At 56.1% G+C, this 134,696-nt stretch overlaps 11 protein-coding genes across 18 annotated transcripts in view; 5 read left to right on the forward strand and 6 right to left on the reverse strand.

Annotated features, from left to right (window-relative positions):
* Nucleotides 1–1,337: 1,337 nt before the first annotated feature.
* Nucleotides 1,338–9,987, forward strand: CRLF1 (cytokine receptor like factor 1; the record flags this gene model as incomplete). Of its 2 annotated transcripts, XM_084221255.1 has the most annotated exons (8): nucleotides 1,388–1,469; nucleotides 6,126–6,404; nucleotides 7,872–8,001; nucleotides 8,280–8,449; nucleotides 8,756–8,913; nucleotides 8,991–9,159; nucleotides 9,409–9,587; nucleotides 9,734–9,987. In XM_084221255.1, the coding sequence occupies 8 exons, from the start codon at nucleotides 1,388–1,390 to the stop codon at nucleotides 9,755–9,757; spliced, it is 1,191 nt and encodes a 396-aa protein (XP_084077381.1). In that variant the 3' UTR covers nucleotides 9,758–9,987. The 2 variants fall into 2 exon arrangements, with proteins under 2 accessions (XP_084077380.1, XP_084077381.1); XM_084221254.1 differs by lacking the exon at nucleotides 6,126–6,404 and having other exon boundaries at nucleotides 1,338–1,469.
* A 537-nt stretch (nucleotides 9,988–10,524) lies between these two features.
* REX1BD (required for excision 1-B domain containing) lies at nucleotides 10,525–12,978 on the reverse strand. The gene is made up of 5 exons (XM_084221272.1): nucleotides 12,951–12,978; nucleotides 12,236–12,318; nucleotides 11,547–11,751; nucleotides 11,372–11,460; nucleotides 10,525–11,022 (listed from the first exon to the last, which is right to left on the reverse strand). Exons 1-5 carry the CDS (start codon nucleotides 12,951–12,953, stop codon nucleotides 10,950–10,952), a joined length of 453 nt encoding a protein of 150 aa, XP_084077398.1. The 5' UTR covers nucleotides 12,954–12,978; the 3' UTR covers nucleotides 10,525–10,949.
* Nucleotides 12,979–13,895: 917 nt separating this feature from the next.
* On the reverse strand, nucleotides 13,896–15,091 carry UBA52 (ubiquitin A-52 residue ribosomal protein fusion product 1). The gene is made up of 5 exons (XM_084221274.1): nucleotides 14,966–15,091; nucleotides 14,483–14,601; nucleotides 14,316–14,402; nucleotides 14,137–14,239; nucleotides 13,896–14,036 (listed from the first exon to the last, which is right to left on the reverse strand). Exons 2-5 carry the CDS (start codon nucleotides 14,583–14,585, stop codon nucleotides 13,943–13,945), a joined length of 387 nt encoding a protein of 128 aa, XP_084077400.1. The 5' UTR covers nucleotides 14,586–14,601; nucleotides 14,966–15,091; the 3' UTR covers nucleotides 13,896–13,942.
* A 1,120-nt stretch (nucleotides 15,092–16,211) lies between these two features.
* On the reverse strand, nucleotides 16,212–18,455 carry KXD1 (KxDL motif containing 1). Its single transcript, XM_084221271.1, has 5 exons — nucleotides 18,338–18,455; nucleotides 17,946–18,046; nucleotides 17,697–17,849; nucleotides 17,198–17,244; nucleotides 16,212–16,634 (listed from the first exon to the last, which is right to left on the reverse strand). Exons 2-5 carry the CDS (start codon nucleotides 18,038–18,040, stop codon nucleotides 16,402–16,404), a joined length of 528 nt encoding a protein of 175 aa, XP_084077397.1. The 5' UTR covers nucleotides 18,041–18,046; nucleotides 18,338–18,455; the 3' UTR covers nucleotides 16,212–16,401.
* A 12-nt stretch (nucleotides 18,456–18,467) lies between these two features.
* FKBP8 (FKBP prolyl isomerase 8) lies at nucleotides 18,468–23,952 on the forward strand. Of its 3 annotated transcripts, none has more exons than XM_084221244.1 (9): nucleotides 18,468–18,537; nucleotides 19,038–19,334; nucleotides 19,468–19,637; nucleotides 19,873–19,961; nucleotides 20,190–20,407; nucleotides 20,481–20,653; nucleotides 20,737–20,814; nucleotides 22,643–22,780; nucleotides 23,200–23,952. In XM_084221244.1, the coding sequence occupies exons 2-9, from the start codon at nucleotides 19,052–19,054 to the stop codon at nucleotides 23,284–23,286; spliced, it is 1,236 nt and encodes a 411-aa protein (XP_084077370.1). In that variant the 5' UTR covers nucleotides 18,468–18,537; nucleotides 19,038–19,051; the 3' UTR covers nucleotides 23,287–23,952. The 3 variants fall into 3 exon arrangements, with proteins under 3 accessions (XP_084077370.1, XP_084077369.1, XP_084077368.1); XM_084221243.1 differs by lacking the exon at nucleotides 18,468–18,537 and adding an exon at nucleotides 18,706–18,736; XM_084221242.1 differs by lacking the exon at nucleotides 18,468–18,537 and adding an exon at nucleotides 18,726–18,842.
* Nucleotides 23,953–24,735: 783 nt separating this feature from the next.
* ELL (elongation factor for RNA polymerase II) lies at nucleotides 24,736–77,980 on the forward strand. The gene is made up of 12 exons (XM_084221238.1): nucleotides 24,736–24,918; nucleotides 49,007–49,054; nucleotides 54,513–54,634; nucleotides 54,918–55,081; nucleotides 57,861–58,114; nucleotides 61,062–61,186; nucleotides 63,958–64,054; nucleotides 66,669–67,176; nucleotides 70,023–70,089; nucleotides 72,978–73,149; nucleotides 73,994–74,038; nucleotides 74,979–77,980. Exons 1-12 carry the CDS (start codon nucleotides 24,784–24,786, stop codon nucleotides 75,081–75,083), a joined length of 1,842 nt encoding a protein of 613 aa, XP_084077364.1. The 5' UTR covers nucleotides 24,736–24,783; the 3' UTR covers nucleotides 75,084–77,980.
* Nucleotides 77,981–81,879: 3,899 nt separating this feature from the next.
* On the forward strand, nucleotides 81,880–88,092 carry ISYNA1 (inositol-3-phosphate synthase 1). The gene is given in 12 exon segments (XM_084221241.1): nucleotides 81,880–82,053; nucleotides 82,951–83,075; nucleotides 83,155–83,316; nucleotides 84,130–84,259; nucleotides 84,337–84,530; nucleotides 84,623–84,772; nucleotides 84,857–85,072; nucleotides 85,148–85,312; nucleotides 85,391–85,504; nucleotides 86,170–86,387; nucleotides 87,562–87,732; nucleotides 87,734–88,092. Coding segments are annotated over 11 exon segments (1,761 nt in total). The 5' UTR covers nucleotides 81,880–82,053; nucleotides 82,951–82,961; the 3' UTR covers nucleotides 87,861–88,092.
* Nucleotides 88,093–89,648: 1,556 nt separating this feature from the next.
* Nucleotides 89,649–104,455, reverse strand: SSBP4 (single stranded DNA binding protein 4). 2 transcript variants are annotated; one of them, XM_084221245.1, is made up of 16 exons: nucleotides 104,341–104,455; nucleotides 102,696–102,768; nucleotides 102,509–102,570; nucleotides 101,626–101,710; nucleotides 98,705–98,794; nucleotides 97,942–98,001; nucleotides 97,768–97,837; nucleotides 97,574–97,644; nucleotides 95,639–95,706; nucleotides 95,517–95,562; nucleotides 95,208–95,262; nucleotides 94,620–94,690; nucleotides 93,627–93,705; nucleotides 92,318–92,346; nucleotides 91,037–91,138; nucleotides 89,651–90,758 (listed from the first exon to the last, which is right to left on the reverse strand). In XM_084221245.1, exons 1-16 carry the CDS (start codon nucleotides 104,394–104,396, stop codon nucleotides 90,729–90,731), a joined length of 1,047 nt encoding a protein of 348 aa, XP_084077371.1. In that variant the 5' UTR covers nucleotides 104,397–104,455; the 3' UTR covers nucleotides 89,651–90,728. The 2 variants fall into 2 exon arrangements, with proteins under 2 accessions (XP_084077372.1, XP_084077371.1); XM_084221246.1 differs by lacking the exon at nucleotides 91,037–91,138 and having other exon boundaries at nucleotides 89,649–90,758.
* A 1,695-nt stretch (nucleotides 104,456–106,150) lies between these two features.
* On the forward strand, nucleotides 106,151–109,027 carry LOC311162749 (uncharacterized protein). Its single transcript, XM_084221250.1, has 2 exons — nucleotides 106,151–106,988; nucleotides 107,795–109,027. Exons 1-2 carry the CDS (start codon nucleotides 106,165–106,167, stop codon nucleotides 107,913–107,915), a joined length of 945 nt encoding a protein of 314 aa, XP_084077376.1. The 5' UTR covers nucleotides 106,151–106,164; the 3' UTR covers nucleotides 107,916–109,027.
* Nucleotides 109,028–110,389: 1,362 nt separating this feature from the next.
* On the reverse strand, nucleotides 110,390–117,847 carry LOC311162562 (uncharacterized protein; the record flags this gene model as incomplete). Its single annotated transcript, XM_084220964.1, has 5 exons — nucleotides 110,390–111,186; nucleotides 111,878–112,267; nucleotides 112,789–113,299; nucleotides 114,515–114,518; nucleotides 117,684–117,847. 5 exons carry the CDS (start codon nucleotides 117,845–117,847, stop codon nucleotides 110,390–110,392), a joined length of 1,866 nt encoding a protein of 621 aa, XP_084077090.1.
* A 10,153-nt stretch (nucleotides 117,848–128,000) lies between these two features.
* PGPEP1 (pyroglutamyl-peptidase I) overlaps nucleotides 128,001–134,696 on the reverse strand; it is a 17,016-nt gene continuing 10,320 nt past the window's right edge. For 2 of the 4 annotated variants that reach the window (XM_084221259.1, XM_084221256.1), the window contains exons 3-5: nucleotides 133,742–133,858; nucleotides 130,487–130,719; nucleotides 128,001–128,263 (exon numbers count right to left, since the gene is read on the reverse strand). In XM_084221259.1, coding sequence (XP_084077385.1) covers nucleotides 128,071–128,263; nucleotides 130,487–130,692 — 399 coding nt within the window. In that variant the 5' untranslated portion in view covers nucleotides 130,693–130,719; nucleotides 133,742–133,858 and the 3' untranslated portion in view covers nucleotides 128,001–128,070. Of the gene's footprint in view, nucleotides 128,264–130,486; nucleotides 130,720–133,737; nucleotides 133,859–134,696 lie in introns of those variants that run through there. The other 2 variants (XM_084221258.1, XM_084221257.1) reach the window with 2 other exon arrangements.

Genomic DNA, 134,696 nt, shown 5'->3' on the forward strand with positions numbered 1-134,696 from the left:
CCGGGCCAGCCCTGGAGCGAGCCGAGGGGGGAAGGGTCTGGGTGGTGCAGGTGGGCAGCCGGGGTGGCCGCTGCTCCCGGCTCCGGCTCCGGAGGGAGAATTTCTCCTCTTCCCGCAGCACCCAGCGCTGGCGGCGGTCCCTGGGTGGCTTCCCGGGGGGATGCGGGCGGTGGGTCGGGATCGCGGGCGGCCGCCAGCCCCCGGGGCAGCCGTGATTCACTCGGCCAGACTGCGGCCGCTGGGGCTGAAGTTTCTCAGGCTGGGTGGCTCCCGGAGCCTGACATTTTTGGGAAATTTCAACAAAAACAGTTCAGAAGCTTCCAAAAAACAGGACGATGGGAAAAGGCATTGTTTGGGCTCCCTCCCCCTCTCGTTTTTTATTGTGTTTTTTAATCTCTGCAGTCCCTGCTGGTGTCCAACACCTCGGAGCCCCACGCGGTGTCACCCCCCCACCCCGAGTCCGTGGGGCGCCCCGGGCCACCCAGGTGTCCCCTGCCACCCTCCACGCTCCATTCCTGGTGGGGAATGGTGTCCCCTCTCCTCACAGCTGGGGACACGCCACACTTGGGGACAGTGGCCTTGCCATGACCGGGATCTGCTGTCCCGGGGGTCTGTGCCCTGCCTGGGGGTCTGCAAAGCTCCCGGTGCCACCGAGACCCCGGGTGGGGGCACGGGGGGGGGACACTGGGGGATGCCCAAGTGGGTGGCTTTGTCCCGATGCTGGTGGCACTACCGGACATGCCACCACCCCTGTGGACAAACGCAGCCCCGGTCTGGGGGGACCCGGAGCCACTTGGGGTGTTTTTTCCACTTCTTTGGGGTTTTGAGGAGGAAAGCCCAGAGATGATGGATTCGATAGAAAACATCGGGATTTATGGGATGATATTCCTGTTTTCCACCCAAAAATAAGTAAGAACAGGGGTTTGGATCTCAAAGGCGCTCGGAGCGCGGGGAAGCCGCGGCGGGGGGGCCCGTTCGGCGGCGAGAGCGGCCCCGGGGGCGCGGGAGGGTCCGCGCGTGAGTCACCCGTGGGCCGGCGGCCCCGGAGCGGCTCTTACTCACCTACCGGGGGGGTCGGGGGGAGCGGGACACCGGCCCCGGGGAGGGCGGGGGGGGGTCCAGCATCCCGCGGCGGCAGCGGGCACCGGGCGGGGGCCAGTCCCGGGGCCGGTCCCTGGCTCTGTCCCGCGGCCGGTACCGGAGCGGGGCGATATGGGGGGGGTGGCGGGGCCGGTGGCTTTCTGCCCCCCCGGGGGCGGTCCCGGGGCGGGGCCAGGGCGGCAGTTGGGGCTTTGGTAACCGGGGGTTGCTCAGACTTGCTCGGGACTTCCCCGGACGTGCCGGTGCGCTCCGCCGCCCCGGGCACCGACGGGCACCGGAGCAGGCCATGCCGCCGCCGCCGCTGCTCCCGATGCTCCCGCTGCTGCTCCTGCTCTGCCCGCGCCTGCCCCGCGCCGACCCGCTCTCCTGTGAGTACCGGCAGCACCGGGCGGCTCCCGCAAGGTGGGCGCGGGGCGGGCGAGGGTCCCGTCGGGGCCACGCGGGCGCTGTGCGGAGCCCCCCGGGGCTCTCCCGTCCGGCTCCGGCCCCGGCGTGCGGAGCCCCCCGAGGTTCCCCCGCTCCTTTCCGCGTGTCCCGTTCCCCTCCACCGGTGCCGGGATGCGGAGCCCCGCGGGGCTTTCCGCTCCTCTCGGTGTGCCGCGTCCCCCCCGGCCCCGGGATGCGGAGCGGTCCCGGGCGCGGCGGGGGCACCGCCGGGCGCACCTCGGGGCTGCGCTTCGCCTGCTGCGGAGGAGGACGGGGACCCCCCCGCGAAGGGCAGCCGGGACCCCCCATCCCCTCCCGACAGGCAGCCGGGATCCCCCATCCCCGTCCCCGCAGCCCAGGCGGGACCCCCCCGCCCCTTCCCCGCAGAGAACAATAGAGGAACCTTTTTTGTGCTGCCCCCCATCCCCGAGAGTAGCGAGGAGAGCCCCCCTCCCCCGGAGCAGCGAGCGCTCCCTCTCCCCACGGAGCACGGGGACCCCGAGAAGGGCCGGTCCCCCCTTGTCCCCCCTCCCCGCCGTCCAGCCCCCCCTCCCGCAGAACAATGCGGCTCCATTCCCCACCCAGGACAATGGAAACCCCCGGCCTCCGCCCGGAGAACAATAGCGAGCCCCTTCCCCACGCGACCCCCTCGCACCCCGGGGAGCCATCGCCCCCCTCTGCCCCCCCAAAGCCCCTGAGACCCCCCCTCCTCCTGCCGAGAACAACGGGGTCCCTCCTTCCCCCCGGAGAGCCGCCCCCCCATCCCAGAGAACAATGAATCCCCTTTTCCCACCCAGAACAGCAAGGATCTCCCTCCCCGCCCCACGGAAAAGAACGACCCCCCCAAAAAACATCCCCCTGGGGGCCCCGCAGTGATGCCCAATTTGGGGGCCCCACCCGGCGCTGGCAGGTCCGGGAGGTGCCACCTGTGGGCTGAGCCGTGGAGCGGCCTCGGCCCCGCGGGAATCGGGGTCCCCCCGGCCGTGGGGGGACACACGGCGGAGGGATCCCCCCTTCCTCACAGAGCCTTAAACCCGACGGACCCCCCGGTCCCGGCCGCCGCCCCGCTGCCCCCGCTGCGGCCCGAGGCAGGGCAGGGCGAGGTCCCGCTCCCCGCTCCCCGCTCCCCGCTCCCCGCAGCAGGAAGTTTGGCTTCCTCCCTATGATGGGAATTTCTCAAGGCGATGGATGTTCTCCGCTCCGACGCGCGAACGGGACCCGCCAGAAACGGCACCGCTCGCCCGGCAGCTCCCGCGCCCCCTCCCCGGCCACGCCGCGGGGTCCCGGCCGCGGACCCCTGACCCAACCCCGTCCTGAGCGGGGGAGCCCCGCGGGCGTTAATTGGGGCAGGAACCGCTGGAGCAGCAGGGTGGGGAGGAGGAACGCTCCAAAAATCCCTTCAGCGAGAGCGGCCACCCCCGGGGGCTCTCGGTGCCCACCCCGGTGCCCACCCCGGTGCCCACGGCGGTGCCGATCCCACTGGGAACCGCGCGGGGCCAGGGCGGGACCCTCGGTGGGGCTGAGCCCGCACCTTTCTCCTCCCGACCAGCCCGGTTCCCTCCCGGACCCCCATTTCCCCCCTCCCCACGGGGGTCCGGGGCAGCGCTGGCCCCTCGACGTGCGGCGCTGGCGAAGGCGAAGCCAAATCTCCTTTTAGAGAGCGAAAGTTTCCCCTCGGTGCAGCTCGGCCGCGCTGGAATGCCTGGGCTTTTTATAAATCCCTCCTCGAGCCCAGGGATGGGCACGAGAAATGCCAGCCGGGGATGAGAAGGGGGAAAAAAAGACTGGAGAGAAGAGTAGAAAAGAGGGATAAAGTATTTTTGGGTACCGTGTCTGCCCGCAAACCTCGCTGCTCGAGTTTTAGAAGAGCTCAAACTACACATATATATTTAATTTTATTTTTCCTGTGGAATTCAGAGCTTCCCAAATTCCCTTTTGTTCTTCAGGGCAATTATTTCTATTTTCCTTTAACCCCCTGCACAGCTCAATAAATCTTTTTTAACTGCGTGATCTCTGACACTTATCGGAGCTTTTTTTTTTTTTTTCCTCCCCCCCTTTTCTTTGCCAACCCCTTAAAACTCCGATATAAAAACTAAAATGAAATCCGGCCCTTCGGAAGAAAAGCATAAACGTTCCCGACACCTTGGAAATGTGGTTTTACTTTATAGCATTACTTAGCACCTGATCAGCTTTTTTTTTTTTGCAATAGAGAAGCCATAAAACCCCCGAGCAGGTATTTTCGTTGCAACTTGCACATTCCACAGCCTGCCTGCGTCTCTCCGGCCCTTTCCTCTCCGATCGGAAAACTTCACACTTTTCCCTTTTAAAACACATGTTCGGCGCTGCGGCCGTGCTGAGGGGGGAAAACAATTCCAGGGGGAAAAAAATATAATATATATATGTATATAATTGGCCCCTCCAGAGGCTCCTGCTTGGAGGAGGGGAAAAAAAACCAAAATCCAGGGGAAAAAAAATACAGAGAGAGAAAATTGGCCCCTCCAGAGGGTCCTGCTCGGAGGATGGGAAACGTGTCTGTTTTACGGTGCTGGTGTGAGTTTCTGGGGCTGTTTAGATTAAGATTTAGGAGAATCGGGGCTCGGAGTGCCGGGTTTGTTATCGGCAGAGCCGCAGCAGCTCCGGGCTCGGCTCGTGGCGGGGTCGGAGCGGGGTGGGCTCCTTGGCAGAGAGGGGGGATGAGATTTCCAGAGGCCTGGCCGGCCTTGGGAAGGGTTTGTTCCTGGGGGTGGGATGGATCCGTCACCATCCACGGATGCTGGGGGTCTCCCGGAGCACCCAGCACCATCCCGTGCGGGTTTGGGGTGCCTGGTACCAATCCGGGGGTACCGCGGGGTGCCTGGCACCGATATTTGGGGTACCCCAGGCGGTTTTTCCCCGCTGGATCGTCTTCCTCCCCCCCTCAGCAGCATCCCCCAAGCACGGCGGCAATTCCTAATTAAGTCTCGCCGGCGTGAGGAGGATTTCGGAGCGCTAATTGCGGAGGGGGGAGGCGGGAGCAGGGACCCCTCCCGGGGATCATCTCAGCCCGGCGTGCGCGGATTTCGGGATCGCCGGGTGCGAGCCGGGGCGGGCGGCGGGCGCTGAAAGCCGATCGGGGCCGGGAGGTCGGAGGGGCGGGGAGGTCGCGGCACTTTCCGGGAGGTAATTTGGGAATATTAGCCCGGCGCGTGCGGATGGAGCCGATAAGGGCTGACGGACACGGAACAGCCCGCAGCGGGGCCGGGGCAGCCGCGCCGGGGCAGCCGAGGGGTCCCGGGATGAACCGCGATGGGATTTGGGAGGGGTCCCGCGATGGGATTTGGGAGGGGTCCCGGGATGAACCGCGATGGGATTTGGGAGGGGTCCCGCGATGGGATTTCCCCCCGCGGAGGGGTTCTCCCAGTTGGGGGACCCTCGGGGGCTCGGGGGGAGAACGGGGGGATTGGGGAGGGTCCCGCGATGGGATTTCCCCGGCGGAGGGGCTCTCCCAGCTGTGGGACCCTCGGGGTGTCGGGGGAAGAGCGGGGGGATTGGGGAGGGGTCCCGCGATGGGATTTGGGAGGGGTCCCGAGATGGGATTTGGGAGGGTCCCGCGATGGGATTTGGGAGGGTCCCGCCATGGGATTTCCCCCCTCGGAGGGGCTCTCCCAGCTGTGAGACCCTCGGGGTGTCGAGGGGAGAGCGCTGGGATTTGGGAGCACATGGTGAGGATGAGGCGGGGGCTCTCGGGAAGCGCTTCCCAGCCCCGGGCGAGGCGATCCAGGGGGAAATGCCGGACCTTGGCAGTGTTGGAAAAAAAGGGGGAGGGGGAAATCCCCTCGAATTTTCTTTTTTTGAAATCTTTTTGTCGGGGAAAAACTTCCGAAGGTGCAACCCAGCCCTAGCCCGGGGGAAAATAAAGATAAAAAGTGGATATGAAAAAGTATTTTTAAAGTTCTAAAATAGATGCAGAAATAAAAATAGATAGTAAATGTGTTTAGATATAAAATATATGTAGATATAAAAGTATGTGTAAAGCTTATTTAAATAGATAAAACATAGGTGTGTATTGAGATACAGAATAGATACAAAAACTATTTAAAGAGATATAAAAGATATAAAATGTCTTTAGGTATAAAATGGATATAAAATGTGTAGAAGTAAAGAATAGATATGAAACACATTTAAACCAATGTAAAATAGAAACCAGTGTCTTTAAATGGATGTAAAATGGAAACCAGTGTGTTAAATTGATATAAAATAGATATGTGATGATTTAAATCTATATAAAATAGATATGTGATTTAAATCAGTATAGGCTTGTGATGATTTACATCGATGTAAAATAGCTAAACAATGTATTTAAATTAACCTAAAACACATATGATGATTTAAATTGACATAGACGCGATGATTTAAATTGCTGCAAAATAGCAAAACAACGTACTTGAACAGATATAAAACGCATTTAAATGAACACAGAAGAGACACCAAGGCGTTTAAATCAATGTTAACCGGATAAACAGACGCAAAATGTACTGAAACAGCTCTCAGCTCACCAGCTCCACACCAAACCCTCCCTAACCGATTTCCCCCCCTGCTCTCTGTCTCTCCGGCTGCAGACCCCGCCGTGATTTCCCCCCAAGACCCCACCCTGCTGATCGGCTCCTCGCTGGTGGCCACGTGCACGGTCAGCCCGGACTTTCCGCTGAAAGCCGAGGACCTGTACTGGACGCTGAACGGGCGGCGCCTCCCGGCCGCCTCCTACGCCGCCCTGGGCCCCTCCACGCTCAGCGTGGCCCTCGCCCGCCTCAACGGCTCCCGGCAGCAGTCAGGGGACAACCTGGTGTGTCACAGCAGAGACGGCGGCATCCTGGCCGGCTCCTGCCTTTATGTTGGATGTACGTGGGTGCTGCGCGCCGTGCCGGGGTCTGCGGCTCCGGGCTGGGGCTGGGCACTGTGCTGGGGTCTGGTCACTCTGTGTCAGGGTTTGGTCACTCTGTGTCAGGGTTTGGTCACTCTGTGTCAGGGGCTGGTCACTGTGTGTGTCAGGGTTTGGTCACTGTACTGGGGTCTGGTCACTCTGTGCCAGGGTCTGGTCACTCTGTACTGGGGTCTGGTCACTCTTTGCTGGGGTCTGGTCACTCTGTGTCAGGGTTTGGTCACTCTGCAGTGGGGTCTGGTCACTGTACTGGGGTCTGGTCACTCTGTGTCACTCTATACGGGGGGCTGGTCACTCTGTGTCAGGGTCTGGTCACTCTGTGCTGGGGTCTGGTCACTCTGTGTCAGGGTTTTGTCACTCTGCAGTGGGGTGTGGTCACTGTGCTGGGGTCTGGTCACTCTATACTGGGGGCTGGTCACTCTGTGCTGGGGTCTGGTCACTCTGTGGCAGGGTCTGGTCACTCTGAACTGGGGTCTGGTCACTCTGTGGCAGGGTTTGGTCACTCTGTGTCAGGGTCTGGTCACTCTGTGCTGGGGTCTGGTCACTCTGCAGTGGGGTGTGGTCACTGTGCTGGGGTCTGGTCACTGTACTGGGGTCTGGTCACTCTATACTGGGGGCTGGTCACTCTGTGTCAGGGTCTGGTCACTCTGAACTGGGGTCTGGTCACTCTGTGGCAGGGTTTGGTCACTCTGTGTCAGGGTTTGGTCACTGTGCTGGGGTCTGGTCACTCTGTGTCAGGGTCTGGTCACTGTGCTGGGGTCTGGTCACTCTGTACTGGGGTCTGGCCTCTCTGTACCAGGGTCTGGTCACTCTGTGGCAGGGTTTGGTCACTCTGTACCAGGGTCTGGTCACTCTGAACTGGGGTCTGGTCACTGTGTGTCAGGGTCTGGTCACTCTGTGCTGGGGTCTGGCCTCTCTGTACCATGGTCTGGTCATTGTGCTGCAGTCCAGCCACTCTGTGCCAGGTCCAGCTCTGTGCCAGGTCCAGCTCTGTGCCAGGGTCCAGCCACTCTGTATCAGGGTCTGGCCAGTCCCGGGATGTGCCTCCCCCACGGGAGAGAACCCGGGGATCCCCAGGGAGGAATCAGCCTCCTGGTTCTCACCAAAGCGTGCCAGGAGCTGCTCTGGTGGAGCCCTGACCCGCAGGCAGCTCAGAGGCTGTTTCGGCAAAGCCTCGGTTAAAACGCGCTTGTCCGAACCAATAATCGTAAGATTTTATCTCGGGCTATTTTAAGGACGATGCTCCGTCCCAGGAACGTGGAATCGGAACGGGGAATGCAGCTTGGGTTTGTTCCTTGGGTCGCTACATTCCCGGGAATACAGAGGCTCAGCTGGGAACGCAGCTCGGATTTGGGGTTTGTGTCTCCGTGGCTGGAAAAAAAAACAGCTCTGGAACCTCTTGTTCTTTGGGTTTTGTCTCTCCCAGTACCCCCAGAAAAACCAGTCAACATCACTTGCTGGTCCAAAAACATGAAGGATCTGACCTGCAAGTGGGCACCAGGGACAGAAGGGGAGACGTTCCTGCACACCAACTACACCCTCAAGTACAAGCGCAGGTGGGTGCTGGCCTTCACCCCCGTTATTGTTAAACACTTGGGAGTGGGATTTAATGGGAAACAGGGAAGGGGCAGCTCGATGCCTCCTGCTTGGGATGGGTTTCCTCATGGAGCTGGGGAGGGTGAGGAGAAGCTGCTGTGGTTGAGTTGGGAATCACTGAGCGAACCACGGGGCCGGTCCCCCAAATCTGGCAGCCTGGAAAAGCCAAAAAGTGACCCAGGGAGGATCCCAGGGATGGGGGAGCGGCGCCAGCACCTCATCCATCACCTGCCCGCAGGTGGTACGGCCAGGACAACACCTGCCAGGAATACCACACGGCCGGAACCTACTCCTGCCACATCCCCAAGGACCTGGCCCTCTTCACGCCCTACGAGATCTGGGTGGAGGCGTCCAACCGCCTGGGGGTGGCCGTGTCCGACGTGGTCATGCTGGACATCCTCGACGTGGGTGAGCCCCGCCACCGCCGCCGTGTCACGGCCGTGCCGGTGCCGGTGTCACGGCCGTGCCGGTGCCGGTGTCACCGCCGTGCCTGTGCCGGTGTCACCGCCGTGCCTGTGCCGGTGGTGACCTCGCGGGGAGCGGCCGCGCTGGGCCGGGGCGGGGGCAGCAGGAAATGGGCGATATGTGAGCAGAATTGCTCCTAATCGAATTAGGCTGTTTGCTCCGAGTCGCTTCTACATCCGCGGCTCCTTAACCCTCGCGGCCCCGCGGCGCTGCCCCGCTGTCCCCGCCAGCCCTGCCCTGTCCCCGCAGTCACCACGGACCCGCCGTCGGACGTGCACGTCAGCAGGGTGGGCGACCTGGAGGACCAGCTGAGCGTGCGCTGGAGCTCCCCGCCGGCCCTCAAGGATTTCCTCTTCCAAGCCAAGTACCAGATCCAATACCGGGTGGAGGACAGCTCCGAGTGGAAGGTGGGTGGGCACGGCCGGCGCCGGGGGACAGCGGGGGTGGCCGAGGGTCCCGGTGTCGCCATCTCCTCCCTCTGCAGGTGGTGGATGACGTGGGCAACCAGACCTCCTGCCGCCTGGCCGGCCTGCGCCCCGGCACCGTCTACTTCGTCCAGGTGCGCTGTAACCCCTTCAGCATCTACGGCTCCAAGAAAGCCGGGATCTGGAGCGACTGGAGCAACCCCACGGCCGCCTCCACCCCACGCAGCGGTGAGTGCGGCCGGCAGCGCTCGGCTCCGCGCTCCCCTCCCCGCGCCCCGGGGGATGCGCGGGGGCCCTGCCCCGCTCCGTGCCCGGCACCTGGATTTCTTGCAAAGGAGCCAATTTGGAGCTCGGCTTTCCCAGCTGGGAGCCAAAACCTGCTCGGGTTCCTCGCCTCATTCACGGCACGGCGGTGATGGGGGGGTCGAGGCGTGCCCCCCCCCACCCCGTGTGCCACTGACCCCCTTGTCCCCGCAGAGCGAGTGGCGGGGGGCTGCGACCCCAAAGGGGGGGAGCAGAACACGACCCTGCGGCGGGAGCTGAAGCAGTTTTTCGGGTGGGTGAAGAAACACGCCTACGGCTGCTCCAACCTCGGCATCAAACTCTACGACCAGTGGCGCGTGTGGCTGCAGAAATCGCACAAAACACGCAACCAGGTAGGTAAGGAGCCTTTCGCACTTCTTCTCCCCGGCTGGGTGGGGACGGGGAGGGGGGGGGGGGACGCGGGGTGACCCCCCACCCCAGGGATGCTGGGGGGTGACGCCGACCCCGGGGCGACGCGGGGCTCTGCTCCTCTCCGCAGGTTCTTCCCGGCGATAAGTTGTAGCCCGCGGGGGACCGAGCGCCGGCAGGAAAGGACGGGGCGCCCGGCGCCCACCCGGGACCGCCCGCGCCCGCCCCGGCCCCGCCGCGGGGGAGCCGGGAGGCGGCCGGGGCGCAGCGCGGCCCCGCAGCCCTGGGGGATGGGGTGGGGTGAGGTTGGGGGGCCGGGCTGGCCCAGCCCCGGGGGCTCTGTGGGACCGCGGCCCTGCGGCAGCGAGGGGACCCCCCAGCCTCGCCCGGCCGGGGGAGGCACGGAGGCTTGGCTCCGCCGGCCCGAGCAGCCTCTGGGATGAAAGAGGCGGCGGAGGCTTCCCGGGTGACCCCACCCTTGCCGCAGTTCCCCTCCCGGGAAGCGATTTTGGCCTTTTTCTCGCCAGGGTCCCACGTGCGAGTGCACGGAGGGGTCCGTCCCCAGGGAGCCACGCGGGCTGATTGGAGGCTGCTGGGGTTTGCCCAGTGCCTGCTCCAGTTTTGATTCAAACCAGCCTTATTTTGGTTCCATTTCAGTCAATTAGGAACAGATTTAAGCTTAATGCCAATAAACCTCTGAAACCCCACCGGGGTCTGCGTCAGCGGAGCGGCAGCGCTGCGCGGGGACGGGGATGCAGCGGGCAGCCAAGTGGGGCCCGTGGCCCTTGTCACCCCATCCCGGGGCTCCCAGGGGACCGAGCCAAGGTGGAGGGGGTGGCACTGGGGCAGCAGGGCCCACACCAACCCCAGAGATCACACCACTCAGGCCAGCTCCACGGGGACAGGTTTATTTGGGGTGACCATAGAAAAAGCGCGTGTGGAGCACCGCAGCTGCAGCGGGGCTGGGGGCACAGCCGCTCTCCACGATGTGGTTTGGGGGGGCTGCTGCCCTCCAGCTGGCAGCAGGGACAGTGCCCAGCTCGATGGAGGCCTGGCACGGCAGCCCCTTGGCACTGCAGGGTGCGATTCGCCTTTGGCACAGCGCCGGCACAGCCGGGGAGGGGAACCAGCCCCACGCCAGACCCCTCTGCTGAGGGGTACTCAGGATTTAGGGGGACCCCTCTTGTCCCAGAGGGAGCTTCTCCACCCCTTCCAGCCTGAGCTGCAGAAAAGGGGCCCAGAGGACAATGCCCACCTTGCCAAGGTGCACCGGGAGCGGGTGGGGGATGAGCGGGGCCCCCGTTGCAGCAGGCCGGCCCCTCCAGCCGTTCCCACGGGGACACCCATCACTCAACTTCTTCCGAATCGTACTTAAGGTCCTGGAGAATTTCGCTGATTGCCTCAATGGTTTTAATTAGCCTACGAGAGCGGATGGAAACTATAAATAAAGCCCATATGGAGCATATTATGTGGGCCGCCTCGCCTTCCCCGCGCTGTTTATGAAACACTCAGCCCGGGGAGGCCGAGGGGACGCGGCCACGCAGCGCCGCCAGACCCCGAAGGCACCATCTGGGCCCCCCTGGGCCGGAGGGAGGGCGGGGAAAGGCGGGGAAGGGGCTCCTGGCCTGGACTCCAGGATCCCTTCCAGCTCAGGACGCTCCTGCGGGCTGGGGAGGGGGTGCCATCCCAAAACAGGGGCAGAAGGGGGTGCCAGGGGGGATTCTGTCATCCCAAAATGAGGGGGGACAGCAGCGGGGCCACCACCTACTTGTGCTTGAGCTCCTGCACCTCCTGCTGATGGGCGTCCACCTCGGGCTGGTCCTGTGCCTGCTGCCGGGCCAGCTGCAGCTGTGCCGTCTGCGGGGGGACACCGTGGGAGCTGAGACCCCCCAAAGCAGCCCGGGCACCGCCCCAGGGACACCCCAAAACAGCCCAGCACCCACCAGCTGCAGCTTCTCCTGCTCCCTCTCCTGGAGCCGGCCCAGGTGCTGCGCCAGGTCGGGGCGGCCGAGCTCGTCCCGCAGGCGCCCGGCGATGGCCAGCACCTCCCGGGAGATGCCGCTGAAGGCCACGGTGACCTCGTGCACCAGCTGCCGGTACCGCGGGAAGTCATAGTGGGGGGCACTGCTCAGGTAGGCCCGGTGGCCCCTGCGGACAGGTCAGGGGGGAGAAGCCACCGTCACCACCCCGGGGTGCCCATCCTGGAGCTGAGCCCCCTTTGCCCCAGGCAGCACCAGCGCGGTTTTCCTGCCTGTTCCTGCCTGGATTTGGCAGCGTGACCAGGCAGCCTCACCCCTCACACAGGGCAGGGTTGGAAACTGCTTTTTTGGGGGGGAAAGTTGGGGGTTTGGGTTTTTTCATCCTTAGCACTCTCAGCCCTGCATCCCAGGAAGTCCATCATCTGCTGGATGCTAAAATAGGATTCAGGTGTCCAGCGCAGAGTCCCGCTGCCAGCTGGAGCTCATCAGCCATCCCCATGGCCCCGTCCCAACAGGATGCAAAATAATCGGGACGGGGGATCCGGTTCCCTCTTGGGGGTGCCCCACGTGCCCTCGCCCGCCCCGGTGGCAGCCGCCCCCCGGGGGCCCGTCCCCGCGGCGGTGCCGGTGCCGGTGCCGGTGCCGGTACTCACTCCTCGAAGAGCCGGTACGTCTCGACCCGCTCGCTCTGCAGCGCCCGCAGCCGCTGCAGCAGCTCCCGCACGGCCTCGCCCGTCTGCGGGACAGAAGGGGACGGGGCGCTGGGGGACGCGGCGGCACCGGTGACCCGGTAACGGGCCCCGGGCAGAGGCGGTACCGCCCGGGGGGATCACCCCAGTGCTGGGGCAACCGGTTCTGGGGGTGCCAGGGGGGTTCCGGCCGCGGGGTTCGAGCTGAGCCCAGCACCGGCACCGGGAGCCCCCCGGCGTTGCGCACACAACACAGACGGGCACCGGCACCGTTCATATCCCCCTGCCCACCCACCGCGCCTCCGGCCACTCGTGCACGAACCGGACTGACACCGGGACCCCCCGGACACGTGCCCGCGATACCGACGGGCACCGGGACCCCTCTCTGTGTCCGCCCGGAGCGGCACCGGGACCCCCGGCCGTGCTCACACAACCCAGACGGGCACCGGGACCTGCCCGGCCCCGGGATGCCCCCACCCCGCTGCGAACGCACCGGGAGCCCCCCGGCCACGTGTGCACGGACCGGCACCGGGATTCCCCCGGTTCACAGACGGGCACCGGGACCCCCCCTCCACCAACCCCCCGTGACCCCGCGCGCACGGACCCGCTCGGTCCCGGCACGCCCCTCCCGTCCCCCGGGGGCCGCTCCCGTTCCCGTCCCGCTCCCGGTGCCGCTCACCATGGCCCGGCCCGGCCGCACGGCGCAGGCCCGGGGCCCGCGGGGCGGAGCGCGGCGCCGCCGCCACCTGCAGGCACCGACCGGCAGCGCCGCCAGCCCCGGTGCCCTGCCCCGCGCCCCCGGTGTGGTCCGTGCGGCTGTGTGTGCCGTGAGCGCACGGCCGGGGGTCCCGGTGGATGGGTAGGGGGATGCAGTGGGGGCTCCGTGAACGGGGGGTCCCGGTGCCCTGAACATACAGCCGGGGGTCCCGGTGCGTTTGCCGCCGAACGGGGAGGGCCCAGGAGGGAGCGGGTGCCATGCTGGGGGTCCCGGCAGGTGGGCAGGGGGCTCAGTGTCCATCCAGACCCTGGGGTGGGCAGGGGGCTCGGTGTCCATCCACACCCTGGGGGTGGGCAGGAGGGCCTGGTGTCCATCCAGAGGCTGCAGAAGTGACCAGAGGACTCCCAGTGCATGAGCACGTAGGGGGTCCTGGTGACAGTCACCCCCCATGGGTGGGGGGTCCCAGTGCATGAACGGGGGGGGTTTGTGTGTGGTCCCAGTGTGTGTACACAGCCGGGGGTCCCATGGGTGGGCAGGGGGTCCCATGGGTGGGCAGGGGGGTCCCAGTGCATGAACTGGGGGTTTGTGTGTGATCCCAGTGTGTGCACACAGCCGGGGGTCCTATGGGTGGGCAGGGGGCTCCCAGTGCATGAACGGGGGGTTTGTGTGTGGTCTCAGTGTGTGCACACAGCCGGGGGTCCCATGGGTGGGCAGGGGGATCCCATGGGTGGGCAGGGGGGTCCCATGGGTGAGCAGGGGCTCCCAGTGCTGCAGGCACTGCCCACCAGCACCCACCACCTCCATCCCCCCCCCGTTCCCCCCACCCTCCTATGCTGCTCCAGCACCGCCCCCATATTTCCTGAAAAACCACAATCTGGGTAAAAAAAAACACCAAAAAACGGGGGCTGAGCGTTGCAATACTTTATTGGCCGGCGCAGGCAGGGCTGGAGGCTCTACTTGACCTTCTTCTTGGGGCGCAGGTTGTTGGTGTGCCCGCACTTCTTCTTGCGGCAGTTGACGGCGCGGGGGTGCAGGCGGGCGTAGCACCTGGGGGGGACAGGTCAGCAGAGCCCCCTGTGCCTGGGGAGGGGGCGAGGGGACACGGGGAGGGGGCGAGGGGACACGGGGAGGGGGCGAGGGGACGTACTTGCGGCAGATCATCTTGTCACAGTTGTACTTCTGGGCCAGCTGGCGCAGGGAGGGCTCGATGATTCCCCCTCGCAGGCGCAGCACCAGGTGCAGGGTGGACTCTGCCAGGAGAGATCGGTGTCACGGCGGGCACCCCAAAAACGCCCCCCCAAAAACCCCCCCGGGTCCGGGGAGCACCTTTCTGGATGTTGTAGTCGGCCAGGGTGCGGCCATCCTCCAGCTGCTTCCCCGCGAAGATCAGGCGCTGCTGGTCGGGGGGGATCCCTGCGGGACACAATCACGGCGGTGGTGGGGACACCGGGGCACCCCCGGGGCCACCCCGCCACTCCGGGCGCCGCCAGTACCTTCCTTGTCCTGGATCTTGGCTTTCACGTTCTCGATGGTGTCATTGGGCTCCACCTCGAGGGTGATGGTTTTGCCCGTGAGGGTCTTCACGAAGATCTGCATCTTGGCACCGTTTCACCTGCGGCAGCGCCGGCCGCGTCACGCCGGGCCGGCCCCGTTGTCACCGTGTCCCGCCCCCGACAGGGCCCCGCCGCTCCCCGGCCCCTCAAACCCTCTCAAAGCCCCGTTCCCGAGCACCCCTCCCGGGATCCAGCCCCGCCCTCCCGGGATCCAGCCCCATCCCGCGTTTCGGGGCCCTCCCGCGGGATCCAATCCCGTCCCCGGGGACCCAGGGCCCCTCCCGGGGTTCCAGCTCCCCCCTCCGGGATCCAGCCCCCGTTCCCCGGGTCCCAAGCCCCCCTCCCGGGATGCAGCGGCCCCTCCCGGGCTGCAGGGCCCCCGCCCCAGGCCCCGGGCCCGCTCCGGTCCCGCACGGCGCGCACCCGCGGCCTCGCTGCTGAGGGAAAGGGAGGCGGGGCCGGAACCGCGGCTGCGTCACTGCCGGCGGGGACACCGGTACCGCCCCGCGACAGCTGCGTCATTTCCGGTGGGGACACCGGTACCACCCCGCGACAGCTCCGTCATTTCCGGTGGGGACACCGGTACCGCCCCGCGACAGCACCGTCATTTCCGGCGGGGACACCGGTACCGCCCCGAGGCAGCTCCGGTACCGCCCCGCGACCGCCCCGGTACCGCCCCGCGACAGCTGCGTCACAGCCGGCGGGGACACCGGCACCGCCCCGCGACAGCCCCGTCACTGTTCTATCACTGCCGGGGTGACACCGGCCCCGCGGGACAGGGCACGGGAGCGTCTGCACGGACCTGGGACCGGACCAAACCCGATCACACGGCCCAGGACCGACCCCCTGCCCACAGCCCCGCGGACCGAGCCCCCCACCCCCGAAACTGCCCCTGGGACGGGCCCTACACCGACCCTATTGCCCCTGGGACCGGCCCCCAAACCCGAAACTGCCCCTAGGACTGACCCCCCCCCCCCAAACCTGACAGTGACCCCACAGCCCACGGGACCGGACCCAAACTGACCCCACAGCCCCTGGGATTGGCCCCACGGCCACAGGACTGGACCCACACTGACCCCACAGCCCCTGGGATCAGCCCCCCAAACCTGCCACTGCCCCTGGGACTGACCCCACAGCCCCTGGGATCGGCCCCACGGCCACAGGACCGGACCCACAACCCCAGAGTGCCAGGACCGGGGCCACACTGACCCCACGGAGCCCAGTCCGGCCCCACAGCCCCGGAACCATTCCCACGGGGGGTGCCACAACGGCAGGATCAGCCCCAGCAGCCAGTCCTCCACTCCTCCACTCCCCTCTCGCCCCCTCGGGACCCCAAAACCGAGCAGTTCCTCCGTCACACTGCAATGCTGGTGGAAAAGAAAGATCTGGAGAGCTCCTGCTCCTGGGGAGCTGCCAGTGGAGCCACCAGCAGCGCCGTGGGAGTGTGAGAAGCAAAGGGAAAGGCAGCTCTGGTGGAGAGCTCAGCCAGCACGGGTCCATCAGCAGCAGGGACAGACCCCTGGTGGGCACACAGAGCCTCAGGGACAGCATTTCTTACAAAACACAAAAAGAAAAGCCCCAAAAACGGCTTTTCTGCGCCAAAAAATCTGCAGGGAGGGTGAGGTCTAGCCGCCGTCCTGAGGGCAGGAAGGAGGGAGGAGGACAAGAGGCATTTCCAACCCAGGATTTACTGATTCCCCCTGAAGCCAGCGTGGCAGAAGGAGCAGCACCTTCCTCCCAGCCTTGGCTTCCCCTCTTCCCAGAGAGAGAGAGGAAAAAAAAAACAACCAACCCCAAAAAAACCCCCAAAAAGAGCGACAGCCAGGTATAAACACAGCCTAGAAAGTTCTGCAGGGCTCCTAGTCCAGGTGGGCCGTGTCCTCGTCTGTGAGACTCTGTCCGTTCACGGCCGGGCCCTCCAAGTGGCCTTGGGACAAATCCTCGAAGTCCTGGCTGGTGGTGGGGGAGATGAGGTCGGGGCTGCTGTCACAGGACTCGGTGCTCTGCTCCGAGGTAGCGATGGTGGTGGTGGTGCTCTTGGGGACGGGGTCGAAGTCCTCGTCGTCCTCCAGGATGGGGGACTCGTGGATGTCTGGGAGGGAGGAGGAGGGAGGTTGGTGCTGGGGGAGCGGTGGTTCCCTCATTTTAAATGGGTTTTTAAGAAATCCAGCGAATAAATTGGGGGTTGGTTGTGATTCTTGTGAGTTTCAGCCATCCCCACCCCGCCACTCTGGGATCCAGCCCCTTCTTTCAAGGATTTAAGGAGTTTTTTGGGTTTTTTAGGGAAGCAGCCACGGGCCAGCACGTGGACTTGTGGTTCCTGAGGGATGTCTTTAGGAACAGAGGCTCTTCCCACGGGAGGAAAACTGAGTGTGGAGCGTGCCAGGACAAGGGGAATGGCTTCCCACTGCCAGAGGGCAGGGATGGATGGGGAATTGGGAAGGAATGGGAAGGAATTCCTGGCTGGGAGGGTGGGCAGGCCCTGGCACAGGGTGCCCAGAGCAGCTGTGGCTGCCCCTGGATCCCTGGCAGTGCCCAAGGCCGGGCTGGAGCAGCCTAGGACAGTCCCTGCCAGGGCAGGGGTGGCACCAGGTGGGCTTTAAGGTCCCTCCAGCCCAAACCATTCCATGTATCCGCGTGTCAGGAATCACTCACTGCTGAAAGCCTCCGGGTACTGCTTTGCCAACTTCCCTTTGAGCGTCCTGGGGAGGAGAGAGCAATCCCAGTCCGTGGGGAGCTCAGGGAGCCGGGGCTGAGCTGCCCCCCAGCTCCCTGGGCAACGCAAACAAATCCCAAAGCTGAGGGACTCCCGCCCCAAACCCCCAGAACGCCCCATCCCACCCTCCCCAGCACACGGGGGTGTTCCTGAACCCCACTTTTTGTGTTTTGCCACCACCCCGAGCAGCTCCCACGGCAGCATCCCACACCCAGAGCAGGATCACGAACCCCAAACCTCCAACCTCCATCACATATTCTCCCTTCCCCAACAGATCTTCCTTCTCACAGCCCCCCAAACTCGGACCTGTGCCCGCTGTAACGCGCCCCCCGCCCCTCCCGGCCCGTTCCCGCCCCTCCCAGCCCGTTCCCAGCCCGTTCCCGGCCCGTTCCCGCCCCTCCCAGCCCGTTCCCAGCCCGTTCCCGGCCCGTTCCCCACCGGATCCTCCGGAAGATGCTGTCCAGGTCCTTCTTCATCTCCACCAGGGTGCGGGTGTGGTGCAGGAAGCGCTCGCTCATCTGCTGCATGCGCACGCTGGACAGGTTGTTGAAGTTGAGCAGCATCTCGTTGGTCTTCTCAAACCGATCCAACCTGCGCCGGGGAGGCACACGGAGCTCGGTTAAGATCCCGGCAGGCTCCCGGTGCCGGTACCGGGTTTCCCACCGGCCGCTCCCCCGCGGGACTCACATGTTTTTCTGGGCCAGGATGATGGCGTTGACGTCCTCGGCGTTGACCATGCCCAGCACCCTCCCGCAGAACACCTGCGAGGCCGTGGGCTCCATCGTGACCTGCGGGACCGCGGCGGCGGCTCAGCCGGGGGACCGGAGCCGCCCGTGCCGGTAACGGAGACCCTCCCCTTCCCCTCCGTCATACCGGCACCCTGCCGTGCACCCAGTACCGGGTACCCCGCCGCCGTGCCCCCTCCCGGAGCGGCCCCACACGCCGGTAACGGGGGGTCCCCTGGCCGCCCGCCGCCCCCCGGCCCCGGTAGAGCCGCCAGCCCCGGGTTCCCTCGGGGACACGGCGGCCTGGGCCTCCAGTGGTGTCCCCGGGGCCTCCCACGAACAATGTCCGCGTACCTGCGGGAGCCCGTCCCGCCGCTTCACATGACGGGAGCGGGAGCGGTACCGGGGGCGGCACCGGCGGCCGCTCCGCGCCGCTTCCGGGTGTGCAGTCACGTGGGGCGCGACCCCGCCGCGTCACCGCGCAGAGCCGGAAGTCCCGGAGACCGGCCTGGCGAGAGGGTCGCGACCCCTGCGGGCATCACGGAGCCTCTCCGGTACCGGTGCCGAGGCCCCGGCCCCGCTGTTTGCCGTGCCAGGGCGCTCTCGCTGGTGGCGGCCCCTTTAAGGCGTCGGGGGGCACCGCGGGCGCGCGGCTGACGAGCGTGCTCCCCGCCCAATGGCGTCGCGCGGTGGGCGGGGACGGACCAATAGGAGCAGGGGGGCGGGGCCTGCGCCCGCGCGTTTGCGGGCCAGGTGGGAGCGGCGGGGGGCGCGCGGCGGTCACGTGGGGCGGGCGGGGGGCGCGGGGCCGCCCCCCCCACGGTACCGGCCCGGGGCCGCGACCCCCCCGATCCCACCGGTCAGACACCCCCCCCCCCCGCCATCCCGCCGAGCCCCCGCCCCCGCCAGGCCCCATCCTTCCCCGGCGCTCCGGACTCTCCGCTGTCCCGTTGCGCATCGCCCGCTCCCGGAGGGTCCCGGTGGTCTCCGGGCCGGCGGGAGCGTCTGTGCCGGTAAGAGCAGGTCCCATCCCTGCCCTCTCTCCCCGCTCCAGGTTGCTCCGCCGCCATGGCGTCCAGCGGGGAGGAACCGGGGAGCGGCTCCCCGGGCCGGGCGGGCACCGGCACCGAGGCGGCGGCGGCGGACGCGGCTCAGCTGGACACGGCGGAGGATTTCGAGGTGCTGGAAGAGGAAGGGGAGGAGGATGAGGATGACCTGAGCGAGCTGCCCCCGCTGGAGGACGTGGGCCGGCCGCCGGCCCCGCCGCGGAAGGACGCGCAGCCCCCGGAGCGGGGAGTGGCGGACGCGGCCGGGGACCCCGGGGACCCCGAGGAGTGGCTCGATGTTTTGGGTGAGAGCTGAGGCTGCTCCGTTCCGGGGCCTCTCGGGCTTCCCCGGGGCTCCAGGTGCCACCAAGGGTGGGGGCAGTCGGGCTTTTCCCTCCCCAGCGGGTCCCGACGTGCCCCCGGTTTTTCCGTGCCCAGGGAATGGTTTGCTCAAGAAGAAGACGCTGGTGCCGGGCCAGGGTGTGGAGAGCCGTCCCCAAAAGGGACAGGACGTGACAATCCGCCTGAAGGCCACGCTGGAGGATGGCACCGTGGTGGAAGAGGACCCTGCCCTCACCTTCACGCTGGGGGACTGCGATGTCCTGCAGGTGAGCACGGGCTGGACGCTCACCTGGGAGCAGGACCTCACCTCAGGGGCCGCAGGGAGGGCTGGGGTCGGTGACATCCCCTTTGTGGATCACAGTGGCCCCTCTGCCTTGCTTGTGCTCCCTCCCCACGATGTTGGCTGAGTTAGAGGGGGTTTGGAGCCAGCTGCTCTTGTGGAAGGTGTTGGAGGTTGGAACTGGAGAACCTTCACAGTCCCTGCCGTGTTGTCCCCTGCAGGCTCTGGACCTGTGCGTGCAGCTCCTGGAGATGGGCGAGACGGCTTTGATCGTGTCAGACGCCAAGTACTGCTACGGAGCTCAGGGCAGGTGAGCTGGCAGCCCCTCACCTGCAGCAGGGTGGTCCCACACAGGGCTGGGGAAGCTGTCCCCTGCTCACCTGGTGACAGCCCAGCTGTCCAACCTCTGCTGGCCACGAGCAGCGTGTCCTGCCTCGAGTGGCAGCGCCCACATCATCAGGGATTCCTGAGCTTGGATTTCACGGTGCCAAGCCCAGCAGCACCCCAGAGGTGACAGCGGTGTCCTGGCTTTGTGCAGGAGCCCTGACGTGCCCCCCAATGTGTCCCTCTGGCTGGAGGTGGAGCTGCTGGCGGCTCGGGACGCGCCGGACCTGGAGCTGCTCAGCGGCAAGGAGAAGATCCGGCTGGCCAACCGCAAACGGGAGCGCGGCAACTTCTTCTACCAGCAGGCAGATTACGTGCTGGCCATCAACTCCTACGACATCGCCCTCAGGATTGTGGGCTCCAGCTCCAAAGGTACCTGTCCCCACCCAGAGAGGGTCGCCGGGGCTCCTGGCCCTGCTGTGACCTGGCCTCGGCGGGTGCGCAGTGGATTTCAGCCCGGACGAGGAGGCCGAGCTGCTGGACGTGAAGGTGAAGTGTCTCAACAACCTGGCGGCCTCGCAGCTGAAGTTGGACCATTTCAAGGCAGCTCTCAAGTCCTGTAACCTCGTGCTGGAGCACCAGCCTGGGAACATCAAGGCTCTCTTCAGGAAGGGGAAGGTGAGGAGGGGTCCCTTCTCTGCGGCGTGGCAGGGGGTGAGGGACAGAGCTCAGCTCTGCTCCGTCCCTGTGTCACCCTGCAGGTGCTGGCTCAGCAGGGAGAGTACAGAGAGGCCATTCCCATCCTGAAGGCAGCCTTGAAGCTGGAGCCTTCAAACAAGGTAGGCTGGAGGTGTGTGCTGCCCGTGGTCCCCCTAGGCTGGGGGTCTCCTGCATGCTGCTTCTTCTCTCTTGTCATGTCCCTACAAACCTCAGCGTTGCTCCTGGGGGGCTGAGACTCCCTGGAGCTGTCCCCAGCTCCGTGAGGGGGGGCTGGGAATAGCCCCCAGAGGCTGGGGAATGATGCACCACGTGGAGTGGGGCTGGGCTGGTCTCCAGCCTTATCTCCTGGTTGTGAGGTTCCCTGGTGACCTTTGGTCCTGATGGTGACAGGACTCCCTGCCAGCCCATCTCCGTGCCGTGGGGAGGGTCCAGGCTGCTCCAGGTTCCCCAGGTGGCTGGGGCAGTTTGTGCTGTGGTTGGGGGAAGTGGAGCAGAGCTGAGTCCCCACAAACTCGCCGAGCAGCCCCGAGAGTGAATCACCGGGTGCTGGGAGCAGCCAGACCTCGGTCCAGCGCCCGGGCAGGGCGAGCTCTGGGTCAGGAATTTCCTGTCAGTTAATGATCAGCTGCAGGACTGGAGCCTCGGGAGAAATCAAAAACCAGTGCCAGGAAATGACCCCAGCAGGAGCGAGGCTGGGAGGAGACAGGGAGGTGTTGCCTGCACAGGGTCGTCCTGGGGGTCTTGGCTCTCCAGATGGGCTTTAAACCTTGTCTGGATCTGGTGTGTCCATTTCTTTCCCATGAGGGTTTCACCAGACCATCAGGATCTGTGTCATGATCCGGTCCCTGAAGGTCACGGGGGAGATGTGACACAAGCAGGTGCTTGGTGCCCCCACAGCACCTTCAGAGGTGGTTTGACCCCCCTTGGAAGGGTGAGCAGGACCCCAGACCCTTTCTTTCCCATCAAGGTCAGGGTGGAGAGGGAGCAGCCCTGGGAGCCGTTCCCCTGGCACGTCCCTGGGCAGGGCGGCTGCTCCCCAGTAGTTCCGATGGAGCTTTTAATTGGAGAGGGCTGGAAAATCCAAATGCCCGGCAGTGACGTGTCCAGTGAAACCACAAGAACAGCAAATTACTGCCCTCCCCAGCTGCTGCCCGGGCTCCTGGGGGAGCGGTGGTGCCTCTCCAGTCGCGGCGTGGGTGACTCAGGGGCCGCGGCCACCGGTGCTGCAAACGCTCCAGAAATGCTGGGCTCCACCTGCCTCCCGCCAGGCTGGCACACACCTCCCTTCCCTGACCCCTTGGGATGCTCAGGGCTGCCTGACACTGATGTGACAGCCCCAGAGAGCTCCAGGCAGGAGTGTTCTGTTCTCCAGACATCCAGATTTTCGTGTTGGAGGCAGATTTCCCCGGCTGGCAGAGCTGGCGCTCTCGGGATGTGTCCCCCAGCAGAGGGCACAGCGTGGCTGTGCCACCAGGGTCACCACAATGTCCTGCTGCCACCCTGCCCTGCTCAGCTCCCTGGTGCTTCCTGCTGGTTTTGGGGAGCCTGTGAGCCCCACGCAGGGCAGGTGTGGACACGCTGTGGGTCTTGCTGCAATCCCACTTTACACCAGGCTGAGTTTCCCAGCCTGCTTCCAGACAAAGTGGGAGAGCTGGTGCACATCTGTCCTCAAGGCAGACACTTTCCTGTCTCGATTAAAGGATAAAATCCCTTCCCTGGTGTCTGCCATCAGCCCTGGGCTCTGCTCCCTGCTGCCAAAAAGGACAGAGGAGCATTAGACCCACAGAGTGCCCCATGGTGTGGGGACGTGGGGCAGGATGAGGCCTCATCACCCCCTCAGCTGTTCCTGCACGTCCCAGGGGTGGTGGAACGTGCTGTGGGTGACAGGTCCCCTCCCTGGCAGGCAGGGATGGTGCAGGGCTGATAACAGCACGCTGTCCTCCCCAGACCATCCACGCTGAGCTCTCCAAGCTGGTGAAGAAGCACGCGGACCAGAGGAACGTGGAGACGGAGATGTACAGGAAGATGCTCGGGAATCCCAGCGCCGCCAGCACCCCCAGGAAGTGCAAAGACAAACTGCCCTGGGTAAGGCCTCTGGGGGGGTGGCTGAGCCGGTGGGGACCCTCAGGGGGTGTGTCAGTGTCCCCCAGGTCCCCCAGGAGGGACACAGCCCTGCTCCCGAGCGCGATGTGGTCGGGCTGTGTCAGGACAGCGATCCCGCTGGGAGCAGGGGACCGTGCTCCGGGAGCCGTGCCCAGAACACATCCCAGATAACAGCCTGTGCCCTGGCAGCGTCCTGGCTGTGGATCCCAGCCATGCCAGCTGCAGCCTCTGGACTTTGCTCCCAGCTCCCGTCGGGAAGCGCTGTCAGCTGGCGGCACACGCTGTCCCGCACGGCGCTGCCTTTTTGGGATGCCCTGTCCAGCAGGGCAGGGCAGGCAGGGTGGCACGTGTCCCCTGCCACGGGCACAGCCCCTGACGTCCCCGTGCTCTGCTCCCCGCAGTCCATCCCCTGGAAGTGGCTCTTCGGCGCCACGGCCATCGCGCTCGGCGGCGTGGCCTTGTCCGTGGTCATCGCTGCCAGGAACTGAGGGTGGCACCGGGGCGGCCCCTGGGCACAGGACCGGTGCCAGGTCCTGGCTGTGCCTGCCGAGGGGCTGCCCCGAGGCTGTGCCACCCCTCCCCGCGGGCTCGCAGCTCCACGGATGCTTTCTCTGCCAGAGGTGCCGGATCTCTCTCCCGACGTTCCCCACATCCCTCCTGGCACGGGCGGGCGCAGCCGTGGGCAGGGGGCTGCTGGCAGAGCAGGGACCCCCGGGCAGCCCCCAGCCCTGAGGGTGTCACAGGCACCGGTACGTCCTGGCCTGCCCATCCCGCTGCCAGGCACGCAGAAGGAAGCTGTGGGAAGCAATGTGGATGTGCCCAGGGGCAGATGCAGCGACATTCCCTGATTCCTGGGGGCTGCCAGGGGCTCAGCCCTCCCGGAGGTACCTGCCGCCCTCCTCTGCACATCCCTGGAGCGTGCAATGTCCAAAGGAAGCCAAAGAAACCCGCGGTGGGAGGGATGGAGGAGGGGAGCGCTGCAGACCCCCTGTCCAGGCTGTCTTCCCGTGGGTCCAAGCCCCTCGGGGGTCCTTCCCTGCCCTGCAGCCTCCCCGGCGCCTGCCCAGCCTCAGCTCTGCTCGTGGGGGGGTTGTAGCACTGTCCTCGCACCCCAAACTGACTGTGAACTTCCCAAATAAAGGACAATTCCTTCACCTTCCAGCCTGTTTATTGCCACGTGGGGGGACACACAGGGTCTGCACGGGGAGCAATGCTCAGAGGGGAGCTGGGACGCTGAAATCAGTCCTGGAACCTTCCGGCCCTACCTGGGGGTCAGGGGGTCCGTGCTGGGGTGCTCATGACTGGGGAGGTCTGCGGGGTTGGGGGGTTCATGTCGGGGGGATTCACACCTGGGGGGGTACAGGGGGTGCCCACCATGGAGTGTCATGGGGGGCTCATGCCCAGGGGATCCAGAAGGTTCATGCCCGGGGGGCTCCCACCTGGGGGTCCAGAGGGTTCATGCCCGGGGGGCTCCCACCTAAGGGTCCAGAGGGTTCATGCCCGGGGGGCTCCCACCTGGGGGTCCAGAGGGTTCATGCCCGGGGGGCTCCCACCTAAGGGTCCAGAGGGTTCATGCCCGGGGGGCTCATGTCTGGGGAACTGATGCCAAGGGTTTGCCAAGGGTTAAAAGCCCGGGGTGGGTCAGGGGGTTCGTTCCCGAGGGTTCACACCGGGGGTTCCCCCACCCTCCGCCCCCTCCCCACGCTCCCGCAGCGCTCCCCGGCTGCACCAGACCACCCTCCCCAGCATGCCCCGCGCCCTTATTTACATATCCCCGCCTTCCCCTCCCCACGGCCCAATCCGACGCGGCGCCCGGCATCACCCAGCCAATCGGCGCGCCCGCTGCCCACCTCCTCGCCCCAGCAACAGGCGCCCGGCGTGGGCGTGGCCGGCGGAGCTGCGCATCATGAATAATTCATAAGGAGGGGCGTGGCGGTGGCGGTCGGCCCCGGCGGCCCAGGCGCGGAGGGGGAGACGGTCCCAAGATGGCGGCGCTGCAGGCGGAGCGCGGGTACGGGCTGTCCTGCGGCCGCCTCGGCCGCGGCACCCGCGTCTCCGTCTTCCACGTCAAGCTCACGGAGAGCGCCCTACGCGCCTTCGAGAGCTACCAGGCCTGTAAGGTACGGGGCTGGCGGGCGTGGGGCGGCGGGCACGGCCCCGCCGAGGGCGAGCGGGCGGCCGCCACGAGGCCCCCGGACGGAGCCCTGCGGGCGGCAGCGGCGGGGATGTGAGGGGAGGTGAGAGGGGAGAGCTCCTCGTGAAGGGGGTCTGTGGCTGGGCCGGGGGGACTCGCTGGTGGGGGGCTGAGGGGGTGCGGAGGCTCCCGCCCCCCCCCTCCCCCCCCGCCCGTCCGTGAGTGACCGGGGAACCGGGAATGGGGGGGGCGATCCTGGTGCCAGGTGCCTGCGGGACACCGGAGAGGAGCCGCGGTGCCCCTCCCGGTAACGCCCCGGAGCACCCCGGTGCGTTCCTCATCCCCGGTAGTGTTTGCGGGGTCCCTCTGTGCCCCCCGGTGAGTGACCGGGGAGGGGTCGCGATCCTCCGCCGAGTGCCCGGGGGGCACCGGGAGGTGTCGGTGCTTCCCCTTCCCCGCCCCGGTGATTGCTTGGGGGGACCCCCGTGCGCCACCGCCCCGGTGGGTGAGCGGGGACCCCCGGTGTGCCCCCCGCTCCCCGGCTGGGTGGCAGGGGCCCCGCGGTCCCGGTGCGGGGGTGTCCCCCGGTGCCCCCCCCGGGAGGTGACGAGAAGCTGCCGTCAGCCCCCGTGAGTGTCTGGGGAGGGGGGCGAAGGGACGTCGGTGCCCCCCCCGTTTCCCCGGTGAACGTGACGTGGGTTTCCAGAGCCCGGGGGGGGCGGCGGGTCCATCCCCGGTGCTGCCATCCCGGGCTCGGGGGGTCCCTCCATCGCTGTCCCCTCCCCGGGACCGCCGGTTGTTCACATCCCCCGCCGGCTCGGTGCTCCCCTCCCGGGAGTGGGGGGGAGGCACGTTCAGACTGTATTTTGAAATTTCCAGATTGTCTTTTCCGTGCCGTTTCCTTGAAATGCATCCAGAGCGCTTATTAGTCATGTAAATAGAGAATAATGGCAGAGCTCGGCAGCTGGTGTTGGGATGGACCGGAGAGGGGTTCAAAACTGTCATTTTTTTAGTGTAATTTTATTTTTATTTTATTTTTTCTTTCCGCCTCTGATCCTGCGACGAGCATTTCTGTCTCCTCACCTTGCTGGGGGAAGCTGGGAGCCTAAACCCGTTTGTCATTAGGAGCGTCCTGCCTGCCAGCTTCTGTAGGATAAACCATATGTTGTCACAACACTATTTTTAATTTAGGGTGTTGGTTACATCACATCACTGAATTGGGCAATCTCTGTATGAGGACGAAGGTAATGACTGTACCAGGATTTATCAACTTATATTTTAATGAGTGTTTATCAGCATTATGAGAAGTCAGGAGGAATAAGTGACTTGGGTAGACTGAATTATTAGCTTTTTTCTCTCTGAAAAATGAAACAAGTTATCCAAATAATTCTTTCCTATATATTGGGAAAGCCTTTTATTTTGGGGGAGGGAGAGAGTAGGAAGACTACAGGCAGCTGGGTTAAATATTTTGGGAAGCTATTCCGAGTCCATGTCACACATGAATAGTGGTGTTTATTTTCTAAATGAAGTCTGGGCTCAGGATTGTTTGGTGGCCAACGGCCACTAATGAACTTTGCTTCCTTCACCGCCACCCAAAAGAGAAATAGTCAGAGGCTCCTGGTGATTAACTGGGCAGGAAGGGATAAGGGCAGAAGAGCTGCTTGTTTGTGTAGTGAATAACGCAACAATTAGTGGGCTATTAAACACATATGCTCATTCTGCATGGGTTCTATAAACAGTTTCCCCAGCTTGCTGAAGGTCTGGGCTTCCTCGGAAGCGCTGGGCCCGGCCCTGCCAGGAGCCACCTCCAACACACCTTTGCAGCTTCTGTTTGTCCACTCTGGCTCTGCTTTAATTTTGGCCTGCAGTAGCTCAGTGGAAAAAATTTGCTCAGGCTCCTTGTGCTGGGTTTGGTTTGAAACGTGGTGGAACTGACGGCAGCGTTGTGTAATATGGATAATGGCCTGGAATCCAATCCTGCTCTTTGTGTTACCTGGAGTCCAACGTGTGCAGTCTGACCTGTTTGGGGCAGCGGGGAAGCACGTCCGTGCCGTTCCTGCGACAAGGCTCTGTCCCTCTGCCAGCACGGGCAGGGAAATGTCTTCAGTTCCTTGCTTGAGTTTGTTCTTGGTCTAATAATAATGTATTGGGATTACATAATCCAAAAATGATCACCCAGCCGGGCGAGCTGCCATTTGTTTGGAGTGTCCCTGGTGCCAGAGCAGTTGCAGGCTTGGTGTGGAGCTGCACCATGTGTGGATCAGGCAGCAGGGCTGTGGAGAAACAGATATTTGTCTTGTTGGGCCTCTGCTGAGCTGTGCTTCTGCTGAATTGTCTGCGTCCTAGGGAAGAAAATGGTCAGGGATCCAAATTCTGGATAGGGTTTGGAGCAGCCTGGTCTAGTGGAAGTTGTCCCTGCTCATGGAAGGGGTTAAAACAGGTTGAGCTTTAAGGTCCATCCCAGCCGAAACCATTCTGTGATTCTGAGATGCTGATCCCCAACTCATGTTCCAGCAAGTTGTTCCGGTGTCAGGTACAGAGGACATGGAGCTGCAGCTCACAGGGCTGCTGGCTTCTGATCCTGCAAAGGGTTTTTTGGTAGCTCACCTGAAAGAAATAGGAGCCTTAAAGAGAGAATTAGCACTGGCTTCACAGGGGACATGGTGAGATGTCACCCAACTGCTCCTTGTGAAACTTGCTGCCCCTGAAACTGTTTCCCCACAGTTGTGAAACTGAGAGCTCTGGCTACTGAGCTCAGAGGGCTGAGCAGTGGGAAGCGTGTCCCAAGTTGGTTTGTCCACTGATGAAATGAAGCCAGTCTGGTGTGCTCACCTAAAACAACTCTGGGTTCTCTGGGGAGTGTAATTCTAGAGCAGCCTGCAGTTTGCTGCCTTCCTTTTGGGGGTGTGTACGTGGTTAGGCATTGCCACTCCCCCCAAAAAGGCAGGGCATGGCCAAGGCCAGGTTGGATGGGGCTTGGAGGAATCTCATCTGGTGGAAAATGTTCCTGCCCATGGCAAGGGCGTGGAGCTGGGTGGTCTTCAAGGTCTTTCTGTCCCAAACCATTCTGGGATTAGATGATTCTATGACTTTTCCCATCACTTCTTGTGTGCCCCCCGACTTGGTTCCTGCCCCTGTCAAGGTAGAAGGGAACTCCTCACGCCCGTGCCTTGCTTTCCTCTTTCATTCCTGTCCTCAGTGAGGAGATATTTTACCATCCTCACCTCATACCCTTAGTTATCATTCATCCTTTATTTTTCACATCTGTTTTTTTAGCAGCATCCTGGGTAAGTCCCCATCTTCCTGCCTGATTCAGATGCCACATGGCAGAGCCCAGTGTCCCTTGGCAGTAGCTCTGTCTGCCTTGCAGTGAAGGTGCTGATGCCACACAAACAGTGCTGGGGCTGTTCCTGGAACCCTTACCTGGGAATTTCCCAACTTCCACGTATTTCTATAAGCCTGTCTCTGTGGTTGAGGGGTGGTTCTTTGGTTACAGGCGACGTGATGCAGTTGCACACCTTTCCCTGTCACTTTGTGTGTTGACTTAACAATGGCTGAACTCTGCTCCTGGTCCTGCCTTGCCTGGTGGTTTTAGGAGGGTTTGAAGCAGGTTTGTAGCATCCCTTGGTGATGGAGCTGAGCAGCACGTCCTGCTCCCGTTGTCCCTCTCTGCCCTTGCTACCCCAGAGTGTTCTGAACTGCAGCCACCGGTTGATTCGCTGGTGAACTTTGGCAGATGCACAAATATTTATTGGGGACTAAGCTGAGAGAACCAAAGCACGTTGTCCCTGTGCTCACCCAGCTGAATTTTGGGACTGTGGTCTGATAGATGTGGATTCCCAAATCATCTTCCCCGTGCTGCTCTAAAACCAACCGTGAGAGAAACAATCCCTTGGAAGCGAGGGTTAACCCGACCCCTTGGAGTTGCTATTTATTGAAATAACTTTCCATTCTTGGCTTTTGGAGCAGGTTGTGGAGATTCCTTCATCTTGCTGTGTTCAAAGCACGAAACACAAAATGAAGGCTGTGCTGTCATTACAGGGTCTTTAGGGTAATGCGTATTCATGCTGACTTGAGAATTGAAAGCTGCTTGCAGGTGTCAGGAGGAGAAGAACAATCCGCCTTTCCAATCAAAATTCATTGAATTATCTCAGAGCTTTTTGCATCATTCCTCCTTCCCTGTAACCTGTTTTTTCCTGTCCTATTAATTCACTGATGCTGTAGTCCGTCAAAATTGAGGCTCTTACGACATCGGGAGCATGAGTCGGTGACATGACTGAGTGAATCACAGGAGGCTGGAGAGGAAGCTCATGGCACACGTACGGCTCATCAGCAAAAATGGGACAGGATCTGCAGAACAGCCTGAACTGCTCAACTCCTGCTCAGTGTTCTTCACGTTGACCTGAGTGTGGCACCTCCCATTGCAAGGAAGGGGACAAAGAGACGCTGAACATTGTGCACGGGGAACGCTTTGGCCCGTGGCAGTTTCCTTTCAATTATTTAGGGAAGCTTTTTCTCTCAACCATATAGCATTTGGATCTGCTCAAATTATAGATTCATCTCTATAGTTTTCAAACGGCATTGGAAGGAATTGTCTGTAATTTACATCTAAAGTGACGTACAGTTGCTATGGGATTTGGTGGCAAATTATAAACCCATTATGCTTTTTTTTTTATACTGGTGGTAGCAGACTAAAGAGCTAGGTCTAATTGGTGATGTGCCAAAGGAAAATAGAAAGTTTGTGACAGAATCCTTGTGACTGATGGGGCTTTCTTTTTTTTTTAATCAAACGTGATCTGCTTTTTATCAGCAAAACATACCCTACCATTAATTGGAGAGGTTGAATTTGAATTAATAATTTTTGTTCTCTGGCAATACAGGGGGAAGCAAGCTAGAAGATTAACCCTTTATGTTATTTATATGGGGCTAGGTTGTTCTTTTTTTAATTCAAGTGGGATATTTCATCAGTTGTATCAATGGCAGCTGGATGTGGTGATTGTGTTCCTTACCCAGCAAAATTAAACCCTTTCTCTTTTTCAGCATATTCTGATTTCTCACTCCACTTAAACAGCAGAAAGAAAAGCTGTTATAACATCTTTTTAACTTCTTTCTGAAGCGGAGAACTCTCTTCAGAACAATGTGTCTCCCAAGGACCCTGGAGTGGCTCCTGCTGGTCAGCTCAGAGTGATCTCCAACATCAGGGCTTTTCTGAGCCCGTGTCAAGTGCTCTGTCCTGTTCAGTTGGTTTCTGTCCTGGTGCAGCTTGGCACAGGGCTGCTAGCTGTTGAAACAGTTCCCTTGCTGGTGCCGGCTCTGCTGGGACGGCAGCAGCGCCTTTATCGCTGCCGAGGGAGGGAGGGAGGGGAGCTTTTGTCGGAGGGAGCATTTGAGGTCTCCTTGGTAAATGGCCGTGTTATCTCCCGAACGATTTGCACGTTTCAGGCCATTTAAACTCTGCCTGTAACTTGTAAGCAGAAACTTGTGAAGCGTCTCCAAATCCCTGGTGTTTGTGCATGTTGAAAAATGGGAAGGGACAGACTGCATGCGTCACTCCCCTACTAATTTGTGCCAGCTAATCCATGGGAGAAGAATACATTTTGGCTGACTTAGTGGTTTTGCTGCTAATGCACAGGAGAATGCGTTTGAATGGATGGAGTGGCTGCACGGGTTTAGGTAGACTTTGAAGGGATACCCTGTGTCTGGGATCCTGGCCTGGGTACCCTCATTTGGCATCACAGTCCCGTAATATCCCGGATTTGTTTGGATTTTTGGGAAAGGAGAAGTTGGGAGGGAGGGGAGAGCGGTCCTCTCTCAGCAGGAAGGTTGGGCTAGAGTTACCTCTGGATAATTAAGGTTAATGCTGTTTCTGGAGGAGCCATTATCTGCAGTGAACTTCATGCTCATGAAAAGACATGCTGATAACCTGAACTGTGCTAATATTTCATCCAGGGTGGATACAGAGGAGGCATCACCAAAACTGGGCTTTGCTGTTCAACGTGCCTTAGCTTGACCTAGATGAATTATCCAGGAAAGGAGGTTGGATTTGCTGATAAGAGTTTTCTGGAGTAGCTCATGTGTTGCTTAGAAACATCCCATGTACATAAGGCAACTTTTGCACATCCTGGTAATCTGGTGTTGCTTCTGACTGGGGATTTTGATGGGGTTTGGGGTTTTTTCAAGCATTTATATATTGAAGAGCGTGCTAAACCCCTCAGCAGTCAGTTTGCTGAGTGCTGTGTGTATTCTTTCTGCACTGGGAGAGCAGACTTCCCAAAATCCAATCCTTTTTGCATTGCAGTCTAGAAAAAACACAGCTCTGTGCGCTTAGTCTCTCCTTTCTTTATATTGGATTAGTGCCTTTTTCTAATTTAAAGAAACCAGCATTTGTTTAACTCAAAAAGAGGTCAGCTCTGGTGAGCAGGGCTTGACTGAGCTGCCCACCTCCACCCACCTGGAGTCTTCCCTGGTCTGGTCCAGTCTGATCATGGTTAACCCTCTGCTCTCCCTCTGTGCAGGCTTTTATGCAGGAGAGAACACTTCAGTGCAAATTTTTGTGGAAAGCTGAGATATTTCTCCTTTTGGGCTCCATTCTGGGCTGTTGGGTTTGATGTTAGACTCAGACTTTGTCCTTGAGGTTCGTGTCCACACGTGATGCAGTTCAGCAGGTGCCACAGAACTTCCTGAGAGCAACCAATTGCCCAAATCTCCGTAGTATTTAGATTTCATCAGCACAAACATCCTCTTGGTTACTTGGCTCTGTATTTTGAGCATATATGAGTCCAGCCATGTGGCAGCTGGGGCAGGTTGATGTGGGGTCAGTGATGGGGAGACAGGAACAGGTCTGGAGGAGCTGCCCCAGCCCTGGAAGTGTCCCAGGCCAGCTTGGAGCAACCTGGGATAGAGGAAGGTGTCATGGGGTGGAATACACTGGATTTAGTGATTTTTTTTTTCTCTAACCCAAACTATTCTGTGATTCTATATGACAGTTTAAGCTGATTGTTGTTCCTTAGCAAGAGCAGATGTGTGTTACTTAAAATCCTAACAAAAATCCCAGCAGGACGGAAGAAACTCCGGCTCAATCCATATCACTGTGCCCACAGGATCCATATTTTCTACAACTGAGGTGGAAGAACTAATTTAATCTTCCTTCTATATTCCTCCCCACTGAGGCCCATTCTGCGATGGGCTGCAATCAGTGTGTTACGTGCCAGTTGTGGTTATTTGAATCATATTTCCACATTTCAGTGTCTAGACTTTATGTTTGTGTGAGTTTTGTTGTACCTTTCCAGCTCCGGCGCTGATTTCAGTTGGTTTTGGCTCCTGGTTTCTATGAGAAAATCAAACGGGCTGTGTTTCTGCCTTTCCCAGTCCCCAAAAAAAGAAGGCAACAAGGGAATGGGTAGAACTTGGTTTTAGAAGCTCCTTTGCCATCATTTTTGTGTCTTTTGAGAAAAATCTGTGTGTGGATGAGCTGGGTTCTGCCATTTGGTGACCAGCAGGTGAGAGAGGACAAACCACTGATGGCTGCAGATAAATCTCTGCCTGCTCCTTGCACTGAGAGAAATCTGCTGTGAAGAAAGGGATGATCTTGATACAGACCAGCAAAGCTCGGGAAAAAGTGGCTGTGCAGACGTTTTTAGTAAAAAACAACTTTATAATCCACAGAAGGAGAGCATTTATTGAAAATTAAGCAGCTTTTAAATTGCCTGCGTGCGCTAGGCTTCTTTTTTTGCCAGCACTTGTGGATATTGATGGTGATGGATGTGGCTGTGTTTGTTTAGTGAATCGCAGGGTTGGTCTGTTTGTGATGCTCAGAGAAGTTGATAATGACACCAAACCTGGATAACACGGACCTCACTGTGACCAGGAGGTACAACTGGCTTCAGAATTGTTCATAGTGATACTGACTTGTGCAGAAAACAGTGTGGAACCCTGAGCCAAGGCTGCTTTCTGTGCTCCTGGTAGATAATAAAGTGTATTATGGCTAAATCAGTGAAAGGAAATAATGTTCCCAACTGCTTGTTAACCTGTAGAGCTTGCTGCCATCAAATGTGAAAGGCTTAAGTGCAGCTGAATTGCAAGAAAAATCAGGATTTTTCCCAGGGAATGCAGAGAATAAAAGCAGTGGTTCCAACTTCTCTGTGCACCCCTGCCTGCACCTCGGGCTCCCTCTGCCTCCCCGGTGTTTGAGGTGACCCTGGGTGCTGCCAAAGCCGTGGCTTCCCCTCTTCCAGCGAGCTGGGCAGTGTAAATTCTTCCATTCCTTCCCCATCCAGCATTCAGTGGATGCTTTTTGGAGCCCGGCATGGGCGGAGTAGCAAGGAAGCAAATTTTTCCACCCTGCCTGAGCTTGGGCAAGCGGAAATTGTGCCTTGGAAGCCTTATAAGGCCAGCGAGCCGGCTCTGGCTGGGCTCACCTTGCCACCAGGATGCTGGGGAAGGGAGCAGCCCTCGCTCCCAGGGAGAGTTTCAGAGCCTTTGAAGTGCTCCCTGTGCGTCTGCCACTTGCCAGAGGGACACGGTGTGGCCGCCCTGATTAGGTGACAGCAGCTCATTAACTCCCTGACTTTTGTGGGGCTCCAGCCGCCCCCAAACAGAGGCGGAAATTCGTGATTCAGAGTGAAACTGCTGTAAAGTGACGGAGCTGGGAAGGTCGGAGCCTCTGTCACAGGGTGTCTTCATTTCCTTCGGCAGCGTCTGAGGCAGATCCTGCTGACTGCAGACCGTGCTGAGCAGGACTTTGCTCTGAAAGGAGAGTTCCTGTGGCATTAAAATAGATTTTTGAAAAGCCTGGCAGCACCTGTTCCCCCTGCCAGGGATGTTCAGCCCTCAGAGCTGCCGGAGCCCCAATGGTGACCTCTGCTTCTGCTTCTTGCAGAATTAAGAACAACTTCTGCTCCCATAAATAGTCCCTTAAGAAGTGCGTAGGAGCTCTGTGACCAATTTCTTTTGAAAAGTGCTTTCAGTGACACCCGTGGCTGTGACCTTGCTCGCCGTTCCCAGCCCGTGTCCTTGCAGGGCAGCTGTGTTTTGATGGCAGCCTGGTGGTCCTGGCCACCGAGCTCTGCTTCCTTCTCTCGTTTAATCAAGACTGAAAAGAACCTTTGGTTATCTGAGCCTTTTGTGGGGAGCTGCTGCTGCTGTTCCTGCTGCAAATCCCAAATGCTTCCTGCCTCCTTCAGGTCTTCATTCCCTAATGCCCCTGAGGTGGCTAAGCATCTGAAAGCTCCCGTGTTCCTGACACATGTCACAGCTGCCAATCCTTGTTTTTATTCCAGAAATAAAGGGTGCTTTTCCAGAGGAGCGTTGTCACAAACCAGTTCTCCCAGCCTGGAGTCTTGGAGCTGGTGGAGAGTCCCAAAACACCCAGCTCCGCTCAGGAAGCGGCTCCGTGTTTAATCTTTGCAAATGTGGAAATGGGAAGAGGGAGGCAGTCATGGATAAAGTAAAACATATTTAACCTTTAGGGACGTAAATGGGATATCTTGGGTCTGTTTGGAACGGGCGCTGGGCTTGACGTGGAACGTGGTGGTGATTAAAACCAACAGCAAACATTTTTCTGCTCATGAATTACGGACTTTGTTCTTAATGCATTAAAATCTAGAGCACTTTGGGGCTTCTTAACGTGAAGGAGGAGAAGAAATAGATTTATTACCTGGAAGGTTTGATGTTATAGTTCCAGGCATGTTTCCACAACCTTCCTGCAAGCATTTGGAGCTGTACCTAATGTGGGTGCTGCCTACATTGGGCTGCAAGTTGGAGCTCTCTCATACAATTAAAGCCATTTAACTGCATCTAAAGACCTTTTACTTGTCATTAAGACTAAATTTACTGACGCTGACAGCAGGAAGAAACACATTTACCCTAACTCAGATGGGTTAAGAGAGCAAAACGCTCCAGCTAACTATGACTTGCCTGGATTGTTAAATTTAGACCAAAAATTCTGGTCAGACAATTAAGTGCTCAGTGGCCACACCACTTCTTTTGCATGTGTGAATTGGCTGAGCTGCCTCTGTCAGGCAAGAGAGATTCTCTGTCTGAATGTCTGAATTCTCTGAGGGTTTTTGGGCTCAGACCTGGGCAGTCTTTTCGTGGCACTGTGGTCGCTCCCTGTTTGGTCAGCAGCCCTGGTATGTTTTTCCTCTTCTTATCTGAAAATTTTTCATGTTTATTTTTGGAATTCGTTGTAACCTGAACTTTCTCAGGTGTCCTTGCGGAGAGCAAAGAAACATCTGACTTATTTTTTAGGTAGATTTTTGCCAGTTGAGAAGAGTGTGTTCTTTCTTTTACTGTTTGTCGCTTTATTTTTGGAGCAGGTTTGTTACTGACCAGCCTGGCAGTGCAAATACAGAGGGAGCTGAAACAGTGCAGGTTCTGTGCTTCTTGCTGAGGTAAAGGCAGCACCTAATTTAACTTCTTCAGGCAGCTGCCTTCACTTTTCTCCTGGAGAAAGCATCCCTGCAAGCTGGAGGAGGCTGTTAGCAGAGGGTATGTAATACAAGGGTCTGTCAGGGTAGGAAATGTAGAGAGGTTCTCTTGCTCAGTATGTTCAGGATTTTTCTTGGGCAGCTTCCCTCAGTGATAGGAAAAAACCTGGAATATTTGAGTGCTTTATTGCTTTGTCCCCTGTGGAGGAGGCAGGAAGTTTGGGTGACACCCCTGCTGAATTCCAGGTGTCTGTCAGGTTGTGTTCCCTCTGTCCTGGTTGGCATTGGAGCACCTCTGTTTGCCTGGAGGCCAAAAGAATCTGTGTCTGAGCATCTTGCTTTAGCTTTTGAGGTTGCTCTGGCTCCTGGGGTGTTGCTGCTGGGATTTGTCCAGGATTCCTTCAGGATCCAGCCTCGGACTTTGCTTTATCACAGCCTCTTGCAGCAGCGCTGTCTGTGACTCCGTGAGGAACATCTGAAGATCATCTTCAGCAGAACTTTCTCAGACTAGTAATTACTCTTCCCTCTGAGTGTCAATAGGATATAGCTGGGCACAAGGAAAGCAGGGCTGGTCCAGGCTTGTTTTCCTGGGCTCAGCAGTGTGAGGCGAGATCTGTTCCGGGATGGTTGAACGGGTTCGTCAATCTGATCTCTCAATTGTCTTTCTATATTTTCCTCTTGCAAGAAAAGGAGTGAAGCCCTGTGGAAGATAAAGATCGTTCTGATGTTTCAGCAGCTCATTTAAGCCACCTTATGAGCACATAGGCAAGTGAATCAGCCCTGGTGTCTTAATATGTCCTAAAATAAATTAGACTTTCGTAAGCAAATTCGGTGGGTTTGAACTGCTGTATTTTCATTAAAAGATTGCAGTGGAGAAAATGCTCTTTAAAATTCAGCCTCGGGGTTGTGTTGTTCATTAACTGATAGTCACTCCTGTTTACCTTGTGTGATAAGTCCCACGTTAAGAATGGCCAGCAGTGCTGATGCCGTCACAGTTGCCCTTCAGAGAGAATTGCCCTTTTTTTTTTTTTTTTTTGTTATGGCTCGTTTTCCTGACAGGTGGGAGGTTTTTTGGAACTCAGATAAATGCAAACAGCCACGAGGTACCTCTTCTAATCATGGAAAACCACTTGTTTGGGGGTTTTTTTGTGTTTTGGGGGTTTTTTTGTTGTTTTTTGGTCCCCCTGTTCTTAGCAGCTTGGTAACGCTGTTGTTGGTACAAAGGTCATGTAAAAATCTGACATGTCAGCCCGGCAACATACTGCTCCTTAATGAGGCTTAAAACCAGCGTGGAGCTGCCTGGTGGAAATAAATTTGGAGCTGCAGAAGAGAGGGAGACATGTGAACAGCTTACAGGGATGGGATCACCTGGCTTTCCTGGCAGCAGCCCCCCCTCCCCGGATCTCTCCCGGGTACTTGCAGTTCTCTTGCATAAAGGGGTTTAATTTTTTCTCTTGTTATTCAAATGAGCCCAGGTGTTTGACAGCATGTTTGTGTTCTCAGAAGAAAAGCAACGAAAATACCTCCTGAAATCCAGGCACGATGTTTTAAAAATGATTCTTTCCTGCGTTTGAGGTTTTCTCTCCTCCTCAACTTGGCCTCCTGCTGCCCCACTGAGGAGGTCCTGCAACACCTCTGGCTCCATCCCCAGCTGGCTGAAGCCCTCCTGTCCCTCCTGCTCCCCAGGATGTCACTGAAGCCAAGCTCTTGAACCTCCCTGTGACGCTCCCTCAGTCCTTTGAATGTCTGAAGGCTTTTCCTCTAATCCTGTTCCCCAGCACTACTGGAATTTCAGCACCTTCAGCCTCGCCTCAGTCTTTTCAGCTCTTTGACTGTTCTCCAGTGAAAACTAGGTCAGAAACAACCGTCAGCTTCTGATATTTCACTATTCCTGTTTTATAAGTTGTAACCCAGTGTTGCTGTGTTTAATCTCTTGCTTTAATTTTCACGTATTAAGTGTCTCAGCTCGCTCTGCGTGAGCAGCCTGACACAGTAAAACTGCTCCAAATGACAGCCATGTTACCTTGATTGGGGCTGAAAAGGTGAATTACCTTTTTTTGTTCCATATAATGCTGCAGATGCCAAACTGACAGATTTTTCCACCAGATCTCTCTTAAGTTTACATTTGCTGGCAGTTTTGGAGCTGTATTTAGCCAGCTTCTCTTTGTGCCTGTGTAGCTTTTTAAACCTGATGGGTGAAAAAAAAGAAAACCAGCTTAAAAACAATAATAATAATTGGAAACCCACAGGTTGCCCAAGAACACAGCAATGCAGGTATATTGGAAGGCATTGAAGAGATTTATTTTTAACTCAGTTGTAGCTGACTGGATCCATTCAGCATTTTTATAAAACTATTCTTGGAATGGTGCTTGAAGGCTGAGCTGAGGTGCCTCAGTGTTCAGTGAAATCCACCTGGTGTAATTCAAGAGTTATCCCTCTTCCTTTCTCTTAGGCAGACTTGGAGCCAGCCAGTGTTGGAATCCTTGGGCATTCCAGCATAAATGGGATTTAAATGAATCCTTACTTTTCAGTCTAACTTAAAGGTTGTGGTTTTAAAATTGTGACTGAGCTGTTGTCTCTGAAAAATTTTTTTCCAAGTTGTTTATTGAGCTGTTCTAAATATTCTTTAATTTTCTTCCTTCACGTGTCTCCTGCTGCTCTGTGGTGGTTTTCAAGGATCCCCATCCAGGCCCAGGGTGGGATTGTTGGGCTGTCTGTGCAGGGCCAGGAGCTGGACTTTGATATTCCTTGAGGGGAATCCCTTCCAACTCAGGGTGTTGAGTGAGTCCATGATTTTCCTAGGATTTGAGGATCCCTGGTTTGCAGGTACCAGTTTGATCCAGCTCTTTCCATCTGGGAAGCATCACCTGTGTTGGACAGCTGGGGGGAGTTTGAACCAGGGCTGAAATGCTTTATTTAAGGAAAACTTGTGGAGGGGCCAGTGGAACAAACCCCAAATTTTGCTCTGTAGTCACTTCCCATCCCTTGTGTGGCCGTCAGCCTCGCATGGAGGAGCTTGGGTGTCTTAATCAGTTCTGGGAGCTTTATTTATCCATGCTGGGGATGAGGGGGAGGTAAGATGTGCTATCGTGACACACTTTCCCCTCTTAATTTGGGAAACGTTTTCTTCTGGCACTGGGAGTTTTGTACAGTGCAGAAAGCAAAATACTTGTAGTAGATACATTTGATGCAGCTGGTCCTGGAAAGGCTTGGAATTATTTTACCCTCTGAGCCCCAAACTGGATTGCTGCATTGCTTCAGAAAGGCTAAAATCAGGGAAAGGTTTCGTCTCCAAGAGGGACAGCAGCGAGCCAAGGGATTTGTGTGATGGAAATTTGTTTTTCTTGTGATTTCCACAAGGTTTTTGGGGTTGTTGCAGAGGTGGCCACATCTCCAGCACCCTGAAATCAGCAAACTTCCCTCTTCTGCCAGAGACAGCACAGAAGGCTTCATTCAAGGTGTTTTGTTTAACAGGAATGACTCTTAAAATATTAATCTGAGAACATCTAACCCCCCTGAATTCTTGGCTCCTAACGAGTGAACCCTCCAGGGAAAACCAGCCCTGCTGGTCACCTTTAGCAGAGTTGGGAATTTTGAATGATTCACTTTCCTTCTGCCAGTTTTGTTGTTGTGGTGCTGTTTTCTTCCCCTCTGTCCTTTCTCAATTTAACAGGATCATCTGATAACTCCAATAAAACCCTGCTGCAAAAACAAGCAGTGTTGCATGCAAGAGATTCTTGCCAAACTGAGGTCTCTGAGTTGTCTTGCCATGCAGATGTGTGCAGATACAGCTGGACTTCTCTTAGAGGAACATTTGCCATCATATTTACCATCATATTTACCATCATATTTGCCATCATATTTAATTTACCATCATATTTACCATCATATTTAATTTACCATCATATTTACCATCATATTTACCATCATATTTACCATCATATTTACCATCATATTTACCATCATATTTAATTTACCATCATATTTACCATCATATTTTAGTACTTCCAGTATAGGGAGGCAGAACAGGAAGCTTCATTCTGCAATAATGTTTTTTTGTTGAAAACAGTGCTTCAAAGCAAATCCATGTATTTGAAAAACAAATCTAAAGGTTTGCTTTCCTTTGCCTGCACTTTAGAAATACCAATATTTACCTTCCTTTTTCCTACCCTGTCTTTAATTTACTGTAACTGTAAAAGCCAGGCAGTGCAGCTCTGCAAGAGAGGGACACACTCAGGCCATGTGAGCAGACTTAAATGCAAAATTAATTTCACTTCAGCCACTTCTTCTTTCCTGTATAAGCAACCTACCCTAGATTTGCTACTTCTAATAAGGGATGAGCATTGGGATTTGTTCATTTAACTCTTCCTCAAATTAGTTGCAAGTCATAAAACAATAGGACTTATTTCTAGGTTTGTACTTGATTATTTTTATTTATTTTTTTTTTAGCAATGAATTTGCCAGCACAGCATTATCTTTGGAGGAGAGCTTTGGGAAATGTTGTTGCAACTTGTCTTTTACCTTTTATTGCTCTTAGTTGGAGTTAGAGGAGAAAAATCCCTTCAGGAAAAAGGGTGATAAAAAGAAGAGTTAGTGCAGAATTTTTGCTGATTTCTGATGTGCTTGGGGAAAAGGGAAAGGGATCCTTGAACCTCTGTCTCGAGAAGAACAGGACAAGACTGAAATAAAGGTAAAGGTGTTGGAATGGACAGTTCTGACTCAAGAATGCAGCACTGAGTAATGAAATGAAAATAGCTTTGAGGGCTGCTGGTTCTCAGTGTCAGGGAGGGTCTGGAACACCCTCCTGGAGGGAGTAACGGATGCAGAAAATCCACTCACACAAAATGAAACTTCCTTTTCAGGGAGATGCAGTAATTGTATCAAAACTGGGAGGATTTTTTTACATGCAGGAAGGAAACTCCTGGGTTATTACACTAAAAAATGGGCACTGTGTTCTGTGACTTAGTAATTCTTTCATTATAGACATTTTAAATTGATTTTTTCTGCTTTGATCAGTTCTAAACACTGGAAGCTGCACAGGGATGCAAAGGAGCTTTTTTCCTTCCAAAAACTTTTCCTCCCTAAGCCTTTGGAAGTCGTGGGAGTTGGCTCCTGGTCCTCAGACAAAGCCTCCCTGAGCAGCCCCATCTTGTTAATAGTGGGATTGGTGGGAGTTTGTCAGATTAAACTGCAGATAATCATCATTACAGCCCTTGTGGCAGCCTGCTGATGAGACTTTATGATTATTGCTCTCCTTAATGAGCAGGTCTGCCTTAACTCAGTGCAGAGGCAAAGAGGGAAAACACAAAGTTAAAAAAAGGAGAACTGTCCCGTTGGGAAACGTGCCCAGAGTCTCTCCCAAGCTGGATTCCCAGAGGAGGCCAAGTCCTGCCTCTGCTCTGAGATCTGCAGCCCTGGCTGAGTTAATTGGGAGCCCGTGGTGCCACAAACCCTCTTTGATCTTTTCCCCTTTCTTGCCATCCACCTTCCCCCCGACCTCAGACCGCTCTGCTTTTGGGGTGGGTTTGAAGCCTTCTCGTTTTTGGGGCTGCATTTGGAGTCCTCTCTGGTTTTGGGGTGGTTTTCTCTGTTTTCCATCTTCAGCCAGACAGAGCCCCCAGATCCCATCCAGCAGTGGAGCTGGGTGTCCAGGAAGCAGCAGTGGATCTGACTGGCCATTCCAAAGGCAGCTGTGTCTGGAATAAAAATGTTGTAACTCTTGAAATGAACCTGTACCTTCTTGTCCTCTTTCCCTGCAGACAGGTGGATTTAACTCTTTAGTGTCCTCTGCATCAACAAGCTGGAATTGTCTTTGGAGACAGCATTTCCTCCTTGCAGCCATTTCTCTCTCTGTGTTTTTATTTATTGCAGAGCAAATCCCTGTCTGTGTGTGTGCTCCTGAAAGAGTTCCTCAGTTCTTGTATCTGCAGTGCCATGGAAATTTGGGATTGCAGGAAGGCTTTTGGTGGTTCCTGCTCTGGGGAAGGGCTCAGCCCAGGGATGGAGCTGCTCTGTTTGCCAGAGCCAGGCTCTGCTCCAGCCAAACAAAGTCTCCTGCTCCACAGTGGGCTGAGCAGACTCCATACCAATTCACAAGACTTTAATTATTTCTCCAAGGATTTGAGCCTCCTTTTAATTTTCTTCCTGAAAGGCATTGCCTAAATTGCCTCTGTGCCCAGCTTTCCTTCCTGGTGGAAAACTGCTGCACCTTGTGCTGCCCAGACATCCTGCCTCCATGGTCAGCAGCAGTGTGCTTTGTCCCAGGAGTTTTTGGGCTGTGTGAGGAGCTGGAATTCCCTTCCTAAACCCACCTTTCCCAAGGTTGCTGAGGATGACCAGAGCATCAGGCTGTGTCTGTTCTTTGGGAGGGTTTTTTTTTGCAAATACAGAAAAATCATCACTTAATGATGTGCTAGGAAGCAGAAGATTGCTTTGAAGCACTGGAAAGTTTTACTTGGAGTTACCAAATTGAAATTAAAAAAAAAGTTTTGCTGGGCTTGAACAAGCTGGGATAGTGGCAGTGTCCCTGCCCATGGCTGGGGGTGGGTCTGGATGGGGTTTAAGGTCCCTGCCAACCCAGACCATTCTGTAATTCCATGAAATTCCAGTGGGAATCTGGCAGGAATCACCCTGTGCTGCAGCCTATCACCTCCACCTCCATCCCCTGTCCTGAGGTTTTGGGGTGGGTATTTGGGGAGCCATGGGGTTCCTGTACCCCAATTCCATCTCCTTCCCCCAATTCCTGCCCGAGCAGGAGCTGCAGTGCCTCAGCCATGCCCAGCTCGGCTCAGTTGGAGTCCCCAGCTGAATCCTGCAGCAGGGACCCAACAAACACACTGCATTTTATTCAGGAGGAGCTTTTTAACCTGGATTAGCTGAGATCAGAAGCTCCAGGCATGCGAGAGAGAACAGGCTGCACGGCTGGCTCAGCTCTCGTGCCTGTGGGGTGACATCTTGATGACAGTGGAGTTTAATTGCTCTCTGCTTTGCTGATACAGCCTATTGTCCATTTAGGGCCTGGCTTTCTGCTGTACAGGGCAGGACAAAGCATTTCCATTAGGCTACAGTTTGGTTTTGAACTTAATCATGTGTCTTCCTCTCTAAACTTTGCACAAAGGTAGAGTTTTTCTGCATTTCATGTGGGATGGCAGCTGAGATGCTCAGTGTGTGCTGATGTCAAAGCCTGCTGGTGATGCTTCCTGGTAAAGTTGGTAATTTTATTGGAATGGTGAAATTCTGTAACTCTGAGGAGCTGAGAGTGGTGAAACTCTGTAATTTTGGAGATGAGAATGGTGAAACTGTAACTTTGGAGCTGGGAATGGTGAAACTCTAATTTTGGAGCTGGGAATGGTGAAGGAAATTCTGTAAGTTTAAGGAGCTGGGAAAGGTAAAATTCTTTAACATAACCATGAATTTCAGCAAATCAAGCTGAGGAGTTTTTTGAGCTGACACTTTAAACTCCTTTCTTTTCAATCTTATAGAAACACACTCGGATTTTTAACCCTGGAAAATTAAACTACTGAGGAAGCAACATTTGTGCTGTAACAGCCCACTTTAAATGATGCAATTGTAACTAAAGAAGCCAGTGTGCCTTTTGCAGTTTAGCAATTAAAAACTTTCAAACATACAGCCTAGCATTTTGGCTGACATAAAAGCTTTTGAGCATTTTATTGCTGCTTGTACTTCTGGGCAGGATTTGTAGGTGCTTTAATATTATGGTGATAATGTGTCCATTAATGCCTATTAGGCAAATGATAAATAATAAATACAAACTGCAGTTTAGAGTAATTGGTGAGAGTCCAGCCCTTAAACCTTCATCAAAAGCACCTTTTTAATAATTATTTGTGTTAAAAACCGGAGTGTTCACTTCTGCCCAAAATAAATTCTTTTAAATGTTGGGGAGAGGAAAATGAGGGGGGTCTGTGAGAGGTGATAAATGGGATTATCTTGGAGAGGAGGAGTGAGCAGAGGTGTCCATGGGGAATTTGGGGATTGCAGCCTGAGGAACTCCCTGGGGTTGGCAGGATCCCATCAGCCTCCCTGGAAGGACGTGGGTGAATCCTGAATCCTCCAGCAGCATCCCCACAGCTCACCTGGGCACCTCTCTGGAGTGGAAAGCCTCAAACAGTGGTGGATTTACATGGCATTTCCAAGGCTCTTTCCATGAGAATGTCGGATTTGAATAGCAAAACTGTAATTTTGGAGTCACAGCAGACTCCATCCCATCTGTGCTCAACTTCAAACAGAATCTTTGAGAGGCCTCAAATTGCAGATGGAAATTGTGTTGCAGGGAGACTGTGTTTTAATTCCATAAGTAATAGATGGGACATGAAAAAAAAAAAAAGGAATATTCAGGAGGCTTTTTTGGCTGCTGAGTTTCTGGGAGGAGGTAAATAAATACAAGCCTTGGAATAGTGGAATGTCCTGGGAGCAGCCTCAGTGGCTCTCTCCTGGGCCAGCTTGGGCTAATTGGCTGCCAGCAAACCTCACCCAGCCTCTCTGGGGGCCCTGGGTCTGTTCCAGGCTGTTCCTTTCCCCTGGGATTTGTATTTCTTGCTGTTAATGAACTCAGGGCCTCAGAGGTGTCTCCTGGGCCAGGGTGGATCTGCTCTGCCTTTGGACTCTGCTTTGCAAGCTCTTGGGGGGTGTTTAAAATAAAAATATAATGGAAAGTGGAATCTGGGTGGCTCTGCAGATGTTTCCAGGTGTGCTCAAGCAGAGGATCCTCCTGGATTTGGGAGCTTTTCATCCCATCCTTGGCCCAGTTGTGCTGGGAAGCCAGAGGAAGCAGGGGAGGGAGCCTTGCCTGTGTTTGGACCTTGCTGTGTGGGCTGAAGAAACATAAACCAGTCATAACCAAAGAATTAAAGAGGAACCTGGAGTTTGGGGCATTGCAGAGTCTGAAATTTGTGCTTTTGAAACAATTTCCCCATTTTTGTAAGTGCTTCCTGAGGTGCAGCAGCTTTACCTGGGCACTGCTTTTACCTGGATTTGCTGGTTGGAAACATCCCATAATGCCAGCACTGGTTAGCAGGATTTCATAGTTTCTCTGTATATTTAATGGAATTCTTGCTGCTAATTTTTACTGTTTGTAAGAAGCTTTAAATTCTGAAAATAATCCCCTTGTTCCAACACAAATAAGGGGAAATTTTCAGGGCATTGGTGGCTCTGAACATCCAACAAAACAGACAAACACCTCAATGCTAAGTTGAGGCAAATATTTTCCTTAGAACACAGCCTGCAGTATAAATTCCAGTAAATACATGACAGAACTTCCCAAAATGATGTCTTCTTTAATTATCTGTGTTTCCCTGAAGAAACAGGGAGGCTTCCAGCTGGCTCCTTGACCTGAGTATTTCCAGTGTCCTTTGTGATGCTGGGTAGGAACATCCCATCCCACCTCTAAAGGTGTGCAAAACCTTTTGCCAGCTTCAAGCAGCCCTGATAAAATCATTCATTTAACATTCAATTCTTCCATATTTTATTGGCACTTTCTTGTTCTTCCTATTCTCTCCTCAGCTTCCACGTGCCAGACCTGGAATATTTAAGTGTGAGGAGCTGTTTGTGTGTTGCCACCACCTCTGTGAGCTTCCAGAGCCTCTTCCAAAGCCCTCTTTAGGGTTTCTTGCTCTCCTCTAGCCTGGGGAAACTAAAGGATGAGCAGAATGCTGTGATAATAAAAGCCAAATATCCTGTGGGAGCTCTGGGGATGAGTTTTGGGGTTTTTCTGGTTTAATCTCATGACTTCTGAAATAATCTTATGGTATGTGGAGGACTGACAAAAACCACTGGGGTCTGGATGGTTTTATTCATGTTGGCATCCCAGAGCAGAGCTTTGAGGGCTTTGTTTCTCCATCATTCCCAGGGAATACAGCAGGAGCTGGGCATGGATGGGAGCAAATTCTCCTTCCAGATGGCAAAGAAATGAAATTTTATGGAGTAGATGCTGGGGTGTACCCAGGCTCTTTCTGAGGGTCTGTTTGCAGTCAGGTGGAGAGGCTGAAGCTGGTAATTCCAGTTTGGGGAGATCTCAGAGCTGCAGCTGTGGTTTGGATGCTCCTTTGGGAGTTATTCCTGCAGAGCTTTGGGGCCCTGCTCTGACCCAGCAGCTCCTTGTGGGACCTGGCAACTTCTGGAGCTTTGGGAATGCTCTGCCAACCTTCCAGCTGCTCAGGGGGATTCAGCTGCAACAGTGGCAGGGCAGGAATGCAATTCCTGCAGCTGAGGGGTGTTCAAAGGGGCTTTGCTGCCTCTGGGAAGTGGGGGGTTCCCCACAGATCCCAGGAATGGTGCTCCTTCCTCTGTGTTCCCTGATCCCACAGATCCCAGGAATTGTGCTCCTTTCTGCATGTTCCCTGATCCCACACATCCCAGGAAGATCCCAGGAATTGTGCTCCTTTCTGCCTGTTCCCTGGCCCCACAGATCCCAGGAAGATCCCAGCAATTGTGCTCCCTGGCCCCACACATCCCAGGAATTGTGCTCCTTCCTGCATGTTCCCTGATCCCACAGATCCCAGGAATTGTGTTCCCTGATCCCACAGATCCCAGGAATTGTGCTCCTTCCTTCATGTTCCCTAGCCCCACAGATCCCAGAAATTGTGCTCCTTTCTGTGTGTTCCCTGATCCCACAGATCCCAGGAAGATCCCAGGAAGATCCCAGCAATTGTGCTCCTTCCTGCATGTTCCCTGATCCCACAGATCCCAGGAATTGTGCTCCTTCCTGCATGTTCCCTGGCCCCACACATCCCAGGAAGATCCCAGGAATTGTGTTCCTTGGCCCCACAGATCCCAGGATTTGTGCTCCTTCCTGCATGTTCCCTGATCCCACACATCCCAGGACTTGTGCTCCTTCCTGCATGTTCCCTGGCCCCACACATCCCAGGAATATCCCAGGAATTGTGTTCCTTGGCCCCACAGATCCCAGGAATTGTGCTCCTTCCCTCTGGACCTCTCTAGCACTGTCACCCTCCTGGATGAGCTGCAGGGATGAGTACCTGGAACCTGGCAGCAGCATAAAACCTGCTGCAAAGTACCTGGACTGTGCTTTTCTTCCTTGGATTTTTGTCTTTAATCAGCTGCCAGCAGCTGCTTTTAAACCCAGAGAGTGTCCTGGAGGGATAAAGCTGGAATTCCTTGGAAGGGGGTGAGGTTGTGCCCCTTTGCTTGGACAAATCCACCTCGTTTTCCTCCTGTTTGAACACCAAGATGGGGTTTCACCAGCATCCTTGATTTGCCAAGGATTTCAGTGCATGCAGGGCTGAGAGGTGACTCGGTTCAGTTGGAAAGGCAGAGACCTTGTTCCCTCTCTGAAGGGATGGGATGGCATTTCTAGGAACTGTAACTCAGGAAGTTCAGTCATGGCATCACTGAGGAAGAGGAATTGAGTGACTCTGAGGTGACTCTTCAGAAAATGACAGAGGGGTTTTGGAAAGGGCAGCAGGAACTCTTGGTAATCGGGGCTGTTCATCCAAATGAAGATAAAAATGGAAATGTGCTTTTCATTGGGTTTCACGTCATTCATCTGTTCTCTTTTTTCTTCTGAATGAAGGTGTCCATGCAGGGACTTAATTTCATCTAATGAAGGTACTTAGAGTCACATCCTTAATTAGTTCAGGGTGTGCAGTGTGCTCTGCTCTTCCATGAGCATCCTGAAGGAGCTGGAGCCGAGGAATTGGACATCAGGGGAGGTTCAGGGATCCTTCCCTGCCTCAAACAGGGACTGGAATTTGCAGTGTCCATCCAAATCCATCTGTGATCCCCTCTGGAGCCTGCCTGGGGGTTCCAACACTGCTATTCCTCCACAGGGATCCCAACCAGGCACAGAAATGCTGAATTTTGGGAAACACATCTCAGCTCTGCCACTGAACTTGCATAAAGCTGATGTTACCCACTTAACTTCAGAGCAGTTTATTTGTAGATTGTGGGATTTATAAGTTCTGTAATTAAACCATGTCTGATTTGTGCATCAGGACTTTTGCTCCTGCCTCCTTATTCCACTTCCATCCTCCTTACCCCCTTTTTATTCCCCTTAAACAACTTTCCAGCCCGAAGAGCAGAACTTCCCAAATCTGTAATTTGCTGTACAAGAACCACATGAGTTTTGGTTTTTTTTTTTTTCCCTTAAATCCAGATTTTTATCATGTTTCAAATGCTTGTTTGCTCAAGTATGTTCCTGTGAATTTCTGGACACGGGGAGCACAGAGCTGGCCAGGCTGTCCATGAACAGTGTGCTGTGGAATGCAGTGTCGTGGCACTCGAGGAATTCAGTGATCTCTGTACCAAGAGCAAGATCTTGTTTATTGGTGCTTTTCTAAAGGTTGTTCTGGGTCTATAAAACTCTTTTCTCCAGCACTCAGGGAGTGCTGTCAGCTCTGAGCGTGTTCCTGCTTTCCTCAGCATCATAAATGTCCTGTAATGATCCTGGGTGTGATGCAGAGCTGGGGAATCCTATTGGATGGGCTCTTCAAAGGCTCAGACTCTGTCTTGGGCTGGGTTTATCCATCCAAGTTTTGTTAGGTTGATCTGGGCTAAAAGGATTTTTGTTTTGCTGGTGAATTTATTCATTTTTTTGTTGATGTCGTGCCTGGGATTCTTCACTGCTGGGCTGGAAAAATTTTATGAGGGATGCTTAACTTCATGAATTTCAAGCTGTTTAACTCTCTTGCTGCTAAAACTTAAATATCTGTTTCTCTAATCCATTAGAAATTGGGTGATACAAACAGCACAATCACGTTTTGGGCTTGTTTTCCCAAATTCCTGGTGGTTTTCCCATGGAAATGTGTCTCCCATAGACATGACAACATTTGCACTCCTAAATGATGCTTTCAACTTCTTGATAAATTCTTCTGTCCCTTTGGAAAGCTCCACAATGAGGTCCCACGAGCCCCATGGGGCACAATTCCTGTCTTGGATGCTGTGTGTGATTTAGGAAATAAAACATGCACAGCCCCAATTCTGCTGGAATTGGGAAAATCCAAACTCAGCCTGCCTTGGGCTGGCTCTGGTTCTTTTTTCCTCAGTTAAAACCTCAGGTGGGACTTGGAATTGAAATGTCTTTGGGATTTCTGAAATGACAGCGAGGCAAAGAGGCTGAAATGGAGCAGTTTGAGAGTCACAGGGATATAATTTTTTAACTGTAAGCAGCTGAGCCTGGAGGATTGTTGAAACAGGCAAAGGAACAACAGGGTTTTGCAACGGAGCTGCAGTTTGCTTTTCCAAAGGATTGCCAGCTTTCTCCTGGAAAAAATTTGCTTTCCATCCTCTCAGGCCGAGAACTGGAAGAAATTTTCCCCTCAAGTGTCCATTTTTTAACTCCAAACTTACATAAGCACCAAAGCTGAGCTGTTCTGTGCCCAAAATGTGGTGGAGGGGTCAGGAGGAACCAAGTGTCACCCCTGAGCTGCTCCTCTCCTGAGCTCAGGGTGACCTTAGCTTATCCTTTTCCTGGTACAAATCACTGTTTCAGGGGTTTTTTTTCCTTTCTTATTTGAAATACACACTTCCCTGACCTTTCCCTTTGAAAAAAAAGAAAATAAAAATAAAGACAGTAAAAAAATCCAGGTGAAAAATCAAGCTTGGTGAATTCTAAACTTGGCAGAGTTTAGAATTTCTCTGAGGTAATTTTTGTTTTTCCACTTGTTTTTGTAGGATGCTGTGACGTCAAAACCAGTCATCCAGTTTCAAGGGAGCCAAGGGGTAAGTTTGTCCCTGGAAAGTTCTTTTCCATTTAGTGGGATTGAGGAATTTGGGCTGTTCCAGCTGAAGGAATGATGCTGTGGTTGAGAGGGAGGGATGGAGCTTCAGGTGTTTGCTCATGGAGTCTCTCTCTCTCTAAAACCTTTCCCCTCCTCTTTATTTCCTAACCTTGCTAAATCCATGGGAAATTCAGATTTATGAGTTGGGTAGAGTAGGGAAAAGGAAAGGAAGCAGAAATCCATGGAATCCTCACCTAACCTTGCTAAATCCATGGGAAATTCAGATTTATGAGTTGGGTGGAGCAGGGAAAAGGAAAGGAAGCAGAAATCCATGGGAAATTCAGATTTATGAGTTGGGTAGAGCAGGGAAAAGGAAAGGAAGCAGAAATCCATGGAATCCTCACCTAACCTTGCTAAATCCATGGGAAATCCAGATTTTTGAGTTGGGTAGAGCAGGGAAAAGGAAAGGAAGCAGAAATCCATGGAATCCTCACCTGCACCCCAAGAAAACACCGTGCTAAACTCTCTGCAAGAACTGTGGGCTCCCAATTCCTGCCAGCAGCAGAGCCTGGAGGCTGCTCTGAGAGTCCTGCAGGTTTATTTCATGTAACTGCAGTGCTGTGAGTACCAGAAGTTATTTTAGATTTAAGAGTTTTACTTCCCCAACTTCTGTTCCAGTGACAGAACTCTGGGATATTTTTAGCCCCTTGAAGCAGTCTGTCATGCCAGTTGCTGACAAGGCTGAGATTTACGTGGTGGTGTTTCTGGTAAAGCAATGCAGCCCTTCAGTGAACTTGAAAAATGGCATTTAGATACCTTTTATTGCTAAAAAAGCCTCTGTTTAACTTTAGTCTCTGCATGAAGAAAGGGAATTGAGTTTTTTTAAATTTTTTTTTTAAAGAATCTGAGTTCAGCTGTAAGTTCTGGTTGTTTTTTATGCACTGGCACATTAAAGCTTTCAAAAAGGTTTGGATTGAGTGGACATTAAACCCAGCACGTTGTCCTTGCCCACATCCTACTCTGTGATATCATTCTCACTAAGAGTCCATAGAAAATGCAGCAGGAAAGACATGATTGTTATTGTAGGTTTAGAAGAAAAATACAAACCTTCTTGGCCTGGGAAATAAAGAAAGGAGCAATTTCCAGGTTTTTTTACTTTGTTTAGACTTAAACTTCCCCGAAAGCTCAGCATGAAAGTTGAGATCAGAATCTGCTGCTGAGCTTGGGCACAGTCAGGAGAGGAGGAGAGCTGAGGGGTGGGTGATGTGTCCTTGTTTGATGGGCTCTGCTCATGGAATGCACTGGGAATGCTTCCCTTTCTCTTTGGAAGCAGCATCTGCACCTGCCTTTTCCTCTCAAGGTGTTCCAGTTTTGGAAATGCCTCCTCTGAATGTTTTTCCTTGAGGGAAATGTATCAAAAGGGACCAAAACAGCTTCAAACGCTCCTCTGCCCTGAGCCTTTGCTCGTGGTGGGTTCCACATGGGTCTGATATGGACAATTATTAATTTCTGGGGCTAATTAAAAATATTTTCAAATGCTGCAGTTGCTTCTAGAAATTAAAATGATAAAAATATAATTATTTAAACTATAAAAATGGGTGTGCTAATTCTGTTGGAGCCCTGGACTGCCAGGGATGAGCTGCTGGTGGAAGAGCTGCCTGGCACCTGCAGTGGCACTTCTGGAGGAGGAGAGGAGCCAGCAGGGCTGGGCTGGAGGGAGGATATGGACAATTATTAATTTCTGGGGCTAATTAAAAACATTTTCAAATGCTGCTGTTGCTTCTAGAAATTAAAATGATAAAAACATAATTATTTAAAAATACAAAAATGGGTGTGTTAATTCTGTTGGAGCCCTGAACTGCCAGGGATGAGCTGCTGGTGGAAGAGCTGCCTGGCACCTGCAGTGTCACTCCTGGAGGAGGAGAGGAGCCAGCAGGGCAGGGCTGGGCTGGAGGGAGGATATGGACAATTATTAATTTCTGGGACTAATTAAAAATATTTTCAAATGCTGCAGTTGCCTCTAGAAATTAAAATGATAAAAATACAATTATTTAAAAATACGAAAATTGATGAGTTAATTCTGTTGGAGCCCTGGACTGCCAGGGATGAGCTGCTGGTGGAAGAGCTGCCTGGCACCTGCAGTGTCACTCCTGGAGGAGGAGAGGAGCCAGCAGGGCTGGGCTGGGCTGGAGGGAGGATGTGGCAGCCAGAGCTGACCTCTGCCTGCTCCTCCTCGGTGCTAATTAATGGCACTGACGAGGGAAGGCCAAAGGTAGAGCTTTGGAGGGAGCACAGAAAGAGCTCTTTGTCCCTTTATTATTATTTTTCCTGGGTATGACAGGGAGCTGGCAGCTGGGGAACCATCTGCTTTGGAGGGTAGGACTCTGCATGTCAGGATTCTCCTGCTTCTGAAGGAGCTGAGGCTGGGAATGCTTTCGAGGGATCCTCCATCAGTTGGGCTGGAGAGATAATTCCAGGGATGTACCAGGCTCTCACCTCCAGAGGGGATGGCATTACAACATATTTTAAACACAAAAACATTTTTACTTTTAAAATTTCTTCCACTCTTCCTCAATTCCCCAATTTGCTGCCTTCCTGTTTTGCTTCCCAAAAAAAAAAAGGAGCTGTGGAGAATCCCATGAAGTTTTTGGGATGGGAAGGTTGTGCACAGCACAAGTGAGGTTTTAACAGTGGGAATTTTCTGTGCAGGTATTCCTCTCTCAAGAGGGAAAAGCTTCACTTGATGATTTAGGACATAAAATAAGAATTTAAACAAATTGCTGCTTCTTGAATTTAATTCTCTAGAAGCCTTTAAATGACTGTGTCCATGTGTTTTCACCTATTCCAGTGCTACTCTAAAAGCTGTCAAAGATACTTTCAGTTTCTAATACACAGAAAAAGAAACTTCCATGTTTGAGACACTAATTAACCAGGGATAATTGTTGGAATAAAACCCGGGGTCAGCAAGGTGGCAGCAGAAAGGAGGAAGTCAGTGGTTGTAAAAATAAAATATAAAAATAAAACAGCTGTTCCAGTGACAAGGGACAAAACCTCTCCTGCCTGGGGCCTGCTCTGCATCCAGTCTCACAGGAGCTGATAAAAACTTTGGGGGTTCTGCCTTGAGATGTGTTTCTCTGTAGTGATGCTGCTTTTATTCTGTGTAATAATCAGAATTTCGGTTGTAATAACCAGATTGTCATGACCAGAGTGTTCTAAAGTGGGCCCATGGATGGTCCTCAGGAGCAGCACGTGGCTGTCACTTTTTCCTTGTGGATTTTCTTGGATGATTTCCTCAGTTTTTATGGAGTTTTGAGCATTTTGCTCATTTCACTGTGCATGTGCATTAGAATTTAAGAGCTGGAGTACCACAGCATTAGAAATTGTGTGCTAGAATGACTGAAAACGCTTCTATTTTGGTGAAAAGACCAAAATCAGAGCTTGGGCTGGCTGAAATTTGCAGGTGCCTGTGGGGTGCCGAGAGCAGAGGCAGAATTGAACCGAGGGGGGTGAAAATACAATTCAGGTGCCAAACCCACGTGTGTGTGCAGCTTTTTAAAAACCACTGCTGGGAGCAAAACACCTCTGCTTTGTGATGGGAAATGACAGCATTTCCCCTGCTCCTTGGGATGGAGTTCTGGTATTAACAGAGGGAGGTGGAATCTCAGTTGAGAGCGAGCTGTCCACAGATGAATGTTACTTGAAAGAAGAAAACAGAAGTTACATCTGTACCGAGCTATTTTTAAGTGTCTCTGGTTACTGGTGCAGTACCCAGCACCAAAATTAGGGCTCCCTCAAAGCAGTCACCATGCTGATTTGGTGGCTTGAGAAACCTTCTGTTTTCAGCTAAAAATAATTCCTAGATAACGGCCGGCTTGCACATGAGACACTTTTCAGTACTAAAGTGACTCTGCCTCGTTTTACAGCCTCTGGAAACGCTGCAAAAACCCTACAAAAATCCAAACCTGGGGCTTTTGGTGCAGCTGGGTTTTGCAGTGGGTAAAGCAGGAGGAAGGAGAGAGTTCTTTGGTGCGTGGGGATGTGATTTGGTGACATCCTGCAGGTTTTATTTTCCAGGCTCAGGTGCGGCACAGCTCCATCCCCCTGTTGGGTTTTTCCTCTTCTTCCCATTCCCACCAAATTTCCAGCTGTGAAATCCCCCAAGTGTGCTGCTTACATAACTCTGCCTCTTCTGGTAAAGCAGAAGGGAATTTTCTTCCCCCTGCCTGGGTGGGGGCAGAGGATGCCAGGAAAGATTAAAAGGGCTCAGGGGCTGCGGCGCACGTTTGGCAGGGGAGATAATGAGGCTGCTCAGGGAGGGTCCAGCAGCACCCAAAAAAATCTGCTCCCAGCATTTTCAGCCCTGGATCCTGGGGATAACTTGTCCTCCTGTATGAAGCAAGGCACAAGTCTGGGTTTCTGGGCTGGTTTTTGGAAGAAGGGAGCTCTGTGTGAGGGCAGGGAAACGCCGTGCACGGGCTGGGCTGGAGAGCTTCTCGCTGCCTCTGAGAACATCCTGTGGTTTAGCAGAGGGACACAGATCCCTGGGTTTTCCAGGCTGTTGGGGACGTCTGAGGTCTGAAGGAAACCACCCAAAACCCCTCCTGGCCCAGCACAGTCATGTGTGCATGCCACGGGCTGGCTTGCTGGGAGTGTGTATTTTCTGCGTAGATGTGGCAATCTGGGTAAATATAAACCCGTGTGGTAAAGCCTGGCCTAAAATAGGCTGGGGCTCCTTCTGTCTCAGCTTCTGGGAGCCATCTTAATTATCAAATATTGATGTGATAGTAGAGCTCAGATGCTGACATTCATGTTGGGTCCTGAATGCAGAGGAGAGGCAGTTTTCCCTTTTGAAAAATGAATGGCTGTGGTGGTGGTGGGGGGGGTGAAAAAAACAATGCAGGATGACAGAGGAGTTGTCTGTGGAGCACACTTAATGCTTGATTAAATATTTAATTTAGCAGCAGCGTCACTCTCTACTGTGAGCCATGAAATCTTGTTATGGAATTATAATTTCTTAAAAAAGAATAAGCATGCTACCTAGTGACCTGGCTTGTGCTATGTTTAGTGCTGGATCAGTAATTGTAAAGAAACGAGCCTGGAGTGTTTTACATTGAATATAAACAGTGGGAGCAAGTCTGTTTGGAGCCTGAATCAATAGAACTGGGTCAGATTCCTAGAGCAGGGTGGCTGTGGGCTCTGTTTGAGGCAGCTCTGTTCTCTCACAGCCACATCCATCTCCAGCTGCTCTTCCCCTGTCCCCTTTTCCTTCCCCCTGCACACGGTGTGAACAACTAGAATTCTTCTGGCAGCCTCTCTGTGCAGTAACCCAGGTGCTTTCCTTGTTTCAAAATGCCTCAGAACATCCTGGCTGCAGGGGAGCTGAGCTCTCCTGAGCCTGGGGTGACCCGAGTGACCAATGTTCTCCCTCCTCCCCCTCCTCCTCCTCCTCTCCCGAGCAGCACATCGCCATCCCCAGGCCCGACCGACCGGCGGAAGTGAGGACCTTCACCTTTTATCTCTCCAACATCGGCAAGGACAGCCCCCAGGGGAGCTTTGACTGCATCCAGCAGTATGTGGCCAGGTGAGTGGGGACTCCAAGCAAAACACAGCCTTTTTTTGTTAGCTTTTTTTTTTTTTTTAATCCTTCTCTTCTGGACCATCTTTTCCCTAACAAAGCTTAATGCACGTTCTTCCTTCTTAGAGTCTTTTTGATGTGGTTTTTGGGTTTTTTTTGGGAAAGCATCTGATTCCCCCTCAGTTCCTCTGTGTATCCCCCACCATTATTCAGCTAACACCCCCCCAGTGCCAGCCTGTTGTCCCTCTGCAGTGCCAGGAGTACCTTTTCCATTGCATTTCTCTTGCAGCAATGGCAATATCCATTTGGATTGCCTGGGAAGCATACAGGATAAAATCACCGTGTGTGCTACTGATGATTCCTACCAGAAGGCGAGGCAGAGCATGGCACAGGCAGAGGAGGAGACTCGCAGCCGGAGCGCCATAGTCATTAAACCTGGGGGGAGATACGTAGGTAAGCAGCCACTCACTCTGGGGCTCTGCACTCCACTCGGCACCCAGCAGGCTCTGGAGGCAAATCCTGACGTTGTTGGCTTGGTTGTGGCAGTCTGGAAAGTTCCTGGTAGATGTTTGTGGGTGATTTAGGGGGATGCTCTCCTCGTGTCGCGTTGTCTTTGCTTCCGTCGTCGCCCCGAGGGAACTGAGGCTGCCCTGGAGGTTGGAGCAGCCCCAAGGTGTCCCTGCCTAGGGCAGGGGGTGGCACAGGGTGATTTTAAGGTGGCCTGAAGCGCTGTCCACGTGCAGTGGCATGGCTCTGTCACGTGGCTCCCTGCTGAGCCCTCCCAGTGTCCCTGCTCCCGGCCAGCTCGGCTCCAAGTGCCACCGCCGTGTCACAGCTGTGCCCCACGGGAGCTGCACAGGCAGCAGTGCCCTCTGTGCATGAACACAGGCACTAAAGCAGCCTGGCACAGCCCTTCTCACTGTGACAGCAGCAGGAAAGCCTTAGCAGAGGAGATAAAACCAGCAAATAACACAGGGAGCCTGCAGAGAGCCAGGGCTCAGCTCACAAACCTCGGGCACAAAAAGTAGCCAGAATGCAGAATTTCACTGTTTTTATTTTCTTTTTTTTCCTGAGGCAGCTGCTTTTCCTGCAGCCCATGTGATCTGCAGCCAGTCTCTTCTCTGAGGGATCTGTGATGAGAAGGATTGAGCTGCAAAATGTAGAACTGACCCAGACTCATTGTCACAGCAGCCAAGTGCTCAAAGCTGAGAAGGGAGATAGTAATCAGGAAGGAAATGCATTGATTTCCCGTAGGCCAGAAGATTATTTTGTTTAGCTCCTCTTTAAGAACATTACAGTAAGTGCCTGAAGTTAAAGCTTCTGAGGGAGAAGATTCTCAAAGCAATTTGCTTCCTGGAAAGATGGAGCAAAACTTTTTTAAAATTAAAAATACTCCTGGCTATGCCCTGAAATGGAGACAGAGCCGTGTGAAAGCAGCAGGGGCAGAGCCTGTGCTCACAGTGCTCCTAGATAAGATGTCAGTGTTTGAGGAGGAGAGCTCTGCTCCAAGAAGGAAGGGCTTGGAAGGACAGTGCTGCTGTGGGATCTGCAGGTGCTGGTGTGCCAGCAGCATCAGCTGATTGCTGCAGCCTGGGCTGGAGGGACAGGGCTGCTCTCACATTTCCAGGAGGAGCTCAGCACTTGAGTGCCAGTGGAGTCGTTCCAGGCAGCTCAGATGTGGAAAAATTTATAGGAAATGTTGAAATTGGGAGAGCAGCAGGACTTGGAGATGTGAGCTGACACTTGAATAAATAGAGATGTAAACAGAGAGCTGCAGGTAAAGCTGCAGGGGATGTGTGCTTGCAGCCACACTAAATATGTGTGCGTGCAGCCGTGAACCTGCACGTGTATAAATATTTGAGAATCCTTTGTGCCCTGGGCTTAACTTGGTTTTTTCTTTTCCTATCACTGCACATTTTGGCTCCAGCCTTTAAATGGAAACCTCCCAACGTGATGTTTTTACTGTTCATGACCTGGCAAGAGTTAAGGCAGTTGTAGAAAGCTGACGAATCTCCTCTCGTCCCATTTCTGGAAACAAAATCCAGTTGACCTCTGGATTGTGGGATGTTTAACGTGCAAATTGGTGTTGTTCCCCCTCTCACCTCCCCTCAGCCCTGCTGAGGATGGGTCGTGCTTCCTCTCCCAGCACTGTGGTGTAGAATAAAAAGCCAGGAAATGGGGCCTGGGTTACGCAATGTGCAGCTCAGTAAAACAAACAGAGCAGACAATCCCCAGTATCTTCAGATGACTCAGTTGCAAACGTTGCTTCCTAGCAATGGAGCAGTGCCCTGCTGGAATAAACCTCCCAAACACTTGCAGTAAATGCTGGATGTTGTTTGTCCTGGTGAAGGTCACTTTCTCCAGCCCAAGTGATTATTGATTGGATCTCCAGGTTTCTAGACCTTGGAACCCACACGTTTTTGTTCTCAGCTTTGCTTGGTTTGCCTTTGGTAGCAAGAACCTGCTGCTGGATTTGAAACAGTCCCTGTCCTGTGATTTGGGCTCTGCTGAGAGATGGTGTGAGGGTTCTGCTCTTCAGTAGGAACGGGAAAAATGAGTTGTTGGATGGTGCTGTCAGCAAGCAAAGACCAGTGGGGATGGAGCTCAGGCACAGCTCTGAGCCAGCTCTCTGTTGTCACTGATCTGCAGTGGAGAAGGGGTTATTCCATCAGCACAGCAGCACCCTCATGAATAGGCTGATGGCCCAGTGTCAGCCCCATTCATGGGGCCGTGTTTGGAGGGGGAAGGGAGGTGACCCAGCCCCATAAAGTTCCTATTGTTCTAAAAGCAGAAACATCTGCTGGAGGAGCGTTTTTGCTGAGCTCAGCAGCGGGGAGCCGCTCGCTGACCGGTTCTGGTCTTTCCACTCCGTATTTCCCACTCTTCTACACAATAATGCAGAATTTTCTTCTGGTAGGGAGGGCAAAAATAGTTTGATTAACCGTAGGGGATACGTGCACTTGGGATAAAGGAAAAGCTGGCAGACAAAGGGAGCTTTGTGTGAGCTGGTGGCCAATAATGCTCAGGTTTCCAGAGCTCGGTGTTGCTGTTTACCAAGCGCGAACCTCACGGGATGCGGCACGGTGGGACCCAGGGGGTTTGCTGGTGCTGTTTGTCCTTCCCTGTCACCTCCTGGCATCCCCAGGGGTGCGAGGGACTCCGGATTGGCGGTGACAGCCCGCCGGCCTTTGCGAGGTGACCGCTGCACTTCACTATTCTCATCTCATTTTAGGCAAAAAGGTTCAGGTGCGTAAACCTGCACCAGGAGCTTCCGATGCTGTTCCCTCCAGGAAGCGCCCAACGCCAGTCAACCTTGCCAGTGCAATAAAGAGAGGCAATAGTGCGATTTCCCAGAGACCCTTCAAAGATAGGGTTGTGCACTTACTGGCACTAAAGCCTTATAAGAAACCTGAACTTATTCTCAGATTGCAGAAGGATGGACTTTCTCAGCAGGACAAGGATTTGCTGGATAACCTTCTGCAACAGGTTTGTACTCTGATGAAGGCAACGATTTAGGTAAAGGGAAAAAAAAAAAATTTAAAAAATGTCTTCTCAGCCTCCCCCCACCCCTCCTGTGGCAGTGGAACCTGTTATCTCCAGGTTGCAGCTGGATGTGACTCTGAAGGCCGTCTGGGACACAGTTCTCAGCTGCCAGTGCTGGTGCAGAGATAGCAGGAGCCTCCCGTGGCTACGCCTCAGCTTAGGGGAGTGCCACCAAGCTGGCTGGTTTTGGCTCAGCAGATCAGTCCCTTTCAGAGGGACACTTCTGCTTGGTCATGGGGAGGATTCTCTTAACAGAGGATCTAGAAATTATTTGATTGTAACCTCTAAACCTCTGTTTAATTCTCATGGACGTAAAGGAGCAATGCTCTGTATTGTACAAGTTTTGTGTATGGAGGAAAAGATGTCCCCGGTTTTTTTGTGCTCCTCAGAGCCTCTCCTGCTTGGAAGTGCCAGTGGTCAGGTGTGAAGCTCACGCAGCTCCTTGCCAAGCACATTATTTGTGTGTCAAGTGTGAAAGCTGTCTCCAAGCTGAATCAGTTCCTAGCGCTTTGAGTCACATTAAAGGTGCCATTTTAGGCCTTACAGTAAACACCTTCATTGCTTTATTAAACACACCATGGCCATTTATTTAAATGCTGCAGCTGCCTTCTTCTGGATTGGAATCAATTCTGGAAAAAAACTCTTTTTTTTTCCCTTTTTTCCTCCTTTCCATAAGGAGTGAGACAGGAGTTCCCTTTGCCCAAGGGCACAGGGCAGGTCGTATTAAAAACAGAGTCACAGCTGGCACAACTCGTTCCTTCCTTAGACTTTAATCCCAGAGCCCTCAATTTCCCAGCAGCTTTTTCACAGCACTTTTTCAATTCTCTCCCCCCGAGTTTCAGAGTGGAAAACTCTGGTTTCTGCTGATGGCTTTGGATGGATGCTGTGCCCCAGCCCTGGCGCGTGCGGGGCCGCCCTGGCTGTGAACGTGCTGCTCGTAAAGTTAATCCCTCTCAGCCCTCCCAGGGCTCCCATCCACAGGCAGACACAGATAAGCTAAAAATTACAGGCTGTGTTCAAGCTACACAGCTAAATCTGTCTAGGTGTGGGTTTCATTGTGCTCTTGCATCTCTCGCAGGACTCGGTGTTCCTGGCGGCCTTTTTGCCTCATTTTGCAAGGTTTCTATTTTTGGGAGGGTTGGGGTGGAGCTTGCAGAGTCCCACACGAGCAAAACAAGGAGGTAGCAGCTCTCAGCCTCTGTGCAGAGAAAAATCCCAGTTGTTCTTCCAGGAGCAGGCAGGAAACAGAGAAATTCTGGGAGAGTTGGTTGTTTTGGGTTTTTGTTGGTTTTTTTTTTTTTTTTTTTTTGGTGAAGGAGAACCTGGATTGGCTTTTGTCTCTCGGGTGTGTTTACAGGGATACCTCGATGTAAAACACAGCTCAAATTCTTGTTGTATTTTGGCTCAGGGTTTTGGAAAGCTGACAGGACTGAAAGGAAAAACAAAGTGTTTGTCATGTAAACTGATAACTGGGCTTTCTATTTTTTGCTTATCAGGAGAGTTTGCCGTGGTGGTTGTGCAGCCTTTTGCTCTGAAATGCCTAGATTTTTGATATTTTTATATTAGTTTGTAGCCTCCCTGAAGCAAGAGCAGGAGAATCAGCAGCATCTTCAGTTCATTCAAGACTTCCCACTCCTTTGCTTGTTTTTGAGGCATTTTCCTGCTGTGTGGATAATAGAAATCCCTGAGCACAGCCACGTCCTGAATGGAGAACAGTAATCCCCAAACAGATGCACAAGATCTCCAGGCACTGAATAAAAGCATTTTCCACTTTCAAGGGTAGCAATCCCTGAGCTGAGGGGCTCCAGCAGGGAATTTGGGCTGCAGCTGCTGCCTTTGCCTGCCTGTGGGCAGAGCCTTTGGCACCTGGGCCTCCTTATCCCTCCTCACAAACGCATTGGAGGCTTTATTTTCATTTGGAACTCACGCTGCCCCATCCCTGGGAGTGTCCAAGGGCAGGTTGGAGCAATCTGGGATAGTGGGAGGTGTCCCTGCCCTTGGAATCTGCCGGAGCCAGAGCATTCCGTGGCACTCTGCATCACCCAGGAGAGGTTCCCCCTCTGGGAAAGCCTCGTGGGGCTCTTTGCTTTCTTCCAACTCCTGATTTTCAGGCTTGTACAGACAGCAAGAGGTTAAATTTTCAGTCAGGCTGTGGAAAGACTGATCTGAGTGGGATAACTCTGTCCCAAGTTGTTTCCATCCCATTCCAGCAGCTTCTCCTCTCAGTGCAGGGTTTTTGGGGAAACTCCACGGGGTAGGGCTGGATAAAATGTCAGGCTGGTGCTGAGCTCCCTGCAGGGCTCTGCTGCTCAGAGCTGGAAATCCCAGCTTGTGTTCTTGCCCTGGAGAAGTTCTCCATGAAATCCAGGTGGTCCCAGGGCATTCTCCTCCTGAGAACCAGCTCTCCCTGGCCTGGTTTGTTGGCTCCTTAGTGAGAAATTATCTCCTGGCAATTGTTAACCAAGTTATGGCCCCAGAGTTCCTCTCTGGCCAGAAACTGCCCCATTTTGGCTGTGGGACAGGTGTGATAAGCAAACTGCCTGTTCCCATTAAGGCTTTATTTCCAGGTGTTTCCATCAAGGGCTGTTGTGCTGGTCCAGGCTCCCCAAGCTGAATAATCTCTTTTAGATATGATTTATTTCCCACTCAACTGGATGTGCTTTAGAAACTCATTATGAATTATTGCAGTGGCGAGGCGAAAGGAAAGGCACAGTTTGATTAAATAATCTTAATAATAAGGAAATGAAATATTAAAGTCTCTCCTTGTTCTCTGACACTACTAACAGCTGCTAAGTCTGCTCAGATTTTGCCTTCATCTTAGCTCTTATTTGGTGGAGGAAGTGAGGGAATGAAACCCTAATGATGGTTTTCCAAATTCCTTCTGTTCCAGGTGGCAAATCTGAGTGCAAAGGACAGCACTTTCACCCTGAAAGATTGTGTGTACAAAGAGGTGCAGAAGGACTGGCCTGGCTACTCAGAAGGAGATCAGCAGTTGTTGAAGAGGATCCTCGTTAGGTAATTGTTAATTTTAAACTTCAGGGACCTGAAGGAGTGGAGTAAACTTGAATATCCAAGTGGATCCACTCTTCTCATCATCCTGGGCTGTCTTTAAATCATTAGAGGCAAAGCTTGGGGGGAAGCTGCCAGGGAGCAGAGCTGGTGGAGTTGATACTGCTGGCCTGAAATCCTGGGAGATGAGGTGATCCAATGTCTCCAGCTCAGCTCTCCTTTGAAACTCTCCTTCCTTTTCCCCACATCTTCCTGTGCAGGCTGAAGTGTTTCATCCCTGAGTCTGAGGTTGGGTTGAAGTCGTGGATGTGTGGAAAAGCAGGAGGTTGTTCTGTAGGGATAAATCCCTTTGAAATCCTGCTGCTTGTCCTGCTTGGAGTGGGATCTCTGTTCCCATGTTCTCTCCTGGAACAGCCCTTGACTGACTCACTTCATCCTTATTGCTGAAATTTTTTTCCCTCTAGAGATATTTTCCTTAAGTGAAGCCTCCAACCTTGGAAGCTTCTGGCTGGCAGGGAAAGAGACCAAATCTCCCAGTTTTACACAGAATTCTGCTCTCATTGTTGATATTTTTCAGTGCCTCGGTTCAGATTTTGTCATGAAGGCAGAGCTTTTACTTGTGCTTTATTTTATTGCACTTTTTGTTAAGCTGAAGCACAGCATGCTCTGTTTGAGCACTTCCCATGATTTAAAAAGCACAATTGAACTTGGAGATGAGACTTTTTAAACCAACAGAAAACTTGCACTCTAAGTGCTTTGGTGTGCTCAAGGAAAATCAAAACTCATTTAAATGGCCTTGATGTGAAATTATAATTAAAAGGAAAAATACAAAAAAAAATAATAATACCCAAAGTGAATTTCTCCCTGTAGAAAAGCCATGTTTACTGCTTTTTCTAGAATTGTGCCATTCACTTGGGCTGGGGTCTAAAAATAGCCCTTGGAAAGGATGTATTCAACTGTACAAACAAAGCCCTGCTCAGGCAGTGCAGGTAATGAGGCTCCAAAATGGGAAAAAACCACGGTGGGTTGAAGACAGGAGACAAACAGAAAAAGGGCACAGAGGCAGCAGGGTTTGCATCACCAGCCCATTGTTCAGCTCCTCCTGGCTGTCAGGGCCAGTGGCCACTCAGTGCACTGTGAACACATCTGCAGGTACTAAAGCTGGATCTAGCTAGGCTGGGCTTAAACCAGCTCGTTTTTCCCTCCTTTTTTTTTATGTTTTCCATCCCTCTGTTATTGCCCTGGGCTGTGGGAGGTGTCCCAGCCTGGAACTGGGTGAGCTTTCAGCTCCTTCCATCCCAAACCATTCCAGGATTCCCTGAAACCTTTCCTGCTGAGCTCGGTGCTTCCACAGCTCCTTAAATCCACAATGAACAATCAGAAGATGTGACAGACTTGCTCCAGCAGCCCCAAAAGCCACTTTGGCTGGGATGTTTGGGCAGAATCAGTGTCCCCATGTTCTCCATCCCCAGGTCCTTTCCTTGAGTTGATCTGTGCCTGCCGAGGTTGTTTAAAATGAAATTAAACAAAGCCAGGACAGTGGTGACACTGCAGATGTGTAAATATTGCTGCAGCACAGCCCAAGGTTCAAGCTCAGGTTGAAAGGCAGATCTTGTCAAGTTCTGGGTGTTATCTCTGAGATAAATCTTCCCAATGTTTGAAGGATATGAGTGAGCTTTAATGCTGATTCCAGTTTCTTGTGGGAGAGTTTAAAAGGGGCTCCACAGCTCCTGACAAACTGACTGCAGAGCTGCTTGATTAAAACCTTTAACCCTGAATTCTATTTTATATTTTTTTTCAGTCTGTCAGCTGCAACTTGATGCAAGAGTGGGGATTTTTTTTTTTTTTTTGGAATGATTAATTGAGAGGCAGTCTGGTGTCCAAATCAGAGCTGGTGGGCTGGGAAAATACTCTGAGATCTGCAGAGGAGCAGAGACCCAGCCTGGAGGGGAATTCAAATGATTCCAATTGTACTTATTGTTGCTACAAAAGGTTTCTTTTTTTCATTTGTCCAATACCACAAACACAGCCCAGAGTAGCTCTGTTTTGCATGATGCAACTTAAAAGTATTATTGGGAAGCCCAAAATGTAAATCCTGGTGGACCAATAATACCTCAGCAGTTCCTGTTACAGTGCTGCTTTTCCTGGACCCAGAGGAGCTCGCTGCTGAAAGGGCTCCTGTTGCCATAAAATGTTCTTTTAATGATGCTAATGAGTGGGAGAACTTATTCCTCAACATCTGAGCTTGAGTTTCAGCCCCTCTTCAGTGAGCTTTGCTGAGTTGTCTCAGAAAGCAAACACTCAGCAGAAATTTGTTTAATTAAAGTCTCCCTGAGCTGTGTTTCAATCAGCAGGAATTATACCTGATATCCTTTACACCTTCAAATTCAATGCCACTTTCACTGGTCTCCCTGTGGATTAATTTGGTTTAATTCTTACCAGTTGAAGAGAAAAAAGGTAAAATTGTTAAAAAAAGAGTTGAAAATTCAACAGGGAATCCATCCTTTCATGTGTCCAAGAGGTCCAAGGTGTCCCTTCCATTGCCAAAGAGCCACAAAAAAATAATGGAAAAGCGAGAAAGAGATGAGAAATTCCAATTTGTCATGGAATATTTCCCCACAGCAGTTTCTCCTCCCCGGATTTTGTCAGAGACCAGAGCCTGAACGAGCTCCTTGGTGGCACCTCCAAGCAGAGTTTGAGCCCAGGAGGAGCCCAAGGTGTGCAGTGGCAGCTGTCCCCTGGCACGGGGTGTGAGCAGCCCTGGTTGTGTTTTTCAGGAAGCTGTGCCAGCCCCAGAACAGCGGCGCTTTCCAGGGAGAAGCTCCTTCCCTCAGCCCTCCAAAGGACACCCTCAACTCCAGCTCTCCCCCCCAGGTGGGTGATCCCCCCCTCCCCAGCCCCTGGCTGCTCCTGGCTGCGGGTCCAGGCTGAGCTGTGCCTGTCTGCACCCTGTAATCACCTGCTGATGGCTCAGGAGGTGCTCGGGGTTTTATTTCTCTTTTATTGAGTTGCAGTCTCACTCTGGCTTTCCTCAGCATCTGTTTCTCCTCTGGACGTGGCTCAGCCTGTGGGGAGGATCTCTGACAGTGAGGCTCAGGTTTAGTTTTTAAGGGCTGAATTCCTTTTGCAGTGCCCCCATCCCTCCTGGAGTTCCTGGGAGAAGGAGGTTGTGTTTTCCTCATTACTAATAATTGAGTGGAACGAAGCTGTAATAAGCAGCTCCCAAACGTGGCTGAGTTATTAAAACCCTTGACCTTTTGCAGCCTAATTGCCATGACAGATCAGGAGCAGGTTGGGCTGCTCCTGCCTCACAGATGCCAGAGCAGGGAGCTGTGAAAAGAACATTTTGCCTGTTTTTTCCATGACCATAAACCACCCAGCAGAGCCTCGTCCCCGCTTCCCCCAGGATCTCCCAGCACAGGAGTTGTGAAATGTTCTGCCTTCCCAAAGTTCTGCCTTCCCTTCTTCCAGTGTGGGTCAGCCCAGACAAGTTGAGTATTTATTCTTCTCCTGCCAATGGAATGTGTAATGCCTGCTTGTCTGGACAGACGCACCGAGGATTAGTGGCAAAGAATATTAACAGGTAAAGAAATGATGTGCTCCCTGGTGCTGAGAGAGAGGCAGTTCTCTGGTTGGGAGCAAGGACTGTGTAACTTGTTTGCCAGGTAGCTGATTCCAGATCCTCTCTGCTCTTCAGTGGGCATGTTCCTGGTGAATGATCACCCACCTTCAAGTTAGCTCAGAGAGATCCTGGCCTTGTGTCGTTTTTTTAAGGTTGAAAAATCATCTTGTTTCTCTTTCAAGATTCTCAGAGGTTCTTTAGGGTGAGGTTTTGATCTCTCAGAATGACCCAGCTGAAATTTTGGCTGGTTGGTTGGGTTGGATTTAGGAAAGGCTGGTGAAACAGGGACAATCCAATGTGGAATAGAAATGTTTCCAGCACGATTCTGTCGTGTCAGACAGCAAACCACAGCGTTGTGAGCTGTCACTCTTTTAATACTCTCTGGCTGGAGGTTCTATTTAGAGAAATGGTTTGTAATAGGTGCAGTGCCAGCAGAGGATTGGGATTTGGTAGGCTGGAATGCAGAATATTTTGGGAAGGTTCAGCTGTGGAATGAAGGTGAGGAAGATTGGTCTGGTAATTCTAGAAAATTCTATATCGCCCTCCTGAGCAGAGAGATGAGTTTGGAGAAGCTGATATTGGTTGTTTTGAGAGAAAAGGTTGTAAAACCTGGCAGGTTTTTGAGCTGTGTCACCTGTTGAGAGCCCTGCAGATGGAGATGTCCCCTCCTGGGGGAGGTGACGTTGCCAAGCCGGTCGGACGTGCTGTCCTTGCCCCTTGAGCTCAGCCGCAGAACCAGCAGCTCTTCCTTAATCACCTTGACAGGTGGAAAGAATTCCTGGCACTGAGCTGTGTCCTCAAGACCCCTGAGTTAGCAAAGAAAGAGAAAAATCCAGGTGAAAAAGAAGGAATTAGGGGCTGCATCTCGGCGATGGAACAACATTTCCATTCGCAAACGCGTCGCGATCCCGCCTGAGACAGAAGGAAAATAATGGATTATCCAAAAGAAATACCCAGAGCTATCGCTTGTTTTCCTCTGGGCACTGAATAATCCTTGGCTCAGAGCTGGTGCAGCCCCAGAGCTGCCAGGTGGGCACACAGTGAGGGCTGGCTGAGGTGGATTTGGCTGGGCTCAGCCTGATGGATGGGTTCTTCCATGGAGCAGCTTTTCCAGGCTGGAGGCAGCTGCCTCCGAGGTGTGGGCACAGCTGGGAGCCACTTCCTTCTCCAGCCTCGCTCAAGAAGGGCTTGCTCAGGTCACGTTGGGCCCTGTGACGTGGCTTTCTAGATGTCCCCTTTTGCCTGAAGTTCTGAGAACTGAGCACTTGGCACTTCCTCCCCTCTTCTGGGTGATGCCTCGCTTCGAGAAGAGGAAGGGGTGAAGTTCTTGGCCACAGAGCTGGCAATAAAATGCAGAACTGGTGAATCCCTGCCTGCTCCAGAGGGCTGAGCACGTTTTTCCTTCACAGGGACTTTGGGGTGCTCAGGACAGATGTTTTTATCCTGGAATTGTTTGCGTTGGAAGGGAGCTTAAGGATCATCCAGTGCCACCTTCCAGTGTCCCCAGGTTGCTCCAAGCCCTGTCCAACCCAGCCTTGGGCACTGCCAGGGATATTTCCACTCTCTAATTGGCTGGGATAGAGGGAGTGTTTGACTTCCAGAGGGCTGGGTCTGAAATAAGCTGCAGTGAGAGTGGGCTGGGGCTGCGTGGGGATAACGGGGGAGGTCAGGAATTGCTGGTGGTATTCTTTAAGCTGTCCCACCAAGCCGTGGGCTCCGGGAACAGCTTGGGATGGATAAGCTGCTTTTCCCGGGGATGTTCCCTCCTCCCCTGTATTGCACCACCACCTAGTGGCAACACTTCTGCACCTTCAAGGCGATTTATTTCTCTTTTTTTTTTTCCCCCCACCCCTCCCTCCCTAACAGAAACGACCCTTACCTGTGGAGTTCATCGACCCCCTGGCCAACAAAAAGCCCAGGATCTCCCATCTGGCTCACAGAACCCAACCCACCCTGAACGGGAAGCTGAATTCCTCCAACGGGAAGGACAGCCTGGCCCCTCCTGCCCCCGCCCTGCCCCCGGCCCTGGCCGAGCCGGTGAGCTCCAGCTCCGCCCTGCCCGCCCTGGAGCTGCCCCGGCCCCACGATCCCCTCTCGGATGTCAGCAACGACCTGACTCACAACGGCAGAGACTGTGAGAGCAGCACGGAGCCTCCCGAGAGACTGAGTCACCCCCTGCCCACAGACTGTGCCCAGAGCAGCAAACACAACTGCGGCTCCTACGTCAAATCCAAGAAAAAATCCAAAAAGCACAAAGACAAGGAGAAGGAGAGGAAGGAGAAGAAGGGCGAGGAGAAGTGCAAAGAGGAGAAGCAGAACTGTGAAGTAATAAAAAATGCTGACTTAGTTAGTGTTGCCCAGGAGCAGGTCCCAGGTGAGTGGGGGCTTTGGTGTTGGCTGGGTGTGGTGCCTTGGAGGGATGGGCACATCCTGGGCCACCCCAGGGGCTCTGGGGACCCAAATGGCAGCTCTGTCCTCCCTCCAAATCACCAGAGGTGCTTTGGTGCTGGCTGGGTGTGATTCCCTGGAGGGATGGGCACATCCTGGGCCACCCCAGGGGCTTTGGGGACCCAAATGCCAGCCCTGTCCTCCCTCCAGATCACCAGAGATGCTTCTTCTCCACACATGGGCTGTCAGGGCTCTGGGGACCCAAATGCCAGCTCTGTCCTCCCTCCACATCACCAGAGGTGCTTTGGCCTTGGCTGGGTATGGTGCCCTGGAGGGATGGGCATGTCCTGTGCCACCCCAGGGGCTCTGGGGACCCAAATGCCAGCTCTGTCCTCCCTCCAGATCACCAGAGGTGCTTCCTCTCCACACACAGGCTGTCAGGGCTCTGGGGACCCAAATGCCAGCCCTGTCCTCCCTCAAATCACCAGAGGTGCTTCCTCTGCACACACAGGCTGTCAGGGCTCTGGGGACCCAAATGCCAGCCCTGTCCTCCCTCCAGATCACCAGAGGTGCTTCCTCTCCACACACAGGCTGTCAGGTTTTTCCTGTTGGACCTTTCGTGCTGTGTGGAGCTGCCTCAGAGCGTGTCATGCTTCTCCTGGTTAAATTAAAAGGCTGGGAGCAGTGGGAAGAGCAGTGCAGAGCTTGTGTTGGCTCTTGTGATGACTGTTGTTTGGGTTTTTAATGAAAAGTTACTCACAAAAGCTTTTAAAATTGGCTACAAAAGAAATGATAGATAAAGCTGGTGATAAATGCTGTTCAGGCAGTGGAGAACCAGCTCTTCCAGGCTGGAAGAGCTTCCTCACATCCCACTGGGGATTTCTTTATCCAAGGGCTGGCACAGCAGTGAATCTCCACTGAGGTGGGCTGAAAACATTTTCCATCAAGCCACTGTTGCAAAGTCAGGTCTGTGCACTCTCAGAGAACATTTCTTGGCTGATCCCATCCATTCCTTTTCCTGCTCTTTCCATGTTTTCTGATGTTTGCCAGAGCTCCCTGGGGTGCTGGGACTTTCCCTGCAGCCTCTGGGAATATCTGTTAAATTCCTTTGTGCATTTCCCTTCACCCTGTTACTATTTTCTACATTCCCCTTCCTCCTTGGTGCATGAAAATCCTCCAGTTCTGGCTCCAAAAGGAAGGACAATGCTTTGAAATGGAGACTCCTTTGCTGGATTCCTGGAAAGGGGGAGCTTCTCACGGTGTTGGGATTGAGCTGGTCCCAGCCCTGCCCTCCCCTCAGCTTTGCAGCAGTGACAAAATGCATTTTGGTGGCTCAGCTGAGGGCTGATGGGTGTGTGGCACTGCAGAACTGAGAATTCTTCTGCTTTTGTGTCATTCCCAGGTTTTTTTCTGTGAATATTGTGTTTTTTCCACCTTGTTTCTCTTCCCCACGAGCCTCTGGAGTGGTTCTGGAGAGACACTCACACATTCTCTCTTTTTGTCTTATCAACCCCCAAATTCCTGGGAAATGGCTGAGCCTCCTCCACCACCTTTTCTGCTTCTCTTTGCTGTTTAATTCCTGGGTTTTTGTTCATTATTGGGAGCTGGGGTTTGTTCCTGCTGCTCTTTGGAGGTAACAAACACGAGCTGGGCTGGGAGCAATCGTAAACAGGATGTGGTCAGCCCTGCTTGGATCCTGGACAGCCTGAACTGGGATGTTTTCCTTCTGTGGGTAGCACCAGCCTCATCCTGCTCCTTCCCCAGATTCCCCCTGGAGCTGCAGGGAAGCAGAGAATCACAAAAAGTTTGGCTTGGAAGGACCTTAAAGCTCAGTCTGCTTCCACCACCTGCCAGGGCAGGGACACCTCCTGCCAGAAGTGGGAGTTCCTCCCTGGAATTTTGTTCCAGAGGCTCTGGAAGGGACCTTTGGGGTCCTTTCAGTCAGTAGGTGGCACTCACAGGCAAAATAAACCTCCTGTGTCCCTTCTTCCACCATCCTTCAGCCCTGCTCTGCATCTCCCAGGAAAGGGGGAAGAGCAGGAGGAGCTGCAGCAGGAATTTGGGATTGGGTTTGGATTTGGGATTCAGAAACTCTGGCTTTGTGCCATTCTCCCATCCTGCTCAGGAAAGCTTTTCCCTGGAAATTCAGAGGAAGTTCAGGGTACTGCTGACTCAGGTTGTGCAGCTGGATCTGGTGAGGCAGTGGAATGTAACACACAGTTTGTGGAAAATATCCCTTTCCAAAGGTGGATCCAGCTGCTTTCCCCCTGCACAGTTATCCTGCAGGATGAGTCTGCTCTAGGTTTATTCCTTCAGTTCCTGAACATTCTTTCAAGCCTGGATTTGTGTTTGGAGCTGCATTCCCTAAAATCCTCTCTGTGGTGCCCTGCAGGACTCTGAGATGTTAATTCAGGAATCTCAGCCTGGAGATGCCCAGAGGAATCTCTCAAGTGTGGAAGCAGGAGAACAGAAAGTTCACCTTGCCCAGCTGGGCTCTCTGGGCTCAGGGCTGTGTTTTCCTCCTTCCCAGGGGTGCTCTCAGTGTTATCCCACTCCAGGCACTGTTTATCCACCCAGTAAATTCAGATTTTTTTCCCTGCTCGGTGCACAGGCTGATGTTGGTGTTGTTTTGCTGACAGACAAATACTGGAGGAGCCTTGAACTTTCAGCCACCTTGTTGTGGCTCCTCTGCCTCTGTCAGTTCCAAGCAAAACAGAAATCTTTCAGAATTCCATAAACTGTATATTTCAGGCAAGTTTTACGAGTTAGAAGCTGAATTGCAAAGAGCTTTGAAGTTTAAGAACGTCTATAAACAAATCTTTATTTTTTCAGGTTTAAATGGAACATGCAATAATTCTAGTGTACCAACATCAACTTCAGAAATGCCAGATTATTTATTGTAAGTATGTTTATCAGTTGCTTCATCACTTTGGGATCATGTTTCAAGCTAAGAAATCACAACGTGCTGGGGGATTTTTGTTGGACTTTTTGTGTTATTTGATAGAACTTTGTTAGGTGGGTGTAAGGAAAAGAGCAAACCCAGCTCTGCAGATGAATAGTTGAGACTAAACTTGATATCAAAGCTGGTTTTTATCTCCTTGAGGAGTTCAAGGTTATCTCTTAGAAATTGTTTAAGCACTTCAAGAAAGATTTCATACCTTAGAGGGGTTTGTGAGGATTAAACATCTCCAGGTTCCAGCTGGAAACTTTGAGAGGGAATAATCTGCTGGGGAAGGCAGGGCAAGGAAGGATTTGGGCTGGTTTGTTAATTCTTGCCCTCTTCAGAGCCAAGATCATCTCCATAAAGCAGTGAAATATTCTTTCCTGGGAGGCTCTTACCCCTGGGTTAGGATCTGAGTTGTTTCTTGACTCTTTAATCAGATCCCCTCGAGGTTAATTAAACAACCAAAGCCCAAAAATCCCTGTGAAGGAAGCCCAGCATCTGCATAAACCCAAACCTGTTCTAAACAAAGCTTTGGGGTGAGGGAAAAACTTATAGCTGGGGGGAAAAAAAATTCTCAGTGCACATCCCAGCCTTGGGGTTGTTTCCATCAGAGCTGGTTTGGCTGTGCTGGGATTGCTGGGAGGGAAGGGATGGAGGAGGAGGAGGAAGCTCTAGGGCAGATAAAGGTTTCTGCTGTGGTTTCTGCTTTGCTGGTCCAAACAACCCCTTCAAGGTGACATTTTTAGGGTTTTTCCAAGGAATTTGTCTGGCTGGGGGTGTTGTTTTTCCTCTCACCCGCTGATCCCTCCCAGAATGGGATATTGCAGCTCCTTGGGCTCTCCCCAAAGAAACTGGGAGAGGTTTCTGAGCTCTGGGAGCTCTGTGGTCTCACCCAGTGGGATCTGCCTGGTTTGTGCCCAGCTCCTCAAATTCTGAGACCTGTCACTGCTGTTTGGTGCTCTTTGTCCTGTGGGGATGGTTCTCTATCCCACCCCTGGCAAGGAGTCTGTTCTAGATGTTTGGAGCTCATAAAAAGTTAAAGCACTGAAAGTTTCCCCTTCATTTGAGGCCTCAATCAGCTTTTCCATGTGCAGGCACCGCACTGGCCCTGCTGCAGCCAGAGCAGGGAGGCAAATTTGGGCCATCACCGACCAAAAGATGAGTTTTACCTTCAGAGAAGGCAGTAAATATCAGCTTTAATGGCTTTTTGTTGAGCACAATAACTTCCAAAAGACCCCCAGAGGCACATCAGTTCAACCTGAGCACAGGACACATCAAGTGTCTCAAGAAGGTGCTGGAAATAGAGTTGCTGGTGAAAAAAAAAACCAGAATAAAGCTCCTCACCGTGGTTTTCTTGTCATGCTCTTGCCACATAATCGCCCTGCCAGCGTTTTGCAACGATGGCTCAATGCTTTTTGTGTTCCTTTAAAGACTCTTAACACTGGAAGCATGGTATTCCTGCTGTTCCAATGCCTGGCACAGATGCAGAACTCCATGTTCTGCGGGCCAGCAGGAGTCAGAGGAGCTGTAGCAGCGCTATCTGAGTGTCCTCCTCCACCCCCAGCTGCTGCAGGCTTGGCTGTACCTGCCCATTCCACCCTATCTGGCAGAGATAGGAAGTTTTGGGAGCAAACATTGTTTGTTTTACAGCAGGTCAAGGCAACAATCCCCGCTGGTTGCCTCCGTAATTTGCTACTTTAATGCGAGTCAGGATGAGAGGAAAGGGCCTCGAGCTGCACCAGGGGAGGTTTGGGTGGGATATTAGGGAGAATTTCTTCACTGGGACAGGGGATCACCATCCCTGGAGGGGTTTAAGCCATGGGGATGTGGCACTTGGGGATGAGGTTTAGTGGTGGCCTTGGCAGTGCTGGGATTTGATCTTGGAGGGCTTTTCCAGCTTTAAGCCCAGAATGGTTAAAGGGCTTTAACCCCTGAAGCCCATCCAGTCCCACCCCTGCCACGGGCACAGACACCTTCCCTATCCCAGGGTGCTCCAGACACTTCCAGGGATGAGACAACCACAGCCTCTCTGGGAGTTCTATCCCAGACCCTTCACAGAGAAGAATTCATTCCCAAAGCCCCTTTTAGATGCTCCTGTGATCTCAGTTATCCATGATTTTGTTTCCAGGCTCATCCCCACCTCAACAACCCAGAGAGAATCCCCCCAAACCAATCCCCTCCTCAAAACCCATTGGCCTCCAAACCCATTCCTTCCCAAAGCCCCATTTAGATGCTCCTGTGATCCTCAATTATCCACGGTTTTATTTCCAGGCCTATCCTCCCACGCTCGGCACTGTGGCAACACAGAGACAATCCCTAAAACCAGTCCATCCCTAAAACCAATCCATCCTTAAAACCAGTCCATCCTTAAAACCAGTCCATCCCTAAAACCAGTCCATCCCTACAACCAGTCCATCCTTAAAACCAATCCCCCCCCAAAAACCAATCCATCCTTAAAACCAGTCCATCCCTAAAACCAGTCCATCCCTAAAACCAGTCCATCCCTAGAACCAATCCCCCCCAAAAAACCAATCCCCTCCAAAAACCAATCCCCCCTCTAAACCCAATCCATCCCTAAAACCAATCACCCCCCAAACCAATCCCCTCCTGCAAACCCATTCCTTCCCAAAGCCCCATTTGGATGCTCCTGTGATCTCAGTTATCCACGATTTTGTTTCCAGGTTCATCCCCCCACGTTCCGCACTGCGACAGCCCAGAGAGAACCCCCCAAAACCAATCCCCCCCCAAAACCAATCCCCCAAACCAATCCCCACCTAAACCCCATCTCCCCCCAGACCAGTTCCCTCTTCCAAAGCCATTGACCAGAGCCTTCTCCCCTGCAGAAAATACGCAGCCATTTCCTCCTCGGAGCAGCGTCAGAGCTACAAGAACGACTTCAACGCGGAGTACAACGAGTACCGGGACTTGCACGCCCGGATAGAGCGGATAACCCGACGGTTCACCCAGCTGGATGCCAAGCTGAAGCAGCTCCTGCAGGGCTCTGAGGAATACAAGGTAGAAAGAGAGCTGAGAAGGCTCCCTGTGCACGTGGCACAGCTGCAGGGCTTCGATCCCGCTCTCCCTGGGCTGGGTCGGTGTCTGAATTCCAGCCTCGGAGCTGCTGGGGAACGTGCACACAGCTGACAGCTTTGGGGAATGCTCCTAACCCAGCTCTGTGCTGCTCCTTTTTCAGGCTGGAGCCACATCATGGGACTTGTTGACAAGGAAAGGCCTCAGTGAGACAATTGGTGTCCTTAGCCAAAAGCTGCTGGAAGCTATTAGTGTATCCCAGCCAGAAAAACTCATATTTGCACATATGGGAGCGTATCAGGGCTGGAAGGGGAGTTAGCACGGGGTCATCTGTTCCTCTGCAATCTTTGATCTTAATAATGCAGCATTATTGGGCTTGTCAGAGTGATTTTTAAAGAGTTTTAGCTATTCATTAGCTTGAAGAAGTGAGTCTCGTCGAGGATAATAAACAGATTTTTACAGAGCACCTATTGTGCTAAGCACAGCTTCCTCCCTCAAACCTCCTGCCCTCCTCCTTGCAAAATTCCTCGCTGGATTGTTTTTAGATCTTGGTGGGGGGAAAAAAAAGATCAGTTGGGGCTTTGGAAATGTGAATTATCCTGGAATCCAGGTGCTTGTCACAGGTGAGGAGTGGAGCTCCATCCTTCTGTGTCAGCTCCAGGATATCCACGGAATCAGAGCTGGTTTGGATCTGCCCAGGGAAGCCACGAAGGGAGCAGATTTTGGTTGGGATTTGGAGGAATTGTGTACATTGAGCCATCAATAAATACCTGCTGCAGAACTGAAAATAATGCCCTGATTTCTTTCTCTCTTATTCTTTTTTTTGTAGACCATCCACGATCAAATTTTACAGGAATATCGGAAAATTAAAAAGGTAAGGGAATGTCCTTGGCCACAGAAGGCTTTTGGGTGGTGCCCCTGGTGTGACTGAAAGAGATGGGCCCTTGCCAAGAGCAAGCCCAGGCTCTGAGGCAATTCCAGCAGATCTTTGTTCAGCTCCAGCCCGTCCCTGAGAGCAGCTTAGAAAGGGTTTGGGGGGAGCTGGGAGTGCCCCTGGGTGCTGGGGATCGCTGAGCCGTGGCCCTGGCACAATGGCTGCGTTCACTCAGGGCCTTTATCTCTCCAGGGAAGGAACAGTTTGTGTTTCAGATGCACAGGATCCCAGCTGGGATCAGGCTCTGCAGCTCTGTCCCCAGATTTTTGGAGTTTGGGCCACATAAAATTTCAGCGTTTTTATGCAAAGCATCCACACACCAGTGGGGATTTGGGTTTTTTTTCTTTTAAATAAGTGAATATAGTCCTGAGCCCTGTTGTCCTGAGGGGTTTAGGAGCTCTTTGAAGATATTCCCTGCATGCTGGAAGTTCATCTTTGTCCCAGAGGTGGGGGCAGAGGGCAGGTGGGGATTGTTGGAAGCCCAGTTAGGCTGAGCCTAACTCAGGTGTGCTCCTTCCCTGTGAGGAGGCTCCTGCAGCTGGATAATGCTGAAAAGGGATTTTATTCTGGGCTGGGTTTGATCAGAGCAGGACTATTTTAAAGAGGCATCTAAAAAAGCTTCTTTCCACGGTTTTAAGGTGGAAGAGGGGAGGTTCAGGTGGGATATCAGGAGGGAATCCTTCCATGGGAGGCAATGGGATGGCATTCCCAGAGAAGCTGTGGCTGGATGGGGCTTGGCTGTCCCTGCCCGTGGGATGAGATGATCTTTGCATTCCCTCCAATCCCATCATCTCCTCTGTGATGTCAAGACTTAACTTTGATTTATCCAAAACCTTTCCCACCTCCGCATTTCCTTTTTTATTTTTCTTTTCTTTTGCAGACAAACCCCAACTACAGCCAAGAGAAGAACCGCTGCGAATACCTCCACAACAAACTGGCCCACATCAAAAAACTGATAGCAGAGTATGACCAGCAGCAGTTTTAGCTGCCACTCACCCCTGGACTGGGTAGGGCAAACCAAAATCCAGTCACCCTGGACGTTACGTTCCCTTTTGTACACCCAAAATCCCTTTCAGAGACGAGCATTAATTCCTCGTGGTTGAAGAACTTGGGGATGACTTTAAGATGCCAGATCTGTCATATCCACGTCCAGCACGCTCCTCCCGAGTTTTTAAGCCTCTCTGAATGTTGGAATGTAACAAATGGATAACAAAAACAAACAAACAAAAAAGAAACAAAAAAAAAATTCTGCTTATTTGAAGCCAGCGTTTGACACTTAAGGGAAAACTTGCCTAAAGTGACCGAAGCTCCCAAAAGTTAAGGATCTGTAGTTTTCATGGATTAAAAGTTTGGCATGAAGTTGTAATTCCCCAGCTCCACGTGGGTTACAAATTGTCCTACAAATGGTGAGGAACTGGAATTGCTGCTAGGACTGTTTGGAATGAGAGCTGTCTGCTCCCGGCTCCGCGGAAATACACCACGTTCCCTGAGCTCTCCTTGTCTGGCCCTGCTTTGTCTTTGGCATCCTCGGCGTGGGAGGGGGTGGTGGCAGCACAGGGGGTCCCCTGGGGCTCAGCACCTTGGCCAGGGCAGAGGTGGATCCCCAAAAACAAACAAAACTCAAACCCCAAAACTCGCTTTTTTTAATCCGCTTTGTGCGTTTGGGTGCAAACCTCCTGCCCAGTCTGCCCAGTTCACCTCCAGCCACCAGTGCTGGCAAGTTGGACACCTCTCTGGCTTTGACTTTTCTAATTTTCTACCAAGGCAGCCAATTTTATTAATTGCTAATGAGACTATGGTCTATTTTTGTATCAAAGAAAAAAGCATCTTTTTTCTAAAACTGTGCCTCCCTTTTCCTTTTAGGTCAAGTGCTTGGGACCCTTTCCTTGCAGTGTTACTCAAACTGACCCAAGAGTCACCCAGAGGAGTGACTCTATTCCTTGATCCATGAGAGGAGGGGGTGGGGGGTGCTCTGCTTTCTCCTGGGATTTTGTTTTTTGGGTTTTTTTCAGTGTCTGTGTGTGTCTTTGCGAGGCAGCAGCAAATCCTTGTGAGAGCAGCAAGGTGCTGTTTTCCCACGCGGATCCCTTCCACTGGTGCGCTTTATCTCCGCCAGCTTCTCCCTGCACTCCTGCTTCCTGATTTTTTTTTAATTGAATTCTTTACTTTGGATTGAAGGGAACGTTTCAGAGTATGGCCAGGGTGTGAGAAACACTCCAAAAAGCACAAAGGTGTCCTTTAACTCTGCTGTTCCTTTCTTTCTCTCCCCTCTCCCCTTTTTAATCCTGCCAGCCTGTGGGATTTGACTTCTCCCAGCTTCCGTTTATCTCAAAGTGAAGGATTCCTTCCCTGTGGAGTCTCCTTCCCTTGGAGGTGGCACTGAAGAGCCTTTCACCCTTTGAAGGAGAGGAATGGCAGAGTTAAGGAGGGAAACACTTCTTACAACAAGGAGTTATTTCGAGTTGGTTTTTCTTTTTTTTTTTATTTTTTCCTTGCCCCAAACAAATGTGGGTCCATCTGCTGTATTAAAAATAAGAGATAAAATTACTAATTATTATATTATAATTTCACACAGCCAGGGCTAATTATTATTATTATTAATAATATTATTATAATATTATACTTTCATTGTTGTCACACAGCCAGGGCCACTGCTTTTGCTTTGTCACTTTATTCTGAGGTCTCTCCCTGTGCATCCAGGGCTCAGCAGGGCTTTGCCATCCCCTCCTCCAAGGGACAGGTGACAGCCAGAGGGACACGGTGGCCCTTGCAATGCCACCAGTCTTCCACTGGTCCTGGAGAAGGAGGGTGGGAAGAGCTGCTCTGCCCGAGGAGCGCAGGGGGAGCACCCCAGAACCCCCCAGGCCATTCCCGCTGGGAATCTGGGGGTCAGGAACGCTTTGCTGCCATCCCTCCCTCCCCACATCAGAGCTGGAGGGTTGGGGCAGCACCACCTGCCTCTGGTGCTTCTGGAAAACGCTGGGAATTGTGGAGGCAGGCGAGGAGATTTAGTGTGGGAACGCCGGAGCTCCGGGGATCCCAGCCGGGAATTCGGCCGCGGGGCTGGGGGGGAGCCCTGGGGGTCTGGGAGGGGATGAGGAGCCCCTGGCGCGTCCCAAATCCTCAGCAAAACCCCAAACCCGCTCTGGGGGTGTCACTGCACAGCCCAGCACCGCCAGCCCTGCCCCACAGCGGGAATTTGGGGTGGAAAAGGGGAATTCCCTCCTCGGCGGGGGCTTCGCTTCGTTCCGGAACTCGGGATGGCCGAAGAGGCAGCAGCTACAAAACCCAGGATGAGTAAATTCTTCCGTGGAAACACTTCTCCTGATCCTTAATATTTTGAAAGGAGGGTTTTTTTTTTTTTGTTGTTGTTGTTGTTGCTTGGGGAGGGGGGGATAGAGATGGATCTCGATCTTTATACATCTGCTATAAGATATTTTTGCATACAGAGTTGTATACAAAGATGTATTGTGTACATTTACATGTATATTCTGGAACTTCTAAAAAAAATTTGAATATAAAAAAAGACCCTGAAAATATTTAATTAATTATCCAAACTGTGAGACCCAATTAGCATCCACCAACTTCCTGCTTCACTTTTCTTTTGGACTGTGTTAAAGAATTGTAGTCGAATCTGCCTTTTTTTTTTCTTTTTTTTTCTTTTTTTTTTTTTTTTTCTCTTTTTAGAGACAACGAAGCTTAGGCAAAATTTTGTGCTTTTTGGGTTAATAGAAACCAGTTCTAGGTGATTTAAGTATGATCTTAACTTATTGATACTGTGTTTTACTTTGTAATATTGTACTGTGGATAAAAACTATATTGAGCCATGGAGTTGGAGTTTACAAAAGAGCTTTTCACTTTGCCAAAATGTTACAATTTCAAGGCAGCATAGTCTTCAGCTTTCCTAATCTTTTTTCTTAAGAGCTAGTGTCCTTTTTTTGTACACTAAAAAAGCTGAATGCTGATTTTGCAACATATAATAAATTCACTGTATTGGAAAACAAGCAGACAATAAGGTTGTGGATTTCTTTTCAGTGCTTCTCCCTGCAAGGAAACTCAAAAGGGAAAGGTGATAAATGGCTGGCGTGGAGCTTGGAAGCAGGAAACGGGAAGGAACCGGGTCACTTGAGCGAGCTCGAGTGTCAGAGCAGGGAGTAGGTAAGAAAGAGGAGAGGGACGAGGTGCCTGCAGCGGGCCAGCTCCTTGGAGGCTGCGCCGGGACCAGCCTCCAGCCCTGGGGGCTTCCCACTGCAGCACCCTGGGCGCTTCTGGAGGAAAAGCTGCTGTGGAGGAGGCTCTGGGTGCTGTGGGGTCAGCCTGGAGGGGCCGTGGCCCCCGAGGCTCGGAGATGCTGCAGGAGTGAGGCCCCTCCCGGGGGTGCTGCTGGGGCAGGAGGTGGGAGCAGCCTGGCACGGAGCTCCCACCTCCTCCCACCGGGCTGAATCATCCCAGAAAACCTCGGGATGCAGACGGCGCTGGGCTGTGCCAGGAGTGTCGCTTGCCTTGCTGTCACCGTGGATTGCTCTGGCCCTGCCTGCAGCAGCATCCCTGGGGCTGGATGGAGCAGGGACAGTAAAACCAAGGATGAAGCCACTCGGGAGTGCAGTGGCTTTGGGACAGCTGCGGTGTCGATGCTGCCTCCCTCCCGGAGCACAAACCGGGGCTGGAGGCCGCAGGTGCTGGCCCTGCATTCCTGAATCCAAAACGTGCTCATTGCTTCGAGCGCTGCATTCGGGATTGCCCCTCCAAAACAGCGCGCTGTGGAGACGGTGACAGTCATCCAGGGCTCAAATTACGATTGACAGAGTCTTGGTTTATTTGTTAAAAGGTGTCCTTGTCCTTGCAGCTGACACGGCGGCACCCGCACGAGGAGACACCGGTGGGACTCGGCCACGGAGCAAGAGCTGAGCCCGGGCTCTTGCAAATCCCCAAATCCTCCAGTTTTAGTTTCAGATGTGGCTTCTGAGCCAAGCTCTGCACCCCAGGCCCTCTTTACCCTCTGCGAGCTTCCCCCGGGGCGCTGAGCGCCTCCGAGGCCGCTGCTGCCCCGCGGGGACGCTCGCACAGGAAGGGTCCCCATCCCCTCCCAGCTTTCCTGGGGAATTCCTCCCAACCGCTGGCAGCTCCGGCGCTGCCCGGGGTCACGCATTGAGCTCATTAACTCGGAGCTGCCCCAGTGGAAATTTACTGGCTGCCTTCGCTGTGCCAGAGCCAGCCGGGCTCCTGCCGCCGCCGCCTCCTTATCGGCACCGCCGGCAGCCGGGACCGCCGCACCGGGAGCATCCCCGCTCTCCGGGTGCTCCCGGGTGGCAAAACCCGGCCGGCTGCAGGCTCGGGAGGAGCCCTGGGCTCTGATAATTCTCTGATAACTCGGGTCACGCTTGGGAAAAGTCACTTTGCATCGCGTCTTGCACAAACTGCCCCTAATCTGGGGTCACGCAGGCGTGGGAAGGCCCTGGCCAGGTTTTAGGGGTGCTGGAAACCGATGACAGCACCGTGGGTTTTTCCCCCGTGTTGTTTTGTTTGTTTTTTTTTTCCCTGTGGGTTTTTTCCCCTGTGGATTTTTCCCCCGTGGTTTTTTTCCCTGGGCACCTTTCAGCGCTCGTGGCTCGTTTACAGGAGGAAGCTCATTAGAATTATTTGTCCTCGCCACGGTCCGATGGCGCTGGTCCCTCTCCCAGAGCAGCTGCTGCACCTCCAGCGCCGGGCGCGACCCCCAAAATCACCCCCTGCTCCCCCCCTCGCAGGCGTGGGTCCGACCTTGGGCACGCAGCGCCGGGAGGGCGATGGCACAGGGAGAGGGAGGAGGATGAGGAGCTGCCAGCAGGGATATAATGAAGGGCCAGGGCTTGGGATTGTGTTACACGAGGGGAAAAAACCCAACTGTGGAGGAAGGAAAACGTGGCAAGGGAACGCTGAGGCTGCTGCAAGGCACAAATCCGCCCTCGGCGGGGTCGACCCCGACCTGTAGCGGGGGGGGACAAGAGGCAAGACCCCCGAACCGAGCCCGTCCAGCACTCGCAGCATCTCCGGCTGCCGCAGGAGCAGCCCCTGAACCTGCTGAGAACGAGTTTGGGAGCCCCCGGGGGGGCTGCGTGGCCTGGATAGCCGTGCCGGGGCTGGGGCGGGGGGTCCGCTGGGAGCGGGGGGTGGGCTCCATTGCTGGGGGAGCGGGGCCGGTCGCTATGGCTCCGCTGCGGCTCCGCTGGCCCCCGGCCAGCCCCCGGCAGCTGGGGAGCGAAGGCACTGGGCGGCCGGCCCGGGCTCCCGGCCCATGGACGCGTTGGGCGAGCGGGAACAAGGGAGCCCCGCTCATGCGGTGCCGAGCGTGGGAGGAGTGGGAAGGGAGTGGGGGAAGGAACAATGGTGGGAGTTATGGGAGGGGGGCGAAGAAAAAAAAAGTAAAAAAATAAGGGAAAAGAAAAAAAAAAAAAAAAGAGGAAAGCAGTGGAAAAATACCAGTTCTGGGCCCCTGGCAGCGCTGCCCGGACCCTCCCCGCCCCAGGATTATTGTACAAAGAAATGTTATTTTTGTTTGAATAATTTGCTGAGGCACTGGCATTCCAGCGCGGGGCTCGTTTTGTCCTCCAGCCCGGCACCAAGGGATCATTGTTCCTCCATGGCCGAGGGGCCGGACGCGGCCCCCCGGCACCGCCGTGCCCTCCACCGCCGCCTCTCCCCGCGGCCGCCCGGCCGCAGGTGCCCTCCGGGGTCGGTCCCGGTGGGTCCCGTCCCGCTGCGTGCCGGAGGCTGGGTGGCGATGGCAGCGAGCCCCGAGGAGCGGGGTGGGTGGCGGAGGAGGGCAGAGCTGTCCTCGCCGTGTCTGCGGGGAGCGAGGGTGGGGAGGGGGCCGGGGCGTTGCTGCGGCTCCGGGGGCCCCTTTGAAGCGGGGCGGGCCATTGAAAGGCAGCGGGACCCCGGGGGCCGCCAGCGGGGGGGGCGGCCACGACCCCTTTCTCTGCGCCGGCCCCGGGCGCTCCCCGCGCTCCCCGGGCCCACGCGGGGGGTGCGGCCTCACACGGGGGTCGGTGCCCCCCGGCAGCGCCCGCGGGGTGGGCGCTGGGGGCTCCGGGGTGCTCCCTCCCGGGCTCCGGTCCGGGGCTCCAGCCAGCCGTGATTTTTGGGGGCTCTGGGGTGTCCCTGCCAGGGGCTGTGCGGTGCCGCGACCTTCGGGGTGACCACGCCGGGGGCTCCGGGGTGCCGTGATTTTTGGGGTGCAGCAGCGGGATAACAGGGGCCGAGGGGTGCCGGGGTGCCCCTGCCGGGGGCAGCGCGGTGCCGGTGCCGGTGCCGGGCTGGCAGTCCCGTGGGAGCGGCGCCGTGGGAAGGCGCCCGCGGGTCCCGGGCGCCGGAAGCCGCCGGCCCGGGGCTGTCAATGGCCGGAAGGCGGCGGCGGGACCCCCGGTCCCGGCCCGGGACCGGCCCCGGCGACACTTCCCCTTCCCGGGTCAGCGGCCGCTTCCCCCTCCCGCCCGTCACCTCCCGCCGCCCCCCCGGTACGAGCGGCCGGCGTGGTCCGGGGAGCCCCGCACGTGTCCCGGGACCGGGGGTCGGGGGGGTCCGGGGGGTCCGGGGCTGCCGGTGCCGGTGGGCACGTGCGGGGGGCGGGGCCGGGTGGGGGCGGGGCCGGGGCGGGGCCGCGGAGCCGATTAAGCGGCGGGAGCCGGGGCGGCCGCAGCGCGATCGCATCGTCCCCGCGGGGCAGCACCGGACACCGGACTCGGGACACCGGACACGGGGCACCGAACATCGGGCACCGAACAGCGGACACTGAACACCGGAGACTGAACAGCGGACACCGGCTGTCGGGACTGGGCACCGAACACCGGGCACAGGGTACCGCCACCGGACAACGGGCACCGGGCACAACCACTGGCACCGGGCACCGGGCACCGGCACCGATACAGACTCAGACACCGGCTCCGGCTCCTGCGCGCCCGGCGCGGCCCGGTCCGGTGAGTGCCGGCGGCGGGGCGGGGCTGACCCCCGGAGGGCTTCGGGTTTGCGGGTCCGTGTCCCCCCGTGCCCTCGGCGCGGTGTCCCCCGGCACCCCGGGGCGCTGGGACACCCGCTGTCCCCAAGTGCCCTTTCCGCTGGAGAGGGACAGTCCTCGTTCCCACGTCCCCTGAGCCACCCCGGGGTGCTGGGACAGCCTCTGTCCCCGTGTCCCCTCTGCCACCCCTGGGAGCTGGGCAGTCTTGGTCGCGATGTCCCCTGGGACCACTCTGGGAGTGGGAACAGCGCTGGTCCCCACGTCCCCTGCTCCATCTGTCACCCCAGGGCGGAGGGACCTCCCCTGCCACCAAATTCTCTGCATGCCTGGGAGCTGGGACAGCCTCTGTCCCCATGTCGCCTGCACGCTCTGACACCCTCAGGAGCAGGGACACCCCTGGTCCCCGTGTCCTCTGTGCGCCACCCCAAGGTCCAGGGTTGTCCCCACGTCACCTGGAAGCGACTTCTGTCACCCCCAGGGACCGAGGGAAGGCAGTTCCCACGTCCCCCGCACCCCCAGGCCCCGCGGCGTGCAGGGCCACCCCTGTCCCCTGGGAGCATCCCTAGTCCCTGCTGTGCCACCCCCAGCCAGGGGACACCAGGGACAGTCCCTGCCTGCCCTGAGCAGGACCGTGCCCCCCTCTGGGCCCTCCCTGGGGTGAGGCTGTGCCCCCAAACCCCCCCGTCCCACGACACGGGTGGGAAGGGGCTGCAGCGACCGTCCCAGCGCCACCGCCACCCTGCGGGGCAGGGAGCCAAGGTCCCCACGGGCGGCACAGCCACGTCCCAGCAGGGCGGAGGGCGCGGGGAGGGCCGGGGGGGCGGCCGGTGGCGCTGACACCCATTTCCTGCCATTGCAGCTCCAGGAACAATGGCAGAGCCATTCCTCGTGGAGAGCCCCGACGTCACCTACAGCAAGGATTTCATCGAGGCCAAGTACACCTACAGCACCGTGCACGTCTGCAAGGAGAACGGCGTCACCAAGGTGGGCAGGGGCGCCGGGGGGTTGGGGAGGGCTCTGCTCGTCGCCGCTGTCCCCAGCTGTGCCCTCTCTCTGTCCCCAGGTGCGGCCGTGCTCCACCCGCTTCACCTTCCGCACCGGCCGGCAGGTGCCGCGCCTGGGGGTGATGCTGGTGGGCTGGGGGGGCAACAACGGCACCACGGTGACAGCGGCCGTGCTGGCCAACAGGCTGGGGCTCTCCTGGATGACCAAGACGGGGCGCAAGGTGGGTGTCCCCAGCAAGGTGGGTGTCCCCAGAGTGACCTGAGGGAGAGGGGTGTCCCCAGTGTCACCCTTGAAAGGTGGGTGTCCCCAGTGTCACCCTTGCAAGGTGGGTGTCCCCAGTGTGACCCCTCCGAGGTGGGTGTCCCCAGAGAGATCCCAGTGAGGTGGGTGTCCCCAGTGTGACCTCAGTGAGAGGGGTGTCCCCAGTGTCACTCCAGCAGGGGGGGTGTCCCCAGTGTGACCTCAGTGAGAGGGGTGTCCCCAGTGTCACCCTTGCAAGGTGGGTGTCCCCAGAGAGATCCCAGTGAGGTGGGGTGTCCCCAGTGTGACCTCAGTGAGAGGGGTGTCCCCAGTGTCACTCCAGCAGGGGGGTTGTCCCCAGTGTGACTTCAGTGAGAGGGGTGTCCCCAGTGTCACTCCAGCAGGGGGGTGTCCCCAACCTGATCCCAGCCAGGTGAGTGTCCCCAGCAGGGTCCCTGCAAAAGGTGTGTCCCCAGAGTGACCCCAATTGAGAGGGTGTCCCCAGAGTGACCTCAGCGGCATGGGTGTCCTCAATGTGACCCCGGCGAGGTGGGTGTCCTCAGTGTCACCCCTGCCAGGGCCGTGTCCCTGGGGTGCCCCCAGAAGGACCCCAGTGAGGTCCTGGGGTCATCCCACAGGGATGGGGACACCGAGCTCAGCTGCACCAGTGTCCTGCACCCCAATCTCCTCCTTGCCCGTGCAGAGGGGCTCTGCGGCCCCAGCCCCCCCACTCTGGGGGTGCGGGGCCCCCTCTGCCCCCCACCAGCGCCTGATCCCGCCTGTCCCCTCCCAGACAGCCAACTACTACGGCTCCCTGCTCCAAGCCTCCACCGTGTGCCTGGGCACCGGCCCCGCCGGTGATGTCTACGTGCCCTTCCGGGACCTGCTGCCCATGGTGCACCCCAACGACATCGTCTTCGACGGTAGGTGGGACACGGGGGGGACCCCCCGGCGGCGCGGGGCACCCCGAGGAGCACCTGGGTCACCCCGTGTCCCCCAGGCTGGGACATCTCCTCGCTGAACCTGGCGGAGGCCATGAGGCGGGCGGAGGTGCTGGAGTGGCCGCTGCAGGAGCAGCTGTGGCCGCACATGGAGAAGATGAAGCCCCGTCCTTCCATCTACATCCCCGAGTTCATCGCCGCCAACCAGGAGGAGCGGGCGGACAACGTCCTGCGCGGCTCCATGGCCCAGCAGGTCCCGGCAGGGCGGGGCAGGGGAGGGGACAAGGGACGCGGGGGAGGTGACAGCGAGCTGACGCGTCCCCCACCCCCTCGGCATTTTCCCAGGTGGAGCAGATCCGCAGGGACATCCGAGACTTCAAGGAGAGCAGCGGGGTGGACAAAGTCATCGTCCTGTGGACGGCCAACACGGAGAGGTTCTGCGACATCGTGCCGGGCCTCAACGACACCGCCGACAACCTGCTGAGGGCCATCGAGGTCAGGGGGGCGGCGGGAGGGTGACACCCTCGGGAGGGTGGCGGCAGCGCCGCGGTGTCGCTGAGCCGCCCCGTGTCCCCGCAGCGAGGCCTGGAGGTGTCGCCGTCCACGCTGTTCGCCGTGGCCAGCATCCTGGAGGGCTGCGCCTACATCAACGGCTCCCCCCAGAACACCTTCGTGCCCGGCGCGGTGGAATTGGCCGCCCAGCGCCGCGTCTTCATCGGCGGCGACGACTTCAAGTCGGGCCAGACCAAGCTCAAGTCGGTGCTGGTGGATTTCCTGGTGGGCGCCGGGCTCAAGGTACGTGGGGGGCTCAATTGTGGGTGTCCCCACCTGCAGGGGACAGGGGGTGACCTGCCCGTGCCCCCTGCCCAGACCAAGTCCATCGTGAGCTACAACCACCTGGGCAACAACGACGGGAAGAACCTGTCGGCGCCGCAGCAGTTCCGCTCCAAGGAGATCTCCAAGAGCAACGTGGTGGACGACACGGTCCAGGCCAACCCCGTCCTCTACGGCCCCCAGGACAAGCCCGACCACTGCGTGAGTGGATTGGGGGTGTGGGGGGGTCCCGCACGCCCGGAGGGGACAGCGGGGGTGACGGGGACGTGGCTTTGGCAGGTGGTGATCAAGTACGTGCCCTACGTGGGGGACAGCAAGCGGGCGCTGGATGAGTACACGTCCGAGATCATGATGGGCGGCACCAACACCATCGTCATCCACAACACCTGCGAGGTGCGTGCGGGCCACCAGGGCGTCCCCGGGCTGTCCCCGGGCTGTCCGGCTGTCCCCCGGCTGTCCCCGGGCTGTCCCCGGGATGTCCCCGGGATGTCCCCGGGCTGTCCCCCGGGATGTCCCCCGGCTGTCCCCCGGCTGTCCCCTGGTAGTCCCCGGGCTGTCCCCCGGCTGTCCCTGGGCTGTCCCTGGGCTGTCCCCGGGCTGTCCCCCGGGCTGTCCCCCAGACTGTCCCCGGGCTGTCCCCTGGTTGTCCCCGGGTTGTCCCCGGGCTGTACCCCGGGCTGTCCCCCGGGCTGTCCCCCGGCTGTCCCCGGCTGTCCCCGGGCTGTCCCCGGGCTGTCCCCCCCCTGTCCCCGGGCTGTCCCCCCCCTGTCCCCGGGCTGTCCGGCTGTCCCCAGACTGTCCCCCGCCTGTCCCCGGGCTGTCCCCCGGCTGTCCCCAGACTGTCCCCAGACTGTCCCCAGGCTGTCCCCGGGCTGTCCCCCGGCTGTCCCCCGGGCTGTCCCCCGGCTGTCCCCGGGCTGTCCCCCGGCTGTCCCCCTGGCTGTCCCCAGACTGTCCCGGGCTGTCCCCCGGCTCCAGCTGTCCCCCGGCTGTCCCCCGGCTGTCCCCGCGCTGTCCCCTCGGTGCCGCCGTGGCCGCTGAGCCTTTGCTGCCCGCAGGACTCGCTGCTGGCCAGCCCCATCATCCTGGACCTGGCCATCCTGACGGAGCTGTGCCAGCGCATCTCCTTCTGCACCGAGGCCGACCCCGAGTTCCAGGGCTTCCACAGCGTCCTCTCCATCCTCGCCTTCCTCTGCAAGGCCCCGCTGGTGCCCGAGGGCTCCCCCGTGGTCAACGCGCTCTTCCGCCAGCGCAGCTGCATCGAGAACATTCTGAGGTACCCGCGGCCACCAAGTGCCGCCGCCCCCGTGCCCGCAGGGGGTCCCAGCGTGGGGTGCCCAGGGTGCCCGGGGGTCCCAGCGCCCACCGTGGGGTGTCCAAATCCCGGGGGGGGCTGGAGCATGAGGCCTGGGGTGCCCAGTGCCAGTGATCCCCAAAACTCGGGGTGCCCAGTGCCAGGGACACCCAAACCTCGGGGTTCCCAGTGCCCTTGGGGTTCCCAGTGCCCGTGATTCAAACCTCGGGGTTCCCAGTGCCCGTGACCCCCAAACCTTGGGGTTCCCAGCGCCCTTGGGGTTCCCAGTGCCAGTGATCCAAACCCTGGGGTTCCCAGTGCCAGTGATCCCAAAAACTCGGGGTTCCCAGTGCCAGGGACACCCAAACCTTGGGGTTCCCAGTGCCCATGATCCCCAAAACTCGGGGTTCCCAGTGCCAGTGATCCAAACCTTGGGGTTCCCAGTGCCCTTGAGGTTCCCAGTGCCAGTGATCCAAACCCTGGGGTTCCCAGTGCCCGTGACCCCCAAAACTCGGGGTTCCCAGTGCCTTTGGGGTTCCCAGTGCCCGTGATCCAAACCTTGGGGTTCCCAGTGCCCGTCACCCCCAAACCTTGGGGTTCCCAGTGCCCTTGGGGTTCCCAGTGCCCATGATCCCCAAAACTCGGGGTTCCCAGTGCCTTTGGGGTTCCCAATGCCCGTGATCCCCAAACCTTGGGGTTCCCAGTGCCCTTGGGGTTCCCAGTGCCCATGATCCCCAAAACTCGGGGTTCCCAGTGCCTTTGGGGTTCCCAGTGCCCGTGATCCAAACCTTGGGGTTCCCAGTGCCCATGATCCCCAAAACTCGGGGTTCCCAGTGCCTTTGGGGTTCCCAGTGCCCGTGACCTCCAAACCTCGGGGTTCCCAGTGCCCGTCACTCCCAAACCTCGGGGTTCCCAGTGCCTTTGGGGTTCCCAGTGCCTGGGGGTGCCCAGCTCCGGTGGGTTCCAAACCCCACAGATCTGGCCACCAGCGGGGGGGTCCCCACTCCCGTTCCAGCTGCTCCCACCACTCCACACCCGAAGATGCCACCCCTGTTGTCCCCCAGCGCCACGACCACCCCCTCCACACCCCCCTCCCCGCATCCCCTGCCCCCCCCACCCCGGGGGGCTCCCCCCTGACCCCCGTGCGCGCCCCCAGGGCCTGCCTGGGGCTGCCCCCCCAGAACCACATGCTGCTGGAGCACAAGATGCAGCGGCCGCCGCCCAGCCCCAAGCGCGCCTGCCCCGGCGGCGCCGCCTGCCCGCTGCTCCCCAAGAAGAGCCCGGTACCGGCGCCCGCCCAGCTCAACGGGCACCCCTGCGCCCCCCGCGCCCCCCTGCACATCGACGGCGCCGACTGAGCCCGCACCGGGCGGTTCGGGGGGTGGGGGGCCGGGGGGACGCTCGGCGGGGCGGTCGCCCCCCGCCCCGGGTGGTGACGGCGACTCCGAACTGTGAAGCTTCGTACCCAGCAATAAACAGGAGCGCAGCGCGGCTGGGGTCTGGCTGTTGGGGTGTCTTCGGTCGGGTTGTGGGGTGCTTCATTCGGTTCTTGGGGTCTCAGCTGGTATTTGGGATCCTCCTTGGAACCTCAGGTGGTTTTGGGGTCCCTTATTTGGGTTTTGGGGTGGCTCATTCGGTTCTTGGGGTCTCAGCTGGTATTTGGGGTCGTCCTTGGAACCTCATGTGGTTTTGGGGTCCCTTATTTGGGTTTTGGGGTGGCTCATTCGGTTCTTGGGGTCTCAGCTGGTATTTGGGATCCTCCTTGGAACCTCAGGTGGTTTTGGGGTCCCTTATTTGGGTTTTGGGGTGGCTCATTCGGTTCTTGGGGTCTCAGCTGGTATTTGGGGTGTTCCTTGGAACCTCAGCTGATTTTGGGGTCCCTTATTTGGTCCTTGGGGTCTCAGCTGGTATTTGGGGTCCCTTTATTTGGTTTTGGGGTCCCTCATTTGGTTCTTGGGGTCCTCCTTGGAACCTCAGGTGGTTTTGGGGTCCCTCATTTGGGTTTTGAGGTCCCTTTATTTGGTCCTTGGGGTCTCAGCTGGTATTTGGGGTCGTCCTTGGAACCTCAGCTGGTTTTGGGGTCCCTTATTTGGGTTTTGAGGTCCCTTTATTTGGTCCTTGGGGTCTCATCTGGTATTTGGGGTCTTCCTTGGAACCTCAGCTGGTTTTGGGGTCCCTTTATTTGGTTTTGGGGGTCCCTCACTTGGTTCTTGGGGTCTCATTTGTTATTTGGGGTCCTCCTTGGAACCTCAGCTGGTTTTGGGGTCCCTTATTTGGGTTTTGGGGTGCCTCATTTGGTTCTTTGGGGTCTCATCTGGTCTTTGGGCTCCTCCTTGGAACCTCAGCTGATTTCAGGGTCCCTCACTTGGTTTTGGGGTCTCTCATTTGGTTCTTGGGGTCCTCCTTGGAACCTCACCCGGTTTTGGGGTCCCTCACTTGGTTCTGGGGTGTCATCTGGTCTTTGGGGTCCCCCTGGTGGTTCCTTGGAACCTCACCCGGTTTTGGGGTCCCTCACTCGGTTCTGTGAGTTCCCTCCCCTGGTTTTGGGGTCCCTTTCTTTGGTTCTCGGGGTCCCCCTCACCTCCTTCCCCTCCGGGTGGTTTTGGGGTCCCCTCAGGTGGTTTTGGGGTCCCCCCCCACCCCCAGTGAGACCCAGACATCGCCGCCTTCTGAAAAAAAATCAAATTACATTTATTGATGCACGGGGGGGGGGGGGTGTTTGGGGGGGGGGTCGTGGATTTTTTTTTTTTTGTCATTTTAGGGCTTTTTTTATTTTCTTTTTTTTTTTTTTGCTCTTTTTATATTTTTTTCTTTTTTTTTTTGTTTTTTTTGGGGGGGGGGCTCCCCCACTTTGTTTTGATAAGCAATGGGGGGGGAGGGGGGATCTGGATGAAATGAGGGGGGGTCCCTAAACAGAACAGACTACGCCTATTTGGGGGGGGGGTCACCCCAATGGGGGCTGGGGGCTGCCCCCACTTGGGGAGGGGGAGGGGCACACGAGGGGTGAGGGGCTGTACAGGGGAGGGGGGGTCTGGGTGTGCAGCGGCATTTTGGGGGGGTCTCGAGGGTGGGGGGAGGGGGGGTTTGAGGTCCTTTCTGTTATAAAAGAGGGAAAAAAATCAGGGAAAAAAAAAATAAAATAAAATAATAAAAAAAAAAAATCCAAACCACACCAAAAAAAAAAAAAAAAGAAAAATAAAAATTCCTTCATATTAAAGTGGTCCCTGGGGGGGTCCGGGGGTCGGGGGGGGGCCCCGGTCTGGTGCTCGGGGGGGGCCGGGGGTCACAGTGCTGGCTGAGCACGCAGACGGGGCTGGGGGGGCTGGGGGGGCTGCTCTGCACTGGGGGGGGGGGGAGGGGCACGGCCTGGACCCCCCCCCCACAGCCCGGGTTTGGGGGGGGGGGGGGGGGGGTCTGCACCCACACTGGGGGGGCTGGGCTGGTTCTGCCCCCCCAGAACTCGGGGGGGGGGGCACAGCTCAGGGGAGCCCCCCCAGATACCCCAAATTCGGGAGAGGGGTGTGGGGGGGGCACAACGCCACGGAGCCCCCCCCCAAAAAAATCCCCCTCCCCAGGCTGGGGGGGGGCACCCCACGAGGGAGGGCAGAACACCCCAAAAACCCCCCCGGACCCCCCCAGCACCGACCCTGCCCTGGGGAGGGGGGGCTGCGGCTGGGAATGGGGGGGGGGGTCCCCAGTGCTGGGGGGGGGGGCACTAATTGGGGTCCCAGCAGTTTGGGGGGGGTCCCCAGTGCTGGGGGGGGGGGGCAGTAAAGGGGGTCCCAGCAGTTTGGGGGGGTCCCCAGCGCTGGGAGCACCCCCAGTTCAGGGGGTGGGGGCAGGGCTGGAGGAGGAGCTCCCAGTGCTGGAAAAAAGGGGAGGGGGCGTCCCAGTGCTGGAGAGGGGAGGGGGCGGCAAATAAGTCACGTGACTTATTTCTAATCATCGTTATTTTTTTTTTCCCTCCCGCGCTTTTTTTTTTTTTTTTTTTTTAGTGTTCGTTTGGAAATAAAAACCCCCCAAAAAATCCCAAAAAAAAACCCTAAAAAATTAAAAAAAAAAATAAAAATAAAAAAGAGGGAAGGGGCGGAACGGAGACGGAGACGGAGGAGGAGGGGGTGCTGAAATGGGGGGGTCGTGTGTGAGGTGGGGGTGGGGATTTGGGCGTGGCGGGGCCGGGCGGTGGGGGAGGGGCTGATCATTAAAATTAATGAATTTTTTTTTTTTTGTTTCGTATTTTTTTTTTTTGTTTTTTTTGGTTTTTTTGTATTTTTTTCGGTGGTGGGTGAGGGCGTCTGGCTGTCGGCGGCCTCGGCGCGGGGCTCACACGCTCATTGTCATGCTGGGCGAGTACTATAGAGAGAGCGGAGACACCGCGGCGTTACCGGCGGGGCCGGGGGGGCGCGGGGGGGGGCCCGGGGGGCGCGCACGCCGCCCCCCCCCTCTCTCACACCTCGCTCGGCCAGCGCGACCCCCCCTCTGTCGCCGCCGTCACAATTTGGGGGGGGGGTCGCCAGTGCGGTTTGCTCGCTGACCCCCCCCCGTCCCCGGCCGCCGCGACCCCCCCGGGCCCCCCGCCCGCGCCGCCGTCCCCCCCGGGGGTCCGCGGGGGTCCCCGCCGGGTCCCTTACGCTGTCGCTTTGGAAGGGGTTTAGGAAATTGCTGCTCAGCTCGGCGTCGTCCCGAGGGGTGCCGGGGGGGTTGCTCAGGGCCCCCAAATTACTGGGGGAGCTCTGGAGGGAGGGAGGGGGAGAGGAGTTAGTGGGGGAGGGGAGGGGGGTGGGGGGGTGACGGTAAATGCGGGGGGTCGCAGGGGATGGGGGGCAGAAATCAGTGGGGTGGAAAAAGTGGTGGGGGGCAATAAATAGGGTCCGGGGGCAATTAATGGGGTGCCAAAATATGGTGGGGGGCAATTAATGGGGTCCCAGTAAATGGTGGGGGGGCAATAAATGGGGTCCCAAAAATATGCGGGTCCCAGTAAATGGTGGGGGGCAATTAATGGTGGGGGGGAATTAATGGGGTCTCAAAAAAATGGTGGGGGGCAGTTAATGGGAGCACAAATCAATGGGGTGCCAAAATAATGGTGGGGGGGCAATTAATGGGGTCCCAGCAAATGGGGTCCCAGTAAATGGGGGGGGGCAATAAATGGGGTCCCAAAAATATGGGGTCCCAGTAAATGGTGGGGGGCAATGAATGGGGTCTCAGCACATGGGGGATCCCAAATAAATGGGGTCCCAAATAAATAATAAATGGAGTATCAAATAAATGGAGTCCCAAATGAATGGAGTCTCAAATAAATGGGGTCCCCAATAAATGGGATCCCAAATAAATGGGGTCCCAAATGAATGGGATCCCCAATAAATGGGGTTCCCAATAAATGGGATCCCAAATAAATGGAGTCCCAAATGAATGGGGTCCCCAATAAATGGGGTCCCCAATAAATGGAGTCCCAAATAAATGGGGTCCCCAATAAATGGGGTCCCCAATAAATGGGGTCCCAAATAAATGGAGTCCCAAATAAATAATAAATGGAGTCCCAAATAAATGGAGTCCCAAATAAATAATAAATGGGATCCAAATGAATGGGGTCCCCAATAAATGGGGTGGTGCCAGCACATGGGGGAACCCCAATAAACGGGGTCCCAGCAAATGAGAGACCCCAGGCTCCCCAGCACATTCCCCCCAATCAGTGGGGTCCCAGTCCATGGTGGGGGGCAATAAATGGGGTCCCAACAAACGGGGGGATCCCAGGATATGGGGGAGTCCCAAAAATGGGGTCCCAGTGCATTTGGGGGGCTCCCAGTGCACGTGGGGCTCCCAGCACAGTGGGACCCCAATAAAGAGCGGGCCCCCAACACGGGGCACCCAATAAGGGGGTCCCAGCCCCGGGGGTCCCGGGGGGCCCAGCTCACCTTTGGCAGCCCGTCCATGTCCCCGGAGCCTGGCGGGACGACAGCGGGGTGTTAGTGACCCCCCATCCACTGTGTCCCCAAATCTGTCTGTGTGTGTGTCCCCAAATCCCTGTGGGTGTGTCCCCAAATCTGTGTGTGTCCCCAAATCTGTGTCCCCAAATCTGTGTGTCCCCAAATCTGTGTCCCCAAATCCCTGTGTGTGTGTGTCCCCAAATCCGTGTGTGTGTCCCCAAATCTGTGTGGGTGTGTCCCCAAATCGCTATTTGTGTGTCCCCAAATCTGTGTGTGTGTCCCCAAATCCCTGTGTGTCCAGGTCTGTGTGTGTGTCCCCAAATCTGTGTGTGTCCCCAAACTGTGTGTGTGTGTCCCCAAATCCCTGTGTGTGTCCCCAAATCTGTCTCTGTGTGTGTCCCCAGATCTGTGTGTGTGTCCTAAATCTGTGTCCCCAAATCTCTGTGTGTGTCCCCAGATCCCTGTCTGTGTCCCCAAATCTGTGTGTGTGTCCCCAAATCTGTGTGTCCCTAAATCTGTGTGTGTCCCCAAATCCATGTACATGTCCCCAAACTGTGCGTGTCCCCCAGTCCAGCCATGTCCCCAAATCCCTGTGTGTGTCCCCAATCCCTGTGTGTGTCCCCAAACCATGTCCATGTCCCCAAATCTGTGTGTGTCCCTAAATCTGTGTGTGTCCCCAAACCCTGTACATGTCCCCAAATCCCTGTGTGTGTCCCCAAATCTGTGTGTGTGTCCCCAAATCTATGCCTGTCCCCAAACCCCTGTGTGTCCCTTCAGTCTGCGTCTGTGTCCCCAAATCTGTGTGTGTCCCCAAATCCCTGTTTGTGTCCCCAAATCTGTGTGTGTGTCCCCAAACCTGTGTGTGTGTCCCCAAATCCCTGTTTGTGTCCCCAAATCTGTGTGTGTGTCCCAAACCATGTCCATGTCCCCAAATCCCCGTGTGTCCCGTGTCCCCAGCCCCGTGCCTGTCCCCAGGTCGATGTCCCCAAATCCCCGTGTGTCCCGTGTCCCCAAACCATGTCCATGTCCCCAAATCTGTGTGTGTCCCCAAACCCTGTACATGTCCCCAAATCCCTGTGTGTGTCCCCAAATCCCCGTGTGTCCCGTGTCCCCAAACCATGTCCATGTCCCCAAATCCCTGTGTGTGTCCCGTGTCCCACGCCCGCTCCCGTCCCCTCAGCCCGTGCCCCTCCTGCTGCACGAGCCCGCCCGGCCCCGGGGCAGCTCCTGCCCCGCAGGGTTGGGGATTTTGGGGTGCTGGGGGGGTGTCCCTGCTGTCCCCAGGGCTGTCACCCACCGAGGGACCCGTTCATGTGGTGCGGCTCCATGGCGCTCATCCCGCCCAGGGGCCCCTCGGCTCCGGGCCCCATGGGGAACTGCAAGGAAAGGGGGGCTGAGCAGGCCGGGGGCCGAGCAATGTCCCCTGTGCCTGTCCCCTGTGCCCTGTTCCCCCTGTCCCCTGAGCCGTGTTCCCTGTCCCTGTCCCCCCAGCCCTGTCCCCTGTCCCTGTCCCCTATCCCTGTCCCCCATCCCCTGTCCCCCCATCCCTGTCCCCTGTGCCCTGGCCCTGTCCCCTGTCCCCCCAGCCCTGTGCCCTGTCCCCTGTGCCCTGTCCCTGTCCCCTGTGCCCTGGCCCTGTCCCCTGTGCCCTGTCCCCCCAGCCCTGTCCCGTGCCCTGTTCCCCTGTCCCCCGAACCCTGTCCCCTGTCCCCTGTGCCCCCAGCCCTGTCCCCCAGCCCTGTCCCCTGTCCCCTGTGCCCCCAGCCCTGTCCCCTGTCCCCCCAGCCCTGTCCCCCTGTCCCCTGTGCCCCCAGCCCTGTGCCCTGTCCCCTAGCCCTGTCCCCTGTCCCCCATCCCCTCTCCCCCATCCCCTGTCCCCTCTCCCCTGTCCCCCATCCCGAGCCCTGTCCCCTGTCCCCCGAGCCCTGTCCCCCGTCCCTGACCCCCGAGTCCTGTCCCCCCAGCCCTGTCCCTGTCCCTGTCCCCCATCCCCTGTGCCCCATCCCCTGTGCCCTGTCCCCTGTGCCCTGTCCCCTGTCCCTGTCCCCCGAGCCGTGTCCCCCCATCCCCTGTCACCTGTCCCCTGTCCCTGTCCCCCATCCCCTGTCCCCTGAGCCTTGTCCCCTCTTCCCTGTCCCCTCTCCCCCCTCCCCCGTCCCCCATTCCCCATGCCCTGCCCCGTCCCTCTCCCCTGTCCCCCAAGCCCTGTCCCCCATCCCCTGAGCCCCCTCCCCTGTCCCCTGTGTCCCCTGTCCCCTCCCCTGTCCCCTGTGTCCCTCCCCGGGCTCACGTTGGGCCGGCTCCCCGCGGCTCCGATGGGGTTCATCATGGTGTACATGTTCTCACTGGAGTTGGTGGAGTCTGGGGGGGACCCCACACCGGGGGGGGTGAGTGTGGGACCCCCAGATCCCACTCACACCCCCAGATCCCACTCACACCCCCAAAACACATCACACACCAAAAAATCCCATTTATACCCCCAGATCCCACTCACACCCCCAAATCACAATCACACCCCCAGATCCGACTCACACACCCCTAAACACCACTCCCACACCCCCAAACCCCACTCCCACGCCCCCAAATCCCAGTCACACACCCAAAAATCCCATTTATACCCCCAGATCCCACTCACACTCCCCAATCCCATTTACACTCCCCCAAATCACAATCACACCCCCCAAATCACAGTCACACACCCAATCCTACTCAGACATCCAAAAATCCCATATATACCCCCAAATCCCACTCCCACACCCCCAGATCCCACTCCCACACCCCCAAACCCCACTGACACCCCCAAACCCCACTCCCACCCCCCCAAACCCCACTCCCAGCCCCCCAAACCCCACCCCCACCCCCAAATCCCCTGGCTCACCTCCGGGGCTGGGCAGGATGGGGGTGCCGGGGGGGCCACCACCCCCAGGAGGGCCCTGGAAGGGAAAAGGACAAAAGGGGGGGGTGGGTTTGGGTTTGTGGGGGGCTGTGGGGGGGTCACAGGGTCACTGCAGCCCCCTCCCCATCCCCAACAGCGCCCCCCAATACTCACCACGTAATTCCCAGGGGATGAGGAGGATAGGCAATCTGGGGGGGACAAAGGGGGGCTCAGCACGGGGTGGGGGGGGACACGGGGGCAGCACCCCCATAGGACCCCCCCACGCCCCCTCCCCAAAATCCCCAAACTTACGGAGTTGGCGTTGGGGTTGGGCCAGGGCCCGCGGCCACCGGGACCCCTGGGGAGGCAATGGGGACAGTCAGGGGGGGTCCTGGGGGTCCTGGGGGAGGGGGGGCTATGGGGGGGGGTCTTACATGTTCATGGTGGGCATCCCGGGGCCGGCCAGCGAGCTGGGGGGGGGGCGCATCCCGCTGCCGTAGCTCTGCCGGGACAGGGGGGTCAGCGGGGCTGGGACACCCCCAGCGCTGTCCCCATCCCTGCTGTGACCTCCATCCCTGTCCCCAAAGGCCATCCAGCCCCGTCCCTAGATCCCATTCCCTGTCCCTGTTATCCCCATCCCCAAATTCCCATCCCCATTCCCTGTCCCCGTTACCCCCATCCCCGAATTCCCATCCCCATTCCCTGTCCCCGTTACCCCCATCCCCGAATTCCCATCCCTGTCCCTATATCCCATTCCCTGTCCCTGTTAGCCCCATCCCCAAATTCCCATCCCCATTCCCTGTCCCTGTTACCCCCATCCCCAAATTCCCATCCCCATTCCCTGTCCCCATTCCCTGTCCCTGTTATCCCCATCCCCGAATTCCCATCCCTGTCTCTATATCCCCATTCCCTGTCCCTGTTACCCCCATCCCCAAATTCCCATCCCTGTCCCTATAACCCCATTCCCTGTCCCCGTTACCCCCATCCCCAAATTCCCATCCCTATATCCCCATTCCCTGTCCCTGTTACCCCCATCCCCAAATTCCCATCCCCATTCCCTGTCCCCATTCCCTGTCCCTGTTATCCCCATCCCCGAATTCCCATCCCTGTCCCTATATCCCATTCCCTGTCCCTGTTACCCCATCCCCAAATTCCCATCCCCATTCCCTGTCCCTGTTACCCCCATCCCCAAATTCCCATCCCCGTCCCTATATCCCCATTCCCTGCCCCCAGCCCTCTTTCCCTGTCCCTGTTACCCCACCCCTGTCCCTATTCCTGTTTCCCTGTCCCCATCCCTGAATTCCCGTGCCCATCCCTTTATCCCTGTACCCCCATTCCTGTCCCAATGTTCCCACCCCCATATCCTTGTCACCCTGTCCCTGTAACCGCTTCCACCTGACCCTGCCCTCTCCCAGTACCCACTATCCCAGTACCCCCCTATCCCATTATCCCAGTACCCCCCTATCCCAGTACCCCCCTATCCCATAATCCCATTACCCCAGTACCCTGTTATCCCATTATCCCAGTTCCCAGTACCCCCCTATCCCATTATCCCAGTACCCCCCTATCCCAGTACCCCCTATCCCAGTACCCCCCTATCCCATAATCCCATTACCCCAGTACCCTATTATCCCATTATCCCAGTACCCAGTACCCCCCTATCCCAGTACCCCCCCTAATCCCAGTACCCCCTATCCCATGATCCCATGATCTCATTATCCCAGTACCCCTGCTATCCCAGTACCCCCTATCCCATAATCCCAGTACCCCCCTAATCCCATTATCCCACTATCCCAGTACCCCCCATTATCCCAGTACCCCCCATCCCAGTACCTCCAGTATCCCAGTACCCCCAGTATCCCAGTACCCCCCATCCCAGTACTCCCTATCCCATGGTCCCATTATCCCAGTGCCCCCATTATCCCAGTACCCCCCACTATCCCAGTACCCCCCATCCCAGTACCCCCCATCCCAGTACCCCCCTATCCCAGTACCCCCCATTATCCCAGTACCTCCCTATCCCAGTACCCCCTATCCCATTCTCCCAGTACCCCCATTCTCCCAGTACCCCCAGTACCCCCATTATCCCAGTACCCCCATTATGCCAGTACCCCCATTCTCCCAGTACCCCCTATCCCATTCTCCCAGTACCCCCATTCACCTAGTACCCCCCATTCTCCCAGTACCCCCATTATCCCAGTGCCCCCAGTATCCCAGTACCCCCATTCTCCCAATACCCCCAGTACCCCCAGTACCCCCAGTATCCCAGTACCCCCAGTACCCCCCTATCCCAGTACCCCCATTCACCCAGTATCTCCATTCTCCCAGTACCCCCAGTACCCCCAGTACCCCCAGTACCCCCCCCGTACCTGCGGCCCCATGCCGGCCATGCCTCGGGGGGGGTTCATGCGCTGCATCGGGCCCCCCATGCCGGGATGCCCTGCACAAACAGGGGAGGGGGAGGGGGAGGGGGAGGCGTGAGACCCCCAGAGCCCCCCCGAACCCCCTGAACCCCCAAACCCCGGGCTCTGGTGGGGGGGGGGCTCAGGGACCCCAGACTCACCCTGTGCCCGGGCAGCCGGGTCCATGGCGTTGGGCAGCAGCGGCTGGGAGCCAGGAACACCCACGGGGGGCTGCAGAGAGTGGGGAGGGGGGGGCAAACAGCAGGTCAGGGTGCTGGGGAGGGGGGGCTGCACCCCTTTTTTGGGGAGGGGGCTCCCGGCAGCGACCGCCTCACCTGGTTGGGCATCCGGAGCGGGGGCCGGGGGCCGCCGGGGTAGCGGGGGGACATGAAAGGCTGTGGGAGAGAGAGAGGGGAGGGGGTTTGGGGGGGTCAGCCGGGGCTGGGGGGGTCGGTGTCACCCTAAGGGGGTCCTGGGGGGGGCCGGGGGTCTGGGGGGGCTGCTGTGACCCCTGGGAGGGGGCTGTGAGCCCATGGGGAGGGCTGTGACCCCGGGGCGGGGGGGGCTGTGACCCCGGGAGGGGGCTGGGGGGGGGGGGCTCTGACCCCTGGGAGGGGTCTGGGGGGGGGCTCTGACCCCTAGGAGGGGTCTGGGGGGGGGCTCTGACCCCTGGGAGGGGGCTGGGGGGGGGCTCTGAGCCTTGGGAGGGGGCTGTGACCCCAGGGGGGGCTGTGAGCCCTGGGAGGGGGCTCGGGGAGGATGCTCTTACCCCTGGGAGGGGGCTCTGACCCCTGGGAGGGGTCTGGGCGGGGGCTCTGACCCCTGGGAGGGGGCTGGGGGGGGGCTCTGACCCCTAGGAGGGGTCTGGGGGGGGGCTGTGACCCCTGGGAGGGCTCTGACCCCTGGGAGGGGTCTGGGGGGGATGCTGTGACCTCTGGGAGGGGGCTGTGACCCCAGGAGGGGGCTGTGACCCCACGGGGGGCTGTGGGGACACGCTGGGAGGCTGTGCCACGGTGGGGGTGTAAGCCCCCCTCCCCAAAAGACGCCCAGGACAGACAGACACGGCGCTCAGCGCCCGGGACAGGCGGGGCTCGGTACCTGGAAGAAGGCGGGGGGCACGGGACCCCCGGCCATGCCATCCCCGGGGGGCAGGTTCCCCATCACCGGGCTGGGCGCTGCCGCCGCGCTCTGCGGGGACAGACAGACAGACAGAGCTCAGAGCGGGGCTGGGGGGGGGGTCCCCAACACCTCCAGCACCGAGCTCGGGGCCCCCCCGCTGCCCCGGCGGCCCGAGCGGGGGCAGCCCCGGGGCGGGGGGCGCGGGCGGGGGGCGCGGGCCGGGCCGTCCGGGGGGAGCCGTCGAGGGAAGGAATGCGCCGCTTTTCCGGCTCGGCCCCGGCGCCACAACTGGTTTCAATTTGGAGGCGAGGAGGAAGGAGAAGGGGGGGACCCCGCGCTGCCCCCTCCAGCCGGCCGGGGGGCCCTGCGCCCCCCCCCAAGGGGGCAGCCATGGGGGTCCCGCGAGGGGGTGATGGGGGGGGGCTTTGGGGACAGGGATGGACATGGGGACACCCCGCGGCACAGGGGACACGGGTGACACCCAGGGTTGGTGACAACGGGAGCCCGGCGACACCCAGAGGGGGTCTCTGCCCCACGGGGGTCTCTGCCCCACGGGGGTCCCAGGCTGTGCCCCCTCTTGGGGACCCCCAAGACCCCCAGACACAGCGACAGGGGCCGCTGCTGTCCCCCAGCTGCAGCCCCTGGAGGGTGACAGGGCTGTCCCCTCAGAGCAGGGACCGAATGGGGGCCCCCCCGTCCCCCCCACCCCATCACTCGGTGATGCAAAGCAGGGTTGCCATGGCAACAGGTTGGGGAGCCGCGGCTCCTCCCGCGGGCTCAAGGTCAGGAGGAAGAAAATTGGAGGGGGGGGACACACGTGGGGGGCGGTTTGGGGGCTGCTCAGCCCCAGAGGGACCCCAGACCCCGCTGTGGGGCAGCTGCTGCCAATGCCCACCACCAGGTGCTGTGCACAGGATGGACCCCCCCCAATTTCAGGGGGTCACCAGGATGCTCCTGGGGGTCCCAAAATGCCTGGGTGGTGGTGGCGGGGGTGGGAACACGAGGGGACCCCAGCTCCACGCTGGGACCCCCCAGTTCAGCCCGGCTGGGCACTGGGACGGGGCCAGGGCTGCGTGGGGCACCCCGGCGGGTGCGGGGGGGCCCGTGGGGCTCCCCCCCGGCTCTGCCCGGCTCTGCCAGGCTGCAGCGCCATGGCAACGTGGCCTGACCCGCGCCATGTCCCCGGCGTCACCGTCACCGCACCGGCAGCCTCATTAATTCCAGCATGGAAATCAGCTCAGCTCAGCGCCGGGCCGGGGGCGGCGGGCGGGGGGCGGGGGGGTCCCGCTGCAGCCCCCGCGGCGCCGGCACAGCCTCGCAGGGACCCCCGGGACCCCCCCCCGGGGGTCAGGGCATTCCTGGGGGCCCTGCAGGGTCCTGAACCCACGGGGCACCGAGGGTCCTGCAGCCCACAGAGTGCCCCCCCACTGTGGTACCGTGGGTGTCCCCCCAGGGGACAGGGACCCCTCCCCAGCACCCTGCGCCCCACGGGGGCATCCTGCAGGGACAGCACCCCACAGCCTGTGGGACTGGGGATGCCACAGCATCCTGCAGAACCCCACATCATCCTACAACACCCTACAGCATCCTACAACACCCTACAGCACCCTACAGCATCCTACAGCACCCTACAGCACCCTACAGCACCCTACAGCACCCTACAGCATCCTACAGCATCCTACAGCATCCTACAACACCCTACAGCACCCTACAGCATCCTACAGCACCCTACAGCACCCTACAGCACCCTACAGCACCCTACAGCACCCTACAGCATCCTGCAGAACCCTACAGCACCCCACAACACTCTATAGCATCCTACAACACCCTACAGCATCCTACAACATCCTACAGCACCCTACAGCATCCCACAGCATCCTGCAGAACCCCACAGCATCCTACAACATCCTACATCATCCCACATCACCCCAGAGCACCCTCCATCATCCCATGGCCTCCTGCATCCCGTGGCATCCCACAGCACCGTGGGCTCCACAGCATCTCACAGAATCCCACAGCCCTGTGGATCCCACAGAATCCTGCATCCTGTGGGGCCGTGGACCCTGCACCATCCTGCATCCCACAGCATCCTCCTGCATCCCACAGCATCCCACAGCATCCTCCTGCATCCCACAGCATCCTCCTGCATCCCACAGCACCCCACAGCATCCTCCTGCATCCCACAGCACCATCCTGCATCCCACAGCATCCTGTGGGGACATGGACCCTGCACCATCCTGCATCCCACAGCACTGTGCATCCTGCAGCACCTTGGGGACCACTCCCCACGCCAGGGCACGGTGCCCCCGCAGCCCCAGCGCCCCCCCCGTGCCCCCCCCGTGGCTGCAGTCCTGGCAGGAGCAGCACAGGGACACCGGGAGAACCGGGAACACCGGGAACACCGGGAGCACCGGGAACACCGGGAGCACCGGGAGCACCGGGGGCTGCTGACTCTGTGCCGCTGATCAAACCACCAGAGCTGGCCCTGGCAAGGAGCAGAGCTGTTCTGGGGGGGTCCCCTCAGTGTGGGGGGGTCCCACTGAGCCCCAGCCCTGCACTGACCCCCAGGAGGGGAGGGGGGGACAGCCAGAGCCTGGCACCGCGCCCGTGCCGTGGGACTGGGTGGAATGGGGGGGGTCCCTGTCCCTGGGGAGGGGGTGACAGTGGGGGATGGGCACTCCAGGGCACGCCGGGGTCCCCGGGGGGGGGCACTGAGCCAGGCCCCCAGGGATTAACCCCCCCTCGCCGCCGCCCCGTGAAATAGGTCACCCGGAGCTGCGGGGCCGGCAGCGCGGGAGCCCCGGTGGGGGGGACGGGGAGGGGGTCCCGGCGGCGGGGGGGGGTCAGCGGGACACGGAGGGGTCAGCGGGACACGGAGCCCTCCCTGCCGAGGCACTCACGTAGTCATGGAAGGCTTTGGCCTCGCTGGAATGCTCGCAGGTCTCCCGGCGGTCCGGAGCGGCGCAGTACAGATCCCAGAAAACGCTGGGAAAACCAGAGGGGGTTGGGTTGGGATGGGGGGTAGCGGGTGAGGACCCCCCCCCAATTTACACCCCCCCAGCGAGCCCCCACGGTGACAGCGGTGTCCTCGATGGGGCGGGGGGGCCGCGGCCGTGTCCCCCCCCGGGCGGGCGGGGGCCTCCCGGCTCCGGCGCTGCTTTCCCCGCCTGTTTTCCCTGGAAACGGTCGCTACGGCCGGAGCCCAAATTCCTGGGACTTTACATCAGGCTGCAGCATCCCGGGCCGCCGGGGGGGGTCCCCTGCCCGCGCCCCCCGCCCCGGCTGTGGGACAGCACACGGGGCCCCGTCTGTTCCTGGGGTGCCTCCCCAGGTTTGGGGGGCGCTGGCCGGGTGCCAGGTGAGCCCCCCCTCCCCAAATCACCAAGGGATCGTTCACTGCCCACCCCTGAGCCCCCCACCCCATCCCCAGAAGGGATGTCCACCCGCGGGGCGCCCCCCACATCCCCACACCCTCCTCGGGGGGCTCTGCTGGGGCCCCCCCAGGGCGGGGGTCCAGCCCCGGGGCCCGGAGCCCCCCCAGCTCCGCTCCTGGTGCCAAATTGGATCCATCTGGAGGAGCCGGGCGGGGGGGCCGGGGTGGGAGGGAAAGGTGGGGGGGCCCCCAAATCGCTGATGGGAAAAGCAGAGGGACAGGTTTATGGGGTACGAGGTGATGTGGTGGCAGAACGAGGGGGGGGGGCAGCTCCCAGACCCCCTCCCAGCCTCTCTGCCGTGGGAATGGGGGGGTTCCCCCCCTTCCCAACCCCCCCAGACCCCACTCACCACCACCAGGAGTGCAGGAAGCCGGGGGGCTCCCCCAGCGTGATGTTCTTCTCCCATCGGATCTGCAGAGAGGGGCACGGGGGGGGTCAGCAGGGGGGGGTCGGGACCCCCACCAGGGATGGGAGGGGCTCCGGGACCCCCCGTTGGTCGGTTTGGGGGGTCCGGGGGTGCTGCCCTCCCCCCTTACCTCCGACAAGAAGGTCTGGGCGGATTTCTGGGCCCCCACGTGCAGCAGGTACTCGTAGACGTAGAGCGCCAGCCTGGGGGGACAGGACGGGGACAGCGACAGCGTCAGGGACCTGCCACCCCCACGGCGACACCGCCACCCAACACACCCCGAGGAGGGACACGGGCAACAGCCAGGACGGAGCCCCCCCCGCTCAATTAGCGCAGATTAACGAAGGAGGTTCGATGTCCCCTCCCCGGCAGGGACCCCAGCGGTGGCACCGAGTGACTCCCACCGGTGTCACCGCACGGCAGCACCGCTGGGGTGGCTCCAGGACAGGTGACACAACCCACACAGGATGTGGCTCGGGGACGAGTGCCACCACGCGTGTCCCCGCTGGCACTCACGGAACCCCGGGGCTCCGTCCCCACCCCCGGGAGCCGGAACGGGACCCGCGGGGTCCCCACGGGGGTCGCAGCGCCGGGGGCAGCGCGGTGGGTGCAGCCCTCGCCCCCCGCAGGTGCCCCGGGGGCCGCGGTGGCCTCGGGGACGGGGACACGGCAGGACAGGGAGAGCCGGGAACGGCGGGTCACGGGCCCGGGGACCGGCGGTGGCAGCGGCCGCGGAGCTTCAGGAGCTCCGGTGCCATTCCGGTCCCCGCTGCCCCCGGGGATGGCACGGCCGGGGAGGGCTCCCGGTGCCCTCAGGGATGCTGCGGACCGGGCACATCGCGGCTCACGGGAGCCCCGGTGCCATCGCGGGTCACGGTGGCCCGGGGAATGGCAACGGCCGCGGGGATCGCCCCGGCTCCCGGTGCCCCGGAGGATGGCAGAGCCCGGGGGGCACAGCCCGGCTCACGGCAGCCTCGGGGCGCTCGCGGTGCCCTGGCGGATGGCACGGAGCGCGGGGATCAGCCCGGGTCCCGGTGCCCCGGGGGATGGCACGGTCGGGGAAGCGGCATCCCGGCTGCCGGCGCCCCCGGGGATGCCGCACACCGGGGAGATCATCCCGGGTCCCGGTGCTCCCGCAGCTCCCGGTGCCCCAAGATGTGGCAATACCCGGGGGGCGCATCCCGGCTCCCGTTAGCCCCGGCGTGATCGCGACTCCCGGTGCCCCGGGGGATGCCACGGACCCCGGCACATCGCAGCTCCCGGTGCCTCGGGGGATGTCACGGATCGAGGGGGATCATCCCGGGTCCCGATGCCCGGGGAAGCCACGGACCGGGGGGGGAGCATCCCGGTTACCGGTGCCCCGGGGGATGCTACGGATCGGGGGAATCATCCGTGCTCCCGGTGCCCCCGCAGCTCCCGGTGCCCCGGGGGATAGCACGGACCGGGGGGGATCATCCCGACTCCCGGTGCCCCGGGGGATGCTACGGATCGGGGGGATCATCCCGACTCCCGGTGCCCGGGGGATGCCGCGGACCGGGGGGCTCATCCCGGCTCCCGGTGCCCGGCTGACCCCCGCCAGCTCCCGCTGCCCCGCGGCTGCCGGTGCTCCCCGGCGGGGCGGGGCCGGGGGGTCCGCCCGCCCCCCGATCTCCCCCCGCTTTTCCCGATCTCTCCCCCCTCTCCCTTCCCGCTCCGTCCCCGCTCCCCCGGCGCCCGCCCCGGCAAAAACTTCCGCGCCCCGGCCGTCCCCCGCCGCCGCCCGGCGCCGCACTCACTTCTCGCGGGCCTGGCCGTCCGAGGGCACGCCGGAGCCCTTGCCCTTGGCGTACATGGCGCGGCGGCGGCTGTCAGCGGCCCCGGGCCCGGCCCCGCGCGGCCCCCGCCGCCCCCGCCGCCCCCGCCGCCATCCCGGCCCGGCCCGGCCCGGCCCCGCCGGCTGCGGCCGCGCGCCCGAGGGGGAGCTTGAAACCGCCGCGCCCCCCCCGCGCGGCTGTTCCGGCAGCGCCGCCACCACCCCCCCCGCGCCGCGCGCCGCGCTTAAAGGGGCGATGGCGGCGGGGGGAGGCGGTGGGGACCGCGCCGAGGAGGGAGGGAGCGGGGCGGCGGAGGGGAGGGGGCTGCGGACACGGGGGGCGCGGGGAGTGGGCGAGGAGGGTCACGGGCACCACGGGGTGGGCACAGAGGGCACGGGGGTGGGCGCGGATGGGGCAGGGTGGACGCGGAGCCGAGGGGGTGGACGCGGGGGCGAGGAGTGGGCACGGATACGGGGGATGCACGCGAGGGGGTGGGCACGGAGGGGCGAGGACACGAGGGGGGTGGGCATGGAGGGGCGAGGACACGAGGGGGGTGGGCATCGAGGGAGGGGGCACACGGGGGTCAGGGACACGAGGGGGTGAGTTAAAGGGGCAGTGACACGAGGGGACACGGCCACGGTGGTCGCGGGGGACACGAGGGGGTGGGCGCGGACACGAGGGATAGAGGGGCGGACATGTGGCAGGGTGGACACGGACGCGAGGCGCTGGGCACGGAGGGACACGGACAAGAAAGGGTGGGCACGGACATGAAGGGGTGGGCATGGGAGGGGGGACACAGGGGGACACGGGGGACACGGAGGGACACGGATGTGACAGGGTGGACACGGAGGCGATGGGGTGGACTTAAAGGGGCAGTGACACGAGGGGATGGAGACAGGATGGTCATGGAGGGACACAAGGGGGTGGCCGCAGACACGCGACACAGAGGGACACGGATGTGACAGGTGGACACATGCAAGGGTTTGGGCATACAGGGACACGGACACGAGGGGGACACACGGACAGGAATGGGAGCAGGTAGTCACGAAGGGACTCGGACACCAGGGGGCGGACACGGACACGGTGTGACACGGGGGGACACGGTGGGGACACGAGGGGACAGGGATGGACACGGGGGTGGACGTGGAGGGACACAGACACCGGGAGGGCTCAGACGTGGGGAGTGGGCACGAGCATGGTGCACTCGGGACACTGAGCTGCAGACACGGGGAGGGGACACCGGGATGGGGACACCCACCCTGCCAGGGCACACAGCCACACAACCCCCCGCCTCCCACCCGGCCCCGGGGTCCCCTCACACTCGGGGGGTCCCTGTGCTGCCGGGGGGGGGGTCTGTGTGCCCAAGCGCGTGTCCCCCACCCCTCGGGTCACCGGGGTCACCGGGACACTCAGCCAGTGCCGGGGGGATGCTCAGCGCCCCAAGAAAGGACCGGGGGTCTGGCAGGGGTCAGGGGGTGCTGACGTGGGGGTGCTTCCCCCCTGCCCCCCCCGGGGCCGGCTACGCCCTGGCAGGGTGACACGGGACAGCCGGACCCGCCTGTTCCTCTTCCCCACACCAGGCAGCAGCGGCCGGAGCGCAGGCGAGTGGGGCTGCCGGGCTTGGGAGGGGGAAGGGGGGCAGGAAATGCCCCGCCGGGACCCCCAGGAGCTGCCCAGCCCTGCGACAGCGGCAGCGGGGTGGGGACCAGGCTGGGCTGCGCTGGTTTGCACTGGGAGGGGGGATCCGGGGGGAATGGGGGTCCTGATTCCCGTTTCCCACCAGGCTCCCGCTGCAGTGGAAGGACCATGGGGGTCCCTGCGGCCCCGCTGCTGCTGCTGCTGCTGCTCCCCGTCGCCCCCATACTCCTCGTGTCCCCCTGTTTCCCTTTGCTGCTGGACCTTTCCCCAGAGCTGGACCTGACCAACACGAGCAGCGGCTGCGCCGAGCTGGACTGGAGCCCGTTCCAGCGGCACCGGCGGCTGCTGCTGAGGCACAACGGCATCGAGGCCCTGAGCCCCTCGGCCCGCCTCGGGCCCGGGCTGGAGGAGCTGGACCTGGCGGAGAACCGGCTGCGGGAGCTGCCCGACGGCTTCTTCAGCAACGCCACGGCGCTGCGGAGCCTGAGCCTGGAGGGGAACCCCCTCCCCGCCGTGCCCCCCGCCGCCTTCCAGCCCTCGCTGCGCTCCCTCAGCGTGTCCTGCCGCTGCGACGTGCTGGGCACCGTGCTGGCCCCCTGTGCCCGCGGGGGCATCAGCTGCCTGTGCCTCACGTCGCACCGGCATCCCTTCAACGTCACCGAATTCCACGGCCGGGAGTGCGGGCCCGGCGCGGGGCCGGTGGCCGGGCTGGCGGCCGGGGTGGCCGGCGCGGTGGCCGTGCTGGTGGCAGCGCTGGTGGCCGCGCTGTGGAACCGGCGGAGGAGAGCGGCGGCCGCGGTGGGCGGCGGGGGAAGGGGGAAGCAGGATCCCGCGGGAACCCTCCGGCAGCCCCGCTACATCAGCCGGGACACCGGGAGCGGCAGCGCCGATGTCACCGACGGGCCCGACTACGAGAACGTCTTCGTGAGTGCCGGCAGGGCCCCGGCGGCCGCGCAGGGACGGGCACCGGCGTGGCAGGAGCCGCGCTACAGGTGAGGCGCAGGGAATGGGCGTTTCGAGAATGTTCCATCCCCTCCCTGCTGTGCCGTGCCTGGATGTGCTGTCCTGAGCCGTCCCACCCCATCCCACTCCGTCCTGTGCTGAACCTGCCATCCCATCCATCCCTTTTCATCCATCCCATCCCACCCCATCCCATCCATCCCTTTCCATCCCTTTCCATCCATCCCATCCCATCCCATCCCATCCCATCCCATCCCATCCCATCCCATCCCATCCCATCCCATCCCATCCCATCCCATCCCATCCCATCCCATTCCATCCCATCCATCCCTTTCCATCCATCCCATCCCATCCCATCCCATCCCATCCCATCCCATCCCATCCCATCCCATCCCATCCGTCCCATCCCATCTCATCTCATCCTCATCCCACCCCAGCCCATGCTGTGCCATCCTATCCTGTCCATCCCATCCATCCCGTCCATCCTGTCCATCCTCTCCATCCTCTCCATCCTCTCCATCCCTTCCATCCAGTCCATCCTGCCCATCCCATCCATCCCATCCATCCCATCCATTCCGTCCATCCTGTCCATCCTGTCCATCCTGTCCATCCTGTCCATCCCATCCATCCTGTCCATCCTCTCCATCCTCTCCATCCTGTCCATCCTGTCCACCCCGTCCATCCCGTCCATCCTGTCCATCCCCTCCATCCTCTCCATCCCGTCCATCCTGTCCATCCCATCCATCCCATCCCATCCTCTCCATCCTCTCCACCCTCTCCACCCTCTCCATCCCCTCCCACCCCCGGCATCCCCCCTCCTCACCCCCCTGTCCCCCAGCCCCCAGGTCCCGCTGCACCAGGATTATTTCCTGGAGAGCGCCGCCGATCCCGGGGACCAGCCCATCTACGCCAACACCCTGGGCCCCACCGAGGACATCTACATCATTCCTGACCAGTGAGGGGCCGGGGGGACGCTGGGAGGGCTGGGGGGACGCTGTGTCCCCCCACCGCTGCCCTTTCCCGGCTGTCCCCCAGCCCGGAGGGCACAGGGACATTCCCCCTGCGTGGTTCCCACGCACATCCTGTGGGAGCTCCTTTTGCAGGGTTTTTTTTGCTTTTTGGCAGCCCCAGCTCCCTCCTTCGCCCCAGTTCTCAGGCGGAGGTGAGGGCTGGGCTGACATTTCCTCCCGAGGCTGCGGCCACCGACCGCGGGGACGCCTCGGCCGCATCCGCCGGCAGCGCCACCGGAGCCCCGGGGCCGGGACGCGCCCGGGGCCGGCTGGAGGAGCTGGGGCCGGGCTCAGCGGGGCTGACCACGGCCTTGGCTTCCTCTTCCCCTTTTGAGCCGATGGAGAGCTCGCCTGGGGACGGGCTGGCGGTTGGGGACATCCGGTGCCACCTGCTCAAACTTTTTCCTGCTAAATCTGCTGCTTTGGGGAACAAAGAAAAAGCTCATTTTTTTAAAATCCTCCCGGTGAGACCCCGAGCTGTTGGGTTCCATGGGGACAGAGGGACCCCGGGGCTTGTCTGGGTGTCCCCCCCAGTCCCTGGGAGGCTTCACTGTGCCCCATTAAATGGTTTAATTATCCCTAATTACCCGCAGTGCTCGTGGTCTGTGGGAAGCCCCGGGCAGGACATGGGGTTTTCCTGGGGGTTCCCAGAGTTTGTCCCCCCAGAGTGGGGGTCCCAAGGGAGCAGACCCTCAGGATCAGGTGCCCAGAGCTCGTGTCCCCAAAGTGGGGCTCCCAAGGGACCAAAAGCCAGGTCTCTCCTGTCCCTGTCCCCAGAGAGTTCATCTCAGCTTGCATCCCTCAGCCCCTGAACCCCAAAACCCCCGAGCAGAGATCCCATATCCCACCCTCCCCAAGCCCAGGGGCCCAGCAGGAGGAGCCCAGGACACCCCCAGATCACCCTGGAAGAAGGGACAGAAAGCACTGGCAGTGACCAGCAGAGCCACCCCACCGAGCCGTGGGGATGCCCTGGGGACACCATGTGTGCCACCAACCCCCCCGGGGGGTTCCCCCCATCCCTGGGGTGCCCGCGGGGCTGGAGGCACCTGGAAAGGGGACAATGGTCACCTCACACCCCCCGGGGGTCAGAGCAGTGCCCGGTGCCCCTTCCCAAGGACACAAACAAGCCAAAGGTCCCTGGGAGCAGGGCCAGGCATTGCTCACACGCTGGCACTGGGAACCCCTGAGGGTTCAGCACTAAATCCATGAGGAGGCAAATCCTGGGGGTCCCATCAGAGCCCCCCAGGTGTGCAGGAGGAGCAGCCAGAATCCCTCTCAAATCACTTTATTCAGTATCATCCTTTTGGGTTTAGAGGAATATATAAAATAGAAAACCACAAAAGCCTCTCCCTCTTTCCCCCCACCAAAGAAAGATATTTTTGCTATAAAATACAATAAGTTAGAAATAAATAACCGGGGTGCATAAATAATTCTCTGAGCAGAGAAGAGGGTTTGGAGTGGGATGTGGACACCTGGGCACAGACCCAGCCCAGCCCACCGGGGGTCTCCTGGCTGGGAAGGATCCACCTGCTCAATAAAATACGGATTTAAATTAGGGAAGAGACAGGGGAATAAGTTATTTTGGGAGGGAGGTCACAACTGGAGATGCTGGGGCTGAGCTGGGTGGCAGAGCTGGAGACCCCGGGGCTGAAGCAGAGCCAGGGCTGGTGTGGGGTCACTTGGGGTGTCACAGGGTCTGGATTTCGGGGTGCTGGAGCTGGAGACCCCTTGGCTGAGCTCAGTGGTGGATCCAGGGCTGGAGTCACTTGGGGTGCCACAGGACCTGGATTTTGGGGTGCTGGAGCTGGAGGCCCCTTGGCTGAGCTCAGTGGTGGATCCAGGGCTGGAGAGGAATCACTTGGGGTACCACGGGATCTGGATTTCGGGGTGCTGGAGCTGGACACCCCATGGCTGAGCTCAGTGGTGGATCCAGGGCTGGAGTCACTTGGGGTGCCACAGGATCTGGATTTTGAGGTGCTGAGCTCAGTGGTGGATCCAGGGCTGGAGTCACTTGGGGTGCCACAGGATCTGGATTTTGGGGTGCTGGAGCTGGAGACCCCTTGGCTGAGCTCAGTGGTGGAAGCAGAGCCAGGGCTGGTGTGGATCACTTGGGGTACCACAGGATCTGGATTTTGGGATGTTGGAACTGGAGACCCCATGGCTGAGCTCAGTGGTGGATCCAGGACTGGAGAGGAATCACTTGGGGTGCCACAGGATCTGGATTTCGGGGTGCTGAGCTCAGTGGTGGTTCCAGGGCTGGAGTCACTTGGGGTGCCACAGGATCTGGATTTTGGGGTGCTGAGCTCAGTGGTGGATCCAGGGCTGGTGTCACTTGGGGTACCACAGGATCTGGATTTCGGGGTGCTGCAGCTGCCAGGAGTCAGGATGGCTTTGCCCCACCAGGACGGGCACAGCCGGGGCTGTCAGGCACAGTGGCACCTGGTGACCAGCATGTCCTCGAAGAGGCTGGACACCAGCCTGCCCTGGCTGTCCAGGTGCATCAGCACCATGGGGTCGTAGCCAGCGGGGACGCAGCAGGGCGGAGGCGCAGCCTTGGACAGGGAGTGCACCCGGGACTGGATCTGGGCGTGCATGCTGGCCGGTTTGTAGTTGTGGGGGCAGGAACCCTCGCAGAACCTCATGTAGTAGCTGTGCGGGGCGATCACCCAGTCCGACCAGCCGATGTCCTGGAAGGAGACCTTCAGCGACTTCAGGCAGCACTTCCCGTCGCTCTTCCCGCACTCCTCCTCCAGCCCCCGCGCCCTCCGGGCCGCCCGAGGCGGCTTCTCCAGGGTTTGCACCTCCAGCACCGGCGTTTCCCCCGCGGAGGAGCCCAGGGCGGCCGAGATGTCGGCGCTGAATTCCAGCTGCAGGCGCAGCGTGGGCTCGGGTCCGGCCAGCCAGGGCTGGATGGCGGCTGTCAGGTCCAGGCTGCGGGAATCCCGCTGCAGCTCCTGGCTGTGCAGGAGCCGGGGGGCGTCCCCAGCCCCCCGCAGGGCGGAGATGGTGACCCGCGGTGGCGCCGAGGCGGCGGGAGGGGACAGCGGCTGCTCGAGGAGCTTCAGCTCGGCCCGCACCACGCGGAGCTGCCGGTGGAAATCCGCCGTGCGGGACAGCAGGAGGTGGTAGCGGGAGGGACCGCGGGGCTCCCGGTGTCCCCGGGCGTCCCGGTGGCCTTGAGAATCCTGATGTCCCTCGGAGGTGTCCGGCCAGGGCAGCACTGCGGGGACAGAGGTGACAGCTGATGTAAGAGACAGTAATTCCTTACCAGCCCAGACTTGGGGATCGGCTCCGGCCAGGCAGCCGAGCCTGTGCTTCCAGGGAATCACCCACATCCCGAGGGATGCTGGAAATTCCAGCTTCCCATCCATTCCTGGCTGGAGGGTCTCAGTTTTCCTGAGCCAGAGAAGGCGTCCCCGAACCCACTGGAGCACCCCCACCCATCCCAAGCAGCAGGAGTGGGATTATTCAAATAATTTTAAATTTTAATATTAATTAAATTATTTAATTATTTAAATCCCCCCCTCCCACATGCAGATAAACCCCCAAACTGGAGCTGAAGCTGGGGATCGGGGGGATGGCACCTCACTTCCTCCTCCTGCTCACCCCCAAATCCTCGGAGCCCCCCTCCGAGCCCCCCAGCCGGCCGATCAAAGCTTTCCTCCTTTCCTCCCCAGCCCCACTGATTTTTTGGGTGGTTTTAAACAAAACGGCTCCAGCGGCGGCTCCTCCCCGCTCGCAGGGCGAAGGAGGGAGCGGGATGAGGATGAGCGCGGCCACCGAGCTGCATGCCCGGTCATGTCCCCGCGCCGCGGGGTGACATTCCCGAGGCCGGGACGCGCTGGGGAGGGACACACGCGTGTCCCGGGCCATGAGGGTCGGGGGGTGACACGGAGCCACGGGTCACTTACAGGTGGGGGTCAGGCGGTGCAGCCTGGGCACGGCTCCCTCCTCTTCCTCCTCCTCCTCCCGGCTCCGGTTGCCCGCCAGCTCCGCCACTTTCCGCCGGTAGAGCCGCTGCGCTCTCTGGATGCTCTCCTGGTCCAGCTGGCGGCGGGGCACGGGGGGAGCCGGCATTCCCAGCCGCTCCAGGATCTCCTTCTTGACGGCTTCCAGCTGGAACCGCTCCCGGTCCCACGCGTGGGGCCGGCAATCCGCGGCCGAGAGGAGCAGCAGGAGCTGCAGGCAGGTGAGGGCGGCCGGCGTCGCTCCCCTCAGCATCCTGCAGGAATCCGGCGGCTTCGGGGCAGGGTTTGTTCCCAAATCCTCCGCAAAGGCCGGGCGCGCTGCTGCCGGCGGGGCTGCCGGGGGAATGAATGAAGAGGACCAGACCTGACTTTATAGGATCCGAACTTTGCCCGCCCTCCGTCCCCCCTCCCCGGAGGGTGACGCCGGAGAGAACTCCCAGCAGGAATCTCTCCTCTCCGCCGGGATTTCCAGCAGGAGCTCTGAGAGCGCTGGAGCCGGGTGGTGTCTGAGCTGGTTTGCAGCTGCGGAGATAAAAAAATAAGGAATACTTTTTCTTTTCGGACACAAACATTTTCCTTCTAGCGGCGGTTTTCCCCACGGATCGCGCGGCTCGGGGAATCCCCCTCGGGGAGATGGAGAGGGGATGATGTGTCGGGCGGGAGCGCTGCAGGCAGCATCCCAAGCGCGGATTTCCCATCCCCGCATCCTCAGCCACCTCTCCCGGCCGGCACCTCGCGGCTCGGGTCGCGGTTATCGCGATCCGCCCCTTCCCAAAATCCCAGCGGAGCGGGGATGGGGCGGGCAGGCGGCAGCTGGTGTGGGGCTGGGGCCGGAGCAGGGGGAGGATCCGCACCGGACCTCGTCCCACCGGACAGGTGAGGCCGGGGGATGGGTTCGACGAGCCTGGATCCTTCTGAGGCAACCGTGGCCGCGGTTACGTCATCCCAAACGGAGGCAGCCGGGATGGAGCCGGGCACGCCGGTGGCACGGATCCAGCAGGGCCACGTGTGCCGGGCAGCGCCGTGCCAGAGCGGGGCCGGGCAGGAGGAAAATCCAGAGTGAGAACGACCCCCAGGGACCGGCACAGCACCGCCCCTCTCCCGGCTTCTCCTCAGGGATGCTCGGAGCAGAAAAAACGTGAGCAGAGGGCTGAAGAGCTCCCGGTGGCGTGAGGAAACGGGCAGGTCCCGCCGGGGCAGGCGAGGCCATTCCCGAGCGTCCTGAAGTCCATCCGAGCTCCGGCTGTGCTCCCGCCAGGCGGAACGTGCGGTAATCCCCGGATTTAGGGCTGTTTGTCCCCGCTCCTCCGCGGGACCCGGTCCAGCCCTGCCCCGGCTTTTCTCACCCCCTGTCTCAAGGGTTACCTGAGGCAAAGCCAAAAACACGGGGAAGGAGTTTCACCCTAAAACACCGGGAAGGAGTTTCACCCTAAAACACAGGGAAGGAGTTTCACCCTAAAACACGGGGAAGAAATTTCACCCTAAAACACAGGAAGAAGTTTCACCCTAAAACACAGGAAGAAATTTCACCCTAAAACACAGGGAAGAAGTTTCACCCTAAAACACAGGAAGAAGTTTCACCCTAAAACACGGGAAAGAAATTTCACCCTAAAACACAGGAAATAAGTTTCACCCTAAAACACAGGAAATAAGTTTCACCCTAAAACACGGGGAAGAAATTTCATCCTAAAACACCAGGAAGAAATTTCACCCTAAAACACGGGGAAGGAGTTTCACCCTAAAACACGGGGAAGAATTTTCACCCTAAAACACGGGAAGGAGAAGTTTGGCAGGATGACCAGGGTGATGTGGAGGGGATTGCCCCGGCCCTGGCTCGGCTGCCCTGCTCTGGATCCATCCTTGCAGCAGGGTGGGTGAGGAGGAGCAGGAGCCCCCCCAGGCCCCCTCCCCATTTCACCGCTTTTCCCTCCCCACCTCGGAAGGAAATCCCACGTGTGGCTCACGGGGAAACCTGAGGACATCACCCATCCCTCCAGCAGCTGGGCAGGGGTGAAGTCTCCTCCTGGAGCCCCTTCCCACAGGGAATTCCCAGAGCTCCGAGGCTGCTGGGATTCCTCTCCCAGGGATTTTATCAGCCTGGGTGATTGCAGCCCTCCAGCCCCAGGGAAGGAAGGAGAGGGAGCATCACCCCAGGAGGACCCAGGGGCAGAACCACCACTCCATTCCCTCCCCTCTGGACATCTCCATGCCCACACCAGGCACCAGCCTCCTCCACCATCCCCAGGGCGCCAAATGTGCTGATCCAGAGCCAAAAGGGAACCCTTGGCATGTCTGGGTGCAGGAAGAGGCTCTGACCTCTCTGCTGACATTGAGCAAGACCCGGCAGAAACCCCAAAATCCTGAAGTTCTGCTTTTGCAATGGATTTTCTGCCAGCCCCACATCCAGGAGTGACGCACTCCCGGAGCATCAAAGGTTGCTGGAGCCGGATGTTTTCCCCCAAAGGCGCCAGCAGTGGAAGCCAGAGATTTACAGCCCAGCAAGGGCCATAAAAGAGGGATTTTGGGAGCAGTGGTTTGATCCCGAGCGAGGGATGATGAAATGTCCCAGCGTGTCCTCACCGGCCTGCAAGAGGGGATTGCGCAGTCCCACGTCCCCCCAGCTCTGCCGGGACACACTCAGCGCTGGAAGGTCCACGGGGGAAATCCAGAGTGATCCCAGCAGGATCAGGGTTCTTTTCCAGGGGAATCCCATGTGGGATCCCTCAGCTCAGCACAGCTCTCCTGGCGTGGATCTAGATGCTGTTCCAGGGGTGGGCTGAGGGTGGGGAGGATGGAGCTCCAGCGGGCTGAGCGTGGGGAGGATGGAGCTCCAGTGGGCTGAGGGTGGGGAGGATGGAGCTCCAGTGGGGTGAGGGTGGGGAGGATGGAGCTCCAGTGGGGTGAGGGTGGGGAGGATGGAGCTCCAGCGGGCTGAGGGTGGGGAGGATGGAGCTCCAGTGGGCTGAGGGTGGGGAGGATGGAGCTCCAGTGGGCTGAGGGTGGGGAGGATGGAGCTCCAGTGGGTGGGGAGGATGGAGCTCCAGTGGGCTGAGGGTGGGGAGGATGGAGCTCCAGTGGGCTGAACGTGGGGAGGATGGAGCTCCAGTGGGCTGAGGGTGGGGAGGATGGAGCTCCAGAGGGCTGAGGGTGGGGAGGATGGAGCTCCAGCGGGCTGAGCGTGGGGAGGATGGAGCTCCAGTGGGCTGAGCGTGGGCAGGATGGAGCTCCAGAGGGCTGAGGGTGGGGAGGATGGAGCTCCAGCGGGCTGAGGGTGGGGAGGATGGAGCTCCAGTGGGCTGAGGGTGGGAAGGATGGAGCTCCAGTGGGCTGAGCGTGGGGAGGATGGAGCTCCAGTGGGTGGGGAGGATGGAGCTCCAGTGGGCTGAGGGTGGGGAGGATGGAGCTCCAGTGGGCTGAGCGTGGGGAGGATGGAGCTCCAGTGGGCTGAGCGTGGGGAGGATGGAGCTCCAGTGGGTGGGGAGGATGGAGCTCTGGGAAGTCCAGGGGAAGCTCCAGTTGTGCCCTGCTGAGCCTGGAAAGGTGTGGGAGTGCCCCAGGGCGGCCTGGATGGGGTTTGGAGCACCCTGGGACAGCGGGAGGTGTCCCTGCCCGTGGCAGGGGTGGGCTTTAAGGTCCCTTCCAACAAAACCGTTCTGTGACTCCGAACAAATCACGTTTTTCCCTTCTCCAGGTGCTGGGGAGCCTGGTAGGGGCACAGAGCAGGAGGCTGTAGAGGGCTTCAATTCCCCAAAATACAGGAAATTCCCCGAGCTGGCAGAAAATTTGTTTTTTTTTTTTTTTTTTTGCAGAGCTCCTTACCACAAGTGGCCAGAGGGGAAGTGCCACCTTCCAGATTTTAGGGCTATCAGTTCCTCACAGCTGCTGAGCAAAGGATCCCCAAAAAGTGCCCGGAGACCTCTGGGAGTTGGTGGCATCACCCCTGGGAGGGACAGAGCGGGATCAGCTCCTTCCCACATCCCACAGGACCTCAGTGCTCCCCAAAACCACTCAGGCTGAGCCAGGTGGGTGCTGCAGGGAGGAGATTCCCTGGAAAAAAGGCAGCTCACGCTTTCCCGTGGTGTTTTTAACCAAAGGATGAGAAGGGAGCAGCTCCTGGGGCTCGGCTTCAGGGCGAGCTGGCAGCTCCAGGGATGATTTGGGATGAGAAGCCCCAGGTGGGGTTGGCTCCATCTCATTTCAGGTCCGGAGAGGGGCGCAGAGGGACGGGAGGCAGGGCTGGCTGTCCCTGTGCCGCCGGCGTGGGATGGTTGGGAAGGCACAGCCCGTGTTTTCCCAGCGCTGGCTGCCGTCGGGGTGGATCAGAGTGGACACTGAGGTGACCTTTGGATGTTTCTAAATCAAAGCCAACCACGGCTCAGCCAGCAAAAAGCACAAAAAAGCAGCTTTTGCCCCGTCACAGCAGGAATGCGCATTTTTCTGCCTTCGCTGCGAGTTTACGGCATCTGCCAAAAATGAGACTTCTGCCCCACTTGGACAAAGGCATTCCCGGGCTGCACCCTCGGTCAAAGATTAACTCGGATTCCCAACCCCCTCAGGCCTGGGAAGGGCAGGAAATGCCTCAAGTCCCACCACCAAAAATGGAAATCTGCCTTGGGGAGGGCTCGCTCAGCCCACGATCACCTTCCCCTCCCGGAGATGCTTCGGCACCGTGTCCTGGTTTGGACGGACAGGTGCCTGCTAAAGGAGACAGGAGCTTCCCCTGGAATGGAGAATGCAAACCCTCCCCACCCCTCTGAATTGCTGTGAATTTTAAATTAAGGGGCTCTCAGGCAAAAAATACGGGAGCAGGGAATAACAGTTCTTTAATAGGGAAGGGAAAAAAATAAAATGATAAAATAAAACAATGCAGTAAATCAAAACAACGCTGTCAGAGTCAGAACTCAGCCTGACACCCTGTGGGTCAGGGTGTTGGAAGCAGTCCAGTTGGAAAAGGGCTGCAGTGCTCCTGGAGTGTCAGGGTGGTTCTGTTGGAGCAGGGGAGTCCTGTAGGAAAGGGAAAGGCTCCGCAGATCCAACTGGGAGCTACTGGGAGTGAGCTGGGAGTGACTGGGAGTGAGCTGGGAGAGTCAGAACACGACCTGACACCCTGTGGGTCAGGGTGTTGGAGCAGTCCAGTTGGAAAAGGGCTGCAGTCCTCCTGGAGTGTCAGTCTGGTTCTGTTGGAGCAGGGGAGTCCTGTAGGAAAGGGGTGAATTCTTCCTCCGCAGATCCAACTGGGAGCTACTGGGAGTGAACTGGGAGCGACTGGGAGTGAGCTGGGAGAGTCAGAACTCAACCTGACAACCTGTGGGTCAGGGTGTTGGTGGCAGTTCAGTTGGAAAAGGGGCTGCAGCGCTCCTGAAGTGTCAGGGGTGGTTCTGTTGGAGCAGGGGGTCCTGTAGGAAAGGGAAAGGCTCCGCAGATCCAACTGGGAGCTACTGGGAGTGAGCTGGGAGTGAGCTGGGAGAGTCAGAACTCAACCTGCTGCTGTTCCTCTGGGAATCCAGTGGAGAAGCCGTGCTGGTGTGTCAGAATCTCCAGATTATATCCGGGTAGGAATGCTTGGCTCCTCCCTCTGGGCGGAGCATCTCACAATGGGATGTTACAGTTCTTATCAGTCACGTGGTGACATTCAACAGCCCCTTATCAGCAGATGTCCCCTGTTGATTATGATCACTCAGGGACAGAGATAAAGAGAATTGCCCACCCGACACAAGACAACTGCCATGCAGATGGCAATAGAACACACCTTGCCTTGCAATCTGGAACACTCCGGAATGTTCCGCGCTTCCCAAGGGTTTTTTTTTCCCCTAGACAGGGATTTCCAGGTGGGGGCTGCGCTCTGCTGAGGAGGATTTTGGGCTCACAGGCAAAGGGAATTCTTGAGAACACCATGGGGTTGGGTTTCCCCATCCTCGCGGGTCCCTGTTGGGGTGTGGAGGGTCTCTAGGATGAGGGGAGAGAGGAGAATCGGCTTCAAGGGCTCAGAAGGGAGGGATTTGTCCCGGGTTGGAGCACAGGAGGGATTTGTCCTGGGTTGGAGCACAGGAGGGATTTGTCCCGGGTTGGAGCCCCGGGAGGGATTTGCCCCGGGTTGGAGCCTGTGGAGGGATTTGTCCCGGGTTGGAGCCCCTGGAGGGATTTGCCCCGGGTTGGAGCCCCTGGAGGGATTTGCCCCGGGTTGGAGCCCCGGGAGGGATTTGTCCCGGGCTGGAGCACGGGAGGGATTTGTCCCGGGCTGGGGCAGTGTGACAGCTGGGAATCGGCCGAGGAAATCCAACCCTGCAGCAGAGAATATAGAGAATATAGAGAATAAAGATAATATAGAGAATAGAATGTAGAGAATATAGAGAATATAGAGAATATAGAGAATATAGAGAATATAGAGAATAAAGATAATATAGAGAATATAGAGAATATAGAGAATAAAGGTAATGTAGAGAATAGAATGTAGAGAATATAGAGAATAGAATGTAGAGAATATAGAGAATATAGAGAATATAGAGAATAGAATGTAGAGAATATAGAGAATATAGAAAATATAGAGAATATAGAGAATAAAGATAATATAGAAAATATAGAAAATATAGAGAATAAAGATAATATAGAGAATATAGAGAATAAAGATAATATAGAGAATATAGAGAATAGAATGTAGAGAATATAGAGAATATAGAGAATAGAATGTAGAGAATATAGAGAATATAGAGAATATAGAGAATATAGAGAATATAGAGAATATACAGAATGGAATATAGAGACTATAGAGACTATAGAGGATATAGAGAATATAGAGAATATAGAGAATAAAGAGAATATAGAGAATAAAGAGAATATAGATAATAGAATACAGAGACCATAGAGGCTATAGAGAATATAGACAAGAGAATATAGAGAATATAGAGAATATAGCGACTATAGAGAATATGGAGAATATAGAGACTATAGAGAACAGAATATAGGGAATATAGAGAAGAGAATATAGAGAAAATAGAGAATATAGAGAATAGAATATAGAGACTATAGAGAGTAAATATCAAGAATATCCATCTGCAGCTCCTGGATCCAGGCAGGGAGGGAAAAGCACACTGAGGAGGCTTGGAATGGGGAATTATTGCTAATTAATGGAGATTAATAAATTAATTATTATTTATTAATTATTTTATTGATTTAATTATTTAATATTTATATTACATTTATATTTTAATGTATTACTTAATTATTATATAATAATTAATTATTACGATCAATTAATAATTTAATTATTATTTAATATTTGTATTAAATTTATATTAAGCTCATAATTTTATTTGATGATTAATTATTAATTAGTTGTTAATTAACTAATGGGGACAATTAATTAATGATTATAAGTAATTAACTGCTTTATTAATTGTTTAACTAATAATTTTTATTATTTAATAATTAAATTAAATCTAGATTTGCAATTTATAATTTATTGTTTAATTATTCATTGTTATTTAATTAATTATTATTTAACTAATTATTATTTAATTAATTATTATTTATTAATGGGGAATTATTATAATATATAAATCTGGCCCAGCCAGAGCAGCATCCCTGGCACGGGGAGCTCATCCTGGGGATTCTGAGCTGGGATGTTCTGAGCCAGGATGTGCCCGGGATGTGCCCGGGATGTGCCCGGGATGTGCCCGAGGTGTGTCCGGGATGTGCCCGGGATGTGCCCCGGGATGTGCCCCGGGATGTGTCCGGGATGTGCCCGGGATATTCCCCGGGATGTGCCTGGGATATGCCCGGGATGTGCCCGGGATATGCCCAGGATGTGCCCGGGATATTCCCCGGGATGTGCCCCAGGATGTGCCCGGGATGTGCCCGGGATGTGCCCGGGATGTGCCCCGGGATGTGCCCGGGATGTGCCCGGGATATTCCCCGGGATATTCCCCGGGATGTGCCCGGGATGTGCCCCGGGATGTGCCCGGGATGTGCCCCAGGATGTTAATTTTTAAAATAAAAAATTTAAATTAAATTGATTTTTAAATTAAAAATTTAAATTAAATTAATGCTACAATTTAAATTAAATTACATTTAAAAATTTTAAAAATTAACTTCAAATTAATTTTATAATTAAAAATTTATATTGAAATTCATTTTTATATTGAAATTTAAAAAAGAATTTAAATTAATTTTAAATTCTAAAATTTAATTAATTTAATTAAAATTAAAATCTTTGTGGAGCCAGTCCACCAAAGCGATCTTCTTGAATTCCTGCCTCTCCACCAAGGGATGCTCCATGAGGAGCCTCCTCAACACTCCAAAAACCCCTCGGGTGTGTAAAATGTTTGTAAAATGACCTCAGGAGCGCCTGACCGACCCGAGGCGTGAAAACCTCTCACCTTGTAAAGAGAATTAAAGGGAGTGAAGTCATCGGGGCTTGGCACAAATCCCGGCTCACCCGGGAGGGGGATCCCCAACTTCCCGGTGCCCGGGGTGGAGTTCAAGCTCCAAGAAAAGGCTCGGCAGGATCACCACGGAAAAAAATAAAAATATAAAAAATATATCCTAGAATTGGGGCAGAAAAAAGGCAGAGAAAAAAGCGGAGATTCCAGAGGAACTGTGAGCTTTTCCTTGCTGATCCTTGCTCCAGAAAAAATCCACCTGGAGCAGGGCTGCGACCTCCCTGAGCCCCGGGTTTGGTCTGGGTTTTAATTACTCAGCTAATTAATGAACCCGGCTCGCTCCCGCTCCTCCTGGAGCTGCTGGTGGCACCGACACTGCCCAGGTGACACTGTCCCTGCCCAGGTGACACTGTCCCTGCCCAGGTGACGCTCCCTGCCCAGGTGACACTGTCCCTGCCCAGGTGACACTGTCCCTGCCCAGGTGGGACCAGGAGAGGCCCCGGGGTGGTGCTGGAGCTGAGGAGGGTCTGCACGTCCAGGTGTCCTGGGTCGAGGTGGAATTGTCCAGTTCTGGACCTTCCTGGACCAAGGTGGAGTTCTCCAGGTGTCCTGGATCGAGGTGGAACTCTCCAGGTGTCCTGGACCATGCTGGAACTCTCCAGGTGTCCTGGAGCAAACTGGAATTATCCAGTTTTGCACCTTCCTGGATGAACGTGGAGCTGTACAGGTGTGGCACCTGGGGACAGGATTTAGGGGTTAAGGATTGGGTGTGGCACTTGGGGACAGGATTTAGGGGTTAAGGATTGGGTGTGGCACTTGGGGACACCATTTAGGGACAAAGCAGTGGGTGTGGCACCTGGGGACAGGATTTAGGGACAAAGCAGTGGGTGTGACACCTGGGGACAGGATTTAGGGGTAAAAGTGTGGATGTGGCACCTGGGGACACCATTTAGGGGTAAAGGTGTGGGTGTGGCACCTGGGGACAGGATTTAGGGGTTAAGGATTGGGTGTGGCACCTGGGGAGAGGATTTAGGGGTTAAGGATTGGGTGTGGCACCTGGGGACAGGATTTAGGGGTAAAAGTGTGGGTGTGGCACTTGGAGACAGGATTTAGGGACAAAGGAGTGTGTGTGACACCTGGAGACAGGATTTAGGGGTGAAAGTGTGGATGTGGCACCTGGGGACCGGATTTAGGGTGGACAGGGCAGTGCTGGGGGAACAGGATTTTACCAACCCCGCCCTTTAAAGCCCCCAGGGGTGCGAGGACGCAGAGCCAGAGTTTAACTCTTTATTATTTCCTTTGAAACGGGGCTCAGCTCCTCCGTCACAGCCTGGCAGGAGGAGCTGGGAGCCCCGAGCCCCTCGGGATGGTTGGGATCCACAAGGCACTGGAGAGGAACCCCAGAGGGGCCCCAGGAGCCCCAGGAGCCCCGAGGAGCGCCAGGTGACACCTGAGACGGGCACAGAGACACGGGGGGGATGCACAAGGGACAGGCGGGGTGGGAAAGGGTCGGGAGAAACACCTGGCCCAGGAGGAGAGAGCAAAAGGCTCAGGAACGGGGTTAGCCCAGCCAAAAACCCTCAGGATTTGGGTTAAATCAACCCAAAGTGAGGATGGAGCAGAAAAATGCTCAGGAACGGGGTTAGCCCAGCCAAAAATGGGGATGGAGCAGAAAAACACTCAGGAACGGGGTTAGCCCAGCCAAAAACCCTCAGGATTTGGGTTAACCCTGCCAAAAATGGGGATGGAGCAGCAAAATGCTCAGGAATTGGGTTAATCCAACCAAAAACCCTCAGGAACTGGGTTAACCCAACCAAAAACCCTCAGGATTTGGGTTAACCCAACCAAAAATGGGGATGGAGCAGAAAAACCCTCAGGAACGGGGTTATCCCAACCAAAAATGGGGATGGAGCAGCAAAACCTTCAGGATTTGGGTTAAATCAACCAAAAGTGAGGATGGAGCAGCAAAACCCTCAGGATTTGGGTTAACCCAACCAAAAATGAGGATGGAGCAGTAAAACCCTCAGGAATTGGGTTAATCCAACCAAAAACCCTCAGGATTTGGGTAAAATCAACCAAAAGTGAGGATGGAGCAGTAAAACCTTCAGGATCTGGGTTAATCCAACCAAAAGTGAGGATGGAACAGAAAAACCCTCAGGATTTGGGTAAAATCAACCAAATACCCTCAGGAATTGGGTTAACCCAACCAAAAACCCTCAGGATTTGGGTTAACCCAACCAAAAACCCTCAGGAATTGGCTCAACCCCACCAAACCCGGGGATTTTCGGAGCAGCAAACCCCGTGGCAGCTCTGTCCGTCCGTGTCCGTCCGTCTGTGTGAGCCCACCTGGGAACCCAGCGCACAAAGGGACAAAAACGAGGATTTCCCCCAATTCAGGGGGTTCCAGCCCAATTTTCCCAGCCCCACCCTCCCTCCCAGACCTGAGCCCAGCCCGGGCACATTTCTGACCGCAGGGACTGAAGGTGGATGTGGAATTTTCTGGAAAGGCAGCGATAATTTCATTTCCCACCATCGATTCCCAGCATTTCCTTCCCTGTTTTGCCTTAAAATCCAGGCTGGGCAGAGGCAGATCCCAGTGAATTAACAGTTCTCAGTGAATTAACTCATCAGACAGAAATACAAGATTTTTTTTTTCATTTTTTTTATGAAAAAGTGCACTTTACACTGAAAAAAAAAATTAATTAATTAGGGATTCTGGTGCAAAAATAAGGAATTCATCTGGATCAGGATGGGTATTTATGGTATCAACAAGGTCGGGATTTTTGTTTTTTGTTTTTGTTTTTTCCTGCAAGTCAATAAATTTAGAAAGAGCCTTTGCAGCTCTGAAATTCCTATAGTTAAAATAAAATTAAATTGTTAAAATATTCCTGGGTAAAGTTTTGAAGTGAGAGGAGAGAGGAGAGGGAGGGAGGGAGTTACTCTGGGAAAGGATCTGCACAAATTCACTGCTGAGGGTTTCGCCTGGAAATCAAAATGACAATAAAAACTCTTCCGTGGATTTTTTAAACTTTTCCGTGGATTTTTAACTTTTCCATGGATTTTTAATTTTTCAGTGGATTTTTAAACTTTCCCGTGGATTTTTAACTTTTCTGTGGATTTTCAAATTTTCTGCAGATTTTAAACTTCTCCATGGATTTTTAACTTTTCCATGGATTTTTGAACTTTCCCGTAGATTTTTAAACTTTTCCGTGGATTTTTAAACTTTTCCGTGGATTTTTAATTTTTCCGTGGATTTTTAAACTTCCCTGTGGATATTTGAACTTTTCCGTGGATTTTCAACTTTTCTGTGGATTTTTATCTTTTCAGTGGATTTTAAACGTTTCCGTAAATTTTTAATTTTTTCTGTGGATTTTTATCTTTTCCGCAGATTTTTAACATTTCCGTGGATTTTTAACTTTTCTGTGGATTTTTATCTTTTCAGTGGATTTTTATCTTTTCAGTGGATTTTAAACGTTTCCGTAAATTTTTAATTTTTTCTGTGGATTTTTAACTTTTGACTTTTCCGTGGATTTTAAACGAACCCACGCGGGAGCTGCTCTGCCCACGGACCTGCTGCTCCCTGCTGCCGGGCCCTGCCGGGACCCCAGACCCATCCTGGGGACCCCCAACACTGCTGGGGACCCCAGACCCACCCTGGGCACCCCCAGACTCACCCAGAGCACCCCTAGCATTGCCAGGGACCCCAGACCAAACCTGGGCACCCCCAGACTCACCCAGGGCACCCCCAAAACTGCCAGGGGACCCCAGACCCACCCAGGGGACCCCAGACCCATCCTGGGGACCCCCAACACTGCCAGGGCACCCCCAGACTCACCCAGGGGACCCCCAACACTGCCAGGGCACTCCCAGACCCACCCAGGGGACCCCCAGACCCATCCTGTGCCACCAGCCCTGCCAGGGGACCCCTGACCCATTCTGGGGACCCCCAGCACTGCCAGGGCACTCCCAGACCCACCCAGGGGACCCCAGCCCCATTCAGAGCACCCCCAGACTCACCCAGGGCACCCCCAGCATTGCCAGGGCACCCCCAGACCCATCCTGTGCCACCAGCCCTGCCAGGGGACCCCAGACCCATCCTGGGGACCCTCAGACTCACCCAGGGGACCCCCAACACTGCCAGGGACCCCTGACCCATCCTGGGGACCCCAGCCCCATCCAGAGCACCCCCAGACTCACCCAGGGCACCCCCAGACCCATCCTGTGCCACCAGCCCTGGCAGGAGACCCCAGACCCATCCTGGGGACCCCCAGACTCACCCAGGGCACCACCAGACCCACCCAGGGCACCCCCAAAACTGTCAGGGACCCCTGACCCATCCTGGGGACCCCAGCCCCATTCAGAGCACCCCCAGCCCTGCCAGGGCACCCCCAGACCCATCCTGGGCACCCCCAGCCCCCCCCAGGGCAGCCCCAGCCCCAGGCAGGGGTGCAGGGTGGGGACGGACAGACGGACAGGGCACGTCCCACTCGGAGATGCTGATCCCACCCTGAGCCCTCTGGGGGTCTCTCCTGGCCCTGCTGGGATCCCACCCTCACAATTCCCCCACCTGCTGCTTCCCACTTCTCCCACAGCGACATCACAGCCAAATTAATTCAAATTAATTCAAATTAATTCAAATTAATTCAGTTTTTTTGGGGTTTTGTTTGGGTTTTTTCGGGGATTTCTGCACCACCAACCCCCCCTGGATGTTCCCTCTTCCCCAAGTTCAGCAGCTACAAAACACCCAGGACAGGAAAAAAAAATAAAAATAAATCCTACAGGGAAAAAAGGAGCTCAACTAATCACAGAAATTAAAAAAACAACCCAAAAACCCCCTCAAAGCACGAGGGTTTCGACAAAACATTAAATAAAATAAATTACCAATCAGGAAACCTGACAAGTGCTACCAGGGGAATGACAATGTTTCACTTGGAGGCAAATTCCCTGGGCATTCCCAGAAGGAATTCCCTCAGGTTTATCCAAAAAAACCCCAAAAATCTCCTCCTGCTCGGGGTTCTGTCCCACCTGGGGGTTTCTGTCCCACCTGGGGGTTTTTGTCCCACCTGGGGGGTTCTGTCCCACCTGGGGGTTTCTGTCCCACCTGGGGGTTTCTGTCCCACCTGGAGGTTTTTGTCCCACCTGGGGGTTTTTGTTTCTGTCCCACCTGGGGGTTTTTGTTTCTGTCCCACCTGGGGGTTTTTGTCCCACCTGGGGGTTTTTGTTTCTGTCCCACCTGAGGGTTTCTGTCTCACCTGGGGGTTCTGTCTCACCTGGGGGTTTTTGTCCCACCTGGGGGTTTTTGTTTCTGTCCCACCTGGGGGTTTTTGTCCCACCTGGGGGGTTCTGTCCCACCTGGGGGTTTCTGTCTCACCTGGGGGTTCTGTCCCACCTGGGGGTTTTTGTCCCACCTGGGGGTTTTTGTTTCTGTCCCACCTGGGGGTTTCTGTCCCACCTGGGGGTTTTTGTCTCACCTGGGGGTTTCTGTCTCACCTGGAGGTTTCTGTCCCACCTGGGGGTTTTTGTTTTTGTCCCACCTGGGGGTTTCTGTCTCACCTGGGGGTTTCTGTCTCACCTGGGGGTTTTTGTTTCTGTCCCACCTGGGGGTTTCTGTCCCACCTGGGGGTTTCTGTCTCACCTGGGGGTTTTTGTTTTTGTCCCACCTGGGGGTTTCTGTCCCACCTGGGGGTTTCTGTCCCCAGGGCAGCTCTCACTGAGAGTCACGATAGCAGAGCCAGGGAAATCCAGAGCCACAGGGGTTAAAAACCTTCCCAAGGCTGTCTGGAGATGGAGTTCTGTCTGTCTGTCTGTCTGTCTGTCTGTCTGTGAAAGCACCACAGGCTCCTCCACCCACGGGGACTCAGATTCCCGTTTTTGTCTGGTCCTGCCCCAAATTCTGATGGGTTTTTTTTGGGTTTTTTTTGCTGCAATCTCAGAATTTGGCAGCAGATCTCCTCACAGGGCATCACCAGCAGAATTCCTGGGGAAATTCCACCAGCAGCACCTCTGAACCCCAGGAAAGAGCCTGGAATCCTCACTCTGAGCAGAATTCCCAAATTTCCAAACACTGCCCCTGCTTTCCAGGCTGTGGGATGGGATTGAAGAGCTGATTTTTGATTTTTGCAGGGATTTTTGCAGGGATTTTGCAGGGATTTTGCAGGGATTTTTGCAGGGATTTTTGCAGGGATTTTTCAGGGATTTTTGCAGGGATTTTGCAGGGATTTTTGCAGATTTCCACCTGCATTTTTAACACCCCCACCCCAAATCCAGCTGGAATTGGGATCTCAGTCCAACCCTGCTCTCCCAACCTGGAACACGAAGGGTGGGAGCGGAATTTTGCAGCTGTGGAAATTAAAAGAAATTAAAAACGACTCCACCTTCCCCTCCAAACCAGCAGGGAGCAGCAGGATGAGGATCTCCCACGGGGAAAATTTCCATTTATCCACAAATTATTGATTTAAGACACATTTGGGGTTTGGTACAGCAGCCGAGAGGCGGCCGAGAGAGAGGCGGGAAAAAAAGAGGTTGAGAATCAAAAATTTTAAAAAATCCACTGGATTTGGGTCCAAACCACCCCAACACATCCCTCCTGCTGCAGCTGAGGGCGGAGGGAGGGCCAGGAGGGAGGAAACAGCACCCAAAATCCTTTTCCATCCCAAAAAAAGCAATTCCAGGCTGGCCGCTCCCGCCCCGCATCATCCTCGAGTTCGGGTGGGGAAAACGGGGAAAACGAACCCAAAACCAGCCCGGAGCAAAACATTTCAGGTGAGATTTGGGCAGGAGAGGGGTGGGGTGGGGTCCAGGTGAGGATCCCCCTCCCCAAAGCACAAATCCCAGCGGGGATCAGGAGCTGCAAGTCCCAGAGGAGAGAGAGGATCCCGATCCCGCAGGGCTGGGGACTCAGCAACAACAAAAAAAGGGAATTTCTGAGCAGGATTTGTGGAGTTTTGGGGAGTTTTGGGGAGTTTTGCAGAATTTTCCAGAATTTTGTAGAATTTTGTAGAATTTTGTAGAGTTTCGTAGAGTTTTGTAGATTTTTGCAGAGTTTTGCAGAGTTTTGTAGAATTCTGCAGTTTTGCAGAATTGTGTAGAATTACATAGAATTTTGCAGAATTTTGCAGAATTCTTGAGAATTTCGCAGAATTGTGTAGAATTCCTCAGAATTGTGCAGAATTGTGTGGAATTTTGTAGAATTCTGCAGAGCTTTGCAGAAATTTTGTAGAATTCTGTAGAATTCTGTAGAGCCTTGTAGAATCTTGCAGAGTATGGCAGAATTTTGTAGAAATCTGTAGAATCTTGCAGAATTTTTTGGAAATCTGTAGAATCTTCCAGAACTGTGTAGAATTCTGTAGAATTTTGCAGAAATTTTGTAGAATTCTTTAGAATTTTGCAGAAATTTTGTAGAATTCTGTAGAGTTTTGCAGAATTTTGCAGAATTTTGTAGAGTCTTGAAGAATTGTGTAGAATTTTGCAGAACTTCGTAGAATTTTGCAGAATTGCGTAGAATTCTGTAGAATTTCGCAGAAATCTCCAGAATTTTCCAGAAATCTCCAGAATTTCCCACAACTCTGTACAATCCTCCTCCTTTCTCTTTCCAACTCTCCCATCCTCACTCCTTCCTCCATTATTATTTCATTATTATCATTATCCCACCCCTCCCCCACCCCAATACTTCATCCGAAAACGAAAAAAACCCATTTTTTTTTTCCTTTTTTTCCTTTTTTCGAAGTGCAATACTAAGAGAGCTGCTGGCAGGGCTGCTCAGTGTTCGTGCTGGCAGTTGATTTTGCCTTCAGAGTGCTCCAGGAATTCCAGCATCTCCTCGATGATGGCCTGCAGGGCCCGGCCCAGCTGCTCGGCAGAGTAAGGCTTGCCCAGAGGGGGAACGTGCACAAAGGCTGACCTGCCACGGCTCTGGTACAGGGAGGTGTAGTAGGTGAAGTCACAGAGGTACCTGGAACACAAAAATTGGGGTTATTTAGGAAAAGGGAAAAAAAAACACGACTAAAGGGAAAAAAGGGGGAAAAAAAGGGAAAAAACGCGAAAAAAAAGGGGGAAAATACAAGGTAAAATGAGATGTGGGTCCCCATCGTGGTGCCATCGTGGGATTTGGGGGGTGTGAGGCAGGAGTTGTGAGTTTGGGATTGTTTTGATTAAATTTAGGACAGAAAATGTGAAGAATATATATATATATAAATATATAAATATATAAGGATATAACTATAACTATAAATATAAATAAATATATAAAAATATATATCTATATCTATATATCTATATATATCTATATATATATATCTATATATATATATATCTAAATCTATATTACATATATATATCTATCTATATATTTAAAAATTATAAAATATCTATATAAAAGCTGGTGGAGCAGGGAACTGGAGCCAGCTGGTCACTTTATGAAGCTCTGAGGAGCTGCCCACCACAAACACCAAGAAAACCACCAAGACAACGCCAAGAAAACCCCAAGAAACCACCAAGAAACTGCCAACCCCTTGCACTGAGGAGCCACCAGAAACACCAAGAAAACCCCAAGAAACCACCAAGAAACCAAGAAAACCCCAAGAAAACCCCAAGAAAATGCTGAGAAACCGCCAAGAAACCACCAAGAAAACCCCAAGAAACCGCCAAGAAAACCAAGAAAACACCAGGAAAACCCCAAGAAAACCCCAAGAAAATGCCAAGAAAACACCAAGAACCAAGAAAACCCCAAGAAATTCCCAAGAAACCACCAAGAAACCGCCAAGAAAACCCCAAGAAAACCCCAAGAAAAACCCAAGAAACCACCAAGAAACCGCCAAGAAACCGCCAAGAAAACCCCAAACCCTTGTGCTGAGGAACCACCAGAAACACCAAGAAAACCTTAAGATAACCCCAAGAAAACCCCAAGAAAACCCCAAGAAAACCCCAATAAACCACCGAGAAAACACCCAGAAAACACCAAACCCTTGTGCTGAGGAGCCACCAGAGACACCAAGAAAACACCAAGATAACCCCAAGAAACCAAGAAAACCCCAAGAAAACCCCAAGAAACCACCAAGAAAACCCCAAGAAAACCCCAAGAAACCAAGAAAACCCCAACAAAACCCCAACAAAACGCCAAGAAACCACCAAGAAACCGCCAAGAAAACCCCAAGAAACCGCCAAGAAAACCCCAAGAAAACCCCAAGAAAATCCCAAGAAAACCCCAAGAAACCGCCAAGAACCCGCCAAGAAAACCCCAATAAAACCCCAAGAAACCGCCAAGAAACCGCCAAGAAAACCCCAATAAAACCCCAAGAAAACCCCAAGAAACCGCCAAGAAAAACCGAAGAAAAACCCAAGAAAAACCCAAGAAACCACCCAGAAACTACCCAGAAACCACCAAACCCTTGTGCTGAGGAGCCACCAGAAACCACCAAGAAAACCCCAAGAAAACCCCAAGAAACCACCAAGAAAACCCCAAGAAACTGCCAAGAAAACGCCAAGAAACCGCCAAGAAACCACCAAGAACCCACCAAGAACCCGCCAAGAAAACCCCAATAAAACACCAAGAAACCGCCAAGAAAACCCCAATAAAACCCCAACAAAACGCCAAGAAACCGCCAAGAAAACCCCAAGAAACCGCCAAGAAAACCCCAAGAAACCACCAAGAAACCAAGAAAACCCCAAGAAAACCCCAACAAAACGCCAAGAAACCGCCAAGAAATCCCCAAGAAACCGCCAAGAAACCACCAAGAAACCACCAAGAAAAACCCAAGAAAAACCCAAGAAAAACCCAAGAAAACCCCAAGAAACTGCCAAGAACCCGCCAAGAAAACCCCAATAAAACCCCAAGAAACCACCAAGAAACCACCAAGAAACCACCAAGAAAACCCCAATAAAACCCCAAGAAAACCCCAAGAAACCACCAAGAAAAACCGAAGAAAAACCCAAGAAAAACCCAAGAAAAACCCAAGAAAAACCCAAGAAACCATGAAGAAACCACCAAGAAACCACCCAGAAACCACCAAGAAACCAAGAAAACGCCAAGAATCCGCCAAGAAACCCCCAAGAAAACCACCAAGAAAACCCCAAGAAAACCCCAAGAAACCACCCAGAAACCACCCAGAAACCACCAAACCCTCGCACTGAGGATCCTCCAGGTGCCACCGGCCCCACCAGGCGCCACCAGCCGTACCTGCCGGCGTCGCGGGAGATGGTGACGGTGACGTCCAGCCCCAGGGCCGAGACGCGGCTGCTGACGGCGTCCATGTCGATGATGGAGTCGATGCACTCGGGGCCGCCCTCCACGCAGCACTGCGAGCCCGGGCAGAAGCGGCAGTTGTCCAGCCCCTTGTAGCCCACGTTGTGGCCACACTTCTCCAGCGTCACCGTGGTGGCCATGCCCGACACGCCCACGTGCACCACCAGCTGGCGGGGAGAGGGGATGGGGGAGAGCGGGCACGGGAGAGTCACAGAATTATCACAGAATTATCACAAAATCATCATAGAATCAATCACAGAATCACAGAATTATCACAGAATTATCATAGAATTATCACAGGATCAATCACAGAATCATCACAGGATCAATCACAGAATCATCACAGGATCAATCACAGAATCATCACAGAATTATCATAGAATCATCATAGAATCAATCACAGGATCACAGAATCAATCACAGAATCACAGAATCAATCACAGAATCAATCACAGAATCATCACAGAATCAATCACAGAACCACAGAATCATCACAGAATCAAACACAGAATCACAGAATCATCACAGGATCATCACAGAATCAATCACAGAATCATCACAGAATCAATCACAGAATCAATCACAGAACCACAGAATCATCACAGAATCAAACACAGAATCACAGAATCATCACAGGATCATCACAGGATCATCACAGAATCAATCACAGAATCATCACAGAATCAATCACAGAACCACAGAATCATCACAGAATCAAACACAGAATCACAGAATCATCACAGGATCATCACAGAATCAATCACAGAATCAATCACAGAATCACAGAATCAATCACAGAACCAATCACAGAATCATCACAGAATCACAGAATCAATCACAGAATCAAACACAGAATCACAGAATCAATCACAGAATCAATCACAGAATTATCACAGAATCAATCACAGAATCAATCACAGAATCATCTCAGAATGAATCAAGAGGGCCTCAGGTCATCGAGTCCAACCCGTGCTGAGATGGTGGGAATTGTTTTGGTCATTCTCTGAGATTCAGGGAATGTGAATCCCAGAAATATTCCTGGGCAGAATTGTGCCTTGCTTCTCCATGGGAAGGGAAATGTGGGGCTGCCCTGGGTGAACAATCCCCACGCTGCATTCTGCTGGGGCACAAACACGGGCACAGAAAATGGGATAAGAATATTCCTGGGCAGGATTGTGCCTTGCTTCTCCATGGGAAGGGAAATGTGGGACTATTTCCTGACAGACCCAGAGCTCCATCACGGTGGGGAAACAATCCCACACTGCATTCTGCTGTGTCACAAACACTGGCACAGAAAATGGTCAGAATTGTGTTTTCTCTCTCTGAGGTTCAGGGAATGTGAATCCCAGAAATATTCCTGGGAAGAATTGTGCCTTGCTGCTCCATGTGAAATGTGGGGCTGCACATTTGGTCCTGACAGGCCCAGGACCCAAAGCTCCATCACTGTGGGTAAATAATCCCCACATCACCTTCGGCTTTGGCACAGGCACAGAAAATGAGAATTGTTTTTCCTTTCTCTCAGGTTCAGAATCCCAGAGATCTTGGAGATCCCAGAGATTTTGGAGATCTTTTAGGTCACTTTTAGAGATCTTTTAGGTCCCTTTTGGAGAGCTTTTGGGTCACTTTTAGGTCACTTTTAGAGTAGATCTTTTAGGTCAGTTTTGGAGGAGATCTTTTAGGTCACTTTTGGAGATCTTTTAGGTAACTTTTAGGTCCCTTTTTGAGATCTTTTTGGTCACTTGTGGAGGAGATCTTTTAGGTCACTTTTAGAGACCTTTTAGATCCCTTTTGGAGATCTTTTAGGTCCCTTTTAGAGATCTTTTAGGTCACTTTTGGAGATCTTTTAGAGATCTTTTAGATCCCTTTTGGAGATATTTTAGGTCCCTTTTAGAGATCTTTTAGATCCCTTTTGGAGATCTTTTAGGTCCCTTTTGGAGATCTTTTAGGCCACTTTTAGAAATCTTTTAGGTCACTTTTAGAGATCTTTTAGAGATCTTTTAGGTCACTTTTGGAGATCTTTTGGGTCCCTTTTGGAGGAGATCTTTTAGGTCCCTTTTGGAGATCTTTTAGGTCACTTTTGGAGATCTTTTAGAGATCTTTTAGGTCACTTTTGGAGGAGATCTTTTAGAGATCTTTTAGGTCACTTTTGGAGGAGATCTTTTAGAGATCTTTTAGGTCACTTTTGGAGATCTTTTAGGTCACTTTTGGAGATCTTTTAGGTCACTTTTCAAGTGAGCTTTGAGATCCCTCAGTCACTGAACAAGGGGAGGACAATGGTGTGGCTGGCTGAAGGTGATCCCCTTTGGATGGAACAACACCCTCTGTGTGCAGACAGCTCCAGGGGGCAGAGCAGACCCTGCCAGCCTGGCAGAGGGGCACAGAGAGGAGATTTTAGGGTTTAAAATGGAACACAGTGTGGTGATGCAGTGATTCTTACAGGCTGTGTGTAAATGCTGTAGGATTTGTGCGTTGGACTGGATTGGTGAGTGAGAATCAGAATATTCAACACAGAAGATGATTTATTGCACTGGAACGGGAACTTTGTGCTCTTACTCTTGCTCTTGCTCTTACTCTTGCTCTCTTACTCTTGCTCTTACTCTCTTACTCTTACTCTTGCTCTTACTCTTGCTCTCTTACTCTTGCTTTTACTCTTGCTCTTGCTCTCTTACTCTTGCTCTTACTCTTACTCTCTTACTCTTGCTCTCTTATTCTTACTCTTACTCTTGCTCTTACTCTCTTATTCTTACTCTTACTCTTACTCTCTTACTCTTGCTCTTATTTTACTCTTGCTCTTACTCTTGCTCTCTTGCTCTTACTCTTGCTCTCTTGCTCTTACTCTTGCTCTCTTACTCTTGCTCTCTTACACTTGCTCTTACTCTTACTCTTGCTCTTACTCTTACTCTTGCTCTTACTCTTGGTCTTGCTCTTACTCTTGCTCTCTTGCTCTTGCTCTTTTACTCTCACTCTTGCTCTTCTCTCTTACTCTTTACTTTTCCATGCCCTTAGCTCTTATCTCTTGCCTTTTACACTCTCACCCTCTCCTCCTCTCTACCCCTCTCTCCTCTGGGCCCTGCTCTGAGCTGCAGCTGGCAGCTCCCTGCCCCCAGGCCCTCTGCCACAAACCCCAAGTTCCTTTGCTGGGTGGTTTTGGGTTTATTTTTTTGCCCCCTCCTCCCTTTACTCACTCACTTGGGGACTGTGCTTCTTCCACAAGGCAGGAATGAGTCTCTGCACCGTCTGGTACTCCACGGGGACTTCATAGACATGCAGATCCACATCATCCCCCAGCCCCAGCTTCTCCAGCTCCTGAAAAACACCAGCAGAGCAGAGCCAGGGTGGTCAGGCAGCAGATGAGCAGAGGATTTGCTCCTGGAAGGTTCAAGGGCAGGGCGAGGGGCTGACACCACTTTACACCAAGGATGTGTGACCTCGCAAACTGCACCTGACAGCAACGTAAAAAACACCCCCAAACCCACAAGGGCAACACCAAAGGCACCTCCCCACCTGTGTGGAACCAGAGTTTCACCCACAGGGCCGTTTGTGGGGCTGTGATGAGCGTGTGACAGAGAAATCAGCATTTAACCAACAACAGCCAGCAGCAGCTCCCAGGGAGATCCTGGCTCGGTTATTCATGGAGGGAGACAGCCACAACCCCTGCTTCCTCCCAGAAGGGACAGTGTGGAGAAGGTGGGACTGGGAGGGTTTTATCCACCTCCCTGGGCAGCTGGCCTGCAGAGTGATTCCACATTTATTTCCAGGTGAAGAGCTCTCCGGGCTGGGGGCAGCCCTGGTGGTTCGGCTGAGCCAGGGGATGATTCCTCCCTCTCTGCCATGAAAACATCCCAAATATCCTGGCAATAAAGGGAGCAAATTTCCTCCAAGTGGCAGTTAAAGGCCTTGCAAAGACTTTAAAAGCAGAGGAAAGGGTTTGTTTGGTTTTGTTTCTCTCTCCCCGGTGTTTCTGACAGGAAAGCACTGTCAGATCCCCCTGCACACAGGTTCCCCCTTGTCCTCTCAGAGCCACCAACCCCAAACTTCCCAGAGCTCAAGGGAACACCCACAAGGTCTGAAAACTCTGGGGAAAACAAAAAAAAATGGGGTTCTTTAAAAAAAAAAACCATCAGCTGAGCCTGAACTCTGGAGC

This window comes from Fringilla coelebs, assembly GCF_963513975.1.
Source record: "Fringilla coelebs genome assembly, chromosome: 24".
In the NCBI taxonomy this organism is placed as follows: Eukaryota; Metazoa; Chordata; class Aves; order Passeriformes; family Fringillidae; genus Fringilla; species Fringilla coelebs.

Excerpts from the sequence above, each read along its gene's own strand:
- REX1BD (XM_084221272.1), bottom strand. Across the intron at positions 11,752-12,235 it reads ACGTACCGGCTCTTCGAGGA|GGGCCACCGGGCCTACCTGA; the intron begins GTGAGTACCGGC and ends ACCTGTCCGCAG. Across the intron at positions 11,461-11,546 it reads AGCAGGAGAAGCTGCAGCTG|ACGGCACAGCTGCAGCTGGC; the intron begins GTGGGTGCTGGG and ends GTCCCCCCGCAG.
- UBA52 (XM_084221274.1), bottom strand. The coding sequence starts at position 14,585 with ATGCAGATCTTCGTGAAGACCCTCACGGGCAAAACCATCACCCTCGAG. Across the intron at positions 14,403-14,482 it reads CAAGATCCAGGACAAGGAAG|GGATCCCCCCCGACCAGCAG; the intron begins GTACTGGCGGCG and ends TGTGTCCCGCAG. Across the intron at positions 14,037-14,136 it reads GACAAGATGATCTGCCGCAA|GTGCTACGCCCGCCTGCACC; the intron begins GTACGTCCCCTC and ends TGTCCCCCCCAG.
- KXD1 (XM_084221271.1), bottom strand. The coding sequence starts at position 18,040 with ATGGAGCCCACGGCCTCGCAGGTGTTCTGCGGGAGGGTGCTGGGCATG. Across the intron at positions 17,245-17,696 it reads AGCATCTTCCGGAGGATCCG|GACGCTCAAAGGGAAGTTGG; the intron begins GTGGGGAACGGG and ends TCTCCTCCCCAG. Across the intron at positions 16,635-17,197 it reads GTACCCGGAGGCTTTCAGCA|ACATCCACGAGTCCCCCATC; the intron begins GTGAGTGATTCC and ends CCTCCCTCCCAG.
- FKBP8 (XM_084221244.1), top strand. The coding sequence starts at position 19,052 with ATGGCGTCCAGCGGGGAGGAACCGGGGAGCGGCTCCCCGGGCCGGGCG. Across the intron at positions 19,962-20,189 it reads TGCTACGGAGCTCAGGGCAG|GAGCCCTGACGTGCCCCCCA; the intron begins GTGAGCTGGCAG and ends GGCTTTGTGCAG. Across the intron at positions 22,781-23,199 it reads GCAAAGACAAACTGCCCTGG|TCCATCCCCTGGAAGTGGCT; the intron begins GTAAGGCCTCTG and ends TGCTCCCCGCAG.
- ELL (XM_084221238.1), top strand. The coding sequence starts at position 24,784 with ATGGCGGCGCTGCAGGCGGAGCGCGGGTACGGGCTGTCCTGCGGCCGC. Across the intron at positions 24,919-49,006 it reads AGAGCTACCAGGCCTGTAAG|GATGCTGTGACGTCAAAACC; the intron begins GTACGGGGCTGG and ends TTGTTTTTGTAG. Across the intron at positions 70,090-72,977 it reads GAAATGCCAGATTATTTATT|AAAATACGCAGCCATTTCCT; the intron begins GTAAGTATGTTT and ends TCTCCCCTGCAG.
- SSBP4 (XM_084221245.1), bottom strand. The coding sequence starts at position 104,396 with ATGTACGCCAAGGGCAAGGGCTCCGGCGTGCCCTCGGACGGCCAGGCC. Across the intron at positions 95,263-95,516 it reads CCAACCCCAACGCCAACTCC|GGCCCTCCTGGGGGTGGTGG; the intron begins GTAAGTTTGGGG and ends TTTCCCTTCCAG. Across the intron at positions 91,139-92,317 it reads ACATGGACGGGCTGCCAAAG|AGCTCCCCCAGTAATTTGGG; the intron begins GTGAGCTGGGCC and ends CCCTCCCTCCAG.
- LOC311162749 (XM_084221250.1), top strand. The coding sequence starts at position 106,165 with ATGGGGGTCCCTGCGGCCCCGCTGCTGCTGCTGCTGCTGCTCCCCGTC. Across the intron at positions 106,989-107,794 it reads TGGCAGGAGCCGCGCTACAG|CCCCCAGGTCCCGCTGCACC; the intron begins GTGAGGCGCAGG and ends CCTGTCCCCCAG.